Source organism: Oncorhynchus gorbuscha, linkage group LG10 (assembly GCF_021184085.1).
Source record: "Oncorhynchus gorbuscha isolate QuinsamMale2020 ecotype Even-year linkage group LG10, OgorEven_v1.0, whole genome shotgun sequence".
NCBI lineage: Eukaryota > Metazoa > Chordata > Actinopteri > Salmoniformes > Salmonidae > Oncorhynchus > Oncorhynchus gorbuscha.
The window spans coordinates 42254715-42398893 of NC_060182.1; the positions used below are offsets into that span (position 1 = coordinate 42254715).

Genomic DNA, 144179 nt, shown 5'->3' on the forward strand with positions numbered 1-144179 from the left:
TCTCTTTGGCTTTTACTCAGAGGCCGACAGCCTAGTGGATAGAGTGTTGGGCCAATAACAGATAGGTCAGTAGTTCAAATCCCTGAACTGACATGGTGAAAAATCTGTCATTGTCCCCTTGAGCATGCCATTTAACCCTAAATGCTCCAGGGTCGCCATTAACAATGTCAGGGAAAGTTGTGATACTAACTTGTAAAAACAAGCTAGACTTAATCCATATCGCCAAAGACCTGTGTTAAAATTTCAAGTTAATTTCTGGCATATGCAGCATTTACTGTGAATGCAGTCTCTGCGACCACAGGAACACGCCTGCAACTGTTCAGTGCTACAGATTGGACAGCCCCCAATTTATTTTATTTTATTAAACTGCGTTGGAGGAGAGAAGGGGAGGAACATTAGACTTTCTCCTCCAATACGGTTGAGAAGGAGATGAGGGGCAAGGAGATCATGAACGCAAGGAATCATGGAAAGAAGAATTGAGATAATACATCTGAAATGAGACCCACCGAGAGGGACTGTTGGTAGACTAGCCAATGATGCCAGCCTACTAGTTTCAGTACACTTACATTGCCTAACCAGTAGTGGGCATCCTTGCTCTTCAGATGACACACCAGTCACCAACAACAGAACCACAGCTTCCCACCACAGACATGTATGTTGACTTGGGAATGTAGCCTAGAAACGCTATGCGTGGGAGTGAGTAACAGCATATGTTTAGCAATCACAGTAAATACACTGCAAACATCAACAATGTCTTCCCACCACAGTAATTATTGCAGGCTATCATCCATGTTACTCATGTGTGCTGGCTGTATCATGTGATAGATATCTTTGAGGAATGACTACTGGTAATATAATTGCACTGATGGAAGGAGGGCGAGATGGAAGGAGGGAGCAGGTGGGAGGGAGGGGATGTAGATGCATAAGGGAGGAGGGGTACAGCGCAGTCTGTCCGCCTCTCATTGGAGGGAGAGGCTGCTGGCCACTACTGAAATGGAGAGAGCCCGCTCCCTACTGACACGGAGAGAGCCCCCTCCCGGCTACCCCCCTCCTCTACCCGGGTTCCCCTACACAGCTCCCTGGAGAGAGACAGAGGATGCAGGGAGGACCGGGGGAGAGAGAGGGGGGTGGGGAGAGAAAGAGAAGGAGAGAGAGAGGAGGCAGTAGGACTAGGGGAGGATAGCGGAGGCAGGGAGAGACAGAAAAGAGAGAGGGGTAGATGAGAAGGCAGGGAGAGAGAGGGGTAGATGAGAAGGCAGGGAGAGGGGTAGATGAGAAGGCAGGGAGAGACAGAAAAGAGAGACGGGTAGATGAGAAGGCAGGGAGATAGAGGGGTAGATGAGAAGGCAGGGAGAGAGGGGTAGCTGAGAAGGCAGGGAGAGACAGAAGAGAGAGAGGGGTAGATGAGAAGGCAGGGAGAGACAGAAGAGAGAGAGGGGTAGATGAGAAGGCAGAGAGAGACAGAAGCGAGAGAAGGGTAGATGAGAAGGCAGAGAGAGACAGAAGCGAGAGAAGGGTAGATGAGAAGGCAGAGAGGAACAGGAGTTGCTAGAAAATGCTGAGAGAAGTCACACATGCTGTTCTCACTGCTGATTTTGGCTTTCACCACCTGGGTGTATTGAAAAAGGCTAATTCCATATTGATTAAATTCTGTGTTAAACGTCTCAAATGGTTAATAGCTAGCACAATACACCTGTCATATATTATACACATGCTATTCCTGTGTGATACAGGAATTGAAAGATCATAACAAAGCTATACCAATAAACAATAATGGTTGATTATTATAGACGTAAATTGTTAACCAGAATAATGGCCCCCAATTCGTGTCATAAAGAGAGGAATCACATGCTAAGTACTGCAGCTACATGACCAAATACACCCCAGTGAGAGGGGAGGGGTGTGGAGAGAGAGTGAGAGGGAGAGAGAGAGAGAGTGAGTGGGAAAGTGAGAAACAGAGAAAGAGACAGGAGAGAGAGCGGTAGGTGTGGCTGTCTATGAAGTAGGTCGGACTGTAAGCCTGCCTGCTCACACTAAACACATGACCATTCCGGGGCTCAGCCTATGCCTACAAGCCAACTTCCCCTCCCACCAACACATGGGACAAGAGGACTTTGTTCTGTAGCTCTGGTCCTTCAGGAAGGCTCAGCGTTAGCAAGCTGCACTAACGCCCTGGACCAGCGCTAACTGTACTGTAGCTAGCTAGCAGAGCACTCGCTGAACACCTACCTACCAGCTCACATCCCGTCACACTGCCTCCACAAAATAAAAACATTAAATAACATCCCTGACTACATCCTCAGTACATGTATGTCCTGAGATGAAGAGAGGTAAAAGGGCTGGCCGTTATAATGGTTGTTAAGCTCTATGAATGTGATATGTGTTTTTGGCGTGTGTAGCGTGAGCAAGGTGGAGGCAGGGAGGCTAGTAGCTAGCACAGCATATCCCAGTGCCATGGTGATGTCCCAGTGCTCTGGTTGTTGTCTCCCAGTGACTGGGCCATGTGTGTGTGGGGGGGGGGGGCATACTGGGAGTGGGCTGCTGAGTCAGCCTGCTCTGCTGCATGAATTTATCTGCACTGCAGTGCTCCACTCCACCACTCCCTCCCTCCCCCTCCCCTTCCCTCTCTCTCTCCACCTCACTGCACTCACACAGCCATCCCCGGCAGAGCGAGGGAGAGGCAAAGGAAGAGAGACGGTCAATAGAAAAAAGGACTGGGTCCGACGCGCATAATTGTCTAGATGAATGGATAAGATAGAGAAAAACATTTAATGTAGAAAAAAACTGTGAGACCAAACGAGAGAGAGGAGGAGGAGGAGCGGGGGAAGAAGAAGAGAGAGAAACGCTGGGAGAGAGCTGAGCAGAGCAGGGGAGACCATGTGACTAGAAGAGAGAACCAGGCAGGGTTGAACATTTTGTGACAGTGAAAAAAAGGGAGAGGGAGGGAGGGGACAAGAAGACAGAGCGATGAGAAGGAGAGAAAGAGGGAGGGATGGGACAGGGAGAAGGAGAGAGAAAGGAGAGGAAGGAAATGTGAACATGTACAGTGCAATATACACATAAAAGAGAGTCAGTACCATACACTGTCTGTGTGGATGTCAGCAATACAACTCTACCACATCAGATACATACAACTCCATCTCCTCCTAAATGTATTTCCCCTCTTCCTGCTCTTATTACAGGCGATGACAGAAATTCACACATATGCTGCATCCCAAATGGGAGCCATTTGGTCAATATTGCTGCACTATAAAGGGAATAGGGTGTCATTTGGGACGCCTGATCAAAAGTAGTGCACTATAAAGGGAATAGGGTGCCATTTGGGATGCAAGCAGGGTCTTAAGGTTAGGGGGGGGGGGTGATAGTGATACTGGACCATTGGGCTATCTACTCTCTGGTTCTTTACAATGAACCACAAAGAGGAGCAGCCGTGTTGCTATACAGATGGACTCACCAACATAATGGTCTTTGGTCTGTCTTATGGCTGTGGGGTGGATGTCGTTAACATGGGGCTTTAAACAAATTCAATACAGCCCTTACATTTCAAAGGATGGCTTTCAATGGCCAGGAAGGACTGTTAGCTGCTATGCCATACCACACTTGACTCTATTTCCTGGAGTGTGTTGTGATGCACTAATGACATCCACAGTACTGTAGGAACCAAACAAAACGAGCTAATACACACAGAATGGTGAAAGAGTGCAGGGCAAGGGATTCTAAGTGCTAGGCTAGTAACAACACATGCTAAATGATGACTAAGAGTCAGTAAAAAAAGAACTATAAAAGACTTCCATATTCGAATTTGCATCAAAAGTGTTGTCTACTGTCACTAAAATGAGTGAAGAATCACAATATTGTATAAGTCTATACTGTAGTTACAGTGCCTTTGGAAAGTATTCAGACCCCTTGACTTTTTCCAAATGTTATTCTAAAATGGATGAAATATTATTTTTTTAGATGTACAGAAGTATTCATACACTTTGCTATGAGACTCGAAATTGAGATCAGGTACTTCCTGTTTCCATTGATCATCCTGTCAGAAAAAAAGAAAAGCCATGAGGTCAAAGGAATTGTCCATAGAGCTCAGAGACAGGACTGTGTCGAGGCACAGATCTGGAGAAGGGTACCAACAAATTTCTGCAGCATTGAGGGTCCCCAAAAACACAGTGCCCTCCATCATTCTTAAATGGAAGAACTTTGGAACCACCATGATTCTTCCTAGAGCTGGCAGCCTGGCCAAACTGAGCAATTGGGGGAGAAGGGCCTTGGTCAGGCAGGTGACAAAGAACCCAATGGTCACTCTGACAGAGCTCTCAAATTCCTCTGTGGAGATGGGATAACCTTGCAGTAGGACAACCATCTCTACAGCACTCTACCAATCATGCCTTTATGGTAGAGTGGCCAGACGGAAGCAACTCCTCAGTAAAAGGCACATGACAGCCCACTTGGAGTTTGCCAAAAGGCACCTAAAGACTCTCAGACCATGAAAAACAAGATTCTCTGGTCTGATGAAACCAAAATTGAACTATTTTGCCTGAATACCAAACGTCACATCTGGAGGAATCCTGGCACCATCCCTGCGGTGAAGCATGGTGGTGTCAGCATCATGCTGTGGGGATGTTTTTCAGAGGCAGGGAGACTAGTCAGGATCGAGGCAAAGATGAATGGAGCAAACTACAGAGAGATCCTTGATGAAAACCTGCTCCAGAGTGCTCAGCACCTCAGACTGGGTAAAAGGTTCACCTTCCAACAGGACGACCCTAAGCACACAGCCAAGACAACGTAGGAGAGGCTTCGGGACAAGTCTCTGAATGTCCTGGAGTGGCCCAGCCAGAGCCCAGACTTGAACCCAATCAAACATCTCTGGAGAGACCGGAAAATAGCTGTGCAGCAATGCTCCCCATCCAACCTGACAGAGTTTGAGAGGATCTGCAGAGAAGAATGGGAGAAACTCCCCAAATACAGCTGTGCCAAGTGTGTAGCGTCATACCCAAGAAGACTTGAAGCTGTAGTCACTGCCATAGATGCTTCAACAAAGTACTGAGTAAAGGGTCTGAATACTTATGTAAATGTTATATTTCAGTTTTTTAAATTTTATATATAAATTAGCAAAAAAAAATCTAAAACCCTGTTTTTGCTGTCTCATTATGGGGTATTGTGTGTATATTGATGAGGCAAAAAACAATGTAATCAATTTTGGTATAAGGCTGTAACGTAACAAAATGTGGAAAAAGTCAAGGGGTCTGAATACTTTCCGAAGGCACTGCATGTGGAAATATTTTGAAATCTCAACCTATTGCTTTAATAAATCACAATATTGTAGAAGTCTTCTGTACTGTAGAATACTGATATTCTGAATCTTGATCTATAGTTAAAAATAACCCACGGACAATACAGTTTGTAACTGGAAGGCTGCTTTATTGGTAATAAAAAGGTTCGTGCTCAAATGAAGACAATCTTTCATAAGTTCTTACTAAGAGTCCAAGTGGTTGTGCATCACTACCATCATACTGTATATATCCTGTTTTATATCACGGTGTTCAAATGATAAACAACAGTTTGAAAAGCACTTTTTAATTATTTTTCAGCAAAAAAAAGAAAAAAGCCTGTAATAAATCCATGCCAAAAAAAAGAAAGAAAAAAAAGAAAAAAGAGTCCCGTAATTTAATTAATTCAATATTGATACAAAAATAAATTTCAGATGGAAAGAACAGAAATATAGAAGGCAAGCTGCTTTTTCACAAGCGATAGAAGTGGGTGACACACATAAGCACAAGAAACATAACATTTTGAGTTTGAGCTGTTTTGTTAGGTAACATCACATTGTTGAAGCCTATCTAGAAGAGAAGAAGTGTTAGTTTGTTTTCTCGCCTGTAATAGTTGTTAGGATGATCTGATCCTCGGCAGTATAATTTCTGACTCCTTGCGCCGTATGGTACGGACAGACGGTGTCGTGCTGTAGCCTCGAGTCCCCGATATATGTTGTGCTCCATACGTTTCAACTCAACGACCACCCCACCCTCACCTGTTCCCTCTTTACACAGTTTTGAACATTTAAGTGTGGTATTATCATCTTCCCAAAAATCACAGAAAAAAGCAGAAAAAGGCACATGCCAATGAGTGGAGTTAAACACTAGATTACAAACAAACCATCAAAAGTAAAAGCGGGAGACGATTGAAGCACAAATGATCAGACATTGAAGTGTTGAACTGTAACAGTACTGATGTTGTGTGGCTGTATTTATGTGTGGGTAGTTACTCCTATTAGGCTTTGTGGCTGTAGGTGTGGATAGATACATTTACATTGACATGTAACGATAGATTGGCCTGCTAGACCTTATGTGTAGATAGATAGATACTAAAGCGTTGGACGTATCTGTAGCTCAGTTGGTAGAGCATGGCGCTTGTAACGCCAGGGTAGTGGGTTCGATCCCCGGGACCACCCATACGTAGAATGTATGCACACATGACTGTAAGTCGCTTTGGATAAAAGCGTCTGCTAAATAGCATATATTATTATTTATTATATTATAGATAGATCTACTACACCTCGGTTGGGATAGACATACTACATCTTCACTGGAAGAGGCAGTCACATCCAACCTACTTCATCTTGTTGGGACAAATGACTGATTAGTTAGGTTGGTGAGTGAATAGTTGTGTGTCTATTTGGATGTGTGCGTGTGCGTGTGCGTGTGCGTGTGTGTGTGTGTGTGTATTCTGAGTTTGTGTTTGTTAAGTGGAGGTGAAAAAGTATGAAACGTTTGCAGGAGAAATGTGCTGGTAGCATAAACCTCTAATCATATCAGGCTACAATCCATGGCAGCAGCTCCAGTGACATTGTATGAGCTATTCCCCAACACATACAGTAGGGTGCTGGAAACCAACCAGTTTTAGACAGCCACTGAACATGTTGCACATAAATCAAATGTGACAAACAAACAGTGTTCTTTTGTAATATGTATATACATATAGACATATATATGTATACATGTATATATATTTTTGTATTATATAATATCTATATTTCATTCAATTTCCGTCAACAAAGTGAAAAGTGTCTCAAAAAATCCAAAAAGTAACAAATGTGACAAAGGGCGTAGCTGGAAGCCGTTCTATACTGTTATTGTTTCATTTGACATTATTAGTGGTAACTTTTTAAAACTCCGTATTTACAAAAAAAAAACACAACAAAGCATGCCGATAAAATAAAAGAATATAGTACATTATTTATAGTTTCTCTCAAAAAGTTCCTTCCTTTTCAGTGATTGTGCCACCATAGCCTGCACTGTACATATATCTCTTGTTTTTGTTCATTTTTTTCTTTTCTCTCCAAGTAAGTTCAATGATCAATGCATCACTCATCTAAAACATCACATCCAAAATGAACACGGGTTAGAATTGGATGGCATTGTTTGCTCCATATGGTTGTATCGTCGGTGAACGATCAATCGGGAATGTATTTGGTTTTAAGTGTGCAGCAGCCAAACAGACGGACGTTATCTGGAGACATGTCTTCATATTGTAAACAGTCCTCTAGATAGTATTATAATAGACAGGACATGGGGATATCAGGTACGGGGTACAGGCAGTGTTCAATCAACACACCACAATGGCTTTAGTGGTGTGTCTGTAGATACCAGGTCGTTGTTCGACCAGGCATCCGTTTGTTTGTTGGTTTGTATAGAGGACCGACCATCACGCCTGTGTAACAAAAACAGCAGACACCTTAAAGAGGAAGTGTTAATATTATGTCTCATCTTGTCTAACCTGCCTGTCGCTCACAGAGATCTGACTCGTATCGTTGGTCCGGGCCTACGCTGGCCTGGCCTGGCCTAGCGCTCGCGCTCTCATCTTGTTTCATCTGAGTCGTAGTAGCTTCAAACTGCCTTTGAAAACGCCTCACGTGTTCTTAAAGGCACGATTCTACTGTGAACCATGAATCAACTTACCATGAGTTGATACGAGTTGATCATACAAGGCCTATCTGATAGAAGTCTCACAGACTATCTGTGAGAAACTACGGTTGGACGGTTCACGCCACTTTGAGCTTACCCCCAGGCAGATTTTTCATTTATCAAACATACAGCAGGTGACCAATAAAATAACAGCCTGCTAGCATATGACATGGTGATGCAAGCCTGGGTCCAACATCCATACACTACAAACAGTGTTGAAGCGGTCCCACAAAGCGCAATGATACACTGACAAACATGGGACTTTCAGCACTCACTCCTAAGAAGACAAAAATCACTATTCTCCCTGCTGCTCTGGCTCGCCGTCTTGACTTTCTCTGATCATTTTCATTCATGGCAGTCAGTCTAGAAACTGCGGAGGGTCCGGGAGAGGATCTGTCGAGTCTCTCCATTGGTCCATTGTTATACCATCCTCCACCTCCCTAATTAAGCCTATCAAATCAGAGCCGTTTTTATTCTCTTACAAACCTTCCATGGCCGACCGTCTTTTAGTCCTACAGCACATCATGCCAGGAGTGACTGAGCATGTCTTGCTCTATGTATCCTCTATCTGTCCTCTATGTTACTTCTATAGTATGCATCTGTGCTGCTTTATAGAAGGCTATGCCACATACATTCTCACTGCTCGAAAATTTGAGCTTTCTTCTGAGAATGATTGCACTGCAAGAAGGACATCGGATTCAGAGAAGGTACATCTATTTACTTCAGAGCTGGCAACTCAAAGTGTCTGGAAAAGGCCTTCGATGTACCACTGGGTCACAGTGAACAATATTCTTATAGGGAACTAAACTGAGTGACAGAGGACAGAAGTGGACGAAACAGATAGGGAAAGAAGAACGAATCTATGGAAGCATCGCTATATCTTTAGTACATTTCAAACAGCTGTTTCAAAATCGGTTACATCTCCCCCTACAGATGACACTCTCTCATCTCTGTCCACAGATAGACAAAGCATTGGAGGAGTTAAACATGTCAACGGACACTTGAGCTCGCTACACACAAATCTGTAAAGGATATGGCTATACAGGATATGGCATCAAACATTGCCTGTTCGTACTGCCACAGCAAAAACAACAAGACGAAGTTGGTTGGAGACCACAGGTAAGGGGAGTAGCCGTAGTAAACACAGCTAAGACTGGTAACCATAGTAACACCGGCAAGGGTGGTAACCGTTGGATGTCAAAAGGTAAATCAAGGTATGTTGCTAAGCCCCAGATTTGGTCTGAAAAGTTTTTTGTTTCTAAATCTGTGCATCCTCATCCTGAAGATATACTCTTGGTACAACTCAGCAGCAACTTTCCTTCTCAGCACAAACAGAGCAGCAGAAAACCCTTCGAGTTTCTATTTTTCATAAATGTGCCTGAATAAAGCTTTGCCTCTGAGTGCCTCACTACATCCCCTGTTAAAATCCCAACGGGCTTCATAAAAAGATTGGTCTGGCAGTTGAAAAGCAACATTATAGTAAAGGGTAGGTCATACCACTTTATTCCTTCAATATTGTATATATGGATGTATATATATATATATATATATATAAATCATTTTCCAGTTATATTTGTCATATACATTTTTCCAGTGGACGGCCCCAAACGTATGGTCAAGCCATTGTAGTGGTCAGAGAATTCGTGTCTTGTGGACTATGATTACGTCATGCATGATTCCTGATCAAAACATGCCTTCATGCAAGTCATTTCTATGCATTGATCGAGCACAATAATTATTAGTTATCTGAGACTCGGTCGGTCAGAGCGAGTCCCCGCCCTTCTTCAGCCCAAGTCAAAACACTGACTAATGCCCCCGACCCAGTGTGACAGTGTGAAAGCCCATGTAGAAAATGTCTTTTCCATTATGTCGGTATAACAAAGAGAGAGAAGATGAGAAGAGGCAAGTGTGACATGGGGCTAAACGTTATTTGTTCTGTCTTTTTTTTTTTGCTGCTCAAATAATGTAAAGACGCAAGTATATTCAGCACAAACAAACGAAAAGTAAAAACCCTTTGTCTACTGTTCTGGGGGGTTTTCCCTTCTTTCTCTAATCTCTCATTCTTTTGTATTTAAAACTTGCTTAGATGTTGATTATTGTATGTGTTTCCTTGATAAGAAGGATGGTACAGGAACTGGATGTTCCAGAGGCCCAGTCAGACTGCGTAGTAGAACAGTTCTAGAGGGTTCTGTAGTGTTCCGTTCCGTTCCACTCCTGGGGTGCTCCCATAGTGGTGGACCTTTCGCTGCAGGGGCTCGTCCACACAGGGTGGTGGCAGTCAGAGACTATTTGCTCCAATAAATCTCCCTCCATTTTGTTTGCAAGGGTTTCTGTCCCTTTTTTCCCCGACAATACCCAACATATATGTAATATGTCAATAGCGGGCACACTTTTATTATTATTGAGTTATTGTTGATAATGATTTATATTATCATGGTTCTTCCTCACATTATTTCCAAGATATAAAGAAGAAATTCATCATTAGGCAGTAAAATCCTTTTGTGATAATGATGGTGTCCTAACTAAATCCTTATCGTGGGCAACATGTACATCGCCATCGGTGGTTTTCTTCAGCCGACCCTAAGTATCCAACGACGAATCTCGATCCTTCATTTTGTATTGTATTTAAGTCCGTAAACATTTTTTTTTATATATAGTTTTCGCACATTTTTTTTTAAACTTGCAAATGATCTTTTTATACAGTTGTCTGTTTGTTGGGCTCAGAGTCTGTTCTCATTGTGTGTCTTAATTTGCTAATGACAGTCACTGAACCCTAACTAACACTTCGATTCCCGCTCATCTTTTTGGTTTCTGTCCTTCTCTTTCCTCTCTCCCTCGTTCTCCTCCTGTTTCTCCTTATCAGGTTTGGTCACGCTGTCGTACGAGGGAAGAGAGGCGGTGGAGGGTGTGCTCTCTTTCTTCTCCTCGTTGTTGGTCCCACCATTCTCCAGCTTGGTCTTGGGCCTGCGCTTGCAGATGAAGCCCCGTTTAAGCAGGTGAGCACGGTAGGCTTTCTGGATGCACCGTGCGGATACGTCCTCCTGGCGCCGGCGCAGTGTAGAAGTGATGGGCTCGTATGAGACCTTGGAGGGGTTAGCCGCCACGAAGCGCTCCTCCATCTGCGTGCGTAGCATGTCCAGCTCCCCGCTGTCGCCCAGCACACGCTTGGTGAAGGCAAACAGGATGTCCAGGCAGTGGATGCGGTCGCCGCTGACCATGGGCATGTCCATGGCGATCAGCTCGATGGTGTTGGGTTTGGGAACGCGGAAAGGGTGCTCCAGGGTGTCGGCAAAGTCACCCAGTTTTTGGAAGGTGATGAACTGGGAAGCGGAGGGGTCGAATTTCTCCCAGATTTCATAGAAGGTCTCGAAGTCGTCTTCACTGAGCGGGTCGGCGCTCTCTTCTGTCGCTACACTGAAATTCTCTAAGATGATGGCGATGTACATATTGACTACGACAAGGAAGGAAATAATGATATACATGACAAAGAAAAATATGCCGACTGAGGGGTTGCCGCAGTTGCCTGTAGACGGTGCACCTGGGTTCTCCATGGTTGGGTCACAGTCAGGAGGGTAGTTGAGGATTGGGAGCAAGAGACCATCCCAGCCTGCAGAAGTAGTGATCATGAATAAGCAGATCATGCTGTTCCCGAAGGTCTCAAAGTTATACATGTCGTCTATCCCGGCCCCGTGTTTGACGTAGCCAAAGTTGGACATTCCGAAGATGCTGAAGATGAACATGACCAGGAAGAGCAGGAGGCCAATGTTGAACAGGGCTGGAAGTGACATCATCAAGGCGAAGAGTAAAGTCCGTATGCCCTTGGCTCCTTTGATCAGACGCAGGATGCGGCCGATTCGAGCCAATCGGATAACCCTGAAAAGGGTTGGTGAAACGAAGTACTTCTCAATGATGTCAGCCAGGAACATGCCTGTGGAGGGAGAAGGTAGAGACAAGACAGAGAGCACACAGTCAGCAGAAATGACTCAACCCAGTGTCTACCTTCAAAATGTCTCTTCCCAGCTACGATTTTTGGAATTATAGTTACGTTTCCATCCAATTGGCTCCAGAATTTCATGCGATTATATTCTGCAATCCGCATAAAGAAAATATGCCATTTCCCCACCAGTGGATTGTTTCCACAAAAAGGACTTGTTGCGGAGAAAAATCAGTGCGTTTTGATGTAGTGCTAACAGAATGTACTTTTTCGCTGCGTCCTGGCCAGTAAGTAGTGCACTACATAAGGAAGTGAGTGCCATTCTAGACAGAGCCTCACACTTCTTACACAGCCTCACTCTACTTACCCGCGATGGACAGGATGACCACGACCGTGTCGAACACATTCCAGCCATTGGTGAAGTAGTAGTGGCGCAGGGCGAAGAGTTTCAGGACAAACTCGATGGTGAACGCCACGATGAAAATGAAGTTGACCCAATAGAGGATGTTCTCCGTCTCGTCCGATTGGTCGTCTGTCTCCACCATCATGGTGACCATGTTGAGGCAGATCAACATCATAATGGAGATGTCGAAGACTTGCTGGGTCACAAAGTCAAACACCAACCCTTGGATATAGTTCTGTAGAGACAAGGAGACAACAGCAAGACACACACACACACACACACACACACACACACACACACACACACACACAGACAGAAACGTACGCATGCAGAGAAAACACACACACAGACAACAACAACAACAACAACAACAACAACGACGACACACACACACACATTTTGTTAATCACAGGGAAACACTTGTCACAATCGATTGAAATCAATATTTCAGTGTTAGCATCAAATCAGAGTTTATTTGTCACATGCACAGGATACAGCAGGTGTAAAAAGTACAGTGAAATGCTTCCTTGCAAGCTCTTCCTCAACAATGCAGTTATGCATACTATATAATACATACAAGAATAAAAAAGGACACATGAGAATAGTTCAAATAATGCAACAAAAAGAAACCCCCATTAAAAACAGCCAAAAACTGCAAAGTTGAGTAGGCGCTAGCAACAAGGCGATAGTCTCTGTCATCTTTCCATATCACTATTCAGGGTTCCGTCAACAATGAAATACTGACAATACTGATTTCATTATTTTGTGGCAGTGTTGTACACCACAAAGGCCTAGCCTTGTCCCATAATGTGTGTTGGCTAAACAAATATGGAGTGATATTACTGCCAACAAACCGTTGGTACTAATGTCACTCCATAAAGCCCGGCTAATAAAGGCAGAGAGCAACAGCCAACCTGTGGTCTGGGAATGGGTTTCTGGGGCTTCTTTGAACCCAGTTTCTTCATGGCATTGTAGTACTTCTTCTGTTCCTCTGTCATGAAGATGTCCTGACCTCCAAAGTATAGGGGCACACAAACATTTGGTTACAACCCAAACCTAACCCTAACCAATAATACAGCACTGAGCCATTAGCCAAACGTTGATAACCATACCATTAGCCGCATTACACATTCAGAGCCGTATGCAAACAGTGTAAATAACTACATGAAACTGTGATACTTTCATATGACCAGGTATAATGCTTTATAACATGTTATAAGCATGTTTGAGCCATTATACATTTTTTTTTTTACAACAAAGCAGTATATAATATGCTATAGGGTTTTAGCAAAAAGAGGAGGACAAGGAGGAGGAAGAGGAAGAGAGAAAATAGGTCTTATCTTTTTTTTCTGTTGGTTGAAGTTGTCAATGATGACACCAATGAAGAGGTTGAGGGTGAAGAAGGATCCGAAGATGATGAAGATGACGAAGTAGATGTACATGTAGAGGTTGTCTTCATAGATGGGCTGGTCCTCCACTCTTCTGGAGTCTATGGCTGCGTACATGATATCCATCCAGCCTTTGAATGTTGCCTTTGGAGGCAAAGAGATCCGATTAACTTAGAATATTCAAAACACGAAAAAAAAGTTAAGTCTCGTTTTCATATGAAGGAAAATAAAAAATGTCAAACCAAAATTTGACGTGTGTCCTGGAGAAGAGCTTGTACATGGTAAGAAATGAGGGCAGGTGCAAAACAGTATAAAGAACCAATACATGGACAAATGCATAAAGGAGAGGAATAGAGGGAGAGAGAAGAGCCTCAGAGCGCTGTGAAAGAGGAATAGAGGGAGAGGGGAGAGAGAAGAGCCTCAGAGCGCTGTGAAAGAGGAATAGAGGGAGAGAGAAGAGCCTCAGAGCGCTGTGAAAGAGGATGGAGGGAAGAGAGAAGAGTAGACACAACATGACAAAATAGGTTAAAAACAGTGAATAGACGTGTGTGTGTGTGTGGGGGGGGGGGGTGTAAGAGAGAGAGAGGGGATGAAGTGACAATCTCACCACTTGAAGCAGAGCCAGGTATCCAGCACCAACATTGTCAAAGTTGATCTTGACATTCTTCCACCTGACCTCAGTGAAGTTCTGATTAATAAGAGCCAGGCACTGTGTCTTGTTGTTGACCTCGGTGGCAAGAAAGTTATCCTCTGAGGTCTGGTTGAAACAGTAGTAGTACTTGCCCGCAAACAAGTTGACTCCCATGATGCTGAAAATCAGCCAAAAGATGAGGCAAACCAGCAACACATTCATAATGGAGGGGATGGCTCCCACCAGGGCGTTGACTACCACCTAGACCCGACCCGACGGAGGAGACAGGAGGATAGAACAGTGTGAGAGACAAAACATACTCCATGATACCTATCAACCCCCATCAGAGCAGCAGCATACTGTCATGGCATCTTATAGCAGAAAGTGGTAGCGGAATTGAATTTGACATGTTTTATTATTGGAGTCACATAACAAATTGTGTTTCAACATTATTATAATACTATCAAGTATAGTATAGTTTACACTACGGTTAAGAATATAGTTAGAGTACAATTTCGAGTATGTTTGTGTATATTGTAGTATAGTAGAGTATCGTATAATATAATACAGCAGTATAGTATAGTGTAGTACAGTATCATATAGTATATTACAGTATAATATAGTATAGTTTAGTAAAATCATATATAATATAGTATAACAGCAAAAGAGCAGTATCAGCTCTGTTCTAATTAGAACGAATAGTCTAGGATCTGTTCGAGCACACCGCTAGGGTTGCCTAAGGAGTCTGCGCACAAATGCCACACCTTCCTTTAGAGTGAGCATATAACTGTCAAACAAATTGAACTACAAGTGTTTTGCCACACCAGTATGCGGCCTCATCTCTTCCCAAACATTCACCACCCTCCCTCTGTCCCTTTTCATAAAACAGACTCTACACACCCTCCACCCAGACTAACATTATCATTTCAATGCAATGGAAAGCATTCTGATCCATAGGGTGCATCCTAAATAGCACCATATTCCCTATACTGTATAGCGCATTACTATATTACAAAAGTAGTGCACTTTCTGGTTAAAAGTAGTTCACTATATAGGGAATAGGGTGCAATTTGAGGCACAACACATAGACTACGTCCCACTTCCACAACACCCCGCAGACCGGCCTTCCATACACTGATGTGCACTAAGCTCAGCATTCTACACTCTCTCGAACCTAAAAGGGTCATTTGGCTGTCCCCAAAGAAGAACTCTTTGAAGAACCCTTGTTGGTTTGAGGTAGAACCCTTTTGGTTCCAAGTAGAACCCTTCGGGAACCCTTTTTTCTAAGAGGGTAGTGCATAGTGGGGTTTACCACTAGCTCACGAACAGTGTTAGGCAGGCCGACCAGACCAGCAGCTCTCAGGCACACAGCTGAGCGAAGCATGCATGTCATCTGTTTTTAGCAGACAGACTTGTTTTGTGGAGCCATATTCCCTCCTTGCATACAGTCAGGCAGACAGAGAGCAGAACGAGAGCTTCCCGATCAGCATTCTCTCAGCAACGTGCAGGACATTGCAACGATTATTTAAAAGCTACAGTCGGGGATTTTGGGAGCTGTTCAACGGTCATGTCAATGATGGATATTTATTGATTTACCCATTGGTTCTTGGAGAAATATTACTTACAAATGCTTTTAGTGCTTAGCGGAAGTGGATGTCTTTATTTTAACCAAAAATATAGGTTAACTCTTCTCTTAGAGGTTAACATGTAAATTATGACATCATAGGTACTCTCTTTCTACATGTTATTGGAAGTGTTAACTACAGGCTTTTGACTGTTCCTCTTGAATGATTATGGCATATGGAGATACTGGCTGCTAACTGGCTGCTATGGCACTGGGGTTGGATAAACACCATATGGCCAGAATGGACGCTTCAGGTAGTTGGGTGCCAACTTCTTTCTGTGTGAGCATCCCAAAAAATATTATAAAAATAGCTTACTGAAATAGCTGAATTTAGCTGAAGGCTTGTTCTTGGACCTCTAATAATACATTCGTAAGAATCTATTGTGAAAAATGAAATAGCTGTGAAGGAAAAGCTACCTTTTGAGAGGAACAATCACGATGCGTAAAGAGTTAGCAGTATGCCGCATCATCTGACTAACATCACACCTCCCACCTTTCCCATATAAGAGAACACATATCACTGCACATGCTGAGAGAATGAACTACTTGCTCCTACTGAGGTAGTATAATTGAACTTGTTTTCAAAGATTCAAGGTAATATTAGCCATGCCTTATATAATCAAATTGGCCATGCCTTATATCATATATAATATATATATACCTGTATATATCATATATTATAAATCTATTCTCAAAGCAGAGGGAAAATGGCTTTCAAAAGTGCATAAAGTGCGTCGGCAATTAGAGTACATGCGTGTTGTTACATGGATGGCATTGTTGTGCAATCTCAAGAACCGTTCGAATCGATAAATAAACAGAGAGAGAAATGTTTTGGATAGAGAGATAAAGAGATAACCGCCCCAAGAATGTTGCTTGTCTTTATGTCGCATATCTATCTGACAAGTGGATTTGACACTTGTGTACCTTCTTGACACAAATCAAGACCAGTAGATGGTGCAGAGTTAGAATTCAGTCCCTCTGTTCTAAGAACTCAGACATCCGTTTTACGGTTCTCAGAACTCAATTCTAAAGGTACCGTGGTTCTAAGGTCTCCGCGTGATTGGTCTGTGACTCATGATGTTTCCTGCTAATGTGTCTGCTGCACATTTTTTACATGATGCAGCTGGAAGGTATTTTTATTGATTTGTTTACATTTAAAGTTAATCATCGAAAAATATTTTTTAGGACTAAAGACTAGAGAGCAAGCTCATTAGAAAATATATAGTTAGACAGGTGTAAGGGTGACTTGGCGACTGTGTCATGCTTGTACAGTACATTGCATTGCTCCAAAAAAAATAATAAAAATGAGGCTACAAAGCAGCATAATTAAAGATATAGCATTTCACAAGTGACCATAGGCAGTCAGGTAGGAACAGCCCATTGCATCATTGCATGTTAAGCAGTGCAATATATTCAAATGTAAAGCTGTGTTATGCTGCTCGCTCAGAGCTGTTGACTTGCATTGGCCTCCTCCAATCACAACCTTCCATTGCAACAGCCAGGAAATTCAAGTCAGCAAGAGTTCTCAACATTCTAACTCTCCAGAATCTCTTTTCATTATTATGGTTGTCGGTGTCATCTCTCCATTCTCGTACTTCCCTATCAATTTATTTACTACTTTGACTTGTCCAGTTGAATTTCAAGTTTTCAAAACAAAATAGCAACTCAATTGATGAACATAGACATGGTCTTGAATAGGCGAGTACGTAATTTTCGATTTGTTTTTATCACTGCCTCAGGTATTGGCCTACTGGGTCACCCTCACCTCCTACCACACACACCCAATGAATCAGATCATTCATAGGGGCAATGCAATGTTTGACTACAACATTCCTTAAAAAATGTACCATGGTTTTTCACCCAAAAATGACATTGGAATTTTGACCAGTCTAGCCGCCATAGAAATACAACCCTTCTAATTCAATGCTAGTCTCATACCTGAGCAAACTAAACAAACATGACTACCATGTACATTTTTGTGAGGTGGACTCATACGTATAGTAGCCTACATCCATAAAGCCTATCCAGGGCCTAAATGTTTTGTGATGTCATCGGCTCGTATTTGCAATGTCATCCTCATATTTAGCCACTGGATATTTAATATGAATGGGCACTTCAGTGTGAACTGAAATGTCAGTCAAATTGATGATTAGCTATCTAACCTCTCCTGTACCGTAGTAACAGTAGTGCATAGCACACGTCTAGGCCACTACACCTGGTCTGTCATTTTTGGGACATTATGAAGAGGAATGGGGGAAATGCTCTGTGACTGTCTAGGGGTTAAGAAAGACGAGTGCTGTCCTAATGCGGTCCTTGTAGTTTAATATAATATCGGCCCTGCCTGCCTGCCACCCAACCCAACCCACTCCTCTTATATGAGAAAATATAACATATAAGAGAAAGCTCCAGTGTGCTAAACAATGTTGCCTCCCAGTTTTACTTCCTGTGGGAGTGGAAGGCAACAGGAAGCAGGAAGCTCTATAAGACCTGCAGTATAGTTTCTATGTAATGTTTTGTGTCATGACATGGGGATAGCAATGCCTTAGGTGAGATGGCAGCCTATCAGCATATTTCATAACCTTCTGCCTTAGGGTCAAGAAGAAGACCAAAAAGCTAAGATACTGAATCTGGTCTGCATTTACATTAAATCGGCTCTCGGGCCACATCTGGCCAACGGTCTACACATTCAAGCCCCTGGTCTACATTGAACTAACTGACATGACTTAACTGACCTCTGCGATTCAGCCATTTAACATCACACAAAGTGATAATCACAATGACACAGGCAGAAGCTTAGAAAATATTCTCTTCTCAGACCCACAACAATGTGGAGTGTGGAGTGTATGTGTGGTTCTTTCTCAGTCCCTGATGATGCAGATAGATCCTGGACAAGCAGGAAACAGAGAGGAGCAGACAGACTGAGACCTGCTGCAGGCCCAGCAGATCTACTTGGCAAAGATGGAGTGAGCAGTGGAAGGTTAGGAGGAGAGGTAGGGGCAGAGGTAAGGGGGTGCTGCACAGTGCTGCACTTACATACGAGGCTTCAGGAGAGGGTGAGGGTGGAGAGGGTGGTAAGCTCAAACTAGACGACAACGCAAGCAATCCAAGATAGGGAGATAGAAAGGGACTACATGTGATAGAGAGAAAGAGGGACTACGGGTGACAACAACCAGTTGTAACCTGTCTTTACCACCAGGTACCTGGTTCCTACTGGTTGTTCTCTATGCCAGATAGATGTGTTAAATGATAGGGTGAGTATAGTGGTTGGGGTGAGAGTCTGGGTGGGTTAGGGGAACTGGGGACAGGTGGTGGTAGGGGGGGGGGGGCTTCTCGATTAAAAGCAGAGATTGATAATCAGGCCAAATGACCAGCCAATTGTTGATTCAAATGTTCCATGAAATGTAGTTTGGCTTTGAAATGTAGTTTGGCTTTGTTGACATGTAGTGTTGACTAACATAAATTTTTATCTTATCCCTCGAGCCAATCATTAAAACAAAAAACAAAAAAATAAATAAATAACAGTTAATTTGACTCGTTTTTATGTGATGAGGCAGCTTTGTGATGTCCCTCTAGTTCACTCTTTTTTGTTCTTTTCTTTCTGTTCATACCAGTAATACTGAAAATGTGAATTAGTATTTATATTTTTTTATTCAATTGAAACCAGGGAAATAGTTCCTGCTGGTAATACTGTATAACTTTGTAGCATTACTATTTAACATTACTTTACACTTCCAGCTGCATCATGACGTGTGCGTATATATATATCTATATATACATTGTATGTGTAAAGTATGGTACAGGATTTGTGTGCATGAAAAGGTGACTTCTTGTCTTGACTATTTCCTTCAAGTTACTATTAAAAAAAATCCCCCAATAAATAAATGTATCATTTTTTGTCATTAAAAAAAAATTGAGTTTGGTTACTTTTTGGAAAATATTTCAGTTCCTAGCATGCTTTAATGAACTGTTGAATGGGCATGCGTAAGAATCAGCTGCTTAGCTTCTGGATCTTACCCTCATCCCTTCAAAACGTGACAAGGCTCTGAGGGGTCTCAAGGCCCTTAGTGTCCTTAGTGATTTAATAGGACCTAGATCCGAGTAGCCCAGTGCATTAGCTACCAGACTGATTATAGACACCTACACACAAACAGAGAAGCAAAAGAGTTCCAAACTGTTAGAAGTAGTGAGAATATTCTCTAAAAGTAGACGAGAGACTCAGACGAGAGCCCTTGGAGCAATAGGGCTGGCATTGGTTGGAGAGAGTTGCTTGACATACACACATAAATCTATATGTATGTATATACATGTATAATATTGCATTTATATATGTATATACATTGAGAGAGAAGGTCAATGTTTAGTATAGGTTTTATGTGCGTAGTGTTTTAGTAGCAGTAGTAGGTAGGCCGCAGGAGGAGGGGTTTGTTTCTGTAATTTTAGGGCAGTTGGACGAGACTTGACAAACTCCTTTGTACCTGCAAAGAAACTTGTGGTTGAGAGAGAGAGAGAGAGAGAAAAAGAGGAGAAAGAGAAATACATAAGACTCAAAGGAAGGGAAAAATAGGCCAAAATGTTTTGCCACAGCACACGACTGATTCAGTACAGATACAGACAGGCGAACAAAGGGGACTGGGGAGGAGGAGGAGGAGGAGGAGGAAGAGGGGAGGGAGGGAGGAAAGGAGAGAGGTTACAACCTGTAGAAGTTAATATAAAAACCCAACAGGCTTGTGGAACCTTACCCTGGCCCCTCTAACATTGTGTCTCCATGTCTGTCGCGCTCGGCTGAGGCATAATATCCCATATAATTTAAGACAGACAAACTTAACGGAACCTAAGAGAAAGAATACAGGTAAATATGTACATGTACGTCATTTTGATTTGCCAAAAATCTCCTTATCATATTCACACAGCATTAGAATCAAATAGGAGCCACATACAATTCATACAGTTAACCACACACTGACAGTAGTAAAGGGTTTGGGATAGAGGGTTAAGGGGAGATTGGACACATTAGTTATTTGGCACTGGATGGCACTTAAAGGACCACTGGAGAGACACTGAGTACAGTAGAGTTACACACAGGAACAGGTAACAACACACAACCTCAAAGAAACGGGTGCTTCTCCCCCACTCTCACACACAATGGCCCAACACCGAATCAACCCCTAAGCTATGCACTTGTGAAGTACTGAAAGGATTTGTCAGGGCTAAGTGAGCTTCAATGCCATACAACTCTCCTTCCGTGGCCTCCAACTGCTCTTAAATGCAAGTTAAACCAAATGCATGCTCTTCCACCGATCGCTGCCCACACCTGCCCTCCCGCCCAACATCACTACTCTGGACGGTTGTGACTTAGAATATGTGGACAACTACAAATACCTAGGTGTCTGGTTAGACTGTAAATTCTCCTTCCAGACTCACATTAAGCATCTCCAATCCAAAATTAAATCTAGAAATGGCTTCCTATTTCACAACAAAGCATCCTTCACTCATGCTGCCAAACATACCCTCGTAAAACTGACCATCATACCGATCCTCGACTTTGATGATGTCATCTATAAAATAACCTCCAACACTCTACTCAACAAACTGGATGCAGTCTATCACAGTGCCATCTGTTTTGTCACCAAACACTACCCACCATTGCGACCTGTACGCTCTCGTTGGTTGACCCTTGCTTCATACTCGTCGCCAAACCCACTGGCTACAGGTTATCTACAAGTCTCTACTAGGTAAAGCCCCGCCTTATCTCAGCTCACTGGTCACCATAGCAGCACCCACTCGTAGCACGCACTCCAGCAGGTATATCTCACTGGTCAACCCCAAAGGCAATTCCCCCTTTGGTTCTCTTTCCTTCCAGTTCTGCAAAAATCTCTGAAGCTGGAGACTCCCATCTCCCTCACTAACTTTAAGCACCAGCTGTCAGAGCAGCTCACAGATCACTGCACCTGTACATAGCCCATCTGTAAACAGCCCATCTATCTACCTACCTCATCCCCATACTGTATTTATTTATTTTATTTATTTATCTTGCTCCTTTGCACCCCAGTATCTCTACTTGCACATTCATCTTCTGCCGATCTACCATTCCAGTGTTTTAATTGCTATATTGTAATAACTTCGCCCACCATGGTCTATTTATTTCCTTAACTTACCTCATTTGCACTCACTGTATATAGACTTTTTTGTTTTCTTTTGTTCTACTGTATTATTGACTGTATTTTTTGTTTATTCCATGTGTAACTCTGTGTTGTTGTATGTGTCGAATTGCTACGCTTTATCTTGGCCGGGTCGGAGTTGCAAATTGTTAAATAAGGGTGAAGTAAAAATAAATAAATAGCTTCACCTTGCTCCCCCACTCTCACACACAGTACCGCACCTGCCACTCAGTCATGGGGCCCGAGTTCTTTAAAAAATTTAATATATTTTTGAATTTTACCCCTTTTTCTCCCCAATTTCATGGCATCCAATTGTTTAGTAGCTCCTATTTTGTCTCATCGCTACAACTCCCGTACGGGCTCGGGAGAGACAAAGGTTGAAAGTCATGCGTCCTCCGATACACAACCCAACAAGAGGCATTGCTTCTTAACACAGCGCGCATCCAACCCGGAATCCAGCCGCACCAATGTGTCGGAAGAAACACCGTGCACCTGGCAACCTTGGTTAGCGTGCACTACGCCCAGCCCGCCACAGGAGTCGCTGGTGCGCGATGAGACAAGGATATCCCTACCGGCCAAGCCCTCCCTAACCCGGAGGACGCTAGGCCAATTGTACGTCGCCCCACGGACCTCCCGGTCGCGGCCGGTTACGACAGAGCGGGGCGCGAACCCAGAGTCTCTGGTGGCACAGCTGGCGCTGCAGTACAGCGCCCTTAACCACTGCGCCACCCGGGAGGCCCAAGTTCTTTTATTTATTTTTTAATTCATGAGCGTTAATCAGGTTTTATTTGTACTTGCAAATATGATTTTGGGGGATAACACTAGCCAAAAATAAAAGTTTACAGGAGTGACTTTTCTGTAATCAACACAAACAATTCCCCTAAGCTTGACACTTTAAATATTGATTAGTCATCATTCTTCACATTTATCATTCATAGAAAGGCAACATACCGATAGTCAACAAATGAATTGCTTCCATCTCAGAGGTTTTGTAATATAGCTTTATAATAATGCATTGGACCGCTCAGTAAGTGCTTAGCCCAGAGCTGGGCCTCAGACTCTCTAAGCTCTGTTTTAGCCTCTGGAAATGGACTAGGAACTTTGGTACTAAGTTCAAGCGTCAGATTAGACACTCAGTGGAAAGGGAGCTTTTGCAGAGTCATCATTAACAGGAGAGTCTGGTGATAAATAGGCAGCAGCACATTCTGTATGCACTGTATAGAAGCGAGGGAAGGGTGTTAAGGAATGATGAGGTCACCTCAAGGAGGCAATGTCTGTCATTAGAAGATGAAGGGGAGCTGCTGTGACCAGCAGGCCTGTACAGTAGCCACTTCCTGTTGTATCTCAGACACAATTGGGGTCGGAGTACCATGAGTCTGGAAAGCAGAACCAGTAGGCATATAGTGAAGAGAGGAGAGCAAGGCCAGTTGTGGCAATGGCTTTTTCCGTCAATTTAGGAAGTCAACTGAAATTCCAATGTCAATTCTCATCATTAGTCATTTCCGTTTACTTCCTGATTTGAAATAGAATTGACCCCCCACCCTGACGTGACTAAATGGTACTTCAGTATCTCATTGATTCAACATTACAGATGTCCATCTAATAGTTCTTAGAACGGCAAAACACAAAAAGTTTGGCCCGATCTCCTCACGCTGCCATTGTTCAGGTGGTGAGACTGGGAAGAGAGAGAGCACCAGTTCCTTAACAAAGGGAAAACAGTGGTGCACAGTAAAAACATGTGAAGGCACCTCCAACCAGCCAACCAGAACATACTGGTCAAACTCACTGCAAAGAACACAACATCCAAAGCTGACCAGACCAGTCACAGATAGAGGGGGGATTCTAACAAAGGCTAAATCTTTATTTAGATTTTAAGGCCATTGGCAGTACTACAGTCAATGAAAACTGATATACTACGTACAATGGCACTCTGGTCATTCCAGTTGACGGCGATGAAGCTATCGGCATGGAACTCACCACTGGACTCGTGACTCATGATGAGTCATCTCTGGGATATGTGGTTCAAGGGCTCCTGAGTCTCCAGGACTCCGTATGACCTGTATATTACACACGATTCCATCAGATTCTAGGTGGCTCAATTCTTTTAGTTGAGGACCTCCCATTTGTTAATAATCAGTATAGCTGTATAATAACCCAGCAAGCTGTATGATCATGGCGATGATAAATTGATTGAATTTATTAATCATTTAGAGAAAAAAAAACACACTTCAAGGATAAGTCACTGACTTATTTCCATTGTGCTTCTTTTGAACAGATACACAAAAATAAAATAAAGATTTTGCCTTTATTCTACCGTCACAGTATTTGGGGTATTTGTCACCTTCAGCCTCAGCCTGACCCCTTGGAGTGCCCCTCCCCCTTAGAGATCAAGGGGCCTGCTGTGTGGGTGTGGCAGCCCTCAGCGAATCAGCGTCGAGCTCTGCAAGGCAAGGCCAATCACATCTCTGGGCTGTGATCCAATGAGGAACAGTGGAACAGAAACAGAAAGAAAAACAGAAAGACAACGGAAACTAAAATCAAACAGAACAAAAACAACAATGATGAAAATGGCTAAATGTCTTATAAAATAAAAGGATGGATGGATGGATCCAGCCTCATTCCGCTATTACGTAACGACTCCATCCCCAAACTCGACTGGCTACTAGCTTTACTAGAAGGATTTGTTTTGATCTAGATTCTACCTTACAGCACTGTGGTTATATAATAGAAGAGTACTGAGTCCTGCATAAAAATGTTGGTATCCAAAGAAATACTGTACTGTATTATTAAGATAGTGTCATTAAGATAGCGGTGTACTGTAACTGACTGTTTTCTCAACAATGTAAAGCACCTGATTTGATCAGAATCTATTCTTCAACTTTTTGGACCAAATAGTCTAGAGGTAAGTAATGTATGGCTAAACAAAGCAAGGGCCCAGTAAGTTATTCTGTCTTCTCATAGTAATTCTACTGTATCACATTTGCTATTCACATTTCTAAAATACAAATCAAGAACCAGAGAGGCCAATGAAAATATAACTCAACAGAAATATATCAAAACACAAAAGGTATGTGGAACAGATAAACACGCACACACACACACACACACACACACAGAGAGTAATTCATGCTCGTATAAACTTAAGCAATGATGGTGTCCCCCTTCTGATGGTGCCCACAGAGAGACATGGTTAACTCCAAACCAAACCACAGACATCACAGTGACAATGACAGACAGTAGAGTCACAGACAGGCCACAAACAGACGGACTACCCAGGACGACCTAGACTCGGTGAGGCACAGCAGCATTTTAAGAGGGACTGACTGCTTGTTTGCCAGTCTGGAGGACCAAACTTACCAACTGGCTGCCACCATCATTACATCATCACCTCAGCACAAGGTCAAAGGTCACTCACAACATTCCTGGGGTAAGAGGAAGCGTAAGACTTTAAGGAGGACGGGAGGGGGGGTGGGGTTTGGGTCGAGGGAGGTAGGGGGGGATAGGGGGTATGTCACACTTTGTTGTAAAACATTGACAGCTTGGGAGGGAATTGTCGGCCCCCATACCATACGACCATCCCAAGTGCATCTTGGGAAATGTAGGCCACTGTACGGCCGTAGTACAGTACTGCCATCCTCCCAAGTGTTGGTTCACACCGCAACAATGAACACACTGCAGCTCTGTGCATCACAACCCTGTTGGCTCGGGCTGAAGCCGAGGGTTGTGGGTAAAGAAGGGGTTGGGGAGGGGCGTGGTAGAGCCATCAATATACAGAGTTTGGTGAAGTGTTCTGATAGAACCCCATAGTGGCACCAAACTCGCCACCTAACTCTATTGTAGTGTATATCAATGGCTCTGGGTCGTGGGTTACATTGGAGTCAGTCAGTCCATAGAGGGGTCACTAACTCTGTGGGGTACATATAGGACTTCAATTAGATTTAGGTAGAACTTGTGTCTTGTGTTTTACATGATTGTTTTGTAAACTACGGTACGTTTTAGGTTAGTGTTAATTATATTCTACCTCAGTTACTACTGTACATAAAACAGCACCATATCTGGAACATGTTTGACATTAACAACGACTGAAAATAGTTAGCAAAAAGACTGTAATTAATTCAAGTTGATTATTCCTTAGGGATTTACCGAGTAACAATGTCATTTTAAAAGGCATGAAAAGGAAGTAACTGTACTCAAATGAGATCGGTATAACATGCCTTTAACTCTGACAATGGCTGATGCCAATCAATACAGCCTATTGTAAAGTCAAGCATACTGTGACCGTAAAGGCCAAAACACACCATGACTACCAACGGCTAAAAACAGCGGGCGGGCGTCATTTTCTGTTCATTTCGAGTCTACATATTGTATCACCACCGTTCGTTGACACCCAGCAGGTGTTGGCTAACAGAGCACGGCCACCCGCTGCTTTTCGCCGTTTTGTCTTTTCGGTGCGTCTCAGCAGTGTTTGTTCGGTGTTTAAGAATAGATGGGTCAACCACGGAAATACATAGAGAATCACAGGATCTCTATGGGGTCAACAGTCACATTCTCATACTGTATCATCTCCAGTGGCGGCTGGTGGCACTTTAAATTGGAGGACGGGCTCACGGTAATGGCTGCAACGGAATTCCATCAATGTGTTTGATACCATTCCATTTCAGCTATTACGATGAGCCGTCCTTCCCTCACCAGCCTCCACTGATCATATCTAACCTCCAACCATTAGGGGTCAGATAGAACTCCTGTCAGACAGAGATGGCTTGGTCTGGACCACACAAACAGTGTGTCGGCGACTGTTGAGAGGTGGTTAGTTCAAGGACAGAGGTAAGAGTTGAACAACACACAGAAGAGAGCTTCTTCATCTTTCCAATGACAAGGTAATAACCAAGGTCATTGGCCAAATCTGACCACCGAAGCAGGATTTCCACACCACAGACACAGTTCAGTTAGGGGATTGGATCATATCTTGGCACCATGACATTACTCAATGCCCCTTGCTGAGCCGTCAACTTTCAAGTCTGAAGGAATTTCTCTGCCTGTTTTATATATTATATATATATATATATATATATATATATATATATATTACTGTTAAAGCAACCAACCGTGAATTCCCATAACTAATCAATTCAATGGTCCTGGATTCATTTAGAATGTATTAATCAACTTAGAATTTAATAACGGAATTAAAGAAATTCCACTGTTCCAAAGACCGTCAAGAGTTGTGTCACAGAAGGGGCAGAGAATGACCAATAACACAGAGATATAAAAGACATCCAGTACATTAGACATACAGTAGATTGCACTGTGGACAGGTCAGAGACACAGCAGAGGACACAGTAGAGACACGGTAGAGGACAGTAGAGGACGCATACCCTGTTGTTGCTGAGCATTGCTTGAATATGTTGATCAATAATCTTGGTTATTGATTGGCTGATTGATTCCAATTTGTACTGCTGCTTAGCTACCAGCATTCACATTCCAACATCATTGTCATCAAATTCGAATCATTTTTCTTACCGCTGTTATGTCATAAAACAATAGAATTGGTTTCTATTTGCACATGATGGGGAAACAGAGAGCGCACAATTCCTTGCTTCATCGCACACGAAGGCACATAATAGCCAAACTCACAAACAGAGAATTGCCGTTCATATTCAAGCATTGCAGATTGACAAGAAAGCAAGTAAACAGAGAGAGAGAGAGAAATGACTTCATGGAGATGCAAGTGGTGAAGAGACATAGATCCACTTCAAATTGATGGACTAACTCATGGTATAGTAAACACTTCCATGTTCTCTTGGGATATGGATATTGGATATTGTAAGATTGATGAATCCTACACTTTCTGTTAATGTGAATATCATCATGTCTTCTCACCCATTGCTTAACATGAAGTTGCTGTTCGTTTTACTACTCTATCTGTCCTCTCAACCCTACCATACCACACCACACCCTGTTAGACAGAAGCCTATGTTAGGAATCACAGTACCGAATACCTCGATAAGGGATAACTTAAAGTAACTGTCCAGTGAAAATCTCACTTTTAAAAACACATCATCTGTTAACTCATACTCAAATCGAGATGTTAACTCGTCCTATAGTCATATTTGTTGCCAAAGCATAAATTAGAGGGAAAAAACTCAAACTTGTGTCACAAACAGACCGTTAAATTTTTTTCTTCTATTTCCTCATAGAGTATGACATAATGCTTTTGTCTGAGACGTCTCATTGGCTGAACTGGCCAATCAGCTGTTTACGTGTCATAAAAAATATTTCTGTTGTTTGTGTACGCCCACACCATTCAAACACAAAAAAAGCTGCTTTTCAAACATACTTAATAAAAAAAGATTTGGAAGGAAAACTATTTCACTCATATTGTAATTAATTATAGATCATATTTCATAGAAATCTGGAAACACTGGACAGCTACTTTAACAGTGTACTGTGTGGCTGAAAGCACGCCGTAGGCCCTATATATAATATATGGAATATATCTATTTTTACATAACAATGTGTGTTTTTCACTGTAACTCTACATGACAGGCAGTGTTTTAGAATGTACACAGTATAGTATGTTGCTTCAACAGAGTGCGGTTGCCATAGAAATAGAATTCCTAGAATGGGCCTCCCCATTCAAGTCAATTCTATTTCTAAGGTCCTAGCCTCCTATCCTGCCTATACAAAATGGCTACCAAATCTACCATAAAGAACCAGAAAATGTTACTTACATCGACAATAAAGAAGTCGAGCCAGCACCAGGCGTTGGTGAAGTACTTGTGGAATCCGTAGGCGACCCACTTGAGCAACATCTCTAGGATAAAAATGTATGTGAACACACTGTCGGCGTATTCCAAGATGGTCCTGATGGTCTTCCTCTGCTGGATGTACACATCCTCAAAAGCCTGGGGGGGGGGGGGGGGTGGCACATACACGGTTATCTTCAGCTGAATTGGTGGGTAAAACGAACATGCTCTGGGATTGATTAATTTATTGAAAGATTTTAAATACATAGCCTATCATTTGCCTCAGCCATATAAGTACAACAGCGAATATAAAACAAATCATGGAGGATTAGAGACACAATAAAGTCAACAGACTATTTACATTAAAAGTGATGAAAGTGTACACAGCAACGGTTCTGTTGCTCAATCATGACAAAAAAATAATATTTAAAATTCCCAGGAAAATGTAGTATTGATTGCACTATTCCATTCCTGCTGATTTGACGTCATGCCTGAGGACATAGCTCCCTTGGCCCCAGAAATAGATTCCCCCCGCCTATCCTATCTGATAAATCACACAGTCCATTAGATCCCCTCTCGGATAAATGGTACAGTCCATTAATCACAGAGAGAGTCCATATATGTCTCAGATGGCAGTCATTCCCCCCCACCCTTGTTAGAACAGTGACTGGATGAGATGCTCCTGCCTGGCCCATCCCCCCCACCCTTCTTAGAACAGTGACTGATGAGATGCTCCTGCCTGGCCCATCCCCCCACCCTTCTTAGTACAGTGACTGGACTGAGATGCTCCTGCCTGGCCCATCCCCCCACCCTTCTTAGTACAGTGACTGACTGAGATGCTCCTGCCTGGCCCACCCCCCCACCCTTCTTAGTACAGTGACTGGATGAGATGCTCCTGCCTGGCCCATCCCCCCACCCTTCTTAGTACAGTGACTGACTGAGATGCTCCTGCCTGGCCCATCCCCCCACCCTTCTTAGAACAGTGACTGGACTGAGATGCTCCTGCCTGGCCCATCCCCCCACCCTTCTTAGTACAGTGACTGACTGAGATGCTCCTGCCTGGCCCATCCCCCCCACCCTTCTTAGTACAGTGACTGACTGAGATGCTCCTGCCTGGCCCATCCCCCCACCCTTCTTAGTACAGTGACTGACTGAGATGCTCCTGCCTGGCCCATCCCCCCACCCTTCTTAGTACAGTGACTGACTGAGATGCTCCTGCCTGGCCCCTACCCCCACCCTCCTTAGTACTGTGACTGGCTGAGATGCTCCTGCCTGGCCCATCCCCCCACCCTTCTTAGTACAGTGACTGGCTGAGATGCTCCTGCCCGGCCCATCCCCCCACCCTTCTTAGTACAGTGACTGGCTGAGATGCTCCTGCCTGGCCCCTACCCCCACCCTCCTTAGTACTGTGACTGGCTGAGATGCTCCTGCCTGGCCCATCCCCCCACCCATCTTAGTACAGTGACTGGCTGAGATGCTCCTGCCTGGCCCATCCCCCCACCCTTCTTAGTACAGTGACTGGATGAGATGCTCCTGCCTGGCCCATCCTCCCACCCTTCTTAGTACAGTGACTGGATGAGATGCTCCTGCCTGGCCCATCCCCCCACCCTTCTTAGTACAGTGACTGACTGAGATGCTCCTGCCTGGCCCCCTACCCCCACCCTCCTTAGTACAGTGACTGGATGAGATGCTCCTGCCTGGCCCCTACCCCCACCCTTCTTAGTACAGTGACTGGCTGAGATGCTCCTGCCTGGCCCCTACCCCCACCCTCCTTAGTACAGTGACTGGCTGAGATGCTCCTGCCTGGCCCCTACCCCCACCCTTCTTAGTACAGTGACTGGCTGAGATGCTCCTGCCTGGCCCACCCCCCACCCTTCTTAGTACAGTGACTGACTGAGATGCTCCTGCCTGGCCCCTACCCCCACCCTTCTTAGTACAGTGACTGGCTGAGATGCTCCTGCCTGGCCCATCCCCCCACCCTTCTTAGTACAGTGACTGACTGAGATGCTCCTGCCCGGCCCATCCCCCCACCCTTCTTAGTACAGTGACTGACTGAGATGCTCCTGCCCGGCCCATCCCCCCACCCTTCTTAGTACAGTGACTGACTGAGATGCTCCTGCCCGGCCCATCCCCCCCCACCCTTCTTAGTACAGTGACTGGCTGAGATGCTCCTGCCTGGCCCATCCCCCCACCCTTCTTAGTGACTGACTGAGATGCTCCTGCCCGGCCCATCCCCCCACCCTTCTTAGTACAGTGACTGGCTGGGATGCTCCTGCCTGGCCCATCCCCCCACCCTTCTTAGTACAGTGACTGGCTGGGATGCTTCAGCTTGGCCCATCCCCCCACCCTTCTTAGTACAGTGACTGACTGAGATGCTCCTGCCCGGCCCATCCCCCCACCCTTCTTAGTACTGTGACTGGCTGGGATGCTTCAGCTTGGCCCATCCCCCCCCACCCTTCTTAGTACAGTGACTGGCTGGGATGCTTCAGCTTGGCCCCTCCCCCCACCCTTCTTAGTACAGTGACTGGCTGGGATGCTTCAGCTTGGCCCATCCCCCCACCCTTCTTAGTACAGTGACTGGCTGGGATGCTTCAGCTTGGCCCATCCCCCCACCCTTCTTAGTACAGTGACTGGCTGGGATGCTTCAGCTTGGCCCATCCCCCCACCCTTCTTAGTACAGTGACTGGCTGGGATGCTTCAGCTTGGCCCATTCCCCCCACCCTTCTTAGTACAGTGACTGGCTGGGATGCTTCAGCTTGGCCCATCCCCCCCACCCTTCTTAGTACAGTGACTGACTGAGATGCTCCTGCCCGGCCCATCCCCCCACCCTTCTTAGTACTGTGACTGGCTGGGATGCTTCAGCTTGGCCCATCCCCCCACCCTTCTTAGTACAGTGACTGGCTGGGATGCTTCAGCTTGGCCCCTCCCCCCACCCTTCTTAGTACAGTGACTGGCTGGGATGCTTCAGCTTGGCCCATCCCCCCACCCTTCTTAGTACAGTGACTGGCTGGGATGCTTCAGCTTGGCCCATCCCCCCACCCTTCTTAGTACAGTGACTGGCTGGGATGCTTCAGCTTGGCCCATCCCCCCACCCTTCTTAGTACAGTGACTGGCTGGGATGCTTCAGCTTGGCCCATCCCCCCACCCTTCTTAGTACAGTGACTGGCTGGGATGCTTCAGCTTGGCCCATCCCCCCACCCTTCTTAGTACAGTGACTGGCTGGGATGCTTCAGCTTGGCCCCTCCCTCCCACCCTTTTCAGTGACTGGGCCTGCTGACCGCACCACTCCATGTTGTGTCCTATGTCCTCAAAGCCAGTCAGGGAGAAACACAGCCCTTAAATAGCCAACCTTCTCCACTCACACTCAACCTCCTTTCTGCGTCCGAAATGGCACCCTACACTATTGTCTAGCGCATCTTTTGACCAAAGCCTCTCTGTCTCATGTTGTGTGTGTGTCCTGCCAGTGTGTGGTGAAACACAGCCCTGTGTGTTCTGTGTCAACCTGTGTGTGTGTGTGAAATGGCACCCTACACTATTGTGTGTGCATCTTTTGTGTGTGTGTCTGTCTGTGTGTGTGTGTGTGTGTGTGTGTGTGTGTGTGAGAATATGCATTTTTTTGTGTGTGTGTTAACGTTCCACACTGTGACTTACCAGGGCCCCACTACTGAGTAGGATCATAAAGATAATGACGGTTTCGAACCAGTTATGCTCCACAATTAGATAGCATGTCTTTCTCAGGAACCACCAATATTTTCCCCACCCGTGAGTGATGGGCACGTCGCAGCATGGATACTTGATAATACACTCTGTACGGAAGGGGACAGGAGCAAACACACAACATCATACCGTTACTAAAACATTGAAAATAATGTATGAATTACAAACTGGGAGGAGCAGGGCAGGGAGGGGCACAAGGGAGTGTCAGGGTATGGTTTAGGGCAGGGAGGGCAAGGAGTGGTTCAGAGTGGCAGAGCAGGGAGGGGCGGGGCAGGGCACAGAGGGGCGGGACAAGGAAGAGCAAGGTGCAGTCCTACCAGGTGTCCAACAGTTTTCTGGGTCTAGGTACTCTTCCACAGCCTCCACCACCACCGCCTCCACCTCCACATCAGGCTTGATGTCTATGGTGCTGCCCTCCGATGAGCTGGTGTCGTCCAGCTACACACACAGACAGAGATGCACACACACACACACACACACACACACACACACACACACACACACACACACACACACACACACACACACACACACACACACACACACACACACACACACACACACACACACACACACACACACACACACACACACACACACACACACACACACACACACACACGCGCACAGAGATACAGACAGACGCGGAGCGAGAGAGGGACAGAGAGCGAGCGACAGAGAGACACACAGACACAAAAACACACAGAGAGAGAATGACAGGACAAGGGACAGAGAGACAACACATCATCAGCAGCAGGTTGACTGATCAATAGCCCTGTCGGCAGCAATGGATCCTGGGTTCTTGGTACACAGAGAGAGACAGACGAGAGAGAGGGAGAGAGACATGACAAACGGCGAAGCCTCTCTCACAGCCATTCATACATACTGCTGCGTGCATTACAGCGCGTCTCACTTCCTGTCTCGATGTATAAATAGCTACCTCCCTGAGGCTTCATATAGGTAGACAGACAGATGACGATACAGAGATTAAAGGATGAAGAAGAAGATGATGTAGACACGGTCCTGGGGCTAAGATACATTCTGGTCGTACACACAATGAGTTGCGTCGACCCATGTCCACATGCTGAGTGTGTGATCTGTCATGCTCGACGTGTTCTAAATGACCTTGAGGAAACACATGCCATGACTAGCAGAGTACCAATGACCTGGTTGTAATTCACCTGGACTTTACATTACATTAGCGAGCCCTAGATTTTAAACGAGAGCCTCCAATGAGCGATTCAAGCTGCCTTAAAATGCGAAACTACAGACGATGAGGCTTAACTGTAAATATCAAAGCCACAGCAGCCGACTGCAATTCCTAACATTGTGATATGCCACAGATTTAAGACGTACTGTAGCCTACAGGGGTGGAATATCAAATAACCCTCCACTCTAGCCATACTGCTAAATGTATTGGCGACGTTTTAAGAAGAAAAGAAAAAAACAGGTCAGCAGATATCCATTTCGTCCACGGCAGTAGCCATTACTATATGAGTGTGTGTATATATGAGTAATGGAGTTACATAAGAGCCTTGGGCAGCGGAAGCTAATGTTAAACTGGTGACCACACCCGTGCTTTACCGCCAGGAGACCACCAAACAGCAACCATGGAGCAATGCATTACTACAACATTACTACAACATCACCACAGCATTACAATAAGATTACCTCAACATTACCAAAGCATTGATACAACATTACCGCAACACTACAATAAGACTGCCGCAACATTAACAAAGCAGTACCACAACATTACCACAACATTAATGCAACATTACCACAACATGACCACACCATTTGGCGACCACAACATTACCCCCCCCCATGCAACATTACTGCATCGCTGCAACATTACAACATAACCACAACGCTACTTACCCCCTGCAAAAACACCACAACGTTACTACAACATAATCTTCAAATGACCTCCTGCGTCATTACCACAACATTACCACAACATTACAACAACATCATTATCAAGAGACAAACTATGGGTTTGTCTAAAATGGCACCCTATTCCTGGCCATGTGCTACTTTTCATCAGAGCCATATTGAGGTACCAGGTTCTCATGGCGACATGTGCATTAAACATGTGGCTAACTAACTCTCTGTCCACTCACCTCTTTGCTGTTCTCGTTCTCCGACTCGCTACTGAAGTCCTCGGTGTTGAGGTTCTCGAAGTCGGACTCTCCGACCGCGATGGGAACGCACACGGTCAGGTTCGGGTTGTGGATGAAGGACATGTGGTCCTCGTCGATCATGTACTTCCCGACGCTGCTCCCTATACCACTAGTGGTGCCGTTACCATTCTTGGTGTAGTCCAGGTCGCGGTTGATATCCACACCACTGTGGTTGGCGATACAGTTCAGTTTCTTGTTGTACATGTCGTCTAAAGGTTTCTGTTCATCCTCCACCGGCGGCTTCTTGGTCAAGCTGAGCACCAACTCTGCCAGCTTGATCTTGAACCAGGCGATGCCCTTCTTGATGCGGATGACGGAGATCTGAAGGTTGTTCATCTCTCCGTCGTCATCTGTTGCGGCTAAGTTGTCTGCGCTGAACGAGGACAGCAGCAAGGCAAGGAAAAGGTTCAACACCTGTAGGGAGGAGAATCAGGCACACACTGGGTCAGACGTGAGGGTGGAACTGGTATGGCCAACGGAGATGTGTGTACACATGGGACCTGGTATGTGTAGTGCAACGAACCTGCCGTTCATAAGACGGCAAACTGCTGCCAGGGAGTTACGGTTCTTGGGCCGGCGATTACGGTCACCGCCCTCGGTTATGGCGACTGGGGTTTGAGGACCATCAGGAAGGCTAGTATTGTATACAAAGATACACTCTGGGGACACTTACCACCAAGTTCCCGATGACCATGACCATCATGAAGACGATGAGACACATGCCCTGTCCGGCCACCTCCATACAGTCCCACATGGTCTCGATCCACTCCCCGCACAGCACCCGGAACACCATCAGGAACGAGTGGAAGAAGTCGTGCATGTGCCAGCGGGGCAGCTTACAGTCAAGGGCGATCTTACACACACAGTCTTTGTAGTTCTTGCCGAACAGCTGCATGCCGACCACGGCAAAGATGAAGACGATGAGCGCTAAGACGAGGGTCAGGTTTCCCAGGGCGCCAACAGAGTTACCGATGATCTTGATCAGCATGTTGAGTGTGGGCCATGACTTGGCCAGTTTAAACACTCTTAGCTGAGGGAGAGGGGCATGGAAGAGAGTGATGGAGATGGGAGGGAGGAAGAGAGAGAGAGGGGGGGAAGACAGGATGTGAGAATGATGGAAGAAGGGAGAGAGGAAAATACTCATTAGCAGCTGGGGTTTGAGTGATCAATAGTTCTGGTTGCGGAAATGGCTCTTGGGGTATTGGTATGATAATTGATAGAGCAGAAGTAGTCATTATGAAAACTAGCAGTACAAAGACTAGTAAGGCAGTATATAGAGTAAGTTGTATTGCATACAAGTAAATGTATCACTACAACAGACAGTGCTGTAGTTGAGCAACACCATGTAATCATTCAGCACGTGAATCAATGCACACTGTGGAATTGATATGATTTGTGTACACAACTGACAGACACGTACATTTGGGGGGAGGACGGGGCTAAAAGAGAGATTACCAATCGGAATGATCTGAGCACGGACAGGCCCTCCACGTCAGCCAATGCCAGCTCCACTAACGATAGGGTCACAATGAAGCCATCAAAGCAGTTCCACCCTTCCTGGAAGTAGTAGTAAGGATCCATGGCAACCAGCTTGGCAAACATCTCCACAGCAAAGATCCCTGTGAACACCTGGCAGGGCCAAATAGAGGTCAGAGGTCAGTTAGAGTAGCTGCTATGGAAACATTTACCTTCCAAAGTGACAAACAGAGGTCAGACGTACTGTAGGAACTGGTACGATAATTCTTTCAAAAAGTTAGCGGTGAGCACTACCTTAGATGGAAATTAAGATTAGCCCACTAGCAAGAGGCTAGCACTTACTTCAATTAAGATTCAAGAACGCTTTCTGGAGTCTCTTTGAATGCATTTCCAATGTCTCCATGGCGTGTATTTCTCTGTCTGAAGAAGACCCTTGTGTAGTCTGCCTTCACATTCATAATGTGCAAAACTAGCTCCCTTAGGACAGTGACATTTTCATCACAGGGCAGACATTTGGCTAGCAGAATGTCACCTAAGGTAGTAGAAATTGTGGTTTACTAGTCAGTGCTTAAAATCCTTACTTTCCATTCCTTACAGCTGCTCTGAAGTCAGTAAGGCCACTGTGACACCTCTGTGTTCTGCTAATGAGTCTAACGAATGGCTAAAGGTCACAGTTAATCATGGAGTCAGCTGATGTAACACCCTGGGTGTCCATAGATCAAGGCGTGGCCGGGCAGTGTGTGTGTGTGTGTGTGTGTGTGTGTGTGTGTGTGTGTGTGTGTGTGTGTGTGTGTGTGTGTGTGTGTGTGTGTGTGTGTGTGTGTGTGTGTGTGTGTGTGTGTGTGTGTGTGTGTGTGTGTGTGTGTGTGTGTGTGTGTGTGTGTGTGTGAGAGAGAGCATTTGTGTGCGTGACGATGACTCAGGCTTCAAGGTTATACCCAACCCATGAATGAAAATACCTCTAAAAGAACACACACACTGTCGATGCTGAATATCACAAATTATTTCACAACAAACACACCCTGGTCTAATATGTAAAAGACTGATCTCACAATTTACTGTAAGTGATACATTTTCCAGATGCTGTAAATTGATCAAACCGCTAATTTCAATATCCTAACCATACTACAGAAAGAGAGACTGTGTTCTACTAATATGCTATCCATGCTAACAACATGAACTAGTAGCTTTAGCTAACATGCTAACTAGAAAGTAAAATCCTACGTACATTAGCTCTACTTTTACTGTGTTTCTGTGGAAATTCTAATAGCATCCATGATAACAGCATCAGCTAGTTGCTATAGCTTTAGCTTGCATTAGCTAGTAGGCTTAAGGCCCTGAGCAATATGCTGAAACCGTATGTGCAGCTCAGGAATTTGACTCAGTTCCTGTAGAAATGCTAATTGTAAAAAGGGCCAGGTTGGGATTTCTGAAAGAAAGAGCCGTTCTTCAGGCACCATTTTAGGGGAGCTCATCGATCAGGCAGCATAAAATATTAATGTGGGCCACCCACCAGCCTGGCATGCAGCACAGAGACAGAGCAGGCAGCGAGAAGCAGATTGCTGCATGGGACAAGGAAATAGCAGCACAGAAGAATCATATGATAAGGGGGGGGGGGGTTGAGAGAAAGGAAAAAGGACAGAGAGAGAGAGAGAGACTCCTACAGTATACAGACCAGCCCCATGTAAGAAATGGGGATAGAGGAGGGGGGAGAGAAGGAGAGAGGAGAGGAGCAGAGAGGAGAAAGACACAAGGATGATGTGTATAGATTCAGGGACACTGTAGGTAGGGGGTCCGGGAACGTTTTCATTTAGCATTGAATAGCCAATGAAAGAACTGCCAATTATGTGTACCAAAATAACACAGCTCTCTCAGCAGACGACAAGCGAATAGATCTTATAGGAGGAGATGTCATTGTCAACGCACCACGACAAGAACGAGATAATGATCACATGCCAGATTCTGTTCATTTTTTTAATGAACACACTATCAATGATGGGATATACAATGGACACAAGACAGAGAGTTGAGAGAGAGAGAAAGGCCTGCGGTGGTCACATCGTGGTCTAGCTCGCCGTTAGTGTGGCCGCCCCCAGGTGCACACGTATGAATCTGTCTGACACACACACTCTCCTCCTGTCTTTCCCGTCCCCTCTACTGACTGTCCTATCAAGTGGGTTGAATTATTTGAGCTAAATACTAGAAAGTGTCTAATGTTACCATATACTTTCTAAGTTAATACCATATAAAGTACTAACTTGAAGTACCAGCTTAAAGTACTTTTTAAAGTGGCACTTCACCACTTTTTTGACCTCATATTCATTATCTACAGCGCCATACCAGTGTCTACATGTGAATATGAGGTTAAAAAATGTTCCGTTAAGTACCAGCTTATAATGGCTGTAAAATACCACACACACACACACAAAAAAAGAGATCCTCACCAGATTTCCCACAGACAGCACCTCCTCAAAGTGCGGGGTCATGGGGTAGTGCTCCATGGCCATGAAGAGGGTGTTGAGGACGATACAGATGGTGATGGCCAGGTCCACGAAAGGGTCCATGACGATCAGGTTGACAATCTCCTTGATCTTCAACCAGATGGGACAACACTCCCAGATGAGGAAGATGTTGGAGAACTTATACCAGCAAGGTGGACAACTACGCTGAGACTCCTCCAGTTCTGAGAAAATTGATTAAGAGACCACGCCAGGAAAGGAATATATCAAAACTCCAAATAATAGAATAGTCTCCAACAGCGCGTATCCTGTCCCTGCCCACCTGGTGCTACAGCCAGGCTTAAGGAAACACTCAAAGTATTTGAAAGAAAACAGAGATACATGTTATAAAATAATGATAATATGTTCTGTTTATGTGGTAATAATAATATGTATGTCATGCAGTGTGTCTGTAAGTACAAGAATGACAAGCAATAGTTTTAGATCACCTATTCATACAAGGGTTTTTCTTTTTTGGAATCTTTTCTACATTGTAGAATAATAGTGAAGGCATCAGAAATATGAAATAAGAAATATGGAATCATGTAGTAACCAAAAATCAAAATAAATGTAAGATTTTGAGATTCTTCAAATAGCCACTCTTTGCCTTGATGACAGCTTTGGACACTCTTGGCATTATCTCAACCAGTTTCATGAGGTAGTCATCTGGAATGCATTTCTATAAACAGGTGTGCCTTGTTAAAAGTTCATTTGTGGAATTTCTTTCCTTCTTAATGTGTTTGAGCCAATCAGTTGTGTTGTGACAAGGTAGGGGGGGCATACAGAAGATAGCCCTATTTGACAAAAGACCAAGTACATATTATGGCAAGAACAGCTCAAATAAACAAAGAGAAATGACAGTCCATCATTACTTTAAGACATGAAGGTAAGTCAATATGGAAAATTTGGACATTAGACCGGTGGAAATTTGTCATTTAGTCGGGAGTCCAAGATGGAGATTTTTGGTTCCAATAGCAGTGTCTTTGTGAGACGCGGTGTGGGTGAACGGATGATGTTCGCATGTGCAGTTCCCACCGCAAAGCATGGAGGAGGAGGTGTGATGGTGTGGGGGTGCTTTACTGGTGACACTGTCTGTGATTTATTTAGAATTCAAGGCACACTTAACCAGCATGGATACAACAGCATTCTGCAGGACTATCATCTGGTAGGACTATCATTTGTTTTTCAACAGAACAAAGACCCAACACACCTCCAGGCTGTGTAAGGGATATTTGACCAAGAAGGCGAGTGATGGAGTGCTGCATCAGATGACCTGGCCTCCACAATCACCCAACCTCAACCCAACTGAGATGGTTTGGGATGAGTCGAACCGCAGAGTGAATGAAACGCAGCCAACAAGTGCTCAGCATATGTGGGAACTCCTTCAAGACTGTTGGAAAAGCATTCCAGGTGAAGCTGGTTGAGAGAATGTCAAGAGTGTGCAAAGCTGTCATCAAGGCAAAGGGTGGCTAATTTGAAGAATCTCACATTTATTTTGATTTGTTTAATACTTTTTTGGTTTCTACGTGATTCCATATCTGTTATTTCATAGATTTGATGTCTTCACCAATATTCTACAATGTAGAAAATAGTACAAATAAAGACAAACCCTTCAGTGAATATGTGTTCTAAAATGTTTGACCGGTAGTGTATATAGATATAGATATAGGAGATGTTGAACTGTTCGTGCAACGAGAGAGAAGGGCACCTCAGTTGAATCCCGTTTGGGGATCAATAAAGTCTTAATGTAAAAAATCTTATCTTAAATCAGTTAGAAAAAGAAATAGCGAAATAGAAAGAACTGTTTGTCCAAAAAAAGGGCATCTAAGGTTTAGACTACGAAAATATGGGAAGTAAGATCTGCCTTTCTTCGACATCAGATTTGAAACTTTTTGGTTTACACTGTCAGCTGAAAACAATAGAGCATGGAAATAGCTAGTTAGTTAGTGTCGGGAAATGAATAGTATGAATAGTATAGGGACAGTACCCTCCACTAGTGTGTTGGTGATGACGCTCATGACACTGTTGGCCCGCTCTTTCCTTCCGAAGGAGGTATTGAGCTGGTCCACAGACACCATCAGGGAACCAGACAGCTTCTTCTTCACCTCAACCTCAGTAGTGGGCTGCCAGGAGGAAGAAGAAGAATCAAGCACTGATGGTAGTCAAACCATGAACACCATCCCACAGCGCCATCGCTGGCCAGGGAGGGATGTGCTCTTGTAACAAGACTGGATTGGAAGGAGGGGTTAGGCCCATATTGGAGGTTGGTCATTCTTTGGTTGGCACAGCGGATAGTACTGTATTTGTCTTGTTGTTGCTAGATGTTGAGAATATGTTGTGTCTAGAAACATGCAGGTCATACGCAGCCAGTGTGGGAGCAGTGGTATGGGGATATTTGACAGTTACATAATACTTGAATAAGAATGTAACATTCTGATATTGAGCAGGGAAGTGTTTTGTATTTGTGTGTGTAGGTATTAACGTTGTGACTTACCTATTCTCTGAAACGTGTCAAATAGGTTCCAACCACCATTACATCACACCCATTCTAACTAAATGTCCCCCTGCCTAAATGTTTCAATGTTGCCACTTTGACCGTGTCCGAATACCCGTACTTGCGTTCTCAATAGTAGGCTGATTGAGTATAAGAAAATTGAACGTTTTAAAGTATGTGACATTTTGAAAAGGTCATATGGTTTAAATGCCAGGATGTCATACTAATTTTGCCTTTTATATCTAGTAGAATTCGCTGCAACACTATTGAGGGAGAAAAGCGCCTTTTCAGACCCACGTGTGTTTGACAACAGCTGATAATCAGATAAGAGGACGCGCTATACCAAAATGAAGGAGTGGCGGGAAACGACGCAATTGCGCATTAGACGACGGCCTTCTCAGTATGGGGTGAGCCTAGTATGTTGATATTGGTTGCTTACTGCATACATTTATACTAGACAGTACGTTCTAAATAGTATGTAGTATGATTAGTGCACAGTATGCTGTTTTATTAAGTAGTAGGCAAGAAAGATTTCAGACACAGCCTTTTTTCTACTTTCCAAGCATTATCCTGTCCCTAACCCCATCCACACTCAGAACTCCACACTATCTGATAGTAATCCATTTTCTATTTGACCCTGAAATATCACCTTCAAGTCCTGTAACAAATCCTGTAGCATTTGAGGAGAACATAGAGGGAAGAGTAGTCTGGTTACTGTAGGAGAACACTAGGAGAACACAGGGGCAACACTATTCGGATTGCGGTCGTTCCAGTCGTCATGCATTGAGCATGCACCAAGTCAAAGAGTAGGAGAGGATAGGATAGACATCATAGCCACTAGTTTGGTTGTTATCATGCTGGCTAGTTCAAAACATTGTACAAGACCTGGTAGAAGGGCAGGTCAAACTACCATGCTGCTTACTAGCAAGAGAGAAAGATTGGTTTGTTTTTTTTCCATTTTGTTTGTTTTGGTTTGCTCACTGTTGATTGTTTGAAAAGGAAGGAAATATTTCCTCTATTTTGAAGAGGGTTTTTACTTACAATGACTGTTATATGTGGTTGTTTATACCCATCTTAGTTGAATGCACTGACTGTACGTCGCTCTAAGATAAGACAGTTTGCTAAATGACTAAAATGTTAAAGGGATAGTTAAAGATTTTGGCAATGAAACCCTTTTTTCTACTTACACAGAGTCAGATGAACTCATGGATACCATTATGTCTCTGTGTGCAGTCTGAATGAAGTGGAAGGTAGTTTCTGGAGCCATTATTAACTAGCATGAGTGCAATGACTGGAAGTATACAGGAGCAAGGGCCTTGTTGCCAAAATCTCGAACTATCCCTTTAATGTCAATGCAATGTAACACCGTTTGGAGCGAGAAAATGAAAACGTTGAGATATAAAACAACAGTATGCTGGAAGTCACTGAAAACCCCAGTTATAAAGTAACAATAAGAACATGTTTTTCTGATAAAGTAAACTAAAGTTTCTCTATTTTGCTTCTTTGGGTTGGGGGGCAGCATATCATACACGAGACACTAGGAGCAGGGGAGGAGGGCGAGCGCAGATAGCGCAGACATACGGGCTTGCAAAGAAAAAAGTTGAGAAGAGAGACAGAGAGAATAAGAAAGTGAGGGAAGAGAGAAAGTTGAGAAAGAGGGGGCCATGCCTAGACGAGACGGGTCTGAGTTACTCATTGACTTCCTTACACTGTCGTCAGCAGATGCCTTATCTATTTTCACCTCAGGCAGAAGGCGTCCGCCGGTCCCCGGACTGATCAGCGACACCACGCCGTTGCAGTCCACCGTTGAGTTCCTCTTCCCGCCGCCATGGTGGTAGCCCGTGTAGCTGCTCCGTCGGTACGGGCTGAACAGGGAGTCCCGCCTCTCCTCGCACTCCTCCACAGTGCTATGCTCGTCATCGGCGAACTCGTTCTCCGAGCCCACGTCCTTGCCGCGGCCCTTGAAGCTGAAGATGCTGCTCTTGCTGTTGTGCCTCGACAGGAACGGCGAGCCTGGGATACTGAGGAGGGACTGCAAGGGGACAAGAAGACAATGAGATGAGGAGAGAAGAGGAAACGAGAGGAGAGAGATTGATGTAGCTGTGTAAAACTCCGGACACAAAGCATACAAAAGAGCACTGAAGTGCGTGGGTTGAATCCCCACAACCACCTTTCCCACTATCTGTCCTCCTGCCTTACGTCTTTATCGGTTTTAGTACTGTCTACATCAGGGATCTCCGTCCCGTAGGTTCTCTCTCCAGCCCTAATCCAGTGCACCTGATTGTAATAATTAGCCGGTTGATAAGTTGAATCAGGTTAGTTACAACTGGGGTTGGAGTGAAAACCTACAAGAAGTAGTTGTCCAGGAACAGGGTTGGAGAGCCTTGGTCTAAATGTAGCTTCAAAAACATGAAAGGAAGGTGGAATTCCTATTGAACTACATATGGAATTATAGGATCCCTATGAGAAGTCCAATCTCCTTGAGAGAAGAAAAGAGACGAAGGGGGTTGTTTTGAGTCATTGATTGTGCCATTACTTGGGACAATCCTCGTTGTCATCAATTCTGGGGTCAAAATGAAAGGCAACATCTGTGTGTGTGTGTGTGTGTGTGTGTGTGTGTGTGTGTGTGTGTGTGTGTGTGTGTGTGTGTGTGTGTGTGTGTGTGTGTGTGTGTGTGTGTGTGTGTGTGTGTGTGTGTGTGTGTGTGTGTGTGTCACTTAGGGAAATGCTGATGGAGAGTGATCAAGTGACCTACTAAACACAGGGAAATGCATCATAATAAAAATAATATATTGGACTTCTATTTTCAATGATCCAATGCTGCTTTACAATTGTCAAAACTAAACAAAGAACAGAGATCCAAACAAGACAACGGCAGACTAACAACAGGAAGAAACAGAAAAGGCCAAAAAGAGAAGGGGGAGGGGCTTAAAGAAGGGAAAGACTGATGTGTCGCACTTGGGAACGGCAAGGTGGCCTGCTGTGGTGGAACGGAGTGAGCGAGTAGGGTGCTAGGGGAGAAGAAGGTCAGAGAGGTAGGGGGGGGGGGGCAAGGTGATGAAGGGCTTTGTAGGTCAGAAGGAGGATATTGTAGTTAATGCGTTGGGAGACAGGGAGCCAGTGGAGTTCACTGAGGATGGGGGTGATGTGCTGCCAGGACTTAGTGTGCGTGAGGAGTTGGGCTGCAGAGTTCTGAACCATTTGGATCTTACGGAGGGAGCTTGAGTTGATGCTGGAGAGTAGTGAGTTGCAGTAGTTGAGACAGGAGGTGATGAATGTGTGAAGGAGAGTTTCAGCTGGATGGAAGGACGGAAGGTTTGAAGAATGAGGATTTGACAGTTTGTTGGATGTAGTGGTCGAAGGAGAGGGTGGAGTCCAGGAGGACGCCAAGGTTGCGTGCACGCAGGGGGGGACCAATGGTGTCATCAATGGTGAGAGTGAGGTTGCCAACTTTGCAGAGTGTGGTTTTGGTGCCTCTGAGAAGGAGTTTGATTTTGCCACTGTTTAGCTTGAGGAAGTTGTGTTGCATCCAGGTTTTTAATGTGGCCGGATTCAATGCGGGTCAGAGGTTCGTTGAGGAGGGATTTGGTGCTCAGGTCGATCTGGGTGCCTTCGGCGTAGCAGTGGAAGTCGAGATTGAAGTAGCGGAGGATCTGACCAAGGAGGAGGATGTAGATGATGGAAAGTAGGGAACCCAGCACAAAGCCCTGGTGAACACCCTGTGTGTCAGCAGCTGAGTCAGAGGTATGACCATTGAGGGAGGTGTTGTGGGTCCGGTTGGTAAGGTATGATTGTAGCCAGTAAAGCGCAGTGCCCTCATACCCAGACCCTGTCGTATAATCAAATAATTAGGTGACTGACATCCTACCCCAGCAAGGTCAAACACAGGACAGGTCAGACAGGAGAAACACACAGCGTAGCCCAACACTGCATGGGAAAGATTCACTTCCTGCTTCTACTTTGTGTTTTTCTTCTATGGGTACACTCAATATTGCTGCCAGTCCACGCAAAGTCGGAACATTGATTTGAATGAGATTCTTCATTCTAGTTATTCTATGGAAATATGAGCTGTAACGCATACCACTGTTCTCACTGTGAACCTGGACCTGTACTGTAACCGTAAGCCTGCTTGAGTACTCATCTGGTTAGCGGGTCTATTCTCTAATACTGATGATGACGATGACCAAGATCTCAGACAAAACATAGTTCTAACACCCATAGAATTCACATGAACACATGAACGAATACTGCCCTGTGTTGTTGAACAGATACAGTAACAGTACCCTATGAAAGATGCCAGAGCAAAACAACACTGTGTGACTGCTCTTCTCTCACTGAAACATTCATGTACTCACTGTTAATAATTCAAGCCTTGAATGCATGCTACTGTATCTTTAGCTACAACAAATATACGCACAGTACTGTATATGTTATGATGCTATAAACTGGTTATAACCTTTAGCTACAACCAATATACTTGTAGTAGGAGCCTTAAACAGATACATTACAAAGCTCTAAATAGTGTTTATCTGAGTTTATCGCTCAAGGCTAAATGATCTATGCCCCAGAATACATTGCACCGTGACCTTCAACCTTCGTCATCTCACCTGGTTCATGATGGAAGACTTTCGACCCAACCGGTTGTCAGGGAAACGGAAGCGGCTCCTCTTGCTGCCGTCGTCTGACTCGGATTTGACGAACTTCTCGCAGTCCCCCTTCTCCTCCCTCTGTGACTGCTCTTTCTGGCGCCACTTCTTCTTGCGGTTGCGCCGCTCCTTGGCGCTCTTGGAACTGAGCTTGGACATCTCTGACGAGCTACAGGACAGGTTCCCCCCACCGTCGTCCTCCGCTACGTCCTCCGACACCGTGCCTGCCGACGTCGCCATGGCGTTGGCCTATCGCAGACCGCAACACCAGGACAGAGAGAGTGAAAAAAACACCTGTGTGTCCAGCCCTCCTGAAGTCTAATTTATACACTGTGCAAATACGCAATGCATTTAGCTAGCTACTCAAAATGGCAATCCTGCATAGTTCCATCAAGATACAAATTGCGGGGCTGCAGCTGCACTTGACTTACTTCACTTGGGGCTGTGGAAGTGTGCATCTTTTTGCTAAGCAAGTACGCAGAGCGGCCATTTTGCGTAGCTAGGCTTCAGAGACATGGCTGTACAGCTTATATCAGGCTAAACAGACTTAAACTAAGCATATGTGACAGACAGGGTTCGAACCCCGGTTTGCTGTGAGCCAGAAGAGTGCATTAGCCCGCTAAGCCAAAGCCTAGGCATTGGCTCAGGAAGCCCATGCAGATCTTCAGGTCTCAGGCAAGGTTACTCACCTCCGTCACAAACACAGTGAGGTATAGGAGCACGGTAACGAACACGGCTCCACTGCTTATATTAGGCACAACAGATTTAAACCAAAGAGACAGTCAAGGATAGGAGTAAAGTAAGCAGAGACAGTGGCAATAGAAAGACAAGCACATACAGTATACACAGAAAGCTGCTGAGAGACAGACAGACGGTCAGACAGAACTGACAGACAGAACAGACAGACAGACTGAACAGAACAGACAGACAGACACTGACCTGTGTGGCCTCCTGCAGAGCCAGTGACAACAGAGACAGAGAAACAAACACAAATGACCAAACACATATGCACTATATCCGGAAAAGGGTGCCATTTCGCAACCTCATAGACATGCTGAGACACAAAGACACTGGGATACTGACCTGTGCAGCCTCTTGCTGGTTCTTGATCTGCTCCAGCATGGCTTTGAACTCAGCCTCTTTTTGCTCGGCTTCCTCCATGGTGGCCTGGTTCTGCTCCTCATAGGCCATGGCCACCACAGCCAGGATCAGATTGACCAGGTAGAAGGAACCCACGAAGATCACCAGCACAAAGAAGATCATGTAGGTCTTCCCCGCTGCCCGCAGGGTCTGGGAGGGGGAGAGAGAAGACAACAGAGGGTCAGATACACTGATATTCGACCTATAACCACTGACCTCTAAACCAAACAACATCCCTTCCCTGCCATCCTCAGGGTCTGGAAGAGAACAGAGAGTACAGCAGAGCATCAGACACTTGTCACTCATCCAGTCCTCCAGAATAGGCTGTCACTTTGTCCCCCCCGTACTCAGATCTGGTTCATTCCACTGCTAACATATGACAGGGCTGTGTGGTTCATATTGAGGTAGAGTTAGAGGGTAGAGGTCAGAGGTTATGTATCAGTTACTGAGTAGTCGTGAAGATATCCAGGCTGTGTGGAAATGTAGAATCTACTGTAACACCTCCTCACTTTAAACACAATCAATTATATTTAGATTCCCTTCTGCATACTGGAGCGTGATGCTGATTCGAATTCACTGTCAATGTACATTATGTACGCTGATAATCAATGATTTATAACTGATTTGAAACTAGGAAGTAGGAATTATTCTTGGGTGTGCCAGCGCCAGAAGCACTTCCATGCACTGACTGCATTTCGCTAGGTTCCCAGTGTGTGTGTGTGTGTGTGTGTGTGTGTGTGTGTGTGTGTGTGTGTGTGTGTGTGTATTAGTTTCCCAGCATGGGCACAACTCCCCAATATCTGCATTTTGACCTAGATTTCCAAGCAGTGCAGTAGAAGCACACTCCACCAGCGAGCTAGCTAACTGAAGCCCAATGATTTCAGTGAATTGGGATGCTATCCCCAGCGGAGAGAGGATTAAGAGGCTCGAGCAGAAGCACAGAGCAGCAGACAAAGAAGACTCCAGCATACCTTTAAAAGCAGCCTTTCAAAATAGCCCGTCGCTTAAATGGTTCATAGTACTATTCATAATTCCATGTATATATTACATGATCCATGTCATGTACTAGTTTTCTACTGTATAAATGCAGAGGAAATATTTCAGTCTACTAGGGAAAAAAGTAGTCCACTTAGGGAATAGGTTGCCATTTTGGATGCACATTTAGTTCCCCTTTCAAAAGAGGGAGTAAAGTATGGTCTGCACTAGGGCCCTTCAAAAGAGGGTGTATGGTCTGCACTAGGGCCCTTCAAAAGAGGGTGTATGGTCTGTAGGGAGCAGAGTTGAGGCAGAGAGAGAGGACTTCCTGGGTTCTGGCAGAAGCAATTCCCTACCCCATCAATTATGGATGCGGTTTACATGTAGTGCTGGTAAGAATATTCAACACAACACACTGCGACACTCCCCAGCAAGACAGGGTAGGAGCACAAACTGCCAAAAGGACAGGAATTCTACTGTCCTCCTATTCCACACATAGACTTCCCCCTGACATTAGGACAGCAGAGTCCATAAAATAACTGGCTCACCAAGACCGTGTTCCACTGGATGTCATAAGGTGAATGCACCAATTTGTAAGTCGCTCTGGATAAGAGCGTCTGCTAAATGACTTAAATGTAAATGATATGCGGTTGTCTCTCAAAGCTATCTTAACATTTTACGTTTCAAAAACATTTTGAGATGTTTTACCTTAAGATGACTGCACTCACTGTAAGTCGCTCTGGATAAGCGCGTCTGCTAAATGACCACAATGTAATTGTACTGCAGACCAAATATTCTACACACACACACCTGAGCATACTCTGGATACAGAGCTGCAATCTTAAAACCTGGTCATTTTTGAGCGGGTAGTTAATGCATGCATAATCTAAATGCTAGGTTGAACCATAATGGTCGGACAATCTGATACAATACAATGGGAAATCATTTCAGATCATTTCAGATTTTCCTCCATAGAAAACCAGCACATATTGTACTGTAGTATCTTGATTTAAAACAGGAGAGCACAAATATCCTTCTGGAATACAGATGAACGCAAACGGTAACTTGAGTCTCCATATTACAAAGCTCAGATGAGCGAACACTGGCACATGCACAACAGTAGAATTGGAGATCTGATCAAAAAACGAGTCTCTTCTGAGCTAAGAGAGAAGAAGCCATGTAACCTGCATCCCAAACGGCACCCAATTCACTATATAGTGCACTACTGTAACCATAGCCCTATGGGTCCTGGTCAAAAGTGGCTCGGTATATAGGGAACAAGGTGCCATTTGGGATGCAGACGTAGTCTCCTTGATTTCCCATACTGTAATCCCCAGGTCCTCATCCTTTCCTTCTCCTCCCTCTGACCACTCCTGCCCTCTCTGCTCCGTATGACAAAGCCTAAGCGTCTCTTTCCACCATTCTAGAGAGCCTGTCTGGCTGAGGAGCTGCATCCCATCTGGCACCCTAAATATGTAGTGCACTATGGAATAAGGAGCCACAGTGTGGAAATTAGGCTGTAAAACAGGCAGCATGAGTCGAGCCAGGGGCCACAGTATGGAGATTAGGCTGTAAAACAGGCAGCATGAGTCGAGCCAGGAGCCACAGTATGTAGATTAAATTGCTGAACTGTAAAACAGGATAAATTGAGCTAAGAGCCATAGTATGAATATGAGAACGCTGAGCTGCAAGACAGCATGAGTCGATCCAAGAGCCAGCATATGGAGGTGAAGCTGCTAGGCTGAAAGCCTGTGCGGGTTGAGCCCGGAGAACACAGTATTTATATTGGACTGGAGGATGGGGAGTCTTTGGGTCATACAGTAGCAGGTGGAAGGTGGGAGGGATATCTTTCTCTTGACAGGAATCCAGTGTTCTCTACTAGCGGTTGTCCTTGCATGTATCTGAAATGGCATTCAATACCTATATGTAGTGCACTACTATTGGCCAGTTGCATATTCCACTCTCCTTGAGACACCATCAGACACAAAAATCCCAAGAAAATATATGGCCAAAAGTAGTGCACTATATAGGGAATAGGGTGCCATTTTCCCTGTATCTCAGGTATAAGAAAATACTATCCTCCCTTCCCCCAGGCGTTATTGCTATACTGTGCTGTAATCTATACTGTAATGGGGGGGGGGGGTGTAAAGATGTAATGTATAATATCACCCAAAGTTAAGCAAATCGGACAGCTGAATATGTGGACAACACATTTTGCATTTGACTCAAAAGTGAAAACCAAACCAATATATAATTTGGTAAAGGATGACCATGTGAAACAACAAGCCTGTCTCACCAGCATAGAGATACAATATCATAGATATACACTACCGTTCAAAAGTTTGGGGTCACTTATAAAACTCCTTGTTTGTAAAACGAATAGGAAATATAGTCAAGACGATGACAAGGTTATAAATAATGATTTTTAATGGAAATAATCATTGTGTCCTTCAAACTTTGCTTTCGTCAAAGATTCCTCCATTTGCAGCAATTACAGTCTTGCAGACCTTTGGCATTCTAGTTGTCAATTTGTTGAGGTAATCTGAAGAGATTTCACCCCATGCTTCTTGAAGCACCTCCCACAAGTTGGATTGGCTTGATGGGCACTTCTTACATACCATGGGCCTCTGTACGGTCAAGCTTCTCCCACAACAGCTCAATAGGGTTGAGATCCAGTGACTGCACTGGCCACTACATTATAGACAGAATACCAGCTGACTGCTTTTTCCCTAAATTGTTCTTGCATAGTTTGGAGCTGTGCTTTGGGTCATTGTCCTGTTGTAGAAGGAAATTGGCTCCAAGCGGCGTCCACAGGGTATGGCATGGCGTTGCAAAATGGAGTGATAGCCTGCCTTCTTCAAGATCCCTTTTACCCTGTACAAATCTACAACTTTACCACCATGCTTGACAGATGGCGTCAAGCACTCCTCCAGCATAATTAAATGTTTTCTGCATCTCACAAATATTCTTCATTGTGATGGGAACACCTCAAACTTAGATTTGTCTGTCCATAACACTTTTTTCCAATCTTCCTCTGTCCAGTGTCTGTTTTCTTTTGCAAATGTTAATATTTTATTGGCTTGTCTGAATATGGCTTTTTCTTTGCAACTCTGCCTAGAAGGCCAGCATCCCGGAGTCGCCTTTTCACTGTTGACGTTGAGATGTTGGTGTTTTGCGGGTACTATTTAATGAAGCTGCCAGTTGAGGACTTCTGAGGCGTCTGTTTCTCAAACTAGACACTAATGTACTTGTCCTTTTGCTCAATTGTGCACCGGGGCCTCCCACTCCTCTTTCTATTCTGGTTAGAGACAGTTTGCGCTGTTCTGTGAAGGGAGTAGTTCATAGCGTTGTACGAGATCTTCCGTTTTTCGCATGGAATAGCCTTCATTTCTCAGAACAAGAATAGACTGATGAGTTTCAGAAGAAAAATCTTTGTTTCTGACCATTTTGAGCCTGTAATCGAACCCACAAATACTGATGCTCCAGATACTCAACTAGTCTACAAAAGCCCAGTTGTATTGCTTCTGTAATCAGAACAACAGTTTTCAGCTGTGTTAACATAATTGCAAAAGAGTTTCCTAATGATCAATTAGCCTTTTAAAATGATAAACTTGGATTAGCTAACACAACGTGCCATTGGAACACAGGAGTGATGGTTGCTGATAATGGGCCTCTGTACGCCTATGTAGATATTCCATTAAAAATCAGCCGTTTCCAGCTACAATAGTCATTTACAACATTAACATTTTACATTTAAGTCATTTAGCAGACGCACTTATCCAGAGCGACTTACAAATTGGTGCATTCACCTTATGACATCCAGCGGAACAGTCACTTTACAATAGTGCATCTAAATCTTAAAGGGGGGGTGAGAGGGATTACTTATCCTATCCTAGGTATTCCTTAAAGAGGTGGGGTTTCAGGTGTCTCCGGAAGGTGGTGATTGACTCCGCTGTCCTGGCGTCGTGAGGGAGTTTGTTCCACCATTGGGTGGCCAGAGCAGCGAACAGTTTTGACTGGGCTGAGCGGGAGCTGTACTTCCTCAGTGGTAGGGAGGCGAGCAGGCCAGAGGTGGATGCACGCAGTGCCCTTGTTTGGGTGTAGGGCCTGATCAGAGCCTGGAGGTACTGAGGTGCCGTTCCCCTCACAGCTCCGTAGGCAAGCACCATGGTCTTGTAGACATTAACAATGTCTACACTGTATTTCTGATCAATTTGATGTTATTTTAAATGGGCAAAAAAAATAGCTTTTCTTTAAAAAACAAGGACATTTCTAAGTGACCCCAAACGTTTCAACGGTAGTGTATACTGTATATAATACTGTATATCATACTGTTTACCCTATATCATACTGTATGTCCTACTGTATATCATACTGCATAATGTTTATAATACTGTATACCATACCGTTTATCATAATTTATACTGTATATCATACTCACCAGCATGTAGAGGTTCTCCCAGAAGTCCTGTGTCATGAGTCTGAAGAGAGCCAGGAAAGCCCATCCAAAGCTATCGAAGCTGGTGTAACCGTAGTTTGGATTCCTCCCAGCTTTCATGCATGTGTAGCCCTCGGGGCAGCGGCTGGGGGGAGAGGAGAGAGGGCCACACAGCCATTCAATGACTCATTAAACTGTATACAGTGCATTTGGAAAGTAATCATACCCCTTCACTTTTTCCACATTTTGTTATGTCCCAGCCTTATTTTAAAATTGATTCAATCACCCCCCCCCCTCATCAATCTCCAAACAATGTCCCATCATTAAAAATCTAAAACTGTATTTTAGAAATTTTTGCAAATGTATTAAAAATAAGAAACTGAAATATGACATTTACATAAGTATTCAGACCCTTTACTCAACACTTTGTTGAAGCACCTTTAGCAGCGAGTACAGCCTCAAGTCTTCTTGTGTATGACGCTACAAGCGTGGCACAACTGGATTTGGAGAGTTTCTCCCATTCTTCCCTGCAGATCCTCTCAAGCTCTGTCAGTTTGGATGGGGAGCGTTGCTGCACAGCTATTTTCAGGACTCTCCAGAGATGTTCGATCGGGTTCAAGTCCGGACTCTCGCTGGGAGGACATTCAGAGACTTGTCCCGAAGCCACTCCTGTGTTGTCTTGGCTGTGTGCTTAGGGTTGTTTTCCTGTTGGAAGGTGAACCTTTGCCCCAGTCTCAGGTCCTGAGCGCTCTGGAGCAGGTTTTCATCAAGATCTCTCTGTATTTTGCGCCGTTCATCTTTGCCTCAATCCTGACTAGTCTCCCAGTCCCTGCCGCTGAAAATATCCTCACAGCATGATGCTGCAACCACCATGCTTCACTGTAGGGATGGTGCTGGTTTCCTCTAAATGTGACGTTTAGCATTTATGCCAAAGAGTTTAATCTTGGTTAAATCAGACGAGATAATCTTGTCCCTCATGGTCAGAGTCTTTAGTGGGCCAAGTGGGCTGTCAAGTGCCTTTTACTGAGGAGTGGCTACTGTCTGGTCACTCTACCATAAAGGCCTGATTGATGGAGTGCTGCATAGATGGATGTCCTTCTGGAAGGTTCTCCCATCTCCACAGAGGAACTCTGGAGCTCTGTCAGAGCATTTGTGTCTTGGTCACCTCCCTGACCAATGCCCTTCTCCCCCTGATTGCTCAGTTTGGCCATGCAGCCAGCTCTAGGACGAGTATTGACGGTTCCATACTTCTTCCATTTAAGAATGATGGAGGCCACTGTGTTCTTGGGGACCTTCAATGCTGCAGACATTTTTTGGTACCCTTCCCCAGATCTGTGCCTCGACACAAACCTGTCTCGGAGCTCTATGGACAATTCCCTTGACCTCATAGCTTGGTTTTTGCTCTTACATGCACGGTCAACTGTTGGACCCAAGCAACTGAATTTACCACAGGTGGACTCCAGTCAAGTTGCAGAAACATCTCAAAGATGATCAATGGAAACGGAATGCACCTGAGATCAATTTTAAGTCTCATAGCAAAGGGTCTAAATACTTATGTAAATAAAGTATTTCTGTTTTTCATTTGTAATAAATTTGCACAAAAAAATACAGTTTACGCTTATGGGGTATTGTGTGTAGATTGATCAGGGTTTTTTATTTATTTCATCCATTTTAGAATAAGGCGTTAACGTAACAAAACGTGGAAAATGTGAAGGGGTCTGAATACTTTCAAAATGCACTGTACATACAAAAACATCATGGTTGCCGTATCGTATAGTTGTCTGGTTTAATAAAAGGATAAGAGAAGACTGGTCTGAAGAGGAGAAGGACAGACAGACAGACAGACAGACAGACAGACAGACAGACAGACAGACAGACAGACAGACAGACAGACAGACAGACAGACAGACAGACAGACAGACAGACAGACAGACAGACAGACAGACAGACAGACAGACAGACAGACAGACAGACAGACAGACAGACAGACAGACAGACAGACAGACAGACAGACAGACAGACAGACAGAGTAGGTACTCACCCAGAATCTGAGCTGTTGCCACATAAAAGGGCATCCAATTGTCCAGGCAGGAAGTAGAAATTGGCTGGTGAAAGAAACACACACACACACACACACACACACACACACACACACATACACATACACACACACACACACACACACACACACACACACACACACACACACACACACACACACACACACACACACACACACACACACACACACACACACACACACACACACACACACACACACACACACACAGAACAGCATCAAAAAAACATCTCTCTCTAGCTATGTAGAGGGATATAGGACAAAGGTTTCCAGAGAATTGAAACCTTTTGCTATGGTGTGCCACTGTGCGCTACAGAACACAACCCTGGTGTGTTTGACTGTGACTAGGCTACTTACTGTCGTTATTGATGTATTCATTCCAGTCGAAGCCTTTGCTGCCGTTGGCCAAGTAGTTCTCGGTGGAGTTGATTGGCCAAATCACGCATTTTTGCCGTAGGTTGCCCATGAAGAGCTGTAGTCCAATCAGAGCGAAGACACTGAGACAGAAGACCGTGAGGATCATAACGTCTGACAATTTCTTCACAGATTGGATTAGAGCACCGACAATGGTCTTCAAGCCTGGAGAGGGAGAAACACACACACACACACGCACAGACGAACGAAGAGACAAACGTACGCACACACGCACAAACCAAGAGGTGATGCAGAAGGTGTGTATACTTGAAGTGTCTTGAAGTTCCCAAACAAGGTGATTGCGATTGTTTAACGATGCTATAGCTACAGTACTGTACTGTACTATCCTGTCTGTTTTAAGGCCATTCCTTCATCAGACAGTATTCAACTAACAGTATATTGTTTGAAGGGAATGGATTGTTCTGAGCAGCCATTATAATACGCATTTTAAAACCTAATGCCTGAGCTGGGTATTTAATCACATACAATATGAATGTAAATGTTATCAGTATAATACACAGTTTGTATTTTAGCATTAAGGCCTGAGGGGGTGTGGTATATGGCCAATATACCATGGCTAAGGCACGACGCAACACAGAGTGCCTGGACACAGCCCTTAGCCGTGGTACATTGGCCATATATCACAAACCCCAGAGGTGCCTTATTACTCTTATAAATGGGTTACCAATGTAGATACAGCAGTAAAAATGTTTTGTCATACCCCTGGTATACAGTCTGATATACCGCGGATGTCTGTCAATCAGCATTCAGGGCTCAAACCACCCAGTTTAAAATATGTTATGTAAAGAGCATTCGGAAAGTGTTCAGAACCCTTCCCTTTTTCCACATTTTGTTACGTTACAGCCTTATTCTAAATTGGATTCAATAAAATAATCTACACACAATAGCCTATAATGACAAAGCGAAAAAGGGTTTTTAGGAAGTTTTGCAAATGTATTAAAAATACAAATCAGAAATATCTTATTTACATAAATATTCAGACCCTTTGTTATGAGACTCAAAATTGAGCTCAGGTACATCCTGTTTCCATTGATCTTCCTTGAGATGTTTCTACAACTTGATTGGAGTCCACCTGTGGTAAATTCAGTTGATTGGACATGATTTGGAAAGGCACACACCTGTCTATATAAGGTCCCACAGTTGACAGTGCATGTCAGAGCAAAAACCAAGCTATGAGGTTGAAGGAATTGTCCGTAGAGCTCCGAGAAAGGATTGTGTCGAGGCACAGATCTAGGGAAGGGTACTAAAAAATGTCTGCAGCATTGAAGGTCCCCAAGAACAAAGTGGCCTCCATCATTCTTAAATGGAAGAAGTTTGGAACCGTCAATACTCGTCCTAGAGCTGGCTGCCTGGCCAAACTGAGCAATCAGGGGGAGAAGGGTATTGATCAGGGAGGTGACCAACACACAAATGCTCTGACAGAGCTCCAGAGTTCCTCTGTGAAGATGGGAGAACCTTCCAGAAGGACATCCATCTAGGCAGCACTCCATCAATCAGGCCTTTATGGTAGAGTGACCAGACAGAAGCCACTCCTCAGTAAGTCTCGACACCCCGCTTGGAGTTTGCCAAAAGGCACCTAAAAGACTCTCAGACCATGAGAAACAAGATTCTCTGGTTTGATGAAACCAAGATTTAACTATTTGGCCTTAATGCCAAATGTCACGCCTGGAGGAAACCTGGCCACATCCTTACGGTGAAGCATGGTGGTGGCAGCATCACGCTGTGGGGATGTTTTTCAGCTGCACGGACTGGGAGTCAGGATCGAGGGAAAGATGAACGGAGGAAAGTACAGAGATCCTTGATGAAAATCTGCTCTGGGGCGAAGGTTCACTTTCCAACAGGACAACGACCCTAAGCACATAGCTAAGACAACGCAATACTGGCTTCGGGACAAGTCTCTGAATGTCCTTGAGTGGCTTAGCCAGAGCCTGGACTTGAACACGATCGAATATCTCTGGAGAGACCTGAAAATAAATGTGAAGCGACATTCCCCATCCAACCTGACAGAGCTTGAGAGGATCTGCAGAGAAGACTGGGAGAATCTCCCCAAATACAGCTGTGCCAAGCCTGTAGCGTCATACCCAAGAAGACTTGAGGCTGTAATTGCTGCCAAAGGTGCTTCAACAAATTAGTGAGTAAAGGAGCAGAATACTTATGTAAATGTGCACTCAGTTTTTTATTTTGTATTTGCAAAAATGTCTAAAAAAACATTTTTTTTTGCTTTATCATTATGGGGTATTGTTTGTAGATTGATGAGGGTAAAAAAAATAAAAAATAATCCATTTTAGAATAAGGCTGTAAAGTAAAATGTGGAAAAAGTCAAGGGGTCTGAATACTTTCCCGAATGCACTTTGTAAACTGATTATACAAAACATTAAGAACACCTGTTATTTCCATGTCATAGACTGACCAGGTGAATCCAGGTGAAAGCTATGATCCCTTATTGATGTCACTTGTTTAATCCACTTCAATCAGTGTCGATGAAGGGGAGGAGACAGGTTAAATAATTATGTTTAAGCCCTGAGACAACTGACACATGTATTGTGTATGTGTGCCATTCAGAGGGTGGATGGGCAAGACAAAAAATATAAGTGCTTATGGTAGTAGGTGCCAGGCCCATACCCCATACTAATTGCAACGCTGCTGGGTGTTTCACGCTCAAGTTTCCCCTATGTATCAAGAATGCTCCACCATTCAGCCAACTTGACACTAATGTAGGAAGCATTGGAGAGAACATGGGCCAACATTCCTGTGGAATGCTTTCGACACTTTGTAGAGTCTATACCCCCAACAAATTTAGGCTGTTCTGAGGGAAGGTGTTCCTAATATTTGTTATACTCAGTGTATATCAGAAAGGTAAAATTGTATTTAAGAAGGTGGGCTGAAAAACTGACATTTGATTAAATCTTGGCAAATAGAATACTGAAAGTAGTTTCATTAACATGATCACAGAAATGTTACTTAAATTTACATTTCATTGGTTAAAGACAGTCAAACTTTAGACAAATTTCAACAACTGAACACATACAACACATTTTTAAATACAAAACGAACAAGAAATATTAAAGTAGCCATCCCCCTCTGTTCTGAGCTTCAGTATTGAGACACTCAATGGCTTTATACAGTTAGTCAAAGAAAAATATGACAGAGATAATATGTCACTATTGAACCAGGAAGAGATATCACTATTGAACCAGGAAGAGACCTATAGTATCTTGCCTTTCAAAAGATTTGCACTTCTAGCCAGCAGGGCCAATGGTGGATTTACACCTGAACTAGAGGGGGAGGACAAAACAGAACAGTGAAAATCCATAAGAAAGAAAGGAAAAGAAAGAAAGGAAGCACAGCAGCACAACAAGGGGGCCATGATAAGAGGACAGAGGCACAAGCAGGCAGGAATCGAAACCAACCACATGCAGGTCATTTAAACTCCAAGGCTGAACAGAAACAATTCAATGCCATTGCCACTCTGTGGCCTTTCCTTTCTTCTTTTCTTGAATTTTATTGTCGTTAGGTTGAAGCACAGACTCTTACCCCTTCTTAGCCCAACCCTACTACAGCCAGACTCTTTCTCCAAACCTACAGCGCTTTACTGAAGACAGAATCATATTATTTTACCTTCAGGACAGGCATCATCCTCAGGCAGAACTCACAGTGGCTGAAGCAATGGGTCCATAAAGTGCAGGAGGATTCCAAACATTTCTGGAAACGGAATGTCTCTTACTCTTGAAACCAGAAAGTCCCCTCAAACATGGAACCTGAAACCCCCGAGGGGCTTCTGTTGACTCTTTACTTTAGGGGTACTTAAACCTTTTCAGCTCGAGACGCAAATGTGAAATTGAACATCGGTGACCCATATTGTCATCCAACAACCCAAATTAAGAACAAAATAGGGTGTGATTATAGATGTATTCTCATAACTCGCGACTCACCTCTCACATACCCAGGGCCCATTTTTGGTTTAGACCAAGCCTGCACTAGTGGTACAACAGGCTTTGCCTCTCATTCTATAATATGCTCCCATCTTATGGTGTGTTCAAGACAGCTCGGAACTCAGAACAAGGAAATCTCAGAACTCTGACATCAGTGCATTCAATAGAACTGGGAACTCTGGAAAAAAAACGAGCTCAGACTGTGATTTTTTTTTTAACTGTCATTCAACTTGGAATGACAAATCGGAAACTCTGGCATCTTCCTAGAGTCACGACCTCTCCGACATGAAGAGATCACTGACGACACAATTTTTCATAGTTTTTTCCAGATTCCCCAGTTGTCTTGAATGCACCAAAAAACGAAACCACTACGATGCCGACTAGTGGCAAAAATGGACCACTAATAAGGCGTCATGCACCTAATCAATATATCGTTGACATAATAAGAAACCATTTTTGCTATATTCTCAGTGACGCTCCTGCGTGAATTTACTTCATACATAATCCAATCTATTTATTCTTAATGGCCTTGCCCGAATACCCGTACTTGCGGTCTAAATAGTAAGCATTTTTGGTATGCGAATATAATGTTTTTTAGTATATAAAGTTTAAAAGAAAATGCTATGCTTTAAATGCCAGGAGGTCATAATATTTTCGGCTTTTCATGCTATTGAGGAAGAGAATTGTCTTTTCATACCGACGTGTATTTGACAACAGCTGATAATCATCTGATAATCAGATAAGAGGACACGCTATACCAAAATGATGGAATGGTGGGAAACAACATTAGATTATGCATTCTAAGGACGAACGTGGGCTATCTAACCCCCTGCCTATAATTCTCACAGAAACCACTTCATGTCACCAATTTTACTTGGGACACTTTCCCTGGCTGGCAAACCTCTTGCTCAACTAATAATCTAATATTTTTCCTCGAAACAAAACCTAAAAAAGTCATTCCAGCAAAACAATTTTGAGGTAAATGTATTTAATATTTAATCATTTAAGAAAAAGTAATGTATAATCTAATTAAGTTATATACTGTATATACCATTAGGGGAGCCTAAACCTTTATAATTTACTGATTTAATAAAGCAGTACAATTTAAGATGAGTATGATTGGAGCAATCTAATGCAAGTCTATGGTACATACATTTTTTGGGACATGATTTGGTGCAGAAATGAAAGGAGGCACCTTACACCCAAAGCATCATCATAGTGAGGATATATACAGTGCCTTCGGAAAGTGTTCAGACCCATTGACTTTTCCAACATTTTGTTACGTTACAGCCTTATTCTAAAATGGATGAAATAAAAAAAAAAGATCCTCAGCAATCTACAAAACCTCATAATGACAAAGCGAAAACATTTTTTTAAAATTTTGATTTCATTTACATAAGTATTCAGATCCTTTGCTGTGAGACTCGAAATTGAGCTCAGGTGCATCCTGTTAACATTGATCATCCTTGAGATGTTTCTACAACTTGATTGTAGTCCACCTATGGTAAATTAAATTGATTGGACATGATTTGGAAAGGCACACACCTGTCTATATCTATACATTTGACATTGCATGCCAGAGCGAAAACCAAGCCATGAGGTCAAAGGAATTGTCCGTAGAGCGCCGAGACAGGATTGTGTCGAGGCACAGATCTGGGGAAGGGTACCAAAAAATGTTTGCAGCATTGAAGATCCCCAAGAACACATGGGCCTCCATTATTCTAAAATGGAAGAAGTTTGGAACCACCAACACTCTTTCTAGAGCTGTCCGGCCAGTCAAACTGAGCACACGGGGGAGAAGGGCATTGGTCCGGGAGGTGACCAAGAACTTGATGGTCACTCTGACAGAGCTCCAGAATTGTGGAGATGGGAGAACCTTCCAGAAGGACAACCATCTCTGCAGCACTCCATCAATCAGGCCTTTATGGTGCCTTTATGGTAGAGCGACCAGACGAAAGCCACTCCTCAGCAAAAGGCACATGACAGCCTGCTTAGAGTTTGCCAAAAGGCACCTAAAGACTCTCAGACAATGAGAAACAAGATTGTCTGGTCTGATGAAATCAAGATTGAACTCTTTGGCCTGAATGCCAAGCGTCAGGTCTGGAGGATACCTGGCACCATCCGTACGGTGAAGCATGGTGGTGGCAGCATCATGCTGTAGGGATGTTTTTCAGCGGCAGGGACTGGGAGACTAGTCAGGATCGAGGCAAAGTTGAACGGAGGTAAGTACAGAGAGATCCTTGATGAATACCTGCTCCAGAGCGCTCAGGACCTCAGACTGGGGCGAAGGTTCACCTTCCAACAGGACAACAACCCTAAGCACACAGCCAAGACAACGCAGGAGTGGCTTCGGGACAAGTCTCTGAATGTCCTTGAGTGGCCCAGTCAGAACCCAGACTTGAACCCGATCTCTGGAGAGACCTGAAAATAGCTGTGCAGCAACGCTCCCCATCCAAGAAGACAGAGCTTGAGAGGATCTGCAAAGAAAAATGAGCAAAAATGTCTAAAAAACACTTTTTGCTTTGTCATTATGGGGTATTGTGTGTAGACTGATGAGAGGAAAAAAATATGTAATACATTTTAGAATAAGGCAGTAGCCTAACAAAATGTGGAAAAAAGTCAAGAGCTCTGAATACTTTCCCAAAGGCACTGTATAGTAACGTGTGAAGCCATTTAGTTTCAATTTTTGATTCAAATAAGATACCAACACTGTACAGAGGTTACCATGAATTTGGCAGTAAATTGGTATTTCATATTACATGGTATCAAAGCAAGTACTGTGTAATGACAGTATTTTACTGCAATTACAAGGGATTGGTGCAAGCAGGTTGGCTGCTAAATCAAGTGTTTACAAACTTTACAGCATATTAATGAATATTTGGTGTTTTATATCAACTGCACTTCTAGAGGCCTTAACAAAGGCTTCCAAACTTGCAGCGACTACAGGGAAAACAAACCAAAAGGACATGGCAAAATGCTCAACCATTTAAGGTTTAAGACGCTGCCACTCCAATCTGTCCCCTGTAAATGTTTAATTGATGGGGCACTGTAACCACATACGAATTAAATTGGTACAGCATTCTAACTTAAGGGTGCAACAAATATATCCTCTCACAAGGCACGACACAAAATATGTTAATGCATCAGTAACAACAATACCATGCACTCACTAGCGGTCAAAAGGTTTTTGGCACTGCAAAAATACGGTACGGCACTGTATTCTGTGGGGTGAAATTACAGAACCATTCAAAATACAGCAATTACTTCCCAGGCCACAACATTTTCCCACAATGCACCATAATTTACAGTATGCTGCAATAAAATGTATTTTATTGTTGATAATACAAAACATTACCGTATAATTTACAGTTTTCCGTTACAGTGTAGACTCTTTTTTTTAGGAGTTAACTACAAAAAAATATAGAAATAAAATATAATTCAATACACTAATTTTAACTCAACAGAGGGGGAAAACACTGCTTTTCTAAAAATATATATTTTATTAAGCAACAAAAAATGTGTTAACAGTAGCCACTTATTTCCCTTCATAGTTTGTTTGCCTAAGCATACCCATCATCACATACTTAATAGTATGTTGATATTTATTTTTACTGCATACATTTTTACTACACAGTACTTTCTGAAAAAGTATGTAGTATGATTAGCCCACATTAAGTAGTTTTAGTAAGTGGTAGGCGAGACTTCGGACACGGACATTGACTATTATCCAATCAGCGTTTTCTTTAAATTAATTTGAGATAAGTATTTGTTTATTTTTGTCACCTCACTGCTTTGACATCACTTGAGTTGTCAATACAACAGTTTCCCCCAAAAATGTTCCATCAAAATAAGAGAAAACAGCAGTTACTCTTTTCTGTGAGAAGAACAATAACCCAGTGAGTAAACAGGTTAAAATGACATCATTACAACTAGAAACAGGTCATCATGATGTAATTTCAGCATGAAGTTATCATTAGGTCATTTCAACCAGTTTTGCCCAGCTTTGTGTGCTGAGGATAAAGAACCACATTTGACCATCCTTCATATATCATATCATATACAGTACCAGTCAAAGGTTCAGACACACACACTCATTCAAGGGATTTTCTTTATTTTTACTATTTTCTACATTGTAGAATAATAGCGAAGACATCACAACTATGAAACAACACATTTGGAATCATGTAGTAACCAAAAAAGTGTTCAACAAATCCAAATATATTTTAGATTCTTCAAAGTAGCCACCCTTTGCTTTGATGACAGCTTTGCACACTCTTGGCATTCTCTCAACCAGCTTCACCTGGAATGCTTTTCCAACAGTCTTGAAGGAGTTCCCACATATGCTTAGCACTTGTTGGCTGCTTTTCCTTCACTCTGCGGTCCAACTCATCCCAAACCATCTCAATTGGGTTGAGGTCGGGTGATTGTGGAGGCCAGGTCATCTGATGCAGCACTCCATCACCCGCCTTCTTTGTCAAATAGCCTTTACACAGCCTGGAGGTGTGTTGGGTCATTGTCCTGTTGAAAAACAAATGATAGTCCCACTAAGCGCAAACCAGATGTGATGCCTTATCGGTGCAGAACGCTGTGCTAGCCATGCTGGTTAAGTGTGCCTTGAATTCTAAATAAATCACTGACAGTGTCACCAGCAAAGCACCCCCACACCATCACACCTCCTCCTCCATGCTTCACTGTGGGAACCACACATGCAGAGCTCATCCGTTCTCCTACTCTGCATCTCACAAAAACACGGCAGTTGGAACCAAAAATCTCAAATTTGAACTCCAGACCAAATGACAGATTTCCACCAGTCTAATTGCTCGTGTTTCTTGGCCCAAGTAAGTCTCTTGTTATTATTGGTGTACTTTAGTAGTGGTTTCTTTGCAGCAATTCAACCATGAAGGCCTGATTCACACAGTCTCCCCTAAACGGTTGATGTTGAGATGTGTCTGTTACTTGAACTCCATGAATAATTTATTTGGGCTGCAATCTGAGGTGCAGTTAACTCTAATGAACTTATCCTCTGCAGCAGAGGTAACTCTGTGTCTTCCTTTCCTATGTCGGTCCTCATGAGAGGCAGATTCATCATAGCGCTTGATGGTTTTTGCACTTGAACAAACTTTCAAAGTTCTTGACATTTTCAAGATTGACTGACCTTCATGTCTTAAAGTAATGATGGAATGTCGTTTCTCTTTGCATATTTGAGCTGTTCTTGCCATAATATGGACTTGGTCTTTTACCAAATAGGGCTATCTTCTGTATACCTCCCCTACCTTGTCACAACACAACTTTTCCTTAAGAAGGAAAGAAATCCCACAAATTAACTTTTAACAAGGCACAGCTGTTAATTGAAATGCATTCCAGGTGACTACCTCATGAAGCTGGTTGAGAGAATGCCAAGAGTGTGCAAAGCTGTCATCAAGGCAAAGGGTGGCTACTTTGAAGAACCTCAAATCTAAAATATATTTGGATTTGTTTAACACTTTTTTTGGTTACTACATGATTCCATTTGTGCTATTTCATAGTTTTGGTGTCTTCACTATTATTCTACAAACGGGAAAATAGTAAAAGTAAAGAAAAGCCCTTGAATGAGTGTGTGTGTCCAAACTTTTGACTGGTACTGTATGTACTGTAGGTACCGTATGAGTTGACTCAATTAAAGGTTAGTGGGTCATTCAGTCCCCCCATCAGCATTCTACAACGCTTTAGAATATCAGCAGAAAATATGCTCGTGTTCTACTTTCTTGTCAAGTATTATTTCTAAAAAGGTATCATCAAAATAAACAAAACAGCAACCGAAAACTGGAAAAACAAACGATTTCACTGCCATTTTGATATCAGCCAAGCTTCTTGGTAGGCTAATACTGTAAAGCAAGTGACTAAAAAGCATCATGCAGCATAAAATATGTCCACAAACTAGGCTTGGCAGTCTTCATCAATAATAGATATATTCACAGCCATATATATAGAGAGTTCACAGCCATATATATAGAGAGTTCACAGCCATACGTTCCGAGAAGCCACCTTTTCCTCCATAGCGATTATTAATTGATTATTAATGCTTCCATTTGTGCTGTTTATTTTTTTAATTTCTCTTCTTTTTGTTTGTATTTTGCCCTTTTCTCACAATTTCGTGATATCCAATTTCGATCTTATCTTGCAACTCCCCAAACGGGCTGGGGAGAGGCGAAGGTCGTGTCATGCGTCCTCCGAAACATGACCTGCCAAACCACACTTCTTAACACCCGCCCAACCCGGAAGTCAGCCGCACCAATATGTCGGAGGAAACACCGTTCAACTGACGACCGAAGTCAGCCTGCAGGCACCCTGCCCGTCACAAGGAGTCGCTAGAGCGCGATGAGCCAAGTAAAGCCCTCCCCTAACCCGGGCAACGCTGGGCCAATTGTGCGCCGCCCTACCGGACTCCCGGTTACAGCTGGTTGTGACACAGCCCGGAATCGAACATAGGTCTGTATCAAATCAAATCAAATGTATTTATATAGCCCTTCGTACATCAGCTGATATCTCAAAGTGCTGTACAGAAACCCAGCCTAAAACCCCAAACAGCAAGCAATGCAGGTGTAGTGACGCCTTAGACCACTGCGCCACTTGGGAGGCTGTTTATTTCGGATAGTTTTCAAAACCTATTAAGGCGTGAAAGCAGATATGCAATTTGTTGAAGATACAACACGTTATCCAGAATGCTAATCACTAAGAAAGTCTGTTCAATTCGCTGCTCTGTTTTGCTTGTTTACAGTGGGTCATTTCATAGGTCATTTGTCGGAGGTGCTCTCGTATTGTTACATCAACACCAACAATTCAAGAGTAAAGTTCTAAATGGATGCGAACATGGCAGCCGTTCTAAAACCTGGTCTAACTCTCTATATATATGTTTCTGGATATATTCTGTGGGCTGTCGCTAAGAGCTATGTCAGCTCTCAACTTGACGTCAACATACTCTAGCTTTCTTCTTCAAGTCAGATACATAGAGTAAAATTCGGAAATTTCCATCCTTTGTAATAAATAATGTAAATGGATTTTTGTTAATTGAATATTTTCTTCCAAGCCAATTATCAAGTTATTTTTATATTATATGAATAATTATCTTCATCTTCCGAAAAAACCTGGAGGCTTTATCCAATGGTGAAAGTACTATGGATGAGCTTTACTGTAGCTGATGAGCTCAACTGTCTTCGACAATGTGTATAGTACAGCAAATTAGTAAAGGTTAGTTAACTATAAGCTATTCCTTATGTTAAGCTAAAGAAAAATGTATCCCATATATAATCAACATATATATTTGACTTTGTCTCTGGTTGTATTCTGGTGATATGCTATCGGACTGGTACTGTCAGTGTCCTTTTCTTTATAATAGCCATTTGCAGCGGCTTACAGCAATTTCTGAGGAGAACCACAGCTGCCTTGGAAATTAGAGCCTTATTTAGGATGAGAGTTTTAGTAGAAGAGAGTGCAGACACGTTGGAGGGCCCTGGAGTAGACTGCAAAGCCTATCAAAAATGTATTAGTACCATTTTTGATAATTTTGGAAAAAAATAAATAAAAATGATTATTATTTCCAAATCTTTTTTTTGTTGCTTACAAATTATAATAATAGTGAGTATAAGAAAAGTAAAAGGGTGAGATATAAGTATCAGCCTTAGTGTTTAAACTGAATCTCACCTGGTATGACAGAGATAGTTTTCAATGCTCGGAGAACTCTGAATGTTCTCAGCGCAGAGACATTGCCCAGGTCCACAAACTCTGTTATATATCTGTAAACAGGGGAAGGATCACACACAAACAAACACCAATGACAAAACCACACGCAAGAGCACCACAACACCACCACGCACGCTACGCACGCACCGAACCAGGAAGTAACCACGACGCCACTCACAGAGCCTGTCCACTGAAGGGGAGGAAAGGAAAAAGGAAAGAAAAAACACAACCCACAATACACCTAACACTGACCCCATGGACCAAACCCCCATTCCCCCATCCTGTCTTACCTGGAATTACAGAAATAGTTTTCAATGCCCTCAACACTCTGAACGTGCGCAGAGCTGAGACATTGCCTAGGTTTACAAACTCTGTTATATACCTGCAGAATCAAATCAAAGTTACAAACTCTTGTTATTTACACACAGATACAATCACAAATGTAGTGGTTCAACAGAAGCACTTCTTGATGTTTAAGATATTCAAAGCCCAAGTCGCTGAACGAGTTCTACGTATCATCAAAAACATGGTAGTATATAGTTATAAATAGTTAGCGTTATAGTTAGTTTGTAAAAAATGTCATGTATTAGTAACTATACATCTATATAATGTCAAATTCAACATGGTTGAGAGCAAATTGAGATAGAAAAATTGAGAGAGACAGAGAGAGAGAGAGAGAGACAGAGAGAGAGAGAGAGAGAGAGAGAGAGAGAGAGAGAGAGAGAGAGAGAGAGAGAGAGAGAGAGAGAGAGAGAGAGAGAGAGAGAGAGAGAGAGAGAGAGAGAGAGAGAGAGAGAGAGAGAGAGAGAGAGAGAGAGAGAGAGAGAGAGAGAGAGAAAAAAATGGGGGAGCGATAAGGAAGCATACAGGAACTGTCAGGAACCTTTCTGTAAACACCTGATTGAACCACTCTTTCCCAATGTAAAGAGAAAGAAAGAGACTGGACAGTAAAAATAACTTGAGATGTATTTATGCTCTACTCAATGATCTCACACAGTAATAATGCTAAGTATTTCTTATAAGAAGGAACAGGTAGGTATGAGTCTGATACTTACGCCATAGAAATGACCATGAAATCCAGCCAGTTCCATGGATCCCTTAGGAATGTAAACCCATCTATACAGAATCCTCGAGCGACAATTTTTACAAGAGATTCAAACGTATAAATCCCTGTGAACGTGTACCTGGAAGACAGAAGCATGGAAGCATGATCAGAATTAGCAATTTATCAAATCCATGAACAACAAAGAGTTTTTATTTGTTGAAATGATGCACTGGTAAAACACTAAGGCGTCGTCCGAATACCCAAACTTGCGTTCTAAATAGACCGTTTTATAGTATGTTGGAAGGATTTAATTTTATTACACGGCATGTAGTTTTAGTAAGTAGTAGGCGAGAAAGATTTCAGACAGTTAGTAATACACCAATGATAAAAATTGATCTGATGTTGGTTGAGACATGCATAATAAACTTGTTCTAGTATTTTACTATGTACTTGTGTAGATAAATATAATAAACGTGTACTTACTCTACTTGTTTGGACCACTCAGGAGGATCACTAAAAGTCATGAATATACAGTTGGTCAAAATAGTACACATAATGATCATGCTGAAAAGAGTGAGGAAATGAATTAAGGAAACGTCCAGAGACTCACAGTGGGAGACAAACCCCAAAATGTCATCCAAAACAGTTGACTATCTATCACATTATGTTTGATGGGCCTTTTCCATTCAGTTCATGCAGATTATGTACACTCTTTTCACTCTCTCTCATAGGAGATATGGATGACTTGACAGAAGTGGTGCAAATTGCAGTCAACCCCCCCCCACAAAAAAAAAAAAAAATTTAAAAAACAGTTGTCTCCAAACTTAGGACATTTATTTACATCATGATACAAGTACTGTATGTTCTAATTCAACCAAAGGCTATTACAAACATATTGTTCAATTAAAATAGAACAAAGTCATTGTTTATACACCTATTTATATTGAGCGGTGGCTGTGCATGGCTCTCTATTACTTCTTCACTATGTTTCGGTAGCGACAAATTTAGTGGAGCGGTAAGGAATTTGGGTAAATATTTCAAATATGCAATACAAGCAAAGTGTGTGAGTAGTATAAATTATATATTTCTGAAAGTTTGGGAAAAATAGGATCCAAATGGTATTCTTTTTTGCACCCCTTCTGTAGAATGACCCATATCCTACTACTGTAGTACTACTGAACCATGCTACTGCATACTATAAATACAGATTTAGGATCTTAATCTGATCACCCTGTTGCAGGAGAACTTTCCTGCAATGCAGGATATTTAAAACGTGAATGTGACGATTAAAAAGGCTTCTGACGTTTGTCATTTCCATTTTGAAAATTCAGACTTGATTTTTCCTTATGAAAAATGTATCGACCCCTACAAAAAAAATGTCCATTAATTATCATTTCCTGTTGCTGCAGGATAATGTTCCTGCTGTAGCAAACTGGCTCAAATTAAGATCCCACATTTGTAGAACTATTCATACATCTGCAAAAGGCAAGAATGAACACATCAAATCTAGCTAAAAGTATATCCTAATGGACTTTTCATAGTAGATGAACTTAACACTAACTGAAATACTAGTACAATGGGTTAAGTGTGTCCACAGGTCACATATAGGTTCCCCATAAAACCATTATTTCCCATTAAATATTGATCTAATGTATAGGTGGTGGGAGTGGACAGCCCCCTATTCCCTTTATAGACCCCTGTGGGCCCTGGTCAAACATAGTGCACTATAATGGTGCCATTTGGGATGTAACCATGAACCATACTGCACTCTACATTTCAAGACTAACAAGGCTTCACCACAGGAAAAAAATGCGGTAGTGTGAAGGAAACTCCAATGTCAGCAGTAGAGCAATCAGGGATGTATTTCAATGTTCTAAAGTGACTTCCTCTCCTCTATGTCTCATTTCCTTTATCTACACTGATCTCAAAACAGACCATGTGAAAATCAAAAAGGAGTCTACCTAGCAATGAATTACATCTCACCTGTCTAGTGGTTTAATGACAAAGAGAAGAGAAGCGACCAGTAGGAGACAAGGAGAGGACACATCTTTAGACTATTGAGATGCAACCCTGATGTGTCAGCAGACCCACATGGCAGGCTGTGATTGGTGCGGAGTGGGAAGTCCAATCTCGGAAGTGATTGACATGATCAAACTTCTCAAGACAGGATTAACCTTGAAGTAGTAGGCCTTATAGTACCAACAATTTCAAGGATTTCAATAACTAAGACTCATCAGGCCTGTATTCACAAAATGTCTCACAGCATGAGTGCTGATCTAAGATCAGGTCCTCCCTGTCCATATATTTGTATTCATTATAACTTCAAACTGATTCGAGATCAGCACTCCTAGTCTGAGAAGCTTTATGACTTTGAGGCCTGGATTTGTGTGACTGTTAAAATAGCAGCAACCCCCATATTAATTTCACTCTCAAATCTCAAAGTAATACTTCAAAACAGGTTGTCTGTGGTATTCGAGCACAATCTCTTGTGGGTGCATGGATGGACTGTGGGTCAAATACACATTTTGTAACTGGATATGTCTATACATCTACCTGTCGAGTCTGTAGCGATATATAATGTCTATAAGTCAGTGCCCAGGTCAGGATCACGAATGAGGATCAGTTTCAGTGCTATTTTCGTCATCTTAATAGATCGATGGATGTAGGATGTATGGACTAAGCCATCTGACCTACTCTTATATTGGTAGACAATAGCTATCCCTTCTTTAAACATCTAAAGACGGGATGTGACATCATTATTAGTCAGAGTTCCCTCCCCTTCTCCATGACTGAGAGTCATCCTGAGGAAATAATACATTATAAGGGGGTAATTTATCATAACAATCTTAATACACTATAACTGAATAATACTGGATTAATACCTGCATTCTTATGGAAGTCACTCTTACACTAGCCCTCCACTCCTCCCCTCTCCCAATTTAACAATCTGCTCTGATCAGTTCCGTAAGCGTAAACATAGGTATGTCTACGTTACCTAAGGTTTCTGTGGAAATCATTGGGTGCTAGCCTGGGTTAATAGGTACTAGAAGTCTTCCAAAAAAAGGGAAAGAAGAAAAAGTAATCCCTCTTTTTTAGAAGACTTTAGAAGCCCCTCTACAAGGGGGCTTAGTAAGAGGGTTTATGGTTGTCAGGTTAAGGATTGATTAAATGTAAAACCATACATGTACTCTTTCCAAGATTAAGGATCATCTACTTTGGCATTTACCCATTCTCATTGGTGGTTTAATCTTCAATTTAACGAGCATATCCATGTATTTTTCCCCACTGTGGTTTAACAGTCTTGCCCTTGCTGATATCTGCAGCTTTCAGACTCTATAGCGCTGACTGTGCATCCAAAAACTTTGCCCTGGCTTATTCCATATAGTGCACTATAAAGCGAATAGGGTGCCATTTTGAACATCAACCCATGACATGATACAGTCTATACTACCAACACTGAAGCAGCAGCCATATGAACAGTAATAGCAGCATGCAGCAGAAACAGAAGGAGCAACATCAACGTGAATACTCTAAACGAACAGGAAAGACTGTTGTCTCTCCTGGTAGGACACCATTTGAAAGGATATGAATGTATCAAAATTTTTATAGCTATTCGCCTGAAAAGATTAAAAGGACTTATGATGTACAAGGCAGGGTTGGCACTAAAGCGGAAGATTGTCTTCCCTCTGTTTAGCACTATGAATGTCTGTGGAGAGAAAGAAACAACGAGAAAGGGATCAAGAGAAACAGAGAAGTGAAATATTGAAGTCATCATTTAAGGCATGCACACCCAAAATAGCTAGAGGTGGTTCATCCATCCATATGTGCTCACAAAAATGTCAGATAAAACACAAGTCTACAACATACATCATACCAAACTTTTATGTATAATATAGACATTAATCTATTATTTCAACAGAAAATTCCCAATACCGGTATTCTATTCTACCAGAATATATACTGTTGGTTTTGTGAAGAAAAAAAAATCACCTTTCACGAACAAAAAGCATAAATCTATCATTTTCTAATTCTCCATTTTATCCTACATCAGATCAACATAGGTAAACTACAGGTTTGAAATACTGTACTATGCAACATCCTGAAAATGGCCACCAAGCAAACTCGATGCAGGGCAGAGGCAGCCTCTAATCTCTGAGTTTTACACATCAGCCCCTCTCACCCAATCATAACGTGAAATGTGCAGTGTGTAGAGAAATGTCCTGTCGTCATGTTTCAGCTCCTGCCTCTACATTGTGTCCTGCCCTGCCTGCCGTTGATGGCTGTAGTGGTTTTGAAAGGAGTGGAAGCGAGCAGAGGGACCGAAGGAGGAGGGAGGGGCTGGCCAACCTCTTTCAGCAGATAACCTCATAATTGTTTCAATAAAACATGACAATTTGCATGCAACTTTAATGAGACCCTGTGTGCATTTGCAAAAGTGATATGTACCCTTGTGCTTTTAACAAGACAAGGCTTCCCTGCATTACGCCTTGCAGAGCATAGACCACGGACCAGTGTTTTATCCCAAAGACAGAAGAGAGGAGATGAGAGGAGAGAGTGTCCCAGCCCCATTGGGAGACCTCAAACTGGGCTCCCCATCTAGTCTTTCACAGAGAGGAGACGAGAGGAGAGGAGAGAAAGAAAGAGAGAGAGGCCATATACCGCGAGCACACTATATCATCCTCAGCTGACATGCTCTAACATGCAATATTGTATACATCCTGTACAGTTATGTATGAAATATTGTACAGTTATTATAGATAAGTGCTATGGGGAATAATACTGTACAAGACACAGGATGGAAATCATATGACTTGACTTGTTTCAGTCACATGGCTAGCATACCTTAATTTGATTGCAATTCAAATCAGAGCCTGATGTAAGTGTCATGCTGGTAAAAGAGGACCCAAAAGCGACTTAACAGAAGCAGAGTTTAATAATGTTCAAAACGGAATAACTGACATCCTCTAGATTCGTAGAGGGGGAAAACAACTGGAGAAGCGGCCACAGACTGCAGGTCGCTTCGGGTAGGCGCAGGCCGTAGTCGACTGAGACACCTGCTCACACGCAGCGTCTGATGAAGGCACAAAACACGACAGAACAGGGTGATACACAATCACGGCAAAAAACACGACAGGACAGGGCGAAACGCAATCACAGCATGGAATATACAATATAAGGAACCGACGGAACAGGAACGGATTACAAAGGAATAAATAGGGAATCTAATCAGGGGAAAGGATCGGGAACAGGTGTGGGAAGACTAAATGATGATTAGGGGAATAGGAACAGCTGGGAGCAGGAACGGAACGACAGAGAGAAGAGAGAGCGAGAGAGTGAGAGAGGGAGGGGGAGAGAGAGGGATAGAACCAAACAAGACCAGCAGAGGGAAACGAATAGCATGGGGAGCACAGGGACAAGACATGACAATAAATGACAAACATGACAGTACCCCCCCACTCACCGAGCGCCTCCTGGCGCACTCGAGGAGGAATCCTGGCGGCAACGGAGGAAATCATCGATGAGCGAACGGTCCAGCACGTCCCGAGACGGAACCCAACTCCTCTCCTCAGGACCGTAACCCTCCCAATCCACTAGGTATTGGTGACCCCGTCCCCGAGAACGCATGTCCATAATTTTATGTACCTTGTAAATAGGTGCGCTCTCGACAAGGACGGGAGGGGGGAGGGAAGACGAACGGGGGTGCGAAGAAAGGGCTTAACACAGGAGACATGGAAGACAGGATGGACGACGAAGATGTCGCGGAAGAAGCAGTCGCACAGCGACAGGATTGACGACCTGGGAGACACGGAACGGACCAATGAACCGCGGAGTCAACTTACGAGAAGCTGTCGTAAGAGGAAGGTTGCGAGTGGAAAGCCACACTCTCTGGCCGCAACAATACCTTGGACTCTTAATCCTGCGTTTATTGGCGGCTCTCACCGTCTGTGCCCTGTAACGGCAAAGTGCAGACCTCACCCTCCTCCAGGTGCGCTCACAACGTTGGACAAACGCTTGAGCGGAGGGAACGCTGGACTCGGCAAGCTGGGATGAGAACAGAGGAGGCTGGTAACCCAGACTACTCTGAAACGGAGATAACCCGGTAGCAGACGAAGGAAGCGAATTGTGAGCGTATTCTGCCCAGGGGAGCTGTTCTGCCCAAGACGCAGGGTTTCTGAAAGAAAGGCTGCGTAGTATGCGACCAATCGTCTGATTGGCCCTCTCTGCTTGACCGTTAGACTGGGGATGAAACCCGGAAGAGAGACTGACGGACGCACCAATCAAACGACAGAACTCCCTCCAAAACTGTGACGTGAATTGCGGACCTCTGTCTGAAACGGCGTCTAACGGGAGGCCATGAATTCTGAATACATTCTCAATAATGATTTGTGCCGTCTCCTTAGCGGAAGGAAGTTTAGCGAGGGGAATGAAATGTGCCGCCTTAGAGAACCTATCGACAACCGTCAGAATCACAGTCTTCCCCGCAGACAAAGGCAGACCGGTAATGAAGTCTAAGGCAATGTGAGACCATGGTCGAGAAGGAATGGGGAGCGGTCTGAGACGACCGGCAGGAGGAGAGTTACCCGACTTAGTCTGCGCGCAGTCCGAACAGGCAGCCACGAAACGGCGCGTGTCACGCTCCTGAGTCGGCCACCAAAAGCGCTGGCGAATAGACGCAAGAGTGCCTCGAACACCGGGATGACCCGCTAACTTGGCAGAGTGAGCCCACTGAAGAACAGCCAGACGAGTGGAAACAGGAACGAAAAGGAGGTTACTAGGACAAGCGCGCGGCGACGCAGTGTGCGTGAGTGCTTGCTTAACCTGTCTTTCAATTCCCCAGACTGTTAACCCGACAACACGCCCATAAGGAAGAATCCCCTCGGGATCAGTAGAAGCCACAGAAGAACTAAACAGACGGGATAAGGCATCAGGCTTGGTGTTCTTGCTACCCGGACGGTAAGAAATCACAAACTCGAAACGAGCGAAAAACAACGCCCAACGAGCTTGACGGGCATTAAGTCGTTTGGCAGAACGGATGTACTCAAGGTTCTTATGGTCTGTCCAAACGACAAAGGAACGGTCGCCCCCTCCAACCACTGTCGCCATTCGCCTAGGGCTAAGCGGATGGCGAGCAGTTCACGGTTACCCACATCATAGTTGCGCTCAGATGGCGACAGGCGATGAGAAAAATAAGCGCAAGGATGAACCTTATCGTCAGACTGGAAGCGCTGGGATAGAATGGCTCCCACGCCTACCTCTGAAGCGTCAACCTCGACAATGAATTGTCTAGTGACGTCAGGAGTAACGAGGATAGGAGCGGACGTAAAACGTTCTTTTAGAAGATCAAAAGCTCCCTGGGCGGAACCGGACCACTTAAAACACGTCTTGACAGAAGTAAGAGCTGTGAGAGGGGCAGCAACTTGACCGAAATTACGAATGAAACGCCGATAGAAATTAGCGAAACCTAAAAAGCGCTGCAACTCGACACGTGACCTTGGAACGGGCCAATCACTGACAGCTTGGACCTTAGCGGAATCCATCTGAATGCCTTCAGCGGAAATAACAGAACCGAGAAAAGTAACGGAGGAGACATGAAAAGAGCACTTCTCAGCCTTTACGTAGAGACAATTCTCTAAAGGCGCTGTAGAACACGTCGAACGTGCTGAACATGAATCTCGAGTGACGGAGAAAAAATCAGGATATCGTCAAGATAGACAAAAACAAAAATGTTCAGCATGTCTCTCAGAACATCATTAACTAATGCCTGAAAAACAGCTGGCGCATTGGCGAGACCGAACGGCAGAACCCGGTACTCAAAATGCCCTAACGGAGTATTAAACGCCGTTTTCCACTCGTCCCCCTCTCTGATGCGCACGAGATGGTAAGCGTTACGAAGGTCCAACTTAGTAAAGCACCTGGCTCCCTGCAGAATCTCGAAGGCTGATGACATAAGGGGAAGCGGATAACGATTCTTAACCGTTATGTCATTCAGCCCTCGATAATCCACGCAGGGCGCAGAGTACCGTCCTTCTTCTTAACAAAAAGAACCCCGCCCCGGCCGGAGAGGAAGAAGGCACTATGGTACCGGCGTCAAGAGACACAGACAAATAATCCTCGAGAGCCTTACGTTCGGGAGCCGACAGAGAGTATAGTCTACCTCGAGGAGGAGTGGTCCCCGGAAGGAGATCAATACTACAATCATACGACCGGTGAGGAGGAAGGGAGTTGGCTCGGGACCGACTGAAGACCGTGCGCAGATCATGATATTCCTCCGGCACTCCTGTCAAATCGCCAGGTTCCTCCTGAGAAGTAGGGACAGAAGAAATGGGAGGGATGGCAGACATTAAACACTTCACATGACAAGAAACGTTCCAGGATAGGATAGAATTACTAGACCAATTAATAGAAGGATTATGACATACAAGCCAGGGGTGACCCAAAACAACAGGTGTAAACGGTGAACGGAAAATCAAAAAAGACATAGTCTCACTGTGGTTACCAGATACTGTGAGAGTTAAAGGTAGTGTCTCAAATTTGATACTGGGAAGATGACTACCATCTAAGGCAAACATGGGCGTAGGCCTGTCTAACGGTCTGAAAGGAATGTTATGTTTCCGAGCCCATGCTTCGTCCATGAAACAACCCTCAGCCCCAGAGTCAATCAAAGCACTGCATGTAGCACCGAACCGGTCCAGCGTAGATGGACCGACATAGTAGTACAAGATCTAGATGAAGGGACCTGAGTAGTAGCGCTCACCAGTAGCCCTCCGCTTACTGATGGGCTCTGGCCTCTTACTGGACATGAAATAACAAAATGTCCAGCAACTCCGCAATAGAGGCACAGGCGGTTGGTGATCCTCTGTTCCCTCTCCTTATTCGAGATGCGAATCCCTCCCAGCTGCATGGGCTCAGTCTCAAAGCCAGAGGAGGGAGATGGTTGCGATGCGGAGCAGGGAAACACCGTTGATGCGAGCTCTCTTCCACGAGCCCGGTGACGAAGATCTACCCGTCGTTCTATGCGGATGGCGAGAGCAATCAAAGAGTCCACATCTGAAGGAACCTCCCGGGAAAGAATCTCATCCTTAACCGCTGCGTGGAGTCCCTCCAGAAAACGAGCGAGCAGCGCCGGCTCGTTCCACTCACTAGAGGCAGCAAGAGTGCGAAACTCAATGGAATAATCCGTTATGGACCGTTCACCTTGGCATAAGGAAGCCAGGGCCCTAGAAGCCTCCTCACCAAAAACTGAACGGTCAAAAACCCGAATCATCTCCTCTTTAAAGTTCTGGAATCTGTTAGAGCAATCAGCCCTTGCCTCCCAGATAGCTGTGCCCCATTCTCGAGCCCGGCCAGTAAGGAGTGAAATGACGTAAGCAACCCGAGCTCTCTCTCTAGAGTATGTGTGGGGTTGGAGAGAGAACACAATCTCACACTGCGTGAGAAAGGAGCGGCACTCAGTGGGCTGCCCGGAGTAGCAAGGTGGGTTATTAACCCTGGGTTCTGGAGGCTCGGCAGGCCAGGGAGTAACAGGTGGCACGAGACGTAGACTCTGGAACTGTCCAGAGAGGTCGGAAACCTGAGCGGCCAGGTTCTCCACGGCATGGCGAGCAGCAGACAATTCCTGCTCGTGTCTGCCGAGCATGGCTCCTTGGAACTCGACGGCAGTGTAACGAGCGTCTGAAGTCGCTGGGTCCATTCCTTGGTCGGTTCCTTCTGTCATGCTGGTAAAAGAGGACCCAAAAGCGACTTAACAGAAGCAGAGTTTAATAATGTTCAAAACGGAATAACTGACATCCTCTAGATTTGTAGAGGGAAAACAACTGGAGAAGCGGCCACAGACTGCAGGTCGCTTCGGGTAGGCGCAGGCCGTAGTCGACTGAGACACCTGCTCACACGCAGCGTCTGATGAAGGCACAAAACACGACAGAACAGGGTGATACACAATCACGGCAAAAAACACGACAGGACAGGGCGAAACGCAATCACAGCATGGAATATACAATATAAGGAACCGACGGAACAGGAACGGATTACAAAGGAATAAATAGGGAATCTAATCAGGGAAAGGATCGGGGTAACCAAAAAAGTGTTCATCAAATCAAAATAGATTTTAGATTCTTCAAAGTAGCCTCACTTTGCCTTGATGACAGCTTTGCACACTCTTGGCATTCTCTCAACCAGCTTCACCTGGAATGCTTTTCCAACAGTCTTGAAGGAGTTCCCACATATGCTGAGCACTTGTTGGCTGCTTTTCCTCACTCTGCAGTTCAACTCATCCCAAACCATCTCAATTGGGTTGAGGTCGGGTGAAAACCTTGAATGAGGTGTGTCCAAACTTCTGTGTATATATACTTTTGACTGGTACTGTGTGTGTATGTATATATATATATATATATATATATATATATATATATATATATATATATATATATATATATATATATATATATATATATATATGTGTGTATGTATGTATATATATATATTTATTTATTTATTTATTTATTTATTTATTTATGGGTCAGGATAGCGGGCCAGCGGCATTAATGCTGTCATATATTCTGAACATTACAAGCCAACCACACAGGTCCAGCTGTAGTGTGATACACTTGGACATGTACCAATTGCCATTTAGATATGCCAAGAATACCAATATGACATTACATTGGAAAGAAGCAGTTGCTTGTGCACACACACACAAAAGTTGTGCTACATATGCACTTACATGTAAGGAGAGACACATTTATGAACAAACACAATACACATATGCACACAAACACACACACAGACATCACACCACCAACACACAGTCTCACACAGACACACCCTCATGCAAGAGACCTTTTTGTAACGCATGACTAAACTGCTGCAAAGCTACTGAAAATTTTATAATCCAGAGGAACAGGGAGAGAGACAGGCAGACCAAAAGGCTCTGGGCAGGCTAGAAGCAATTCGGTAGAGAGGGGGGGGGGCAGGACAGAGGGAAGGAAGGAGAGTGGTGAAGGAGCGGTAAGGAAAGTCAGAGTGAGGAGGGGAGGTGAGAGAGAGAGAGAGAGAGAGAGAGAGAGAGAGAGAGAGAGAGAGAGAGAGAGAGAGAGAGAGAGAGAGAGAAAGCAGTAGCTCAAACGATGTAGCTCCAGGGTTAGTGCTATCTGGAATCCTTTGCGATGTCCCTTCCCTAAACCTTAACCCCTACCCTAACCTTAAGCATAACTCTTAGCTAACCCTAATATCCTCGACCCTTATCGTTTTAAATGTCAACTTTAATGGGCTAACGTCAGAATTGGGACGTCCCAAGGATTCCTGATAGCATTGACCGTAGCTCCAGTCTCCAGGCACTAGGCAGAGCAGAAGAGGATTGTTTGCAGTAGCAGCAGCAGCAGGATATGCATCCGAAGGACAGCAGTGGCCATTTAACCTCTTAAACTAGCCGGGTTAGTTGCTTAGTGCTTACATCCTCAATTCAACTCTTCTTCAATCAATCAATCCATCCATCCGCTACCCAGCCACCACACCCCTATGTCATTCACTCTCTCAGTTTCCATATGTCATGCATCCTCTCTCTGTTTTTTTAATTCACCTAATTCCATTGTGGTCCTCTCTATGCAACATGGACTCAGAGGTAGACGTAACATAGTAAACATAAATTTGAGACTCTCTAATTAGTATGATATGTTACGTTTCATATGGTATGTATTAATTTGTGGATGTCCATCATCCATTTCGTATGATATGTTACGAATTACATTTCATATGATATCTTACAACTTCCAAATTCATACAATATGTTACACATTTGCAGAACAGCTGATATGTTACAAATGGCAATTTGTTGCGGCTAACATTAGCTAGGTGGCAACGCTAACGTTAGCTAGGTGGCTAATGTTTGCTAGGCTAGGGGTTAGGGTTATGGGTTAAGGTTAGGGTTAAGGTTAAAGGGTTAGGGGAAGTGTTAGTTAATTAATATGTTAAGTAGTTAAAAAGTAGTAAAAAGTTGCACCGTTGATAATTAGCTAAAATGCTAAAGTTGTTTGTGATGCACTGTGTGTGTAACTAGCTCCGCAGCCTTTTTTAGTGAAGACGCCCAAATAATAATTTCTAGTTGAAGGAATATATGAGACAAGTTGAGAAAATACATAATTTTACTTTGACAACATTTTGGTAGTTGGCATTGCAAATGGCAGAGTCTCTGAAGTTTTAAAGTAACTTTCCAGTGAAAATCGAAATTTTCTGTCCACAATAGGCTGAGAGAGGCTGCACTGAAGGCTTGTAGGCCTGTTGTAAATGCAGGTCCTCACCAGACGTCAACCTCAACAATGTCACCTATGGGCACAAACCCATCGTTACTGGACCAGACAGGACTGACAAAAATTGGTCTTCACTGGAGTGATGGTCGGATTCACGTTTATCCTCAAAGGAATGAGCGTTACACCGAGGCCTGTACAATGGAGCGAGATCAATTTGGAGGTGGAGGGTCCGTTATGGTCTGGGGCGGTGTGTCACAGCATCATCGGACTCAGCTTGTTGTCATTGCAGGCAATCTCAATGCTCTGCGTTACAGGGAAGACATCCTCCTCCCTCATGTGGTACCCTTCCTACAGGCTCATCCTGACATGACCCTCCAGCATGACAATGCCACCAGCCATACTGCTCATTCTGTGCGTGATTTCCTGCAAGACAGGAATGTCAGTGTTCTGCCATGGCCAGCGACGAGCCCGGATCTCAATCCCATTGAGCATGTCTGGGACCTGTTGGATCGGAGGGTGAGGGCTAGGGCCATTCCCCCCAGAAATGTCCGGGTACTTGCAGGTGCCTTGGTGGAAGAGTGGGGTAACATCTCACAGCAAGAACTGGTAAATCTGGTGCAGTCCATGAGGAGGAGATGCACTGCAGTACTTAATGCAGCTGATGGCCACACCAGATAGTGACTGTTTTTGATTTTGACCCCCCCCCCTCAGGGACACATTATTCCATTTCTGTTAGTCACATGTCTGTGGAACTTGTTCAGTTTATGTCTCAGTTGTTGAATCTTGTTATGTTCATATAAATATTTACACATGTTAAGTTTGCTGAAAATAAACACAGTTGACAGTGAGAGAACATTTATTTTTTTATGAGTTTATTAGTTCAGAACAGTGGTTTTAATTTTTTATTGGTTCCACTGGTTAATCATTAATTCCCAAGAAATGGCAGAAAATTAGTGAAAGGAATGTGACTGTTACATATCAAACTGCTATTATGGAATGTCCTGATTCAGTACTACTCTACTTTGAACAAGCAGCCTCCACTCTTCTGAGGAGGCTTTCCAGGAAATGTTGGAATATTAGTGAGGTCGGACACTGATTGATATTGGCTCGCAGTCTACATTCCAATTCCTCCCAAAGGTGTTCAATAGAGTTGAGGTCAGGGCTCTGTGCAGGCCAGTCAAGTTCTTCCAGACCGATCTCAATAAATAATGTCTGTATGGACCTTTGTGCACAGGGCCATTGTGATGATGAAACATGAACGGGTCTTCCCAAACTGTTGCCACAAAGTTGGAAGCACAGAAGATCCAATCTCCTTTGCATTAGCGTATCCTCTTCTGTAGCCTGTCAACTATGTGTCTGTTTATCCCTGTTCTCTCCTCTCTGCACAGACCATACAAACGCTCCACACCGCGTGGCCGCGGCCACCCTACTCTGGTGGTCCCAGCGCGCACGACCCACGTGGAGTTCCAGGTCTCCGGTAGCCTCTGGAACTGCCAATCTGCGGTCAACAAGGCAGAGTTCATCTCAGCCTATGCCTCCCTCCAGTCCCTCGACTTCTTGGCACTGACGGAAACATGGATCACCACAGACAACACTGCTACTCCTACTGCTCTCTCTTCGTCCGCCCACGTGTTCTCGCACACCCCGAGAGCTTCTGGTCAGCGGGGTGGTGGCACCGGGATCCTCATCTCTCCCAAGTGGTCATTCTCTCTTTCTCCCCTTACCCATCTGTCTATCGCCTCCTTTGAATTCCATGCTGTCACAGTTACCAGCCCTTTCAAGCTTAACATCCTTATCATTTATCGCCCTCCAGGTTCCCTCGGAGAGTTCATCAATGAGCTTGATGCCTTGATAAGCTCCTTTCCAGAGGACGGCTCACCTCTCACAGTTCTGGGCGACTTTAACCTCCCCACGTCTACCTTTGACTCTTTCCTCTCTGCCTCCTTCTTTCCACTCCTCTCCTCTTTTGACCTCACCCTCTCACCTTCCCCCCTACTCACAAGGCAGGCAATACGCTCGACCTCATCTTTACTAGATGCTGTTCTTCCACTAACCTCATTGCAACTCCCCTGCAAGTCTCCGACCACTACCTTGTATCCTTTTCCCTCTCGCTCTCATCCAACACCTCCCACACTGCCCCTACTCGGATGGTATCGCGCCGTCCCAACCTTCGCTCTCTCTCCCCCGCTACTCTCTCCTCTTCCATCCTATCATCTCTTCCCTCCGCTCAAACCTTCTCCAACCTATCTCCTGATTCTGCCTCCTCAACCCTCCTCTCCTCCCTCTCTGCATCCTTTGACTCTCTATGTCCCCTATCCTCCAGGCCGGCTCGGCCCTCCCCTCCCGCTCCGTGGCTCGATGACTCATTGCGAGCTCACAGAACAGGGCTCCGGGCAGCCGAGCGGAAATGGAGGAAAACTCGCCTCCCTGCGGACCTGGCATCCTTTCACTCCCTCCTCTCTACATTTTCCTCCTCTGTCTCTGCTGCTAAAGCCACTTTCTACCACGCTAAATTCCAAGCATCTGCCTCTAACCCTAGGAAGCTCTTTGCCACCTTCTCCTCCCTCCTGAATCCTCCTCCCCCCTCCTCCCTCTCTGCAGATGACTTCGTCAACCATTTTGAAAAGAAGGTCGACGACATCCGATCCTCGTTTGCTAAGTCAAACGACACCGCTGGTTCTGCTCACACTGCCCTACCCTGTGCTCTGACCTCTTTCTCCCCTCTCTCTCCAGATGAAATCTCGCGTCTTGTGACGGCCGGCCGCCCAACAACCTGCCCGCTTGACCCTATCCCCTCCTCTCTTCTCCAGACCATTTCCGGAGACCTTCTCCCTTACCTCACCTCGCTCATCAACTCATCCCTGACCGCTGGCTACGTCCCTTCCTCCTTCAAGAGAGCGAGAGTTGCACCCCTTCTGAAAAAACCTACACTCGACCCCTCCGATGTCAACAATTACAGACCAGTATCCCTTCTTTCTTTTCTCTCCAAAACTCTTGAACGTGCCGCCCTTGGCCAGCTCTCCCGCTATCTCTCTCTGAATGACCTTCTTGATCCAAATCAGTCAGGTTTCAAGACTAGTCATTCAACTGAGACTGCTCTCCTCTGTATCACGGAGGCGCTCCGCACTGCTAAAGCTAACTCTCTCTCCTCTGCTCTCATCCTTCTAGATCTATCGGCTGCCTTCGATACTGTGAACCATCAGATCCTCCTCTCCACCCTCTCCGAGTTGGGCATCTCCGGCGCGGCCCACGCTTGGATTGCGTCCTACCTGACAGGTCGCTCCTACCAGGTGGCGTGGCGAGAATCTGTCTCCTCACCATGCGCTGTCACCACTGGTGTCCCCCAGGGCTCTGTTCTTGGCCCTCTCCTATTCTCGCTATACACCAAGTCACTTGGCTCTGTCATAACCTCACATGGTCTCTCCTATCATTGCTATGCAGACGACACACAATTAATCTTCTCCTTTCCCCCTTCTGATGACCAGGTGGCGAATCGCATCTCTGCATGTCTGGCAGACATATCAGTGTGGATGACGGATCACCACCTCAAGCTGAACCTCGGCAAGACGGAGCTGCTCTTCCTCCCGGGGAAGGACTGCCCGTTCCATGATCTCGCCATCACGGTTGACAACTCCATTGTGTCCTCCTCCCAGAGCGCCAAGAACCTTGGCGTGATCCTGGACAACACCCTGTCGTTCTCAACCAACATCAAGGCGGTGGCCCGTTCCTGTAGGTTCATGCTCTACAACATCCGCAGAGTACGACCCTGCCTCACACAGGAAGCGGCGCAGGTCCTAATCCAGGCACTTGTCATCTCCCGTCTGGATTACTGCAACTCGCTGTTGGCTGGGCTCCCTGCCTGTGCCATTAAACCCCTTCAACTCATCCAGAACGCCGCAGCCCGTCTGGTGTTCAACCTTCCCAAGTTCTCTCACGTCACCCCGCTCCTCCGTTCTCTCCACTGGCTTCCAGTTGAAGCTCGCATCCGCTACAAGACCATGGTGCTTGCCTACGGAGCTGTGAGGGGAACGGCACCTCAGTACCTCCAGGCTCTGATCAGGCCCTACACCCAAACAAGGGCACTGCGTTCATCCACCTCTGGCCTGCTCGCCTCCCTACCACTGAGGAAGTACAGCTCCCGCTCAGCCCAGTCAAAACTGTTCGCTGCTCTGGCCCCCCCAATGGTGGAACAAACTCCCTCACGACGCCAGGACAGCGGAGTCAATCACCACCTTCCGGAGACACCTGAAACCCCACCTCTTTAAGGAATACCTAGGATAAGTAATCCCTCTCACCCCCCCTTAAGATTTAGATGCACTATTGTAAAGTGACTGTTCCACTGGATGTCATAAGGTGAATGCACCAATTTGTAAGTCCCTCTGGATAAGAGCGTCTGCTAAATGACTTAAATGTAAATGTATGCTGTAGCGTTAAGATTTCCCTTCACTGGAACTAAAGGACCTAGCCCGAACCATGAAAAATAGCCCCAGACCATTATTCCTCCTCCAACCACCAAACTTTACAGTTCGCACTATGCATTGAGGCAGGTAGCTTTCTCCTGGCATCGGCCAAACCCAGATTCGTTCGTTGGACTGCCAGATGGTGAAGCGTGATTCATCACTTCAGAGAACACATTTCCACTGTTCCAGAGTTCAATGGCAGCGAACTTTACACCATTCTAGCCGACGCTTGGCATTGCGCATAGTGATCTTGTGTGCAGCTGTTCGGCCATGGATACCAATTTCATGAAGCTCCCGACGAACAGTTAATGTGCTGACGTTGCTTCCAGAGGCAGTTTAGAACTCGGTAGTGATTGTTGCAATTGAGAACAGATGATTTTGACATGCTACGCGCTTCAGGACTCAGCAGTCCTGTTCTGTGAGCTTGTGTGGCCTTGCCATTGTTGGTCCTAGAGGTTTCCACTTCACAATAACAGCACTTACAGTTGACTCGATCAGCTCTAGCAGGGCAGAAATTTGATAAACTTACTTGTTGGAAAGGTATAGTTGAAAGTCACTGAGCTCTGCAGTTAGGCCATATTACTGCAAATGTTTTCCTATGGAGATTGCATGGCTGTGTGCTCGATATTATACACCTATCAGAAAGGGTGTGGCTGAAATAGCCGAATCCACAAATTTGAAGCGGTGTCCACATACATTTGTATATATAGTATATGTTGCCTATATGGTTAGTATGCATTTTGCATGACAAATATAAGGAAAGCTGTTACTGCCGCCAGTATAGGCATTGTGAAAAACACAAGGCACGTCGACAATGAATTGCGTGGTAGGCTATCCTAGCCGCTTCGGCTGTTCGCGAGTGAGTATTGTAGCGATGTCCTATTCCATAGCGTTATTTATCTCTCCCTACCACTAGTTGCTCCGTTTTCGAGGGACACAAAACAAATGAGGGGGAGGGGTGAGGGGAGAGTTATTGGGATTGAGTCTAAGTGTACCTCAAAGGTTCCTCACAGCGAAATACATTTCAATAACATGGGCTTGGCTGCATCTAAGAGAGAGTGATGCCACTCTTTCACGCATCCTTGCACACGTCTTCCATTTCCCCCCGCCTTCCTTTCCAGCCTCCCTCCCATTAAACTGGGCTGGTAGTGACAAAATTCCACACCCGGACACAAGCTAGTCTCGCATTACCACACTGCATTGTCTCGCTCATCACTCGGCTGTTGAGAACGGACGTGGGGAAATCGAGGCTAAACACAATCGAGCTAGCACAGCCTGGCCAATCCCCAACTCAACCCAGGACAGTATAGCATGGGCCAGCCCTAGCCCTAGCCCCAGCCCAACACAACCCAGCCCGCATCCAGGTTGGCTGACCTGGTGTTCTGACAAACTGACCTACACACAGAGGGTGCGATACCCTTGAATGAAGATTCTCATCTGCGCCCCAAATGGCATCCTATTCCCTATATGTGCCCTGGTAAAAGTAGTGCACTATAAAGGGGATAGGGTGCCATTTGGGAGTGGGAACACACGCATCAGTATTCTCAGAGAGTCAGAACAGCGTCCCAGTATAGCCCAGCCCCAGCCCCCCACACAGCAGACTGAGGCTGAGTTAGAGTGCTGCATCATCAACCATCAGCCAGCCAGACTGTTCGTTGGCTGGGCCCTTCCCTCTCTCTCCCAGTCTCAGTCTTGACACACTCTAACAGAGCCAGTACTGTGTCAGGGGAGGGGAGACAGACCAGCTTTCTCCACATTATATTCTCCTCACATCCATCCATCCATCCATCCTCCGTACACAGGCTGTTGGTGTGTTTCCTTCATTTGCTTATTATTCCCCAAAGCAATAACATGGTCTCTCATGACTACTAGCAATAACATGGTGTTCTCCCATCATGGCTGTAGTATTCTCGCGAGCCATACGCGACTCTCCAGCTGAGGAAACTGTAGGCTACAGAGATGGAAGAATCTTAGCCCAGGGAGGATGACTTCCCTTTCATTAGCTTTTGCCCCTTCAAGCAGTAACTGTTTTCACATTATGGCTGTACAGGGATGCTATAATCTTAGCCAAGGAGGATCCATTCCCTTTGGCAGTAGCACAAGACTTGATGCTGGCCATAATCAGATTCCCCTGTTAGCTGAAAGCTGAGAGGGGTGTTGATAAAAGGCTGGGAGGGAGAGTGATTGTAAAACAGAGTTTATGTCTAAAATAGCACACTACGTTTGACCAGGGCCCATAGGGATCTGGTCAAAAGTAGTGCACTTTGTATGGAAAAGGTGGCATTTCAGACATAACCTAAAACAGAGACAAAAAACATAGATCTCGTTCCTCCCTGCATTCATGTCAGAGAGAGACAAGAACAGAGTGGCTGGGCGGTGGATTATAAACTGGCTCGCCTTCCCTCTACTGGCCCTGTGTCTGTTTTTCACATTTCATCAGGAGAACACAATTTCCGTCTTGTGCACTGAACTTGTTTGTTACATAACTGTCAGCAGTACTAGATAGAGAGAGGGAGGTAAGTGAAACACACATATACTAGAGCTCTTTAGAATATAATTTAACATAATTCTACATCATCCAATACAATAACTTCCATAGAGGTTAGCTATAGATGGGCTCTAAAGTGTGACCATTTTGGTCGCAAACGCTCCTAAAGATTTAGCTGTAAGACCTAGAATATTTATTTGGGAGAACGATTTATTACTTTTTCTTTAAACAAACGTTTTGCTGGGTAGTTGGCGTTAGCTATCGCTAGTCGGCTGTACCTGCGCCAAAAATCTGGTATTTCTCCTTCGCGATAATCTTCTTTTTAAATGGTGAGCCAACATGTCAGCACTTTTGTTACCATGATTGATCAAAACGCGTTCTCATGGTTCTCTATTGTCCTTCTGCAGCAGATAAGCGATTCGAGCAATTTAGTGAGCAATTTGTTTGGAACATCGAATCACAATAAAATGGCAGTATCGTCTAGCAATATGTATAGAATCGTGAGAATTGCAACATGTATCATATTGGCACATAAGTATGAAGATAATAATTTGTATCATGATGTCCCTGGAAATTCCCAGCCCTAATTAGTAGAGAGAAAACGGATGGTTTCTAGCCCACACTGTTCAAAATATATGACCCATATTACCGGCGCTATGTTTTTTATTACTGTAACGCATTGGCGACTTTTACATTCATAAACCAAGTCGCGGACCGTTCTAAAACTACTTGCGGGCTAACCATTTGTTAACATCTTATTCAGTTATCAAGCTAATAACATGGTAACTTTACTAGTGTTTCCGATCATTTGGGAGCACAGAAAGAAAGGAAAGGGGATAGCTTCATCAGGAGATCAATGACTGCACCAGATTTGCAAAAATCATAACACCAGAAGGTGCGACTCTCGCTCTTGTGACCTCGCCTCCATTGATTTGTACAGTTTCTCCATTTTCATTTAGGTAGTGTAGAAGATATCCACGATGAGAGAGGAGGATGGGGCCCCCTTGTCTCTTTTACAGCTACACTCTTAGAAATATCTAGCCTATATCAACATGCATGATGACAAAAACCATTTTCAAGGCCACGCTTACACTTGGAAGCGGCAGGTAGCCTAGTGGTTAGAGTGTTGGACTAGTAACCAGAAGGTTGCAAGATCGAATCCCCGAGCTGACAAGGTAAAAATCTGTCGTTCTGCCCCTGAACAAGGCAGTTGTTCAGGCCGCCATTGAAATTAAGAATTTATTCTTTACTGACTTGCCTAGTTAAGATAAAGGTAAAATAAAAAACGCAACATAATGCATCACTCTTCACAAAAAACACACTGTCCACACTGCTTGTTTAAGTCAGCTAGCTAATGCATTTCTGCTGGTTTGCGTTGCCTTATTTCTTCTGCAGGAATACATTTTTGAACAATTAGGAAAGTCTGTCATCTGGAACGTCAGTGTTTCAACGAACAGTGTCTGCCATTAACCTTTTCCCAGTAGCCCTCTAAGCCATTGGGGAGAGGGAGGGAGAGTGAGGTGGACACAGAGAAGAGGGAAGAGGAGAGATGGGGGAGACAAGCAGGTACAACAACTAGAGTATTCTAGAGTAATCTGCACTCAAGCACACTAAAACTTTAATGCCTTGGGGACAGCGGGGACAGGGCATTGTACAGAATAATAATAATCAAATATATACTGTATGTAGCTTTCAGGGGTGTACCGGTTCACCAAACCCACGATTCAGTAGGTAATGTGGTTTTGAGGTCCCATTTCGGTACAGCAGGAAAATGAAATGCAATTCACAATGTTCAGCATTCACAATTTCCATGACATTTACTGTTGTGACCAGGTTGTTATGTTGGGCCTCTCAAGTTGCCACTCTGATTCTGCGTTAATAACCATGTGGGAGATGCCAGTTGTAAAGTTGTAAATACGAGTTGGATACATTCATGTGATTTGAACTCGTTGAGAAACGTCAATATGCTAACGCCCAAGAAGCTGTGTCACCCATAGACTATAAGCACAGCTATCATGCTTGTAAACAAATTATAGAGTTCAAAAACCACATTCATAGATTGCGTTTTAATACATAATTGCATTTAACTGCCAAAAATGCTGTTATAGAAACCATTTCCTTAGTAGGTGATGTCAGAGGTCACCATGTGGGAGAAGTGGGTGCTCGGGATGATAGACCAGTTTCCCACTAGTAATTACCAGTTTTTAGAGCCGTTCAAGTGGATTTTTACCAATTATTTATGGTAAATTCCCACTTCCCACTTGGTTTCGAATGCACCATGATCATGTCTGTAGAACGGTACATCTCCCACTCTGGGGTAATGGGAATGGCTGTCACTGTTAAGTACGCACAGGGTGCTTTGGCCAATTCATTGAAAACCTATGCTTTGGTTTGTGGGTACTACCTGTTTGCTGGGTACTACCATGCACAAAGTAGATGTCCTAACCCACTTGCCAAAAGTATAGTTTGTTAACAAGAAAATAGTGTAGTGGTTGAAAAAAATAGTTTTAATGACTCCAACCTAAGCGTATGTAAACTTCCGACTTCAACTGTATATATTCTTTTCTAGGCTGACCCATTGTTGAGGCCCTTGAGTTTTTCTGTATTTATTCGGCTTCAGTGCGGACCGAACCAAGAACCGTGTACCGAACAGTTCGATACGAATATGTGTACCGTTACACCCCTAGTAGGTACTGTGCACAGACCAATCACGAGCCAAAAAGCAACTCCTGTACCACCAGTTTACACGATGCCATGATCATTTGTGTCATGGGTTTATAATATCTGGAATTGAATAATAATATATACAAAGTGTGCCTTACAGTAAATGTGTCGGCTACAGTACATCATGTGACTGAACAACCCCTTTATGTGGTTTAATTAAATATCTCAACTGGACAACGTGTCAGTATTTTGATATAAAAATAATTTCTTAAAATATGCATAAAATATCTATACTGACATCAAACTGTCAAAACCACCAAAGCCATCGATGACAGGAATCCTGTCCTCTAAACCAACTGAATAAGATTAAAACTCATTGACAATGCCGAACCTGCACAGAAGCTAACTCATTCTACACAGGACAGGACCGGAGTCATGTTGCTTACTATGTTGCTTACCTTCGGGAAAGTATTCAGACCCCTTGACTTCTTCCACATTTTGTTACATTACAGCCTTATTCTAAAATGTATTCAATAGTTATTTTCCCCTCAATCTACACACAATACCCCATAATGACAAAGCAAAAACAGGTTATTAGACATTTTTGCAAAAAAAAAAAAAAAATGGAAATAGACATAAGTATTCAGACCGTTTACTCAGTACTTTGTTGAAGCACCTTTTGGCAGCGATTACAGACTTGAGTCTTGGGTATAATGCTATAATCTTGGCACATCTGTATTTGGTGAGTTTCTTCCATTCTTCTCTGCAGATCCTGTCGAGCTCTGTCAGGATGGATGGGGAGCGTTGCTGCACAGCTATTTTCAGGTCTCTTCAGAGATGTTCGATCGGATTCAAGTCCGGGCTCTGGCTGGTGCACTCAAGGACATTCAGAGACTTGTCCTTAAATCACTCCTGCGTTGTCTTGGCTGTGTGCTTAGGGTCATCATCCTGTTGGAAGGTGTACATTTGCCCAGTCTGAGGTCCTGAGAACTCTGGAGCAGGTTTTCATCAAGGATCTTTATTTACTTTGCTCCGTTCACACTTTCCTCAATCCTGACTAGTCTTCCTGTCACTGAAAAACATTCCCACAGCCTGATGCTGCCGCCACCATGCTTCACTGTAGAGATGGTACCAGGTTTCCTCCAGACTAAACACTTGGCATTCTGATGAAACCAAGATTAAACTGTTTTGCCTGATCAGAGAATCTTGTTTCTCATGGTCTGAGAGTCTTTAGGTGCCTTTTGGCAAACTTCAAATGGGCATTCATGTGCCTTTTACTGAGGAGTGGCTTCCGTCTGGCCACTCTACCGTAAAGGCCTGATTGGTGGAGTGTTGCAGAAATGGTTCTCCCATCTCCACAGAGGAACTTTGGAACTCTGTCAGAGTGACCATCGGGTTCTTGGTCACCTTCCTGACCAAGGCCCTTCTCCCCTGATTGCTCAGTTTGGCCGGGCGGCCAGCTCTAGAAAGAGTCTTGGTGGTTCCAAACTTCTTCCATTTAAGAATGATGGATGCCACTGTGTCCTTGGGGACCTTCAATGCTGCTGAAATGCTTTGGTACCCTTCCCCAGATCTGTGCCTCAACACAATCCTGTCTCGGAGCTCTACGGACAATTCCTTCGACCTCATGGCTTGGTTTTTGCTCTGACATGCACTGTCAACTATGCGACCTTATATAGACAGGTGTGTTCCAAATCATGTCCAATCAATTGAATTTACCACAGGGATGATCAATGGAAACAGGATGCACTTAAGCTCAATTTCGAGTCTCACGGCTGCTAGAATCTTGACTAGAACCAAAAAATGTGATCATATTGCTCCAGTGTACTCCAGTACTCCACTGTACTCCAGTGCTAGCCTCTCTACACTGGCTTCCTGTTAAGGCTAGGGCTGATTTCAAAGTTTTACTGCTAATCTACAAAGCTTTACATGGGCTTGCTCCTACCCATCTTTCCGATTTTTGTCCTGCCGTACATGCCTATACGTACGCTACGGTCACAAGACACAGGCCTCCTTACTGTCCCTAGAATTTCTAAGCCGACAGCTGGAGGCAGGGCTTTCTCCTATAGAGCTCAATTTTTATGGAATGGTCTGCCTATCCATGTGAGCGACGAAGACTCGGTCTCGACCTTTAAAACTCATATCTTCAGTAGGTCCTATGATTGAGTGTAGTCTGGCCCAGGAGTGTTTAAAAAATATATATATTTCACCTTTATTTAACCAGGTAGGCTAGTTGAGAACAAGTTCTCATTTGCAACTGCGACCTGGCCAAGATCAAGCAAAGCAGTGTGACACAGACAACAACAGAGTTACACATGGAGTAAACAATAAACAAGCCAATAACACAATAAACAAGTCAATGACACAGTAGAAAAAAGAAAATCTATATACAGTGTGTGCAAAAGGCATGAGGAGGTAGGCAATAAATAGGCCATAGGAGCAAATAATTACAATTTAGCAGATGAACACTGGAGTGATAAATGAGCAGATGATGTGCAAGTAGAGATACTGGTGTGCAAAAGAGCAGAAAAGTAAATAAAACAAAAACCATATGGGGATGAGGTAGGTAGATTGGTTGGGCTATTTACAGATGGACTATGTACAGCTGCAGCGATCGGTTAGCTGCTCAGAAAGTTGATGTTTAAAGTTGGTGTGGGAAATAAAAAGTCTCCAACTTCAGAGATTTTTGCAATTCGTTCCAGTCACTGGCAGCAGAGAACTGGAAGGAAAGGCGGCCAAATAAGGTGTTGGCTTTGGGGATGATCAGTGAGATATACCTGCTGGAACGTGTGCTACGGGTGGGTGTTGTTATCGTGACCAGTGAACTGAGATAAGGCGGAGCTTTACCTAGCATAGGCTTATAGATAACCCAGAGCCAGTGGGTCTGGCGACGAATATGTAGCGAGGGCCTGCCGACTAGAGCATACAGGTCACAGTGGTGGGTGGTATAAGGTGATTTGGTAACAAAACGGGTGACACTGTGATAGACTGCATCCAGTTTGCTGAGTAGAGTGTTGGAAGCTATTTTGTAGATGACATCGCCGAAGTCGAGGATCGGTAGGATAGTCAGTTTTACAAGGGTAAGTTTGGCGGCGTGAGTGAAGGAGGCTTTGTTGCGAAATAGAAAGCCGATTCTAGATTTGATTTTGGATTGGAGATGTTTAATATGAGTCTGGAAGGAAAGTTTACAGTCTAGACAGACACCTAGGTATTTATAGTTGTCCACATATTTTAAGTCGGAAACCATCCAGGGTGGTGATGCTAGCCGGGCGGGCGGGCGCAGGCAGCGAACAGTTGAAAAGCATGCATTTGGTTTCACTAGCGTTTAAGAGCAGTTGGAGGCCATGGAAGGAGTGTTGTATGGCATTGAATCTCGTTTGGAGGTTAGTTAGCACAGTGTCCAAGGAAGGGCCAGAAGTATACAGAATGGTGTCGTCTGCATAGAGGTGGGTCAGGGAATTGCCCGCAGCAAAAGCGACATCATTGATATATACAGAGAAAAGAGTCGGCCCGATAATTGAACCCTGTGGTACCCCCATAGAGAGTGCCAGAGGTCCGGACAACATGCCCTCCGATTTGACACACTGAACTCTGTCTGCAAAGTAGTTGGTGAATCAGGCGAGGCAGTCATTAGAAAAACCAAGGCTATTGAGTCTGCCGATAAGAATACGGTGATTGACAGAGTTGAAAGCCTTGGCCAGGTCGATGAAGACGGCTGCACAGTACTATCTTTTATTGATGGTGGTTATGGTATCGTTTAGTACCTTGAACGTGGCTGAGGTGCACCTGTGACCGGCTCGGAAGCCGGATTGCACAGCGGAGAAGGTACGGTGGGATTCTAAATGGTCAGTGATCTGTTTATTAACTTGGCTTTCGAAGACTTTAGATAGGCAGGGCAGGATGGATATAGGTCTGTAACAGTTTGGGTCTAGGGTGTCACCCCCTTTGAAGAGGGGGATGACTGCGGCAGCATTCCAATCTTTAGAGATCTCGGACGATACGAAAGAGAGGTTGAACAGGCTGGTAATAGGGGTTGCAACAATGGCAGAGGATAGTTTCAGAAATAGAGGGTCCAGATTGTCAAGCCCAGCTGATTTGTACGGGTCCAGGTCTTGCAGCTCTTTCAGAACATCTGCTGTCTGGATTTGGGTGAAGGAGAAGCTGGGGAGGCGGAGCTGTTGGCTGGGGTTGGAGTAGCCAGGAGGAAGGCATGGCCAGCCGTTGAGAAATGCTTCTTGAAATGTTCGATTATCATGGATTTATCAGTGGTGACCGTGTTACCTAGCCTCAGTGCAGTGCGCAGCTGGGAGGAGGAGCTCTTGTTCTCCATGGACTTTAGTGTCCCAAAACTTTTTGGAGTTAGAGCTACAAGATGCGAATTTCTGCTTGAAAAAGCTAGCTTCGTATAATGGTTCCTGACTTCCCTGAACAGTTGCATATCGTGGGGACTATTCGATGCTATTGCAGTCCGCCACAGGATGTTTTGGTGCTGGTCAAGGGCAGCCAGATCTGGAGTGAACCAAGGGCTATATCTGTTCTTGGTTCTGCATTTTTTGAACGGGGCATGTTTATCTAAGATGGTGAGGAAATTACTTTTAAAGAATGACCAGGCATCCTCGACTGACGGGATGAGGGCAATATCCTTCCAGGATACCCGGGCCAGGTCGATTAGAAAGGCCTGCTCGCAGAAGTGTTTTAGGGAGAGTTTGACAGTGATGAGGGGTGGTCACTTGACCGCGGGCCTATTGCGGACACAGGCAATGAGGCAGTGATCGCTGAGATCCTGATTGAAAACAGCGGAGGTGTATTTGGAGGGCAAGTTGATCAGGATAATGTCTATGAGGGTGCCTATGTTTACGGGTTTAGGGTTGTACCTGGTGGGTTCCTTGATGATTTGTGTGAGATTGAGGGCATCTAGCTTAGATTGTAGGACTGCCGGGGTGTTAAGCATATCCCAGTTTAGGTCACCTAACAGAACAAACTGAAGCTAGATGGGGGACGATCAATTCACAAATGGTGTCCAGGGCACAGCTGGGAGCAGGCGGCAACAGTGAGAGACTTATTTCTGGAGAGGTTCATTTTTAAAGTTAGAAGTTCAATCTGTTTGTATAGACCTGGAAAGTATGACAGAACTTTGCTGGCTATCTCTGCAGTCGATTACAACTCCTCCTCCTTTGGCAGTTTTATCTTGACGGAAAATGTTGTAGCTGGGTATGGAAATCTCAGAATTGTTGGTGGCCTTCCTAAGCCAGGATTCAGACACGACGGAGTGTGCTAAAGCAGTAAGTAAAACAAACTTAGGGAGGAGGCTTCTGATGTTGACATGCATGAAACCAAGGTTTTTTCGATCACAGAAGTCAACAAATGAGGGTGCCTGGGGACATGCAGGGCCTGGGTTTACCTCCACATTACCCAAGCAACAGAGTAGGATGAGGGTACGGCTAAAGAATATCAAAACTGGTCGCCTAGACCGTTGGAGACAAAGAATAAAAGTAGCAGATTTCTGGGCATGGTAGAATAGATTCAGGGCATAATGTGCAGATGGGTATGGTGGGATGCGGGTAAAGCGCAGGTAAGCCCAGGCACTGAGTGATGATAAGAGAGGTTGTATCTCTGGATAAGCTCGTTATAATGGGTGAGGTCACTGCATGTGTGGGAGACAAAGCAGGTATCATAGGTATAATGAGTGGAACTAGGGGCTCCATTGTAAACTAAAACAATGATAACTAACCTAAACAACAGTATACAAGGCATATTGACATATGAGAGAGACATACAGCGAGGCATAAAGTAACCACAGGTGTTGATTTGGAGAGCTAACTGAGACAACAACGGGTGAGACAACAACAGCTAATCAGCTAAAACAACAACAGGTAAACTGGCGCTGAATGGGCAGAGAGGGTCGGTTAACTACACACAGAGCCTGAGTTCACGGCTGGGGCCAACAGATTTTTTAAAAAGTATATATATATTTTAAATAAACAGAATGGAGTAGCGTGATTAATGGACAGTCCAGCGGGCATCAGGTATGTAGCCAAGTGATCATAGGGTCCGGGGGCAGCAATAGATGGAACCGGGAAGCAGCGGAGTAGTCGCTACTACGCTAGCACGCGGGCGACACAGCGTTTAAAGTTAGTAGCCCGGGGCTAGTAGACGCGTCTGCTCAGATGTCCGACGGAGGCCGGTTGAAGGCACAGCGGATGGAGTATTTATCGGCAGACCTGTCTTGGTGGTGCGGTGGGGCGCCGTGTCGACTAAGGATCCAAGCCAGATGGTGAAAGAGGTATTGTAGTTGTAGTAATTTAGTTTTCTATCCGGGAGATGCGCCTGGCTCACGGCTAACTGGTGCTAGCTTCGGGGCAGGGGCGTTAGCCACTATAGCCACTCGGTAGCAGCGGTGATCCGGTGCCAAGATCCAGAGCTTGCGGCAAGGATCCGGTGGAGTAGTGTCTTATAGCCGTTTTGGGGTGGAGTGAACAACTGAGTAGGCTGGGAAGTGGGCCTCAGGGATAGCTTCGGTACTGGGTAACTCGGTGGGTGCTAGCTAGTTGTGAAGATCAGGAGAATGGTCCAGGGATTTACGGCAGGAATCCGGCGTTGTAGTGGAGAGACAGTCCGTTACTGGTAGGCTGGCGAGTATTATCCAAGCTAAAAAAAAGGGCTGGTACCTATGCAGAAGGTAAAGGCCGCTAGCAGTGGCTAACAATGACTAAATAGCTTGTAGCTAATTAGCTGGTTAGCTTCTGATGGCTAGATGGTTCTTGCTATAAATTAAAAATAATAGCGGTTCCGAATCACATTGGGTGAGGCAGGTTACCGGAAGGTATAATTGAACTAAAATGGAAAAGAGATTGAAAATAAAATTTTAATCTATACAAAAAAATATGAAAAAATACAAAAGTACACGAGAGGACGAACAAAACACATCAGCACTGCTACGCCATCTTGGATGTAGTGTGAAGGTGTACGGAAAGGCACTGGAGCAACGAACCTCCCTTGCTGTCTCTGCCTGGCTGGTTCCCCTCTCTCCACTGGGATTCTCTGCCTCAAACCCTATTTCGGGGGCTGAGTCACTGGCACTCTTCCATGCTGTCCCTAGGAGGGGTGCGTCACTTGAGTGGGTTGAGTCACTGACGTGATCTTCCTGTCCGGGTTGGCGCCCCCCCCCCCTTGGGTTCGTGCCGTGGGGGAGATCTTCGTGGGCTATACTCTGCCTTGTCTCAGGATAGTAAGTTGGTGGTTGAAGTAATCCCTCTAGTGGTTTGGAGGCTGTGCTTTGGCAAAGTGGGTGGAGTTATATCCTGCCTGTTTGGCCCTGTCCGGGGGTATCATCGGACTGGGCAATAGTGTCTCCCGACCCCTCCTGTCTCAGCCTCCTGTATTTATACTACAACATTTGTGTAGGGAGGCTAGGGTCAGTCTGTTATATCTGGAGAATTTCTCCTGTCTTATCCGGTGTCCTGTGTGAATTTAAGTATGCTCTTTCTAATTCTCTCTCTCTCTTTTTCTCTCTAATTCTCTCTATTTCTTTCTCTCGCTCTCTTTCGCTCAGAGGACCTGAGCCCTAGGAACATGCCTCAGGACAACCTGGCCTGATGACTCCTTGCTATCCCCAGTCCACCTGGTCGTGCTGCTGCTCCAGTTCCAACTGTTCTGACTGCGGCTGTGGAACCCTGACCTGTTCACCGGACGTGCTACCTTGTCCCAGACCTGCTGTTTTAAACTCTCTAGAGACAGCAGCTACGGTAGAGATATTCTGAATGATCGGCTATGAAAAGCCAACTGACATTTACTCCTGAGGTGCTGACCTGTTGCACCCTCTACAACCACTGTGATTATTATTATCTGACCGTGCTGGTCATACTTGGCCATGTACTGTTATAATCTCCACCCGGCACAGCCTGAAGAGGACTGGCCACCCCTCATAGCCTGGTTCCTCTCTATTTTTCTTCCTAGGTTCCAGCCTTTTCTTGGGAGTTTTCCTAACCACCGTGCTTCTATACCTGCATTGCTGTATTTCTGTACAGCACTTTGTGACATCAGCTGATGTAAGAAGGGCTTTATAAATAAATGTGATTGATTGATAGCAAAAGGTCTGAATACTTATGTAAATAAGGTATGTTTTTTATACATTTGCTAAAATTTCTAAAAACCTTTTTTTGTTCATTATGGGGTGTTGTGTGTAGATTGATGAGAGACAAAAACAATTTAATTAATTTTAGAATAAGGCTGTAACGTAACGTAAACTGTGGAAAAAGTCAAGGGGTCTGAATACTTTCAGAAGGCACTGTATCTTTGATGTAATTTGTTGAGAAAAAGCAAGGGCAAGAAGGGATGTGTGCGTGTGATATAGAGAAGGGGATACGGAGGAGGTGTGTTTCTCACTTACTTTCTGAGCCTGGTAAAAGGGGTCCAAATCCTCCAGTGGTGTCGCCACCATTCCACTAGGGATGTCGCCATAGATGAAGGGCAGATTCCGCCCAGCCTCCAGGTCACTGTTGGGCTTGGGTTTGTTGTCATCGTCGTCGTCACGGTGACTGCTGTCCTGCTTGGGCGGCGGTTTGTTCTTCTCCTCGTTGATCCGGAGCTCGATGTTAGCCAATGATTCCGCGGTAAAATACTTGAAGCTGTCAGGTCCTGGTGGTGCCATAAGGGGTGCAGCCATGTTTTCATCCTGCACCTACTTGGTCGTCAAGTATTGTACCATCCACTGTAACCAGCTCTGGGGGGCCGAAGAGAGAGAGTAGAGAGGAGAAAGAAGAACAATTGAGCCAAGAGAGGAGTTGAGGCCCTTGAGTTTTTGATGTATTGATCTTGAAAATAAAAGGCATAAAATATTAAATGGTTTGAATAATTTTTTGCATTTTCTGTAAATGTAATACATGAATTATCATAACAGCAAGATGTATCTGTATGAACTGGAAGTATTATCATTATTTTTACTGAGTGTAACTCTTTTTGTGCATGCACTATGTGCCCTGGTGAAAAGTAGTGCACTATATAGGGGATAGAGTGCCATTTTGGGTGCAGATACTCTCTCCCTGTTTGTCTACAGTAAGGAAGAGCCTCAGAGCATGAGAAGGTATTTCTAGTTCTGTCACAGCAGAGCCATCACAGAAATGGACCAGTACAGTCTAGTCTTGACAGAAGAAGAAAAGTACGGAATGTGTGTCCCAAATGTGTCCCTATTACCTATATAGTGCACTACTTTTGACCAGAATTCTATGGGCCTTAGTCCAAAGTATTGCACTATGTAGGGAATAGGGTACTATTTGGTACGGGCCCCCATACACTAACACTGAATGAGAGATAAGGGTTTTAATGTGAGATCATCAAACTAAAAATACCAACGAAAACATCAAATAAGGATGCTGCTATTTTTGAAACACACTACAGATGTAGAAAGAAGGAACAAATATGAGTCAATGGCTTTTATCTATGATAGATATGACAAGTAGGCTTGATCATTGGTTGCATCTCAAATGGCACCCTAGTCACTACATAGTTTACATAGCACAATGGACCCTGGTCAAAAGATGTCCACTATACAGGAAGCAGGGTGCCATTTGTGAGGAAGCCATTAAGTGCTGTAGTTGACACCCTGTGTTTTATTAAAATATATATTTATTAAAAGATAAGTATTTTGGTGGGAGAAACTACTCAATAGCGTTTTACTCAGATTGATATATTATTTGTGCTCATTATCAATTGAAGATACTAATTGCATCATTTTAAAAGGTGTGGTTGATTCAGGCGTGTTGAAATCAGAGATGTGTCAACTTACTGAAAGGATTATGAATATTCAAAGGATATTATTATGATGATGAAAGGATTTGATGGGTAGCGTCTTGGAGGAGGAGCTTCATCCTGACTACCAACCCAGTATAAAACACTACAATTGTCTACATATAGCAAGCATAGAATTAGAATACTTGCCATTTCATTTTATGACATTTTTACGTTTCTCACTGTCACAATCCATGCTAACCATGCTTGGCCCAATGTAGAAAACATATAGTAGTAGTATAGAAATGTGTCATGTCATGAATCTCTGTGCCAATACAGGAAATAAGAGACCCATCTGGCAACAGACCCAGCAGACCACAACAGACTAATGGGATGTGTAACTGTAAGGAAATACCTTCCACGGACCTGTATTTCCTGCTGATTCAGAGAATACACAGACACACTATAGTACAACAGAATCTGTTTTACAACAGCAGCACAATGCATAGCCTATCATTCATAGGCTTCCCCTCGTAAAAGAGGTTTCTTACCTTTGGGGTCTTTCCCGGTTTGATTAAAGGTTAAAAATGTTTTACAATGTTTTGCCTCAAGTGCATTCATAGGGTCATGAGATGCTACATGAGATTCTACATGAGATGGCTACATGAGATGCTGCATGAGATTCTACATGAGATGCTACATGAGATTCTACATGAGATGGCTACATGAGATGCTGCATGAGATTCTACATGAGATGCTACATGAGATGGCTACATGAGATGCTACATGATCATGGGATGACATCATGCTTTTAGGGCTATACTGTATTTGTAGTTTTGCCTGCAGCCAAAATTTCACCCTATTCCCTTTACATAGTGCCCTACTTTTTGACTAGTACCCATAGGGCTCTTTTCAAAAGTAATCCAGTGTTATAGGAATCTGGTCAAAATTAGTTCAGTGCCTTTAGGAATCTGGTCAAAAGTAGTCCAGTGCCTTTAGGAATCTGGTCAAAAGTAGTCCAGTGCTTAATGGAATCTGGTCAAAAGTAGTCCATTGTTATAGGAATCTGGACAAAAGTAGTCCAGTGCTTAATGGAATCTGGTCAAAAGTAGTCCAGCGCTTAATGGAATCTGGTCAAAAGTAGTCCAGTGCTTAATGGAATCTGGTCAAAAGTAGTCCAGTGCTTAATGGAATCTGGTCAAAAGTAGTCCAGCGCTTAATGGAATCTGGTCAAAAGTAGTCCAGTGCTTTTTAGGAATCTGGTCAAAAGTAGTCCAGTGCCTATAGGAATCTGGTCAAAAGTAGTCCAGCGCTTAATGGAATCTGGTCAAAAGTAGTCCTGTGCTTATAGGAATCTGGTCAAAAGTAGTGCAGAGAATAGGGTACCATTTGGGACACGTGACTCTTATTATTATTAGAAAAGGATGAAGATACTAAGACAGCGGTCAGGGGGATGAATGAGCCAGCAGCAGCAGTCCCTCCCTTGCCTGAGAGCACACATTGAGAGCCTACACACACACACACACGCACGCACACACACGCACGCGCACACAGAGAGAGAGAGAGAGCCTAATCAGAGCAAAACTCTGACACACTGTCACTACACAGTTTAATCCCACTAATAAAATACCGGAACTTTCACTTACATTGGCACTGTCTTACAGTAGCTTGCTTATGGGTTCCCAAAACAGTATAACTATACCTTTGCTTTGAATTTCTTTAAGAAAGTATCAAAACAGCCCCAATTCAGTTGCAATTCAGTAGATCTATTTCCCACATCATACCTCACATAATAGGATACTGTACCGTACATGACATTAGTACAGAATCATGTCGGGGCATCACATCTGTCAAAAGACCATTTCAAAGTGTCTCTAAGGGGGTACTTCTGTCCATATAGAAAAATAATGCTGTCCAGATTACAGGTATGTTAAACACATATCAGAACAAATCGCACATTTTACAAATGGTACAGTCTATAGCCTACACATTCTGTATAGGTTTATATCTAACCTCTGAATCAGATCTCTCATCAGACCCAGAAGGTCGAAGGAGGATGAGGCCCAGGCCTACATCCAAAATGGGCCTATCATTCATCATTTAGAAACCTGTAAATATCGAAACTTTCTGCTAACATATTGCAATGAATAACGTTGTATAAATCTCACGATTTCAAATTGAAAGATTCGATTCAACAAACGACAAAAATGTCAGGGTTTGTTCTCATGCTGAATGCTCGTCCACTGTAGAGATTGTATAATTGTGTTGTTTGCATTCACACAATATAACTAACTACAGGGATTGACAACATAACTAACCTTACAGCTCGTGAAACACTTAGAAAATGCTAAAATATCATACTGCATCCGAAAATCGGAGATAAGAGAAGGAAAACTGCATTACAATCCCTCATCTCACGCTTCTCACGGGCGCTGTCCATTTCAGCACCACAAGATCGAGCAAGGAAAGGGACTAGCGGCTGAAATATCAGGTTACAAAATAGCCGTTTTAATGTGATATCAACTTCGTCACTCGTTTTTATGTTATTGCGTTACACTCAAAAGGGATATAGATGACAGGACAAACAAGACAACAAGATTTTGGGATGCATGCAGGCCATGAGCCTATAGACATAGGCTACAGGGTAATGGCTTACTAACAAGGATATGGGCTGCAGGTGTGGTATAATCCAAAAAGCACATGATGGTTGTTTATGCTACAGCGTTTACTTACCGACTTAAATGTTACACACTGGCTGGTGTAAAATAAGGCTATGCATCAGCATAATGTGATAGCAACCATCCCTCATTCTATTCTTACTTGGACATACGAAATGAACCGTTTTTCAGTCATTTTGTTTCATCCAGTGGCGGTGCACCAGCATGTTTTAAGTAACCATTTCAGGCAGAGAGCACCATGCAGCTTTTCCCGTTAACGACCGTGTCTCACAGGTAAACCGCTGGCCAAATGTCCTTAGGCTACCTAAAAAGCCCTTACATAATGACCACCCCTTTCATTTTCCAAACATACCCTAGGCTACACATTCGGCGTCATGGTATGATGGCAATCTATATTCTGTAAAGAAGCAGGCAGGTCTCTGTGGGTTGTTGCACCACCTGCCATTATTCCGGGTAGTCGATGGCCCTATCAATTTCAGTTTATACTATTGTTTACTATATTATAAACTCAATGACACCAATCTCCCTGGCAAAGACATGCACACTAGGCCACTGTATCGTTGTTACCTAATCTCATTTTCACAGGCGCAATAGGCGAGCTATTGCTGAATGGTGTGTTTGTTCTGAGGTATAAACATTAATATCGATCATTCTATCGTTGCCAATCGAATTACAACGTCGGTTTGTAGGCTTTACATAATAAGGCATGATAAGCATCGTGCAGAGATATTGCGATGCTCACGTTTAGCAGCAGCCTACCCAAAAGTGCGGCCCATCAGAGCCTAGGAAACACTGCGAAATGCTGCAGTGGGTGGTTTCTATGTTATGCTCAGGTTTTTCCACGGAGCAAAAGTCCCATCTCGAACACATAGTCCTACCTTGTCGCCATTAACATCATAGACTCCAGAAAAAAACATTGTTCTCCATAATTTTCTCCAATAATTCAGTGTTTCTAGGATATTCGGAGCGTTTAACACGCTGCCCAGTCCTAAAATAGGCTCCTTGAAGGAAGGAGATACAGTATGTAGGCTACCACACCCGTAAAGCCATGTCGACCACCAGGTCGATACCAGGGTATGTGTATGCAACGAAATTACAATGGTAATAAGATTCTTGCTTTGATCATATATTTTCTAGATGAAAGGTGGGTGAAAAAGAGGTGTGAAGGATAGCGGCACCGTTTGAAAGGCTTTGGTACCAACACCCCCCCCCCTCCTACATGTTAGAATAGGCTAGAATAGATGGATGATTTTTTTTAAATGCATGGTGGAGGAGAGAATTAAGCTATCACATTAGGCTACTGGTTCTGATCGCCATACATTGGCCCATATTTGCTGCGTGGCATAACTATCACGAAAATAAATACAAATTTAAGCACGAAATCATTCATTTTCGTTTGATAATCATACATTTAGATTTTTTTTTAAATGTAATCGTTTAGTTTTATAAGCAGTCAAAATCGGGGACATCGTCACCTCATAATTTTTCCTATTTATCTGAACAATATTATGGTTAGCTCTGTGAAGGAAATTAGCAATATATCGATTACGCTTAAATATAACGGGAATCTGGTTTAGGCTCTGGCAGGCAGCCTATTCAAGCAACAAAAAAAATGCTGGTCAGAGAGCGGCTCTGCGACATTTTTACAAGGCTATTGACAGACTATAACCAACCGATTCGTCCAAACATGCAACCGTTTTAGAAAAAGCTAAGAATTCACCTACTTTATAAGCGTTACAAGGAACCCAGAAAGGCGTTGTTGGACTGCAGATGTCGAAAAGATTCGGGAGAAACTGCGGTTGTCGCCATATTGTTGCTGCTATCTTCCCTCTCAGTACTTGCAGCTACCCTGGCTGCATAATTGATGACTCTCAGCAGAAATGTAAGGGAGTGTCGCCAAGTGCCTTTCACTGAAGAAATCAGTGACCACCACCACCATTCATCTTCGCTTAAAAATAGGCCTATGATAAACAGGTGAATTGTTAAACATTTGCTCAAATACCTCCACGAGATGTGAAATCGTTAAAAAAAGACTAGCCTATAAGACGTTCAACATAGGCACGGCAACTGAATGAGCCAAGCCATATCAGCTGAACATGGTGTGGACCACTTTTTACAGTCTTGTAAGATTTCTGGTGGATGATACGCGGCTGACATGGTACATGGTGGGCAAAGTAATGAGTTGTTGGTATAGACCTACAGGAATATTTTACTAAAATTATTACATGAGAAACTTGAAATTGGGCCTAAAATTCGTTGCAAATAAGGATATGCAAAATCAGAAATTGTAGGCTATGATAGGATAAACCTATAACATTGTTCAAGGGTATCAACATTATCCCCGTTTGTTTACAAGCCTAGTAGGTTATTGACTCAAGTGACCTCTGCCTGCAGTACTAATTGAAGAGTGACCAAACGTGGTATTACGTCACAATGTCGACACTTTGAAACAATCAATGAAGGAATCAATGAATGAACCCCCGATTGGATCCACCTGTCAGTTTAGTCCATCTGGTCTACATTTCCTCACTCAAATAATGGACTTTAGGGCATTTGGAATCTTTATATGTGCCCTGTATATACGTGTATTGTTGTCTGAAGTTTCAGCACCGGGAAGTAAGTCGTAGACTTGTTCGCAACGAGTAGGCTAGGGTTTGCACTTGAAACCGGCGCTAAATGATGCTTGAACGTGGCCTGAATGTGTCTCAAAGTTGCCGATACATTCCGAGGCGATGACGCGAACGCTGATTCTATTTAACTGACACATGGGAGATCTTCCACATTTCTAATATAAATCAAAACTTGAAATGAAACATAAATGTACATTCTAAACGTCCAATATTCGGTGTTGTTAATGATCGCATGCTGACAGCGGCCGTTGGCAGACGCTCCAGGAGGGTCACGTGTTGTTGGAGGGCGTGATGCACCTGTGGTGCTTGGCCTTGGCAGGCAAGCGTGCAGGTGAAGTCGTGGCACCTCTGTGGCGGGACTATCCTCAACAACCTCTGGGTGCTCACTGCTTCACAGTCGTTCCGTGAGTCATTTACAGGCCTGCAAGAATAGGCAGCCTATATTTAGTATGTCTTTTTATTAGATAAATCCAAGCCTGAATGCCAGTCTGATTACCCTATCATGCCAACTCCTTGTCACTCATTGTCACGCCATGTGTTTGGCTGGACAACGACAGCAATGTAGTTGGCAAGAGCACACATATATATTGGTATAGGCTAAAGGAATTACTGTAAAGCAGATAAATCCAAAAAAGTCATAAAGGTATAATTACTTGAGATAGGTAATTGACAGTGCCACTGATACATGCAGGCTTGGCTACACCTTTCAGATTACTCTTGTGTTAATTGTTTAGGCCAAATAAGACAATCCTATAACTCTTTGAAATTACATTAGTTACCAACACACACATGCTGCCATTTTTCCTAGTCATTGCTCAATGTAAAACATCTGCTATCACTTTTCTGCTAAATACAGTCATTTTTGTTGTTCACCCCAACTATCTTTTCTGCTGCACCTATAGACCCCATAGGATGTCCAGTCTACGCATGTTGGCAAAACTCTATGTGCTAACAGCGCTATGTTACAGAGGTCCGAACTCATGAGTTTCACCACCCCAGCTTCTCCAGTGACCTACCTCTTCTCCGTCTCTGCTCTCCACTGGAGTAACACTGACTTTGTCCAGCCTGTCTGTACAGTGGAAGACGAGATGGAGGAATTCAATTTAAACCTCAGCCGGTGTTTTGTCAGTAGCTGGGGCAGGATTTATTTCAAAGGTTTGTGTGGGATCTATTAGGTAATTACAATGCAGTGCAATATTATCTTTATTAATCAAACTGTTACATAGGAAGCTGGTCTCCTGCATTGCTCTCAACCCCCCGTATAACACAAAGACACCCATTTGAGAGAACCACAGGATCAGACACAGTTCAGTGCCCCCTGGGTGGAGAGCAGTTTAGGGGTTAAGAGCCTTAGCCTGGGTACCAAACTGTTTGTGCCATCATGACAAGGAGTTGACATGATAGCACAAACAGATCTGGGACCAGACTATAAGAGCCTTGCTCAAGGGCACAACAGTGCTGAGTGTTGAATTTAGCAGTAGATGAATACAGCATGTGTGTCTGGTCTCTCTTTAGAAATGCCGATGGGCATACTGCAGGAAGTTGAGGAGAAGCTGATTGAGAGAAATACTTGTAATCGGATAGACTGGTACAACAGTTACATCAGGAATGGTATGATCTGTGCTGGCTCTGAGACTGGGGGGGTTGACACATGTCAGGTGAGATGGCCATCATGTGAGTGTGTCCAAAATGGCACCCTATTCCCTTTATAGTGCACTCCTTTTGACCAGAGAAAATGGGAAATAGGGTGCGATTTGGGACATAGCTATTTTGAACTTTTTTTGAAATAATCGCTCCCTGTGCTTACCCCATGCATTATACCGGTCTCATAACTAAGGCGTTATATGTCTGCTTATTGTGCATTATAAAAAGGGGTTCATTTATTCCTTTTTTCCCTTCATGAATTCATTATGAGAACAAAGTTGTGTTCTCCATTACAGTGCCTTCGGAAAGTAGTCAGACCACTTGACTTTGTTCGCATTTTGTTACATTATCGCCTTATTCTAAAAGTGATTAAATAAAAAATTGTACACACAATACTCCATAATGAAAAGCAAAAACAGGTTTATAGAATTTGTTTCAAATTGATAAAACATAGAAAACAGAAATACATTATTTACATAAGTATTCAGACCGTTTGCTATGAGACTCGAAATTTAGCTCAGGTGCATTCTGTTTCCAACATCATCCTTGAGATGTTTCTATAACTTGATTGGAGCCCACCTGTGGTAAATGCAGTTGATTGGACATGATTTGGAAAGGCACACACGTCTATATAAGGTCCCACAGTTGACAGTGCATGTCAGAGCAAAAACCAAGCCACGAGGTGGAAGGAATTGTCCGTAGAGCTCAGAGACAGGATTGTCTCGAGGCACAGATCTGGGGAAGGGTACCAAAAAATGTCTGCACCATTGAAGGTCCCCAAGAAAACAGTGGCCTCCATCATTCTTAAATGTAAGAAGTTTGGAACCACCAAGACTCTTCCTAGAGCTGGCCGTCCGGCCAAACTGAGCAATCGGGGAGAAGGGCCTTGGTCAGGGAGCTCCAGAGTTCAGCACTCCACCAATCAGGCCTTTATGGTAGAGTGGCCAGGCGGAATCCACTCCTCAGTAAAAGGCACATGACAGCCTGCTTGGAGATTGACAAAAGGAACCTACAGGACTCTCAGACCATGAGAAACATGATTCTCTGCACTGATGAAACCAAGATTGAACTCTTTGGCCTAAATGCCAAGCGTCACGTCTGGAGGAAACCTGGCACCATCCCTACAGTGAAGCATGGTGGTGGCAGCATCATGCTGTGCGGATGTTTTTCTGCGCATGGACTGGGAGACTAGTCAGGATTGAGGAAAAGATGAACGGAGCAAAGCACAGAAAGATCCTTGATGAAAACCTGCTCCAGAGCTCTCAGGACCTCAGACTTGGCACACCTTGGCATACAGGTGTGTCAAGTTGTGGCGTCATACCCAAGAAGACTCGAGGCTGTAATCGCTGCCAAAGGTGCTTCAACAAAAGTACTGAGTAAAGGGTCTGAATACTTACGTAAATGTGATATAGATACTTTATATAATTTAGCAAAACATTTTAGAAACCTGTACTTGCTTTGTCATTATGGGGTACTGTGTGTAAATTGATGAGGGAAAAAAACACATTTGAATCCATTTTAGAATAAGGCTGTAATGTAACAAAATGTGGAAAAAGTCAAGAGGTCTGAATACTTTCCTATTGCACTGTATAGGGGATACAACAATCCCACCCCTGCAGATTTAGGTCACGAAGAGACAGACTCATTAGATCATTTGTTTTGGTACTGTCTATATGTAGCTTTTTTTTGGTCGCAGGATACTGAATAAAAATATAAATGCTATATGCAACAATTACAAAGATTTTACTGAGTTGAAGTTCATATAAGGAAATCAGTCATCAGCCAATCTGAATGATTTTTTCCCCACAAAAGGGCTTTATTACAAATAGAAATACTCCTCAGTTTCATCAGCTGCCCGGGTGGCTGGTCTCAGACGATCCTTAGGTGAAGAAGCCGGATGTGGAGGTCCTGGGCTGGCGTGGTTACATGTGGTCTGCGGTTGTGAGGCCGGTTGGACGTAGTGTCAAATTCTTTAAAACAAAGTTGGAGGCAGGCTTATGGTAGAGAAATGAACATTAAATTCTCTGGCAACAGCTCTGGTGGACATTCCTGCAGTCAGCATTCCAATTGCAAGCTCACTCAAAACTTGAAACGTCTGTTGCATTGTGTTGTGTAACAAAACTGCAGATTTTAGAGTGCCCTTTTCTTTTCCCCAGCACAAGGTGCACCGGTGTGATGATCATGATTTTTAATCTGCTTCTTGATATGCCATACCTGTCAGGTGAATGGATTATTTTGGCAAAGGAGAAATGCTATAATTATCAAGGCTCGGGCTAAGACCCAGATGCAGACACAGGAGGCGGATAGTACGAGTCTCAGAGTTCATTATAGTACAAGGGGCAGGCAAAAGGTAAGTCAAGGCAGGACAGCCAGCAATTACATTTACATAAGTATTCAGACCCTTTACTCAGTACTTTGTCGAAGCACCTTTGGCAGCGATTACAGCCTAGAGTCTTCTTGGGTATGACGCTACAAGCGTGGCACATCTGGATTTGGAGAGTTTCTCACATTCTTCCCTGCAGATTCTCTCAAGCTCTGTCAGGTTGGATGGAGAGCGTTGCTGCACAGCATTTTCAGGTCTCTTCAGAGATGTTCGATTGGGTTAAAGTCTGGGCTCTGCCTGGGCCACTCAAGGACATTCAGAGACTTGTCCTGAAGCCTCTCCTGCGTTGTCTTGGCTGTGTGCTTAGGGTCATTGTCCTGTTGGAAGGTGAACCTTCACTCCAGCCTTTTCAGTCAGTTATGAATACCAGACCTGGTATCCCATATTTTTCATAGTGTTCTACTGTTCCCAGTACTTGTCTTATATTATTTCCAATGTATCGTCCATGTAAAAAAAAACTATCTGATTAGGCTGAATAATATCCGACAATGCGTTTTTAATTTTATGCGCTTGGTATTTTGCTAGAATTTTTGCATCACAACACCGACGTGTAAGGGGCCTCCAATTTATTGAATGGACTGGATCTATATATTGTTTCAGTAATTGTGAAATCAGACCTTTTTGTTGAGTATGACACTTTTTATAGGAGTGGTTAAAACATGCTAATAACGGTCCTATGAGTACATCCAAAAAGGTTTGATGTACCTTAACTGGTATGCCATCCAGCCCTGGAGTTTTCCCGTATTTAAAAGGCTTTAATTTCATCAAGAAGTGTCTCCTCTGTAATTTGGCCTCCACATGAGTCTGTACAGCTGTTAATTATTCATAGAAAAAACATCTGTACAATTAACTATGGTTTAGTGGAGATGGAGAAGACTGAAACGAAAACATATGCTGAAAGTACTTTGCTTCCTCTTTCAAAAGATAGTTTGGTGAATGATGGGTGACTAGCATTTCTATGTTGACGGTTCAAAAATAATTTGGTGCATTTATCCCCCATATTCCATCCAGTTCACTTTATTTTTTACAATATATTACACCTGATCTTTCTTGAATAAGTTCCTCCAGTTCTTTTTGTTTTTCCTCTTGCTTATTCTGTGCCTCTATGGTACCGTTTTCATTGCTATCTATCTGTACTGTCAGTCCCTCTATTATGAACTCAATTGACCTAAATTGATTTTGTTTTAAATATGAGTATAGATTTTCGTGGCCTCTTAAAAGTGTCTCATATAATAAATGGATCTGCTGTACCTATGTTTTGTTGGAAAAAGTCAGCTATAAGTTCTTGTCCTAGTTTAATTTAAAAACATTTTTTTTAAGTAATCCAAAAGGCTTTGATTACATTTCCAATATCATTGCCCAAGTGGAAATTCTGTAAGAGTAATGTATATGCCAATTATCTGATGGTCCGACTGCATTCTGTTCCCTATCAACACTTTTCAAACTTTTGGTGCCAACGAGAATGACATAAGAAAGTAGTCAAGACGACTAGTCAAGACGACTAGCATGATTGATCCTCCGCCATGTACTGTATATCTCACACGGTCAGGATATTTAAGCCTCCATATATCCACTAGTTCCAATATATCCATGACATTGGTGATTTCCTTAAGTGCGTGAGGGTAATAGTTTGTAGTGTGATTTCCTTTGCGGTCCATTAAGGTATTTAAAACTGTATTATAATCTCCCATCACAATAATAGAGTCTTGTATTGCGTGTAGGCTTGATAAATTCATATACACTACCGGTCAAAAATGTTAGAACACACACCTACTCATTCAAGTGTTTTTCTTTATCTTTACTATTTTCTACATTGAAGAATAATAGTGAAGACATAAACTATGAAATAACACATATGGAATAATGTAGTAACCAAAAAAAGTGTTCAACAAATAAAGATATATTTATTTTTACGGTTATGTGCAGAGCAGTTGCTGTACCAGGCGGTGATACACCCCGACAGGATGCTCTCGATTGTACATCTGTAAAAGAGTGTTTTTGGTGACAAGCCAAATTTCTTCAGACTCCTGAGGTTCAAGAGGCGCTGCTGCGCCTTCTTCACCATGCTCTCTGTGTGGGTGGACCAATTCAGTTTGTCCGTGATGTGTACGCCGAGGAACTTAAAACTTATTACCCTCTCCACTACTGTCCCGTCGATGTGGATAGGGGGGGTACTCTCTCTGCTGTTTCCTGAATTCCACGATCATCTCCTTTGTTTTGTTGACGTTGAGTGTGAGGTTATTTTCCTGACACCACACTCCGAGGGCCCTCACCTCCTCCCTGTAGGCAGTCTCATCGTTGTTGTTAATCAAGCCTACCACTGTAGGGTCGTCTGCAAACTTGATGATTGAGTTGGAGGTGTGCATGGCCACGCAGTCGTGGGTGAACAGGGAGTACAGGAGAGGGCTGAGAATGCACCCTTGTGGGGCCCCAGTGTTGAGGATCAGTGGGGTGGAGATGTTGTTATCTACCCTCAACAACTGGGGGCGGCCCGTCAGGAAGTCCAGGACCCTGTTGTACAGGGCGGGTCGAGACCAAGGGTCTCGAGGTTGATGACGAGTTTGGAGGGTGTTAAATGCTGAGCTGTAGTCGATGAACAGCATTCTCACCTAGGTATTCCTCTTGTTCAGATGGGTTAGGGCAGTGTGCAGTGTGATTGCGATTGCATCGTCTGTGAACCTATTGAGGCGGTAAGCAAATTGGAGTGGGTCTAGGGTGTCAGGTAGGGTGGAGGTGATATGGTCCTTAACTAGTCTCTTAAAGCACTTCATGATGACGGAAGTGAGTGGTAGTCATTTAGCTCAGGTACCTTAGCTTTCTTGGGAACAGGAACAATGGTGGCCCTCTTGAAGCATGTGGGGACAGCAGACTGGGATAAGGATTGATTGAAAATGTCCGTAAACACACCAGCCAGCTGGTCTGCGCATGCTCTGAGGGCGCGGCTGGGGATGCCGTCTGGTTCTGCAGCCTTGCGAGTGTTGACACCTTTAAATGTTTTTCTCACGTTGGCTGCAGTGAAGGAGAGTCCACAGGTTTTGGTAGCGGGCCATGTCAGTGGCACTGTATTGTCCTCAAAGCGAGCAAAGAAGTTGTTTAGTTTGTCTGGGAGCAAGACATCCTGGTCCGCGACGGGGCTGGTTTTCCTTTTATAGTCCGTGATTGACTGTAGACCCTGCCACATACCTCTTGTGTCTGAGCCGTGAAATTGCGACTCTACTTTGTCTCTATACTAACGCTTAGCTTGTTTGATTGCCTTGCGGAGGGAATAGCTACACTGTTTGTATTCGGTCATGTTTCCGGTCACCTTGCCCTGATTAAAAGCAGTGTTTCGTGCTTTCAGTTTCACGCGAATGCTGCCATCAATCCATGGTTTCTGGTTTGGGAATGTTTTAATAGACGCTGTGGGTACGACATCGCCGATGCACCTGCTAATAAACCCGCTCACCGAATCAGCGTATTCATCAATATTGTTGTTCGCCGCAATGCAGAACATATCACAGTCCGCGTGATCGAAGCAATCTTGAAGCGTGGAATCCGATTTGGTCGGACCAGCGTTGAACAGACCTGAGCACGGGAGCTTCCTGTTTTAGTTTCTGTCTTATAGGCTGTAAGCAACAAAATGGAGTCGTTGTCAGCTTTTCCGAAAGGAGGGTGGGGGAGGGCCTTCTATGCGTCGCGGAAGTTAGAGTAACAAAACTAGGGTTTTGCCAGCCCTGCTAGTGCAATTAATATGCTGATAGAACTTAGGGAGCCTTGATTTCAGATTTGCCAGGTTAAAGTCCCCAGCTACAATAAATGCAGCCTCAGGATATGTGGTTTCCAGTTAACATAGAGTCAATAGAAGTTCGTTTAGGGCCATCGATGTGTCTGCTTGGGGGAGGGGAGTTATATGCGACTGTGATTTATAATCAAAGAGGATTCTCTAGGTAGATAATGCGGTCGACATTTGATTGTGAGGAATTCTATGTCATGTGAACAGAAGGACTTGAGTTCCTGTATGTTGTTATGATCACACCACGTCTCATTAATCATAAGGCATACACCCCCGCCCTTCTTCTTTACAGAAAGATGCTCGTTTCTGTCGGCGCGATGCGTGAAGAAACCAGCTGGCTGTACCGACTCCGATAGCGTGTCTCGAGTGAGCCATGTTTCCATGAAACAAAGAACGTTACAGTCTCTGATGTCTCTCTGGAAGGCTACCCTTCCGGATTTCGTCTACCTTGATGGTTTTTCCCACTAAGCCAAAGCCATGGTGGTTAAGTGTGCTTTGAATTCTAAATACATCACTGACAGTGTCACCAGCAAAGCACCCCCACACCATAACACCTCCTCCTCCATGCTTTGTGGTGGGAAATGCACATGCGGGGATCATCCGTTCACCCACACCGTGTATCACAAAGACATGGCGGTTGGAACCAAAAATCCATTGCTTATGTTTCTTGGCCCAAGCAAGTCTCTTCTTATTATTGGTGTGAAGGCCTGATTCACACAGTCTCCACTGAACAGTTGATGTTGAGATGTGTCTGTTACTTGAACTCTGTGAAGCATTTATTTGGGTTGCAATTTCTGAGGCTGGTAATTCTAATGAAATGTTCCTATGCAGCAGAGGTAACTCTGGATCTTCCTTTCCTGTGGTGATCCTCATGAGAGCCAGTTTCATCATAGCACTTGATAGTTTTTGCGACAGCACTTGAAGAAACTTTCAAAGTTCTTGAAATGTTCCGTATTGACTAACCTTCATGACTTAAAGTAATGATGGACTGTCATTTCTCTTTGCTTATTTGAGCTGTTCTTGTCATAATATGGACTTGGTCTTTTAGCAAATAGGGCTATCTTCTGTATACATTATGCTTTAAGAAAATAAATTCCACAAATTAACTTTTAAGAAGGCACACCTGTTAATTGAAATGCATTCCAGGTGACTACCTCATGAAGCTGGTTGAGAGAATGCCAAGATTGTGCAAAGCTTTTTTGGTAACTACATGATTCAATATATGTTATTTCATAGTTTTGATGTCTTTGTCATGCCTTGGTCTTAGTATTTTGTGTTTTCTTTATCTATTTGGTCAGGCCAGGGTGTGACATGGGTTTATTTTGTTGTGTTTCGTTTTGGGGTTTTATAGGCATTGGGATTGCGGCTGAGTAGGGGTGTCTAGCATAGGCTTGGCCGCCTGAGGCGGTTCTCAATCAGAGTCAGGTGATTCTCGTTGTCTCTGATTGGGAACCATATTTAGGTAGCCTAGGTTTCATTGCGTTCCGTTTGTTGTTTTGTTACTTAGTTATTTCATGTATCGTTCTATTTTATTAAAGAACATGAGTAACCACCACTCTGCATTTTGGTCCGACTCTCTTTCAACAGACGAACGCCGTTACAGTCTTCACTATTATTCTACAATGTGGAAAATAGTACAAATAAAGAAAAACTCTTGAATGAGTAGGTATTCTAAAACTTTTGACCGATAGTTCTTCGTATACACTATCAATAGAAAACAGGTATCTGTGTTGATGGCTAGCTCTTGAACAACAGTGTCCCGGCGAGAGAGTACATTTTCTATGCCAGGTGAAATCTTGCATCATTATTATTATCATTGTTATGGATGTATCTAAATAAATGTCACTAGATAACAGCTTAAAACAAATGCAAATGAAGCATTTACATTTAAGTCATTTGTTCTTCTGGCTGCACTGTTTGAAGTGACTAAGTTAGCCATAGTTGGGCTAGCTAGCAAGAAAGGGTTAAGAACGTTGTCAGCCAATATGGCAATGGAACATTTATAACGAACGACTGGGATGCATCCGTAGATACAGAACAAAAAGACAACGACTGGGTCGCGTCTCTGGCAACCGAACCGATTGACCGAACAACCAGCCGGGTTAGGAAGCAACACTAGATTTGTGTTGGGACTATATCTTGTAGGATGAAATAGCACGAGTAAATGAATCAAATTAACGTGTTTAATGAAAATAGGTCAATCATTATTTGAATATGTTGGTAAATCGATGTATAAAAGTGGTAATGCCCTCAATTCCGTTGTTTGGAGGATATATTGGCACGGTTTGCTGGCCCTTGACCTCTTCTTGGCCCTAACAACACCTGTGCCAATATATCCTCCAAACACCGGCTTCTCGGGCATTATCACTTAAATATGTAACGTTAGCCTAGATGTAGCCTAGACATAGCCTAGAAGTAGCCTAGTAGGCTCACGTTAACTAGTGTCATGACTGTCCTGTGAGGATCCAAATAGGTCAGATCAGCTTTGCAATAAATAACTTCAACCAGACCCCCCCCCCTCACCTGTAGAGGGGGAGGAGGGAACTGGTGGTGGTTAACACCTCACACCCTGTTGTAAATCAAAGACAGAACATTCAGCATCTCCCTTTCCAATGTTCACCAGAGGAATGTGCCTTTGTTTTAAGAAGACTTCCCCTGCCGAAACTCTAACACGTAACTCTAACACGTTCTAAAGCAAATACTAGCACAATATTTCTAACTTAGGAAGTGGGGAGTGGTCAGAGGCGATCCAAAGAACACTAATGACGTTTTGGTTCTTTTGTGATGTCATTAAAAATGTTTTAAAGGAAATACTGTAACTTGGATAGTAGAAACCCACTCTTTGTGTAAAGTGTCCATCCTATGCGTTGTGCATGAAATATGAAAAATTATGAGTGTTTTTGTTAAGAGGGACATTCATTTTGGAGCCATAAGAGATAATAGTTTTACATAACTTTGCACAGTGACAAGTCATGCCTGTGAGTGAGGTCAGAGAGCGTGTCAGCCTGATGGAACTGCCCTTTTGAACAAACTGCATAAAATGATGAGTTAAGAATTAACCTATCAGACCAGAGAGACATAGAGCTGCAGCTCACTTTTAAAGTAGTTTGAACTCAATCTCAACACAAGGTAGAGATGATAAAGTCACCTACCGGACAATCACTGGTACGGCTGATTAGCGGTCCTAAGTAAAGTATCTTCAAAAGTGAATTCAAGTGGGACCATTCTACTACTGTTTTCAAACCATTGTATTCTCATCACCCCACTGGGAACCATCAACACAGCTGGCTAGCCTATCTTCAAAGAAGCTTCAGGCGCAAATGGAAGGAAAATCAACTCTGTAGTTCTGTTCAGGACTACACGACAAGTCACCGGATACCGGACAGCTGCAGAGGAGAACAGTAGAAGACAAGTGGGGACCCCTTTTGGACAATCACAGCCTTACAAGCGTGCCATGAAAATGCCCAACCCCTTTCCATGGCGGCCCGGTTCAGAGAGATACACAGCAAACCAAGGCATTTTCACGTAAATACATTCATGATTTCTTCCAAGCAGGTGGTGGTTGGTGTGTAAAGCATAGGAGTGCTATAAGTGAGAGTAGTATCCAACATTAAGTGTCTGTCCCTCTTTCTTTCCATGTCTTTTGTAACAAGCAGCCATATTGTTGTCAGTCCACTTGTAACGGTTGTCGTCTGGAGAAAGAAAGGAGGACCAAAGCGCAGTGTGGTAAGTGTTCATATTTTTAATAAAACAACTGAACACTGAAAGAAAAGAAAAAACGACAAACGAACAGTCCTGTAAGGTGACAAAAAACACGAAACAGAAAATAATCACCCACAACTAAAATGGGGAAAACAGGCTACCGAAGTATGATTCTCAATCAGAGACAACGATTGACAGCTGCCTCTGATTGAGAACCATACCAGGCCAAACACAGAAATACAACAAAAAAATAACATATACTACCCACCCCATCTCACGCCCTGACCAAACTAACACAAAGACAAAATAAAGGAACTAAGGTCAGAACGTGACACCGCTAAGAACCTGTTTTTAATGTATTAAGTGTGTATGTTTATCCAGTGTTACCATTTAGTTAGCTAGTAAATAAATAATTAAACCAATTTGTGTAGTACTGAATCATAAGTAAGGCTCGGATTTTTGCAGATGCAAAGAGGTTACGACTGTTCAGAATGATGATATGATACGAGGTTATGAGTAATAAGTTAACTGTTTATAAATGTGATAGGTAAAGACCTTTAGAGTTTAATACGAGAGATGGTAACTTTATAGAACTGATCTCGTGGTGCCCCAGATCCTAATTAGTTAATTGTGACATGATTCATTTAAACTCGGGTAACAATTAAAGATATTTAGGCTGATTAGATAAATAACCGTCTTCAGATTAATATTAAAAGTCACGACACTAGCTAATTTAGCTGGTTCATTTTTGCCCATGCGAGGAAGTTAGGCTAGCAAGCATTTTTAGCTAGGTTCAACTAAACTTTCGTTTTTTTACTTGCTTGCTTGTGAGCAGACACACACACACACACACCAATCAGTACCATGGATAGCCACATGATATTAAGCTACATTGATTGAATTACATTTTTTTGTGTCTTTATACTTGTTTTCAGTGTATTAAACTAAGCATATATAGCATTGTTGATTTGATCATGTTTAAGTTCAAATGGTCCTGGAATAGCAGAGGTAGTGCTCCTGTTGTCTTTGTGCTGATTTGCCGTAACTACGTGGTTCTAAATCAGTAGCTGTTTTTTTTTTTGTAAAATGACGAAAACATAAACTTGCTTCACTATGCTGCAGGTCATGTAACTGCTTGTTACGTGCAATATTTGCTTTGTGGACTTCATTGGACAGATGTTGCTCTCCGGCTTTGTGATGAAGCAAATGTATAGTTGAATTTATTCCACTACTGTGTGACTGTCGTCTTTTTGTCAGGGCCTTATTGAAGGCCTATATCATGGTGGCATATGAACGATTGGGTTACAGAGCAAACAAGGTAAATATGACAACGTGTTGTAATATGGCTTTACTGGCTTGGCTTCCCCAGTGATTTTACCCACGTACCGCTACTGATCGTGGATGTTAGGCCTCATCCATAGCTCAATTTTTTTCTTTGTGTGGTAACATTTTCCCTGCAGCCACATCTCAATCAGCTTTATGTAGGCCAGTGATGGGCAACTGGTGGCCCGTGAGAATGCCCTTGGATTGGTGGCCCACGAGAAGGCCCTTGGATCAATTTCTACCCCCCCCAAAAAATATATAGGCTTATATATACACAGTAGCAAGAAAAAGTATGTGAAGCCTTTGGAAATACCTGGATTTCTGCATAAATTGGTCCCCCAAAAAATCGGATCTGATCTTCATCCAGGTCACAACAATAGACAAACAGTCTGCTTAAACTAATAACAATTATACGTTTTCATGTCTTTATTGAACACACCGTGTAAACATTCACAGTGCAGGGTGGGAAAAGTATGTGAACCATTGGATTTAATAAATGGTTGACCCTCTTTTGGCAGCAATAACCTCAACCAAACATTTTCTGTAGTTGCTGATCAGACCTGCACAATGGTCAGGAGGAATTTTGGACCATTCCTCTTTACAAACCTGTTTCAGTTCAGCATTATTCTTGGGATTCCTTGCGTGAACTACTCTCTTCAGGTCATGCCACAGCATCTCAATCGGGTTGAGGTCAGAACTCTGACTGGGCCACTCCAGAATGTGTATTTTCTTCTGTTCAAGCCATTCTGTTGTTCATTTCCTATCTTGTTGTCCTGTTGCATCATCTAACTTCTGTTGAGCTGCAATTGGCAGACAGAAAGCCTAACATTCTCCTGCAAAATATCTTGATTAACTTGGGAATTCATTTTTCCGTTGATGATTGCAAGCTTCCAGACCCTGAGGCAGCAAAGCAGCCACAAACCATGATGCTCCCTTTTTCTCTCCACACAGTGTTCCAAACTTATTCCAAACAACTCAACTGTAGCTTCATCTGTCCACAGAATATTTTGCGAGTAGTGCTGTGGAACATCCAGGTGCACTTTTGCAAACTTCAGACGTGCAGCAATGTTTTTTTTGGACAGCAGTGGCTTCTTCCATAGTGTCCTCCCATGAACACCATTCTTGTTTGGTGTTTTACATATCGTAGACTCATCAACGGAGATGTTAGCTTGTTCCAGAGATTTCCGTAAGTCTTTAGCTGACACTCTAGGATTCTTCTTAACCTCATTGAGCATTCTTGCACTGTGCTCTTGCAGTCATCTTCGCAGGACGGCCACTCCTAGGGAGAGTAGCAACAGTGCTAAACTTTCTCCAGTTATAGACAATTTGTCTTACTGTAGACTGATGAACATTAAGGCTTTTAGAGATACATAAAAGCTGGAAAGGATTACAAAAGTCAGTCAACAATTCTTAATCTTAGGTCTTCTGAGATCTCTTTCGTTCGAGGCATGGTTCACAGTCAGGCAATGCTTCTTGTGAATAGCAAACTCAAATTTTGTTAGTGTTTTTTATATGGCAAGGCAGCTCCAATATATCCAATCTCGTCTCATTGATTGCACTCCAGGTTAGCTGACTCCTGATTCCAATTTGCCTTTGGAGAAGTCATTAGCCTAGGGGTTCACATACTTTTTAGAATCTACACTGTGAATGTTTAAAATGTATTTTTTTGTCTATATTGAATACAATAATTTGTGTGTTATTAGTTTAAGCACACTATGTTTGTCTATTGTTGTGACCAATTTTTGCAGAAATCCAGGTAATTCCAAAGTGTTCAAATACTTTTTCTTGCCACTATATTTTTTGTTGTTGTTTGGTCAGGGTCTCAACTTACTGTTTCGAGTGAGAATAGTATAATACAAAATTTGCTTGTGCATCAGCAGTTATTCTCTTTTTATGTCAGTCAATTATGTCATCTAACATTTTTTAGATTGCCAAGTTGGTTTAGTGGCCAGCTATCTAAACTTGTTATCCTGATCGAGTTTACTCAGATATCATATTAAAAACTGCAAACCCTCTCCACTCTATGGCAAAATGTGTAGAATTGAAAGAAATGAAAACAGCTAATTTTCCTCTCTGCCCCATGGCAAATGTGTAGAATTGCAACAGACTTGCTTTAACACCACAACATGCAGTTGAAGTTGGAAGTTTGCATACACTTCGGTTGGAGTCATTAAAACTCGTTTTTCAACCACTCCCCAAATTTCTTGTTAACAAACTATAGTTTTGTCAAGTCAGTTAGGACATCTACTTTGTGCATGACACAAGTAATTTTTTCAACAATTGTTAACAGACAGATTATTTCACTTATAATTCACTGTCACAATTCCAGTGGGTCAGAAGTTTACATACACTAAGTTGACTGTGTCTTTAAACAGCTTGGAAAATTCCAGAAAATTATGTCATGGCTTTAGAAGCTTCTGATAATTGGCATCATTTGAGTCAATTGGAGATGTACCTGTGGATGTATTTCAAGGCCTCAGTGCCTCTTTGCTTGACATAATGGGAAAATCAAAATAAATCAGCCAAGACTTCAGAAAAATAATTGTAGACCTCCACAAGCCTGGTTCATCCTTGGGAACAATTTCCAAACTCCTGAAGGTACCACGTTCATCTGTACACACAATAGTACACAAGTATAAACACCATGTGACCACGCAGCCGTCATACCGCTCAGGAAGGAGACGCGTTCTGTCTCCTAGAGATGAACGTACCTTGGTTACGTAAAGTGCAAGTCAATCCCAGAACAACAACAAAGGACCTTGTGTAGATGCTGGAGGAAACAGGTACAAAAGTATCCATATCCACAGTAAAACAAGTCCTGTATTGACATAACCTGAAAGGCTGCTCAGCAAGGTAGAAGCCACTGCTCCAAAACCGCCATAAAAAAAGCCAGACTATGGTTTGCAACTGCACATGGGGACAATGATTGTACTTTTTGGAGAAATGTCCACTGGTCTGATGAAACAAAAATAGAACTGTTTGGCCATAATGACCATTGTTATGTTTGGAAGAAAAAGGGGGAGGCTTTCAAGCCAAAGAACACCATCCCAACCGTGAAGCACAGGGGTGGCAGCATCATGTTGTGGGGGTGCTTTGCTGCAGGAGGGACTGGTGCACTTCACAAAATAGATGGCATCAGGAGGATAGAAAATTATGTGGATATATTGGAAGCAACATCTCAAGACATCAGTCAGGAAGTTAAAGCTTGGTTGCAAATGGGTCTTCCAAATGGACAATGACCACAAGCACACTTCTAAGTTGTTGAACAATGGCTTTAGGACTACGAAGTCAAGGTTTTGGAGTGGCCATCACAAAGCCCTGACCTCAATCCTGTAGAAAATTTGTGGGCAGAACTGAAGAAGTGTGTGCGAGCAAGAAGGCCTACAAACCTTACTCAATTACACCAGCTCTGTCAGGAGGAATGGGCCAAAATTCACCCAACTTATTGTGGGAAACTTGTGGAAGGCTATCCGAAACATTTGACCCAAGTTAAACAATTTAAAGGTAATGCTACCATATACTAATTGAGTGTATGTAACTTCTGACCCACTGGGAATGTGATGAAAGAAATAAAAGCTGAAATAAATATATTATTCTGACATTTCACATTCTGAAAATAAAGTGGTGATCCTAACTGACCTAAGAGTTGAGTTTAAATGTATTTGGCTAAGGTGTATGTAAACGTCCGACTCAACTGTAGATGTGGGCATGCAGACCTGCGAACCCTCATGAGGAGTTGATTGTTTGTGGCCCCCACCCCCATCCCTTTTGTAGTTCTTCCAAATCAAATGGAGGGGTTGTCTGCCATTAAGCTGAAGCACAAACTCAGCATTATGGTTCTTGTCTTCCTTTTTAGTAAATTGTGGAAAGAGACCAGACACCATCAAGGATGATGCCACCGGACCATGGTGATTATGGTGGTGGTCGGTTTGTTAGTGGAACTCCAATGACTTGTTTAAAACTGGGAAGTCTCCGACTTCAGTGTGTTCAAGACAACTGGGAACTCTGGAATACCAAGTCGGAAACACTTATCTTTCTAGAGCTACGACGTTCTGATCTGAAGGTCACTGACATTGTGATTTGACCAAGTTTTTTCCCCCAGAGTTCCCAGTAGTCTTGAAAGCACCACAGTTGACCCTATTATTTGGCCACGGCAAGTCTCTATCATGAACTGACCGACCGCAGCAGATCCTTTCCAGCATCACTGTGGAGGAGCCATCATCATCAGCCAGGACTGAATACTGACAGTTGCCGTATGTGATCATACACCGCAGCATTGGTATATATACACACACGTCATCATATATTGAATGTCTACCATTTAGCTACTTTAGTTATGACTCTTTCCAAAATGTAACTTTTCATTTGCCCTTTTTGTTGCAGCCTTTCGACCTACCTGATAGTCAAAGTTGGGACCATGGATGCAATCAACAATGACGCTAACACACAGGCATTACACATTTAGAGAATAGTCAGTCATAAAAGGTTTAATCCCATCACACTGTGATACAACGTTGCACTTATGAACATGAAAACCCCCTTGTATACATCACCTTTGTGGATCAAATGTGCATCCCAGATGAATCCAAATGTTAAGGAACAGGGCCCAATGGTAAATCCAAAAATACTACACTGCTTTGCATCGTCAAAGTATAGCTCGCCACATAGCCTACTGCCTCAAATGGTTAGACATACCAGTACCAGTCAAATGTTGGGACACACCTACTCATTCAAGGGCTTTTCTTTATTTTAAAAACTATTTTCTACATTGTAGAAAAATAGGGAAGACATCAAAACTATGAAATAACACATGGAATCATGTAGTAACCCAAAAAGTGTTAAACAAATCAAAATATATTTTATATATTTGAGATTCTTCAAAGTAGCCACCCTTTGCCATGATGACAGCTTGGCATTCTCTCAACCAGCTTCATTAGGTAGTCACCTGGAATGCATTTCAATTAAAAGATGAAATTTTAACAAGGCACACTTGTGGAATTTCTTTCCTTCTTAATGCATTTGAGCCAATCAATCAGTTGTGTTGTGACAAGGTAGGGGTGGTATACAGTGCCTTGCAAAAGTATTCGGCCCCCTTGAACTTTGCGACCTTTTGCCACATTTCAGGCTTCAAACATAAAGATATAAAACTGTATTTTTTTGTAAAGAATCAACAATAAATGGGACACAATCATGAAGTGGAACGACATTTATTGGATATTTCAAACTTTTTTAACAAATCAAAAACTGAAAAATTGGGCGTGCAAAATTATTCAGCCCCCTTAAGTTAATACTTTGTAGCGCCACCGTTTGCTGCGATTACAGCTGTAAGTCGCTTCGGGTATATCTCTATCAGTTTTGCATATCGAGAGACTGACATTTTTTCCCATTCCTCCTTGCAAAACAGCTCGAGCTCAGTGAGGTTGGATGGAGAGCATTTGTGAACAGCAGTTTTCAGTTCTTTCCACAGATTCTCGATTGGATTCAGGTCTGGACTTTGACTTGGCCATTCTAACACCTGGATATGTTTATTTTTGAACCATTCCATTGTAGAATTTGCTTTATGTTTTGGAGCATTGTCTTGTTGGAAGACAAATCTCCGTCCCAGTCTCAGGTCTTTTGCAGACTCCATCAGGTTTTCTTCCAGAATGGTCCTGTATTTGGCTCCATTCATCTTCCCATCAATTTTAACCATCTTCCCTGTCCCTGCTGAAGAAAAGCAGGCCCAAACCATGATGCTGCCACCACCATGTTTGACAGTGAGGATGGTGTGTACAGGGTGATGAGCTGTGTTGCTTTTACACCAAACATAACGTTTTGCATTGTTGCCAAAAAGTTCAATTTTGGTTTCATCTGACCAGAGCACCTTCTTCCACATGTTTGGTGTGTCTCCCAGGTGGCTTGTGGCAAACTTTAAACAACACTTTTTATGGATATCTTTAAGAAATGGCTTTCTTCTTGCCACTCTTCCATAAAGGCCAGATTTGTGCAATATACAACTGATTGTTGTCCTATGGACAGAGTCTCCCACCTCAGCTGTAGATCTCTGCAGTTCATCCAGAGTGATCATGGGCCTCTTGGCTGCATCTCTGATCAGTCTTCTCCTTGTATGAGCTGAAAGTTTAGAGGGACGGCCAGGTCTTGGTAGATTTGCAGTGGTCTGATACTCCTTCCATTTCAATATTATCGCTTGCACAGTGCTCCGTGGGATGTTTAAAGCTTGGGAAATCTTTTTGTATCCAAATCCGGCTTTAAACTTCTTCACAACAGTATCTCGGACCTGCCTGGTGTGTTCCTTGTTCTTCATGATGCTGTCTGCGCTTTTAACGGACCTCTGAGTCTATCACAGTGCAGGTGCATTTATACGGAGACTTGATTACACACAGGTGGATTGTATTTATCATCATTAGTCATTTAGGTCAACATTGGATCATTCAGAGATCCTCACTGAACTTCTGGAGAGAGTTTGCTGCACTGAAAGTAAAGGGGCTGAATAATTTTACACGCCCAGTTTTTCAGTTTTTGATTTGTTAAAAAAGTTTGAAATATCCAATAAATGTCGTTCCACTTTATGATTGTGTCCCACTTGTTGTTGATTCTTCACAAAAAAATGCAGTTTTATATCTTTATGTTTGAAGCCTGAAATGTGGGAAAAGGTCGCAAAGTTCAAAGGGGCCGAATACTTTCGCAAGGCACTGTACAGAAGATAGCCCTATTTGGTAAAAGACCAAGTCCATATTATGGCAAAAACAGCTGAAACAAGCAAAGAGAAAAGACAGTCCATCATTATTTTAAGACATGAAGGTCAGCCAATCAGGAACATTTCAAGAACTTTGAACGTTTCTTCAAGTGCAGTCACAAAAACCATCAAGCACTATGATGAAACTGTCTCTCATGAGGATCACCACAGGAAAGGAAACCCAGAGTAACATCTGCTGCAGAGAATCATTTCCTTAAAGGTACCAGCCTCAGAAATTGCAGCCCAAATAAATGCTTCAGAGTTCAAGTTACAGACACATCTCAACATCAACTGTTCAGAGGAGACTGCATGAATCAGGCCTTCATGGTCAAATTACTGCAAAGAAACCACTATTAAAGGGCACCAATAGGAAGAAGAGATTTGCTTGGGCCAAGAAACATGAGCAATGGACATTAGACTAGTGGAAAATGGTTTGGGATGAGTTGGACAGCAGAGTGTTGTGAAAGAAGCCAACACGTGCTCAGGATGTGTGTGAACTCTTTCAAGACTGTTGGAAAAGCATTCCAGGTGAAGCTGGTTGAGAGAATGCCAAGAGTGTACAAAACTGTCAGGAAAAGGGTGGCTACTTTGAAGAATCTCAAATTTATTTTGATTTGTTTAACACTTTTTGGTTACTACATGATTCCATATGTGTTATTTCATAATTATTCTAGAATGTAGAAAATACTACAAATAAAGAAAAACCCTTGAATGAGTAGGTGTGTCTTGACTGATACTGTATATTCAGACAGGTTGCATTTGGAATGAAGATAAGCCAGGAAATGGAGCAACCACTGTCGACATCTAGAAACGACTAGAAAATTCAGCTGAGAAAGAGGGTTGGCTGACCCCTGGTGGAGAGATGTAACTTCTCTCTGTAATAATGTGGTGCTGCACTGTGGCTTTGTAGTCTCTTTTCACTTGTCTTCGCCACAGCATCTCAGTTCAACACTATTGGGTATTCAGCCAATGGGCTGTTGATGTTAAAAATGAAGTTACTGACAGGTCATCATACCAATCAGACACCAAGTGGGCAGAGACAAGCAACTGAAAATACGACTAGTGGCTTTACAGATCACAGAGCAGGGCCCGGTTTCACAAAGGCATCTTAAGGCTAAGTTCATCGTTACTGTTTCCATCCTATGGTTCTAATGATGAACATAGCAGGATGCTTTTGGGAAACAGGGCCCAGAGGAGTGCTGACAAAAGCCTATTTTTATTGTTTTATTTTGCTAAACCAAATAGAAAACAAATGATCCCGATTAACAACTTCACAAAATGTTGGTTAAATAGGCCATAATTATGCCTCTTCTTTAGAAAACAAATGATCCCGATTAACAACTTCACAAAACGTTGGTTAAATAGGCCATAATTATGCCTCTTCTTTAGAAAACAAATGATCCCGATTAACAACTTCACAAAACGTTGGTTAAATAGGCCATAATTATGCCTCTTCTTTAGAAAACAAATTATCCCGATTAACAACTTCACAAAACGTTGGTTAAATAGGCCATAATTATGCCTCTTCTTTAGAAAACAAATGATCCCGATTAACAACTTCACAAAACGTTGGTTAAATAGGCCATAATTATGCCTATTCTTTAGAAAACAAATTATCCCGATTAACAACTTCACAAAATGTTGGTTAAATAGGCCATAATTATACCTCTTTTCTGAGTTGCACTACTGATGCATAGCATTTATGCATCGTGAACAGACCTCAAGCCTCGAAGTTAACAAAGAAACATGTATCTGAAAGATATTTTTTTTTATCACTACAAAAGTACAGTACATTTTGTGCTTTCAATGCTGACTCTAAAAGATTATAACATCCTTCATTGTTTTAAATTTCACTACAATTGATACAGTGTAAAAAAATAAAATAAATAGGAAATGTCTGCAATTCTGATGGTTTATCCATGGGCAGGTATTTTTTTTTTTTTTTTACTATTCGCCACTTCCAGTTTTTGATAGCACCAATGTGTGTTGAATACATGTCAGGGCAACATGTTGTCCCACACAGAAATAAAATGAGTAGAACGGGCTTGGAACGTCTCACCGTGGCAATTTGACTAGTAAACTCATTCTAGTTCTATGGTCAAACCACTGTAAGATAAGATGTTTAAAACATGCGAAGGTGTAATTATACAGTAGCAACTTGCAAAAAATCCAAATACCACAGAATAGTCCAAGTTCAATACATTTATTTATGAACCATTCAATTTCAACTTCACTCAAGAGATGGACTTATAAATTACAATGTTTGTCTGTCATTCAAGTAGGCTAAACTACTTCCAAATCAAACAAGGCTTTTGTTTTGCAACAGAGTTGTGCTGTTAATGTAGGGTCGTTGAAAGAAGAGTTCATGAGAAAAAGAGAACATAACTTGCATGAAAAACCATTAGAATTACATTTAAATCAATAATGTCTCATTTGGATAAAAAAAAGTGGTTTATCAACTGATAAAAATTGTAGTACAGTGAATTTGACATAAAAAAAGCCAATCTGGAACTAAAATATTGTTCAATATTTTGATGTTCATTTAATTAAAAAGGGCAATGAAACTTTTTTTGCACAAGGAAAAGACAAACAATGTCACCATTTAAACCATACGATCATACACACATACACACAGTAATGATATGGGAAAGTGCAAATTGTTACCACCTGCCAAACCATAAGATACTTTTTTTGAATTTTGCAATTTGTTACTTAGCCTATTTTTATGTCAGTAATGCAGAAATTGGCTGTCAAGTATGAAAGATCAGTCAAGTTTTATCAACGTAAAGAATACGTTCATCATGTCAATGTACACAGTAACACCAGTTATACAGTTTTTGACCTCTAGAATATACACTATGCTATACAGTCAACATCTCAACCTTACCCTCTGCAATCCCTTTTCTATTCATCACAAGCACAGCAATAAAATGAAAGCCTTTGACAAATCAAAACAGAAATGTTAAAAGTTCCACAGGTTTTATAAGGCAAGAATTTGTTCTCAACTTATACCCACTGCAAACTGTTTTGGTAATACACCAAGTCGTTGATTTATGAAGATCTTACGTTTCATGTTAACACAACAGAAAGGCACAGGGCAGCAGTCTCCTGATAACCCCGATGTAGCCTCGTGAAGTTAGTCAGAGTTGAAGATGCCCTTTGTGGCTCAATGGACAGTACAGAACGAAGAAACAAGCTTAGCAATTGACTAGCCTTGGACGCCAGGCTTCACTTGTTGAAAGCCTGTGACGGAGGCTAGCAGTCGACTGACTGACTGATACTTATTCAAGGTAAGATATAGTGACTCGGTATAGGAGCCGCCGTGATATCAGCCAATAAGATCATCAGAAGTCAATCTTATTGTTCCATATTACCGGTATTGTGTTTGCATGATATTTAAATAATGATTATTTACAATTCATTACTGTATGGTGCACTATAGTGAATACAGATGTTTAAAGGTAAATATCTACACTAGTTTACCTTGTCTTGTGGCTGCACAGACATATAACCGCAAGCCCATTGAATAGCGTTACAGTTAAACAGGAGTTCCTTTTCTTTACATGATCGATAAGATCACTGTCATTCCCGCTCATACATCCAAGGACTGTTGTTGTTTCCGTTTGCTGCTGATATGTTTGTTGCACATCCTTTTTCGTTCCATACCAATTCAAAGTGGGTTTTAAAAGTGATTTCTTCCAGCAAGTCTGAAAGCTTGTAACATAGCAGTGAGCCGTTAAAATAAACCTAGAGATGTGTGGGACAGAAACGTAAGATGACCGATCGATCGCAGCTCGGAATGTAAGTGCAGCTATAGAGGTGCAGGCATCCATTGGCCTGAAGTGAGCTGTACTTGCTGGCGGTAATTGTATTGTTTGAATAGTTGTTGATCTGATTTGTATCATGAAAAATGGTGGTTAGAGGAAGTCAGTTTCACATCGACTACCCAGGAGACATATGCACTATATAGGGAATAGGGTGCCATTTGGGACACACGCCAAGCCTGGTCTCAGATCTGTTTGCACGGTCATTGTCACATGAGGAGTTGGCAAGACAGCACAAACAGATCTGAGACCAGGCTAGGAGACACAGGACAGATTATGGAAGGACAAGGAAAGGTTAAAGTGCATGGGGGGGGGAGCTTCCAGCTCGTCTCATTGGCTCCACGGTCCCATCCTGACAAACATGACGGACTGTGGATCCCTCAGGAGAAAGGAGAGAGCAAGGTACAGGCTGAACTAAAAACAAACCATGGAATGGATTGAGACGATAAACAAATCTCTACAGTTTTTGTCTTCCTCTGTAAAACAAGATGCACAAAAATCATTATTTCTGGGGATAAAATCATTGATCGGAGAAGTCGGGAGAGAAGAGGGGAGAGACAGTGGATGGCAAAGATTGGCAAACGTCTCCTTGACAGGTGGACCTAAATATCAATCAAAAAGAAGTAACCAATCCTATTCCTCCTCTGTCAGAGAGAGGTGGGGAGTGGTTGGATAAGCACCAGTAAGAAGCAGCTCAACCTCATGCAAACGGACATGCTGTAGCTTCACTCCCACCGAAAAACTCAATAAACATAGTAGACTCTGGCGAGAGCACGCACTTAGGCAGAAGACACTGTAACAGGGTGGCTAAACTAAGTCCAAGCCCATTCACCATCGCCACTCCTGTTCTGCCACGCTGTCCCACTGACAGATGAGTGAATGTGAGAGGTCCGTTCTCAGGAGGAGCAGTCCATCCCACACCCCCGCCTCTCTCTCTGTCCAACTCATTCTTAGAGCCTCTTCACACCCTCGCCTCCACCCCAGTGGACCCCCATATCCAGCCTTCACTCCAGTGGACCCCCATAGACAGCCACCCCAGTGGACCCCCATAGCCAGCCTTCACTCCAGTGGAACCCCATAGCCAGCCACCCCAGTGGACCCCCATAGCCAGCCACCCCAGTGGACCCCCATAGCCAGCCTTCACCCCAGTGGACCCCATAGCCAGCCTTCACCCCAGTGGACCCCCATAGTCAGCCTTCACCCCAGTGGACCCCCATAGTCAGCCTTCACCCCAGTGGACCTCCATAGTCAGCCTTCACCCGAGTGGACCCCCATAGTCAGCCTTCACCCCAGTGGACCCCCAGAGTCAGCCTTCACCCCAGTGTGTCTGGGGCTTGGCCCTCCTCCTCACATCTCACATGTTATAGGCCACGTAGATGGGGTCCAGCTGGTCGGCCAGGAACGAGTCCCGGAGGTGCATCCTCTGCTTCTCTCCCCGGGAGTTGATGGGGATGACGCCCGGGTCCACGACGACCACCACGCCCACGATCAGGTGGTGCTCCTCCAGAACTACATTGGTCACCAGAGGCACCAAGTCCAGGGCCTCCTGCTCCGACCCAGCCAGCTCAGCCACTACCACCAGGAGGTTGGTCCATGTGAACACAGCACTGGGAGACAGACAGAGAGACAGACATGTACAAGTAGTCAGTCACTATTTAAGTTTAACGTTCAACTGTGGTTCCAATGGCTCAGTGGGTTAGAGCAGTGGTTCTCAAACCTTTTGTCCCACGACCTGCAGTAGTTCAAAGCTTGCGACACCCCACGCTCAATCGCTGCGGAAATGTAGCCTGTCATTACAGCCATAAGTGGCGATTTCAAAACGCAAGATACAGAAATAAACTGATATTATACCTGCATTTTCAGCTGAAAGTCATTCATGTTAGCAGCCAATATCAACGAGGGATATCATGTCCCTTCTCTGGAGTCCAGAGGAACCAGAATTGTACGGGCTATCTGTACATAGCGGAGGTTGCAGGATCAGATGGAAAGCATGTTCCGTCTTCTCCGTGTGCTATCACTTTGGAGGGCCTCCTGCCCGCAGATACTCGTTGACAACTGTGTAGCCATTTTATTCCTCACACATTTCTATTTTATTTGTATTTATTTAACCAGGTACAGTCAATAACACTATAGGGGGAAAACAAAAGTCTATATACAGTGTGGGCAAATGGCGTGAGGAGGTAAGGCAATAAATAGGCCATAGTAGCTAAGTCATAACAATTTAGCAAATTAACACTGTAGTGATGTGTGCAGATGATGATGTGCAAGTAGAATTACTGGTGTGCAAAAGAGCAAAAAAATAAAAACAATATGAGGATGAGGTAGGCTGATTGGATGGGCTATTTATAGATGGGCTGTGTACAACTGCAGAGATCAGTTAGCTGCTCAGATAGCTGATGTTTAAAGTTAGTGAGGGAGATATGTCTCCAGCTTCAGCGATTTTTGCAATTCATTCCAGTCATTTGCAGCAGAGAACTGGAAGGAAAGGTGGTCAATGGAGGTGTTGGCTTTGGGGATGACCAGTGAAATATACCTGCTGGAGCGCGTGCTACGGGTGGGTGTTGTTATGGTGACCAGTGAGCTGAGATAAGGTGGAGCTTTACCTAGCAAAGACTTATCGATGTACTGTAGCCAGTGGGTCTGGCGACGAGAGCATACAGGTCGCAGTGGTGGGTGGTATATGGGGCTTAGGTGACAAACCGGATGGCACTGTGATAGACTGCATCCAGTTTGCTGAGCAGCGTGTTGGAGGCTATTTTGTAAATGACATCACTGAAGTCGAGGATCGGTAGGATAGTCAGTACCGTAATAAAACTCGCTAGAATATGTTAAATATTCATCCCATAATATTGAAGGCAGTGCGATGGCACAGCTATCTTTAGACATATAGCCAGTAGCCACCCAAAACGAGGCCTATCTGAAACATTAAAATTCTCAATGAAAATCAGGTAGCCTATTACTGCTCTGGCAAAGATGCCCCCGTTGTAGAATTCTAAACTGTGTTTTATATGGATAATATCAATGTAGGTCTACTATGTTTTTGTCTGGCAATGAAAATTAAGTAAGCTAATCTGGATATAAACCCGCATTTGCGCGACCAGTGGTGGAAAAAGTACCCAATTGTCATACTTGAGTAAAAGTAAAGATAGCTTAATAAACATAAAATGACTCGAGCAAAAGTGAAAGTCACCCAGTAAAATCCTACTTGAGTAAGTCTAAAAGTATTTGGATTTAAATATATTTAAGTATTACAAGTAAAATATACTTAAGCATTGAAAGTAAAAGTATAAATAATTTAAAATTCCTTATATTAAGCGACCCAGACAGCACCATTTGTATTTTTATTAACGGATAGCCCGGAGCACACTTCAACACTCAGACAGAACTTACAAACAAAGCATTTGTGTTTAGTGAGTCCGCCAGATCAGAAGCAATAGGGATGACCAGGCATTTTCTCTTAAGTGCATGAATTTGGCAATTTTCCTGTCCTGCTAGCCATTCAAAATGTAATGAGTGTCAGGGAAAATGTATGGAGTAAAAAGTACATTATTTTATTTTGGAATGTAGGGAAGTAAAAGTTGCCCAAAATATAAATAGTAAAGGTACCCCCAAAAAATACTTAAAAGTAGTACTTTCACGTATTTTTACTTTAGTACTTTACACCAATGTACACACCAATGCTGATGTCTGTCATTGGTCAACAATTAATATGAGCAACTTTTTGGTTCTGAAGCACAGGTGAGATGTTTTTGAGACAATCATTTAGTACAATAACACAAGTATATGGTCCTTCTGTAGCTCAGTTGGTAGAGCATGGCGCTTGTAACGCCAGGGTAGTGGGTTCGATCCCCGGGACCACCCATACGTAGAATGTATGCACACATGACTGTAAGTCGCTTTGGATAAAAGCGTCTGCTAAATGGCATATATTATTATTATTATATATATTAGAAGCCAGATCATACAGGCAAAGGTAGATAAAATACAAATGGTAGGCTATATGTATCCTATTAACATATACTACCATTCAAAAGTTTGGGGTCACTTAGAAATGTCCTTGTTTTTGAAAGAAAAGCACATTTTATGTACATTAAAATAACATCAAATTGAACAGAAATACAGTGTAGATATTTTTAATGTTGTAAATGACTATTGTAGCAGGAAACAGCTGATTTTTAATGGAAGACGCTCATTATCAGCAAATCAAATCAAATCAAATGTTATTTGTCACATACACATGGTTAGCAGATGTTAATGCGAGTGTAGCGAAATGCTTGTGCTTCTAGTTCCGACAATGCAGTGATAACCAACAAGTAATCTAACTAACAAAAAAAACTACTGTATTATACACAGTGTAAGGGGATAAGGAACATGTACATAAGGATATATGAATGAGTGATGGTACAGAGCAGCATACAGTAGATGGTATCGAGTACAGTATATACATATGAGATGAGTGTGTAGACAAAGTAAACAAAGTGGCATAGTTAAAGTGGCTAGTGATACATGTGTTACATAAGGATGCAGTCGATGTTGTAGAGTACAGTATATACATATGCATATGAGATGAATAATGTAGGGTAAGTAACATTATATAAGGTAACATTGTTTAAAGTGGCTAGTGATATATATATATATATATATTTACATCATTTCCATCAATTCCCATTATTAAAATGGCTGGAGTTGGGTCAGTGTCAATGACAGTGTGTTGGCAGCAGCCACTCAATGTTAGTGGTGGCTATTTAACAGTCTGATGGCCTTGAGATAGAAGCTGTTTTTCAGTCTCTCGGTCCCAGCTTTGATGCACCTGTACTGACCTCGCCTTCTGGATGATAGCGGGGTGAACAGGCAGTGGTTCGGGTGGTTGATGTCCTTGATGATCTTTATGGCCTTCCTGTAACAACGGGTGGTGTAGGTGTCCTGGAGGGCAGGTAGTTTGCCCCCGGTGATGCGTTGTGCAGTCCTCACTACCCTCTGGAGAGCCTTACGGTTGAGGGCGGAGCAGTTGCCGTACCAGGCGGTGATACAGCCCGCCAGGATGCTCTCGATTGTGCATCTGTAGAAGTTTGTGAGTGCTTTTGGTGACAAGCCGAATTTTTCAGCCTCCTGAGGTTGAATAGGCGCTGCTGCGCCTTCTTCACGACGCTGTCAGTGTGAGTGGACCAATTCAGTTTGTCTGTGATGTGTATGCCGAGGAACTTAAAACTAGCTACCCTCTCCACTACTGTTCCATCGATGTGGATAGGGGGTGTTCCCTCTGCTGTTTCCTGAAGTCCACAATCATCTCCTTAGTTTTGTTGACGTTGAGTGTGAGGTTATTTTCCTGACACCACACTCCAAGGGCCCTCACCTCCTCCCTGTAGGCCGTCTCGTCGTTGTTGGTAATCAAGCCTACCACTGTTGTGTCGTCCGCAAACTTGATGATTGAGTTGGAGGCGTGCGTGGCCACGCAGTCGTGGGTGAACAGGGAGTACAGGAGAGGGCTCAGAACGCACCCTTGTGGGGCCCCGTGTTGAGGATCAGCGGGGAGGAGATGTTGTTGCCTACCCTCACCACCTGGGGGCGGCCCGTCAGGAAGTCCAGTACCCAGTTGCACAGGGCGGGGTCGAGACCCAGGGTCTCGAGCTTGATGACGAGCTTGGAGGGTACTATGGTGTTGAATGCCGAGCTGTAGTCGATGAACAGCATTCTCACATAGGTATTCCTCTTGTCCAGGTGGGTTAGGGCAGTGTGCAGTGTGGTTGAGATTGCATCGTCTGTGGACCTATTTGGGCGGTAAGCAAATTGGAGTGGGTCTAGGGTGTCAGGTAGGGTGGAGGTGATATGGTCCTTGACTAGTCTCTCAAAGCACTTCATGATGACGGAAGTGAGTGCTACAGGGCGGTAGTCGTTTAGCTCAGTTACCTTAGCTTTCTTGGGAACAGGAACAATGGTGGCCCTCTTGAAGCATGTGGGAACAGCAGACTGCTATAGGGATTGATTGAATATGTCCGTAAACACACCGGCCAGCTGGTCTGCGCATGCTCGGAGGGCGCGGCTGGGGATGCCGTCTGGGCCTGCAGCCTTGCGAGGGTTAACACGTTTAAATGTCTTACTCACCTCGGCTGCAGTGAAGGAGAGACTGCATGTTTCCGTTGCAGGCCGTGTCAGTGGCACTGTATTGTCCTCAAAGCGGGCAAAAAAGTTATTTAGTCTGCCTGGGAGCAAGACATCCTGGTCCGTGACTGGGCTGGATTTCATCTTGTAGTCCGTGATTGACTGTAGACCCTGCCACATGCCTCTTGTGTCTGAGCCATTGAATTGAGATTCCACTTTGTCTCTGTACTGACGCTTAGCTTGTTTGATAGCCTTACAGAGGGAATAGCTGCACTGTTTGTATTCAGTCATGTTGCCAGACACCTTGCCCTGATTAAAAGCAGTGGTTCGCGCTTTCAGTTTCACGCGAATGCTGCCATCAATCCACGGTTTCTGGTTAGGGAATGTTTTTATCGTTGCTATGGGAACGACATCTTCGACGCACGTTCTAATGAACTCGCACACCGAATCAGCGTATTCGTCAATATTCCCATCTGACGCAATACGAAACATGTCCCAGTCCACGTGATGGAAGCAGTCTTGGAGTGTAGAGTCAGCTTGTTCTGACCAGCGTTGGACAGACCTCAGCGTGGGAGCCTCTTGTTTTAATTTCTGTCTGTAGGCAGGGATCAGCAAAATGGAGTCGTGGTCAGCTTTTCCGAAAGGGGGGCGGGGCAGGGCCTTATATGCGTCGCGGAAGTTAGAGTAACAATGATCCAAGGTTTTACCACCCCTGGTTGCGCAATCGATATGCTGATAAAATTTAGGGAGTCTTGTTTTCAGATTGGCTTTGTTAAAATCCCCAGCTACAATGAATGCAGCCTCCGGATAAATGTTTTCCAGTTTGCAAAGAGTTAAATAAAGTTCGTTCAGAGCCATCGATGTGTCTGCTTGGGGGGGGATATATACGGCTGTGATTATAATCGAAGAGAATTCTCTTGGAAGATAATGCGGTCTACATTTGATTGTGAGGAATTCTAAATCAGGTGAACAGAAGGATTTGAGTTCCTGTATGTTTTCTTCATCACACCATGTCCCGTTAGTCATGAGGCATACGCCCCTCCACTCTTCTTACCAGAGAGATGTTTGTTTCTGTCGGCGCGATGCGTGGACAAACCCGTTGGCTGCACCGCCCTGGATAGCGTTTTCCCAGTAAGCCATGTCTCCGTAAAGCAGAGAACGTTGCAGTCTCTGATGTCCCTCTGGAATGCCACCCTTGCTCGGATTTCATCAACCTTGTTGTCGAGAGACTGGACATTGGCAAGAAGAATACTGGGAAGTGGTGCGCGATGTGCCCTTTTCCGGAGTCTGACCAGAACACCGCCGCGTTTCCCTCTTTTTCGGAGTCGTTTCCTTGGGTCGCTGCATGCGATCCATTCCGTTGTCCTGTTTGTAAGGCAGAACACAGGATCCGCGTCGCGGAAAACATATTCTTGGTCGTACTGATGGTGAGTTGACGCTGATCTTATATTCAGTAGTTCTTCTCGACTGTATGTAATGAAACCTAAGATGACCTGGGGTACTAATGTAAGAAATAACACGTAAAAAAACAAAAAACTGCATAGTTTCCTAGGAACGCGAAGCGAGGCGGCCATCTCAGTCGGCGCCGGAAGTTATCACTCCTGTGTTCCAATGGCATGTTGTGTTAGCTAATCCAAATTTATAATTTTAGAAGGCTAATTGATCATTAGAAAACCCTTTTGCAATTATGTTAGCACAGCTGAAAGCTGTTGTTCTGATTAAAGCAATACAACTGGCCTTCTTTAGACTAGTTGAGTAGCTGTCCTCTTGCTCAGTTGTGCACCGGGGCCTCACACTCCTCTTTCTATTCTGGTTAGAGCCAGTTTGCGCTGTTCAGGGAAGGTAGTACACAGCGTTGTACGAGATCTTCAGTTCCTTGACAATTTCTTGCATACCTTCATTTCTCAGAACAAGAATAGACAGACAAGTTTCAGAAGAAAGTGCTTTGTCTCTGCCCATTTTGAGCCTGTAATCGAACCCACAAATGTTGATGCTCCAGATACTCAACTAGTTCCATAAGAAATCTGCCGTTTCCAGCTGCAATTGTCATTTTCAACATTAACAATGTCTACACTGTATTTCTGATCAATTTTATGTTATTTTAATCAACAAAGATGTGCTTTTCTTTCAAAAACAAGGACATTTCTAAGTGACCCCAAACTTTTGAACGGTAGTGTATGTATGTATGAAAAATATGTATTCACACTCGTGACCCCCCAAATCCTCCTCGAGGGGGGTTGCGACGCCCACTTTGAGAACCACTGGCTTGGAGCATGGTATTGTGGGTTTAAAGCAAAAATATATGTCACCGTCAAACACAGCTCTGGGAGACAAGAGACGGCCAACATTCACACATCAGGTACAATAGACAGTTTCAAAACAGTGCGAGTTACAGCTTCGGGATCCTAACTTTCATCTGTGTGCATAATCCAATCGGTGTAACTCGTACTCAGACAAGAGACAGCCACAACAATCACATTCAGCCCATTCATTCAATTTGAACTGTGTGTGCTATTGGTGCATTGGTGCCACCCAGAGACAGCAGCTATACATGTGTCTATATTCATAGTGCTGCACGCTGTGCACATGCATGTATGTGTGCACCCATCTTACATCTCAGTGATTCTGCGGTGTGTATATACACAGTATACACACACAGTGAAGCATGTAGGCACTGTGTGTGACAACACCAGTCAGCGTGCATTTACCGTGTGTGTCTGAGCAGACAACAGAATAGACCGGTGTGTATCGTACCTCTCAGCGATGCTGCGGTGTGCCCGGGACACAGAGGTCTCGATGTCGATGGGGTGGTAGCGAAGCCCCCTGAGCTCCAACGTCTCATCCAACTGGCCAACCACAAACAGGGCGTCATGCCGATCTAAGAAGGGGGGAAAAATAGATGGTTCCAGTTGGAAAGCGCTATAATCCTTTCATCTGCATAACTGATTGATCAATCAACTGACTAAAACACGCCTTGCATGACTAAATGGAACTTCTCAGAATGGTTTAGTGTAGCAACCGACGCCCAGGGTGAGAATCGCCACAATCCCAAGAAAGACATCTGACTTGGCAGAGTCCATAACATGCTCAATGCTAGGATCGTTACATTAGAAGGGTCCTTAACCTCCGGTGGACCCCAGTAGCTCGGTCCTCTTGACAAAGCCCAGGTATCCCGTCCTGGCCCACAGAGTGTGGGGCTCCCCGAAGCTCAGCCGCGTGTTGAAGTGGTCCGCCTGCAAGCTCTCCTCTCCATAGATGGTGTAGTAGCCACTGGAACTGTGGGGACTCTGAACCCAGATCTAAACAGAGAGAGGGTGAGGGAAATATGCAAAGGAGGTAGAAAAAAGAAAGCTAAGTAAAAGGCAAGGAAATGGGGGATGGGATTTGAACGGATAGTGGATTTGTTTAAAAAAGGACAAGAAACTGAGTGGAATCCTCTGTGCAATAACTCTGTGCGATGTAACACCCGTTTCAGCCATTCCTCAACGCAGCCATGCCTTCAACTCTAGTGTCTGTCTGCCAACTCACCTCTCCAAGATGGGAATCCCCCAGCGGTCCCCTGGTCTCCGGGTTCACGATGATCACCCTCACCCCTGGAAGAATCTGTAGACACGAGGTTTGGGTTAACAGACCACTCCACAGTTTCATCAACAACGTTTTTGAACAAGTTCACTGGTTCTTCAGTATAGCAGCTCCATGACTGAACATGATGACAGGACAGCGTGTGTAACCTGACCACTTAGCTACCCTGATCAACAGTGATACTGTCAGAAACCCCGGGGATACTTACAGTGCCTGACTCCATGAGTGAAAGACTCTGGGGGGCACCTCGCTCCACCAACCTCACCCTGGAAGAGACACGGACAAGACAGACAGACAGACAGACAGGGAATGAGACTAACAATGTCTCCGAATACAACACTAGTAAATTGCATTCTACTGTGGTCTCTGGCTCTGCAGTGTAGGCCACATGTTTTTCCTGTCAACGTGACCTGACCAGTTAAAACATCTGAGCTCTAGTAAATGTCAGCTATGCCTCGTCTTACCTGTCATGGCGGAGGGACTTCATGTCTACATAGACGGTGGAGGGGTCTGGTCCAGCAGTTCCCTAGCACAGAAACAGAGAGGATTTTAAGCTTCATGTTTACCTGAGGTTAACCCCTGTAACTAGACCTAATGACGCAGTAAATTAGTAGGTGTGGGGTTATATATTTAGTCTAATGAGTGGTTGTGTGAGACAGGGGTGAAGTTCAAAGAAAGAGAGGGGGAGGGAGAGAAAGAGAGAAAATGAAAGATAGAGAGCACTAGAGAGAGAGGGTTAGACATCAAAAGCTGGAGAGAGCCAGAGCGAGAGAGAGCGAGAGAGCGAGAGAGCGAGAGAGCGAGAGAGCGAGAGAGCGAGAGAGCGAGAGAGCGAGAGAGCGAGAGAGCGAGAGAGCGAGAGAGCGAGAGAGAGAGAGAGAGAGAGAGAGAGAGAGAGAGAGAGAGAGAGAGAGAGAGAGAGAGAGAGAGAAAGTGTGTGTGCTGGGGCTCACCTGTAGGCAGATGGCTAGGTTGACCCTAGATCCGAAGGCTGTGCTGACCGCGCGGGGGGAGAGACCCAGGTCTTTAAACAGCTTGGAGAAGGACTGGGTCAGTGCCAGCCGGGGACGCTCCTCTGCTATCACCACACAGCTCCTCACACACGACAGATTCACACCCCGTGCCTGGAAATATAAACATATACTGGTCAAATCAAATTTTATTTGTCACATACATATGGTTATGTATTGGTCACATTGCAATACGAAAATGTATTTTGATTTATTTATTTCACCTTTATTTAACCAGGTAGGCAAGTTGAGAAAAGTTCTCATTTACAATTGCGACCTGGCCAAGATAAAGCATAGCAGTTCGACACATACAACAACACAGAGTTACACATGGAGTAAAACAAACATACAGTCAATAATACAGTATAAACAAGTCTATATACGATATGAGAAAATGAGGTGAGATAAGGGAGGTAAAGGCAAAAATGGCCATGGTGGCAAAGTAAATACAACATAGCAAGTAAAACACTGGAATGGTAGATTTGCAGTGGAAGAATGTGCAAAGTAGAAATAAAAATAATGGGGTGCAAATGAGCAAAAAAATAAATAAATAAATAAAATAAATACAGTAGGGAAAGAGGTAGTTGTTTGGGCTAAATTATAGGTGGGCTATGTACAGGTGCAGTAATCTGTGAGCTGAGTTGGTGCTTAAAGCTAGCAATACGAAAATACACACAGGTTGGAAACAGACAAAACACATATTCAGCTACTGATGCATGCGGTGGTTAAGAAATATCCTTTCATGACCCAAACTGTAATATTCTGGCTCAGGTTGTTTGATTTTTCATATTGTCCTTTCCAGCACGGTTTCAACAACTATGGTGGATTTGTAAACCAGGACATCATCAGTACAGCTTGGCTCGGCTCAGCTCAGTAGTGTGAAAAGGGTAAGTGTGTGTGTCCCTCACCTTGAGTGCGTCAGTCTGCGTTCCCAGGCCCTTGGTGCAGAGCTCCATGACAGAGTAGGAACAGAAGGTGTCTCTGATCTTGTACTGGCTCAGGGTGCTCAGCCACAGAGGCAAGGACAGCTCCAACTCCATAGGAGGGATCAGGATGGACTGGTGACCTGAGTAGACACTAGACACACCAACGGTAGAGTATTTAATTACAATATATACTGAAATGGATCATCTTGCTATTACAATGGCCAACCTTACATACACACAGACACTCACTGGGATGGAAGCAGCCTGTCTTTCAAATACTTGGATCGTTTGATTGAGCTTGTCTGAAGAGCTGGGTGTGCGGGGTTTGCACTATTCCATTGGTTACATTGAGCTAGCCAGACAAGCTCAATCAAGCACAGATCAAGTATTTTAAAGAAAACCAATACTATTTGAACTATATTTCATCGAAGGACCAAAAAATTGACAGCTGTGCCACACAGGATGCAAATAGCTGGGAAGAGATTTCCAATGTACCGATTCCAAGGCACAACGACGCCAGATTCAAAACTTAAGAGTTTTCTATTTAAACGATCATACCAAATTCTTGCAACCAATAGAATGTTGTGTATGTTTAAATGTACATACATACATACATACATACATACATACATACATACATACATACATACATACATACATACATACATACATACATACATACATACATACATACATACATACATACATACATACATACATACATACATACATACATACATACATACATACATACATACATACATACATACATACATACATACATACATACATACATACATACATACAACCATCCCAGCACTGCAGATTTTGCTGCGAAGAGACAATCATTAGATCACTTGTTTTGGTACTGACATTTTTAGCTTGTTTTTGGTCACAGGTTCAGGAACGGCTGAAGAATTACAACATTTAGCTGGAGCTAACTCTCCAAATAGCACTGCTGGGTGATTTGAAAAGTCATAGTCATTCGATCATTAATAATAATACTCTTAGCAAAACATTTCATCTTTAATTTACAATCTGTAGAAACAATGAGAACAGAAAGGTTCAGAACCTTAGTGAAACTTCACAGCACAGTTGGAAAATAGAAATAAAAACTGGACGGTGTTCAAAGATAGATGGGAGGAGCTGAGTGGAGCTGAAGGGTGGGGCTAAAAACAACAAGATAACTCATGTAAAATATACTGTGTCTGGAAAATGTATATAGTATGTATACGTCGGAAGTAGAAGCCTAAGTATTGTTGTCCAGTAGTTTAGTCCAATTAGGGGAGGGAGGATGGGGTTACTGGAAAATAATAAGGAAAAAATATGTATTTACCCAAAAATATATGGGGGATCGGAAATGATGCAGACAATTCCATTGATAAATGCCACAATCTATCTGCAATATTAAAGCTGATCCACCCCTCAAATAATAATAAAACATATACATATCTATATATCTATGGAATCATGTAGTAACCAAAAAAAGTTAAACAAATCACAACATATTTTATATTTGAGATTCTTAAAATTAGCCACCATTTGCCTTGATGACAGCTTTGCACACTCTTGCCACTCTATCAATAAGCTTAACCTGCAATGCTATTTCCAATAGTCTTGAAAGAGTTCCCACATATGCTGAGCACATGTTGGCTGCTTTTCCTTCACTCTGCAGTACAACACATCCCAAACTATCAGGTTGGGTGATTGCGGAGGCCAGGTCATCTGATGCAGCACTCCATCACTCTGCTTTTTGGTCAAATACCCCTTACACAGCCTGGAGGTGTGTTGTGTCATTGTTGTGTTGAAAAACAAATGATAGTCCCACTAAGCCCAAACCAGATGGGATGGCGTATCGCTGCAGAATGCTGTGGTAGCCATGCTGGTTAAGTGTGCCTTGAATTCTAAATAAATCACTGACTGTGTCACCAGCAAAAGCACCCCTACACCATCACATCTCCTGCTCCATGCTTTATGGTGGGAACTGCACATGCAGAGATCATCTGTTCATCTACTCTGTGATTCACAAAGTCACTGAGGTTGGAGCCAAAAATCTCAAATTTGGACTCATCAGACCAAAGGACAGCTTTCCACTGGTCTAATGTCCATTGCTCGTGTTCCTTGGCCCAATCAAGTCTCTTCTTCTTATTGGTGTCCTTTAGTAGTGGTTTCTTTGCCGCAATTTGACCATGGCCTGATATACAGCGTCTCCTCTGAACAGTTGATGTTGAGATGTGTCTGTTACTTGAACTCTGTGAAGCATTAATTTGGGCTGCAGTTTCTGAGGCTGGTAACTCTAATGAACTTATCCTCTGCAGCAGAGGTAACTCTGGGTCTTCCCGCCTGTGGCGGTCCTCATGAGAGGCAGTTTCATCATAGCGCTTGATGTATTTTTGCGACTGCACTTGAAGTATCTTTCAAAGTTCTTTACATTTTCCGAATTGACTGATGTCTTAAAGTAATGACGGACTGTAGTTTATCTTTGGTTATTTGAGCTGTTCTTGCCAGCAGGTTTTCATCAATGATCTCTTGGTACTTCAGTCAGAATCAAGGGAAAGATGAACGTAGTAGTTTTCCAGTCCCTGCCGCAGAACAACATCCCTACAGCATGACGCTGCCACCACCATGCTTCACCGAAGGGATGGTGGCAGGTTTCCTCCTTGGCATACAGACCAAAGAGTTCAATCTTGGTTTCACCCGACCAGAACTTTTTGTTTCTCATGGTGGAACCTTTCCAAATCTATCTATCTATATATCTATATCTATCTATCTTTATATCTATATATATCTATCTATCTTTATATCTATATATATCTATCTATCTTTATATCTATATCTATATCTATATCTATACCTATATCTCTATATCTATATCTATATATATATATATTTACAGTTGAAGTCAGAAGTTTACATACACTTAGGTTGGAGTCATTAAAACTCATTTTTCAACCACTCCACAAATTTCTTGTTCAAAAACTATAGTTTTGGCAAGTTGGTTAGGACATCTACTTTGTGCATGACAACAAATTGTTTACAGATTATTTCACTTATAATTCACTGTATCACAATTCAAGTGGGTCAGAAGCTTACATACACTAAGTTGACTGTGCCTTTAAACAGCTTGGAAAATTCCAGAAAATTATGTCATGGCTTTAGAAGCTTCTGATAGGCTAATTGACATCATTTGAGTTAGTTGGAGGTGTACCTGTGGATGTATTTCAAGGCCTAACTTCAAACTCAGTGCCTCTTTGCTTGACAGCATCGGAAAATGAAAAGATATCAGCCAAGACCTTAGAAAAAATATTGTAGACCTCCACAAGTCTGGTTCATCCTTGGGAACAATTTCCAAACGCTTGAACGTACCACGTTCATCTGTACAAACAATAGTACACAAGTATAAACACCATGGGACCACGCAGCCATCATACTGCTCAGGAAGGAAATGCGTTCTGTCTCCTAGAGATGAACGTACTTTGTGGCGAAAGTGCAAATCAATCCCAGAACAGCAGCAATGGACCTTGTAAAGATGCTGGAGGAAACAGGTACAAAAGTATCTATATCCACAGTAAAACAAGTCCTATATCGACATAACCTGAAAGGCCGCTCAGCAAGGAAGAAGCCACTGCTCCAAAACCGCCATAAAAAATCCAGACGATGGTTTGCAACTGCACATGGGGACAAAGATCGTACTTTTTGGAGAAATATCCTCTGGTCTGATGAAACAAAAATAGAACTGTTTGGCCATAATGACCATCATTATGTTTGGAGGAAAAGGGGGAAGGCTTGCAAGTCGAAGAACACCATTCCAACTGTGAAACATGGGGGTGGCAGCATTATGTTGTGGGGGTGCTTTGCTGCAGGAGGGACTGGTGCACTTCACAAAATAGATGGCATCAGGAGGATGGAAAATTATGTGGATATATTGGAAGCAACATCTCAAGACATCAGTCAGGAAGTTAAAGCTTGGTTGCAAATGTGTCTTCCAAATGGACAATGACCCCAAACATACTTCCAAAGTTGTGGCAAAATGGCTTAAGGACTACAAAGTCAAGGTATTGGAGTGGCCATCCTATAGCCCAGACCTCAATCCTAAAGAAAGTTTGTGGGCAGAACTGAAAAAGCGTGTGCACGCAAGGAGGCCTACAAACCTGACTCAGTTACACCAGCTCTGTCAGGAGGAATTGGAAAAAATTCACTCAATTTATTGTGGGAAGCTTGTGGAAGGCTACCCGAAATGTCTGACCCAAGTTAAACAATTGAAAGGCAATTCTACCAAATACTAATTGAGTGCATGTAAACTTCTGACCCACTGGGAATGTGATGAAAGAAATAAAAGCTGAAATAAATAATTCTCTCTACTATTATTCTGGCATTTCACATTCTTAAAATAAATTGGTGATCCTAACTGAACTAAGACAGAGAATTTTTAAATGTATTTGGCTAAGGTGTATGTAAACTTCCGACTTCATCTGTATATATACATACACACTATTTGAAGCCAGGTCTTACCTGGAGAGGCACCACTGTACAAAGCCCAGGCCGCAGTAGGGGTCCAGACAGATGGCTATTTGACGCGAGGAGTAGAGCTCACACTGTAGCTTGATGGAGCGACACAGAGTACTGACCGCCGAGTGGGACATCTGACGCACGCATACACACCACAGACA

The 144179-nt window shown here is 43.7% G+C and overlaps 2 protein-coding genes across 12 annotated transcripts in view; both read right to left on the reverse strand.

The window, feature by feature from the left end:
- Positions 1 to 5403: 5403 nt before the first annotated feature.
- On the reverse strand, positions 5404 to 103867 carry scn8aa (sodium channel, voltage gated, type VIII, alpha subunit a). Of its 10 annotated transcripts, none has more exons than XM_046366170.1 (28): positions 103603 to 103867; positions 97864 to 98196; positions 71208 to 71326; positions 68104 to 68193; positions 67631 to 67759; positions 66537 to 66628; positions 54847 to 55068; positions 54451 to 54514; positions 52413 to 52554; positions 46940 to 47146; positions 46796 to 46807; positions 45818 to 46105; positions 42952 to 43242; positions 40704 to 40839; positions 38663 to 38901; positions 36198 to 36371; positions 35416 to 35772; positions 34683 to 35156; positions 34441 to 34443; positions 32877 to 32997; positions 32494 to 32648; positions 28828 to 29001; positions 19953 to 20075; positions 14291 to 14575; positions 13636 to 13827; positions 13210 to 13314; positions 12260 to 12530; positions 5404 to 11886 (listed from the first exon to the last, which is right to left on the reverse strand). In XM_046366170.1, exons 2-28 carry the CDS (start codon positions 98137 to 98139, stop codon positions 10736 to 10738), a joined length of 5892 nt encoding a protein of 1963 aa, XP_046222126.1. In that variant the 5' UTR covers positions 98140 to 98196; positions 103603 to 103867; the 3' UTR covers positions 5404 to 10735. The 10 variants fall into 10 exon arrangements, with proteins under 10 accessions (XP_046222126.1, XP_046222121.1, XP_046222122.1 ...); XM_046366165.1 differs by having other exon boundaries at positions 42919 to 43242; XM_046366166.1 differs by lacking the exon at positions 66537 to 66628 and adding an exon at positions 66866 to 66957 and having other exon boundaries at positions 42919 to 43242.
- Positions 103868 to 126255: 22388 nt separating this feature from the next.
- dip2ba (disco-interacting protein 2 homolog Ba) overlaps positions 126256 to 144179 on the reverse strand; it is an 83031-nt gene continuing 65107 nt past the window's right edge. For both annotated transcript variants that reach the window (XM_046366177.1, XM_046366176.1), the window contains 9 exons: positions 144022 to 144152; positions 139492 to 139660; positions 138527 to 138697; positions 138038 to 138099; positions 137782 to 137839; positions 137520 to 137594; positions 137116 to 137290; positions 136746 to 136869; positions 126256 to 129499 (listed from right to left, as the gene is read on the reverse strand). In XM_046366177.1, the coding sequence (XP_046222133.1) occupies positions 129247 to 129499; positions 136746 to 136869; positions 137116 to 137290; positions 137520 to 137594; positions 137782 to 137839; positions 138038 to 138099; positions 138527 to 138697; positions 139492 to 139660; positions 144022 to 144152 (1218 nt within the window). In that variant the 3' untranslated portion in view covers positions 126256 to 129246. The remainder of the gene's footprint in view (positions 129500 to 136745; positions 136870 to 137115; positions 137291 to 137519; positions 137595 to 137781; positions 137840 to 138037; positions 138100 to 138526; positions 138698 to 139491; positions 139661 to 144021; positions 144153 to 144179) is intronic.

Excerpts from the sequence above, each read along its gene's own strand:
- scn8aa (XM_046366165.1), bottom strand. The coding sequence starts at position 98,139 with ATGGCTGCACCCCTTATGGCACCACCAGGACCTGACAGCTTCAAGTAT. Across the intron at positions 36,372-38,662 it reads TGCTGTCTGTGGGAAATCTG|GTGTTCACAGGGATCTTTGC; the intron begins GTGAGGATCTCT and ends TGGCCCTGCCAG. Across the intron at positions 11,887-12,259 it reads GGTCATCCTGTCCATCGCGG|GCATGTTCCTGGCTGACATC; the intron begins GTAAGTAGAGTG and ends CTCCCTCCACAG.